Raw genomic sequence first — 144,179 nt, 5'->3', positions numbered from 1 at the left:
AAATTCAAAAAAGACAGAATATATTACAAAAATGAGATTCAAAATAAGCATCATTTGTGGAGCACTGATTGGGATCACAAAAAACAAAATTTATTTAGTTCAAAGCCAACAAATTGAATGGTTCTACAGTAACAGAAAAAGCATAGTTGTAACCAGGATGGTATCCCACTAGATAATCTACAGCTTCAGCTGACCCAGAAATGACTACTCTCACTCTAGGTTTGGTGTGTAAGTTGTACTCCTGGGAAGAAACAAGAGAGAAAAAACTTAATGGAAAGGATAATAATAAAGAAAGTACAAAACAAATCAATCGTGGTAGAAACCTTGTAATCTGTTTCAGTGTAAGTTTACTGATTCTTTTTTCATTGCCATGTGTTAAGTTCTTTTTTCATTGCCATGTGTTAAGTTACTATAAAATTGATATATTAGATACATAAAGAGTGTAACTGATTACATTTGAAAAAAATATTTAAATGTTTGTGGAATTATGTTAAATTATTTTTACTGAATTTTTAAAATAAATGTATTTTTTAGAAATACATACTTAGAAATACTTAGAAAACATATTCCAAAGTAAAAATCAATTAAGTTAGACAAAGCAAAAATAATAGTGAGTATTTTGTCTCCATCTACAAACCTTCCTACGTCATTAGGTTCAAAAGCACATATTTATATGGAAAGGGTTACGCGTGCATTTTTAGCGTAAGTATTCATTCATGATGTCACGAGATCAGAGCAGAGATTCCAACAAAACGATTTTCTCCCCTGGAGCTGTGCAGCAAGTTCCAGAAGGCCCCAGGAGGAATCAGCATAAACACTGTGACCGTTATTTACCCTAACTGGGACTTCAGCAGCTGGGCTGTTTGCATGATATGCAAATGGGCACATCATTCAAGGAAAAAAGGATGAATGCTCTGGCACTTGCAGGGCAAACATTAACTGCTATGGGAAGAGGGCCAGCAAAAGAGAAACCAGACAGAAGCAAGTGGGTGGTAAGGGGCAGGACAAGAAACATCTTCCAAAGAAGCAAAATGCAGAAGGCAGACACTGCTTACTGGGAACCGTTCAGCCTTCTCAGCCTCGGTAAACAACAGATGGGTGTATGCTGCAGCTCTTCTCCTGCAGAAACAGTGAATTTCCTCTCTACCCAATTTCTTCCTTTGGGTCAAATTTGTAAAATACTTTATATGTGGAAAATTACTGAGAGATACAGAGGGAACAAATTAGCTGGAACAGCAAAAGCTCTGGGAGCTAAGAGGAGACCGACTGACAGGAAAAAAAAAAATGTCTGAAGTCAGGCAGACCTGGGCATGAATCTCAGTTCTAAAATTTATCAGCTATGGATATTGAGCAAGATTCTCAGTTTCTCTGTCTCAGTTTTCTTATCTGTAAAATGGATATAATAATACTATCTCATAGTAGGATCACTGTAAAATTTAGTAAATCTCCTTTGCATAAAGTGCCCCTTGCCAACATGACAGCAAGTGGTTAGTATCATCGGAGCAGGGACTTGATTTATTCAGGCTCTCCATTCCAAAGTGCAGCAGTCTGTGGGAGTCTAGAGATAATAGAGATTGTGGGAACCCCAAAGAAGCAAATAACCCCTGTGGCCACGCTACTTCTTAAAGGCTGCTCAATTCAACAAGGAATATTTACGTAGTTCAGAAGTAAGTCTACTTCCAAACACGTTAAAACCTGTGGGTGAAATCTACTTTTTAAATATTTCAGCACAATCAAGCCCATTAGGAACTTACAGGCTCTGATGAACTTATTGCTTCAATTGCATGCATATGTAGAGTGTGAGGTAGAAGAATATCACTAGAACGAAGACCAACACCACCTATGGGCATTCCTTTCCATTCAAGAGTAAACCTCACTGAATTGCTTACTTACAACTCCCTGTTCATCTTTACGTTTTTTGTAGCATTAAATAATATATTACTTAGTTTTGCAAGTTTTCATATTTTAAATAAATGGATTCATGCTGCTTGTATTTTTGTGAGACTTTTTTTTTTGCTCAATGTTAGGTTTTCAAATTCATGTTATATATATCATCTATTTTAATTGCTATATAATATTCCTTTATGTGAATATTCCACAATGTATTATTCAATCTTTTGTTGATGTACAGCTAAAGACTTTTTAAAAAATGTTGTGTTGTGTTTTGTTTTTGTTTTTTCCCATTACAAGTTATACTGCTACAAGCATTCTTGTGCCTGTCTCCTGTTTTGTGTTATTCCATGATGTATATGTTGAGTGGAATTGCTGGACCATAAGGTATTTAATTCAACGAGTTTTTTTCTGGGAGTCAGGCAGTATTTTATACTCTAAGCACACATCCATAAAAAGAACAGGCAGGAGTCTCTGCCTTCAATGTGCTTATGTACTAGTAAAGGAAATAGGCAAAATAAATATATAAATTATATCTGTTGGAAGGTGTTAAGTTTTATGGAGAAAAATTAAGTTGAGAGGAAATAGGAAGTGTCTGGGGAGTTTCTAATTTTATATAGGGTGGTCAGGAAGAGTAACGTGGTGAGCACGTGACATGTGAACAAAAACTTGAAGGAGATGAGGCAGAAGTCATGTGGATATCAGAGGAAGAGTGTTCCACAGTGTGCACATTTTAAATTTTATTGGATAATGCAAAATAGTTTTCCAAAATGATTTTTACCACTTTGGGTTCCCACCTGCAGGGTATAAGAGTTCCTGAAGCTCCAGATCCTTGCAAATCTTTGACGTTGTTAGATGTTTTATATTCTGCAAATCTGACAAGTAACACTTGGATGTATTGTGGTTTTGAATTTTCTAACTACTAAGAAGTTTGAGCATCTTTTCAAATGTCTATTGGTCATTTCTATGTCCATTTTTATGTGGTATCTCTTCAAATCTGTTTTTATATTAATATTATGTTTTTGTCTTATGAATTTCTAGTTCCTCTGTGTGTTTTGTACTGTTAATCCTCTGTCAGTCATATGTGTTACAAATATCCCTTCTCACTTTGTGGCTTGTTATTTCACTTCGTTTTTTGTGCATTTTGAGGAACGTAGTACCTTAATCTTCATATAGTTGAATCTCTTTATTGTGGCTAGTGGCATTTGTCTAATTTTGAAAAATATTTCCCTTTCTGAGATCAGAAAGATTTCTCCTATATTTTCTTATGAAAGGTTTTTTCACCCATAAGTATATTTGTAATTTGTTAGTATGTATGAAGTATGGTTCAATTTAATTTTGTTTCATGTGAATTGTCACAGCACCATATATTGAAAAGTCCATCATTTTTCCACTTAGCTGTAATACAAGTTTTATAACAAATCAAGTTTCCAAATGTGTTATTCTTTTTTTTCCCTGGCTCTCTATTCTGTACCACTGATCTGTCTGTCCAATGCTATGTCAATACCATAATTCCCGATTGCTATAACTTTTTTAAAATCCTAGAACCTTTGGTAGGGCAAATCTCTTCACCGCACATAGTCTTCTCTTCAGGAGCATCTTGAGTATTCTGTACCTTTGTTCTTCCATATGATTTTAAAAAACAGTTTGATAAATTCTACAGGAAAAAATAGTTGGAACTTTTTGTCTGAATTTCTAGAAATCAGAATTTACAAATCAATTCAAAGCGAAATAACATCTTTGAAACCTTGAATCTTCCTACACATAAACTCAGTGTATTTCTCCCTATCTTTGAATCAAGTTGTATTCATTTATTTCTGTTTTCTGATTTTATTGTAAAATTATATTTTAACATTTTCTGCTTGTTAATAAAATGTGGTTTTCCTTTGTAGATTGATTTTTATATCTACCAAAATCTATGTCTAATCTAGTTTTTCCTATTTATCTGTAGATTCTTCTGGGTCTTCTACTAGCCAGTCATACCATTTGCAAATAAAAAGAGTTTCGTTTCATCCTTTTCATCTTTTATATGTTATTTACTTTAACACAGCTTATATAACCTTCAGTATAATTTTAATAAAATCAATGCTATTTAGGCATTTCTCTTATTTCTGATATTAAAGGGAAAGCTTTTAGTTCGACATTAAGTGTGGCAGTGCCTGTAGAACTTTTATAGATATCCTTTTTGAGGTTGAGAAACTTCTTTTTCTAATTTGCTAAGAATTTTTATTGCAAATTTTATAAAATATTTTGTAAAATATTTTTGAGATAATCATATACTTGTCCTCTTTAATTTGTTAATATGGTGAATTACATTAATTAACTTAGTGACAAAGCAACCTTAAATTTCTAGAATAAAACCAACTTAATCATAATGTATTATCTTTTTACATTGCGAGATTTATTATTTATATTGCTAGATTTATTATTTTATTTAGGATTTTTGCCTCTGTTTCTGAATGAGGTTAGCCTACAATTCCCCATTTTCAGGTCTTAGTATAAATTTATGTTAGCTTCATAAAATGAGTTGATGAATGTTCCTGCTTTTTCTTATTCTGAAATAATTTGAAGAAGATTGGATTTATATGTTCTTTACAAATGTTTAATCGAACTTTCCAGTAAAACTACTTGGCCTGTGTTTTCTTTGTGGAAAGATTTTCATTACTGATTCCATTTCTTTGATTTTGTTGGATTATGCCGTATCCCTTTCTTTTGAGTTAGGGAAATTATACTTCCCTTAAAGCTTTTCCACTTTAAATAATAAATTTCCAAATTAATTAGTAGAGAACATTTTCGTAATGGTCTCTTATTGTTTAAATCTTTGAAGAAACTATAATTTTATTCTCTTATTAATTCTTTTTTTTTTTTTTGAGACAGAGTCTCGCTCTGTCGTCCAGGCAGGAGTGCAGTGGCGCGATCTTGGCTCACTGCAAGCTCCACCTCGCAGGTTCAAGTGATTCTCCTGCCTCAGCCTCCCGAGTAGCTGGGACTACAGGCGCCCGCCACCATGCCCGGCTAATTTTTTGTATTTTTAGTAGAGACGAGTTTTCATCGTGTTCGCCAGGATGGTCTCCATCTCCTCACCTGGTGATCCACCCGCCTCGGCCTCCCAAAGTGCTGGGATTACGGGTATGAGCCACCGTGCCTGGCCCCCTTATTCATTCTTTTTTTTTTTTTAATTTCACACATTGTATCTTCCTCTTTTTATCTTAATTGGTTCTCCTTTAGGTAGCTTTTATTAGTCCTCTCTACTGTATATTTGTTTTTAAATATATTAAATTTTTAAAAATGTTTAAAAAACTTTATTTTTAATTTGTATGGGTACATAGTATGTGTATATATTTATAGGATATGTGAGATTTTTGATATAGGCATACAGTGCATAATAACCACATCAGGGTAAATGGGGGTAGCCATCACCTCAAGCATTTATCATTTCTTTGTGTTACAAACATTTAAATTATACTCTTTTAGTTATTTCAAAGTGTACTATAAATTATTGTTGACTATAATCACCCTGTTGTGCTATAAAATACTAGATCTTATTCACTGTATTTAACTATATCTTTGTACCCACTAACCATCCTCACTCTCCCCACCACTGCCTTTCCCAGTCTCTGTTAATGATCATTCTACTCTCCATCTCCACGAGTTCAAGTTTTAATTTTTAGCTCCCACAAATGAGGGGCAATTTCATTAAATTTCTGCTCTTTTTCTTACTATTTATTTCCTTCTGCTTTCTTTGATTTCATTCTATTTTTTTTCTAACTTCCCGAGTCAGTTACCTATTAATATTTTTCCTTTCCCCCCAATATAAATAGTTTAATGCTAATAATTTCCCTTTAGACTTCCAAAATTTTGTATTGTATTTTTATTACTCTTTAGTTCTAAGTTTCTCTAATTTTTCTTTAAATTTCTTCTCTTATCTGAATAGTATATAGAACATGTTTCTTACCTTAAAAACTCATGAGGATTTTCTGGTTTTTAACTGCTTACTTAATTCTACTATGCCCAAAGAATATGTCTTATATCATACTAATCTTTAGAATTTGATGAACTAGTTTTATGAACAAATGTTTGGTTTCCTTGGATACTTTGAGTATATATGATGGAAAAGACTACACATTTCCCATTTATTGGGTATAATGTTCTACATATACCCATTGGGAACAGCTTCTTATTTACACTATTCTAATTTTCCATAGTCGTCTTTTTGGTCTGTTTAATCTATTAATCTATTAATTACTCAGAACAGTACATCTTTTCTTCAACTATGATGATGAATTTATATCTTCTTGCAATTTTATCATTTTACTTTATACATTTTGAGGATATAGTATTAAATGTATCCAATTTTTAAAATATGATTATCTTCCTCATTAATTGACATTATGAACATTTAGCATAATGAAGTTGTCCTCTTTATCTCAAGTTTCTCTCTTTATTTTTGCTGTAAAGTTTTACTGGATATTGCTGTTTTGCCTGCTTACTTTTGGTTTTGCAGAGAGTTTCATTTTCAATCCCTTCTTTTAACTTTTAACTTTTTGGTATCCTTATGCTTAAAGGGGTTTTATAAACGTCATACAGTTAAGAATTTTTTAAAATCCAACTTGACAATTTTTAGATTGGTATATTTAGTTTATATTGCTGATATATTTGGGTTTATTTCTACTGTAGTATTTATGCTTATTTTTCTTGCTTTTTAAGTTTCTTTTTATTATTTCTTTACACTTTTATGTTAGGTATTTTTCTCTTTCCATTTTTTTCTCTACTAATTTAGATGTTGCATACTTTATGTCTATTCATTTAGGGATTATCCCAATTAAGTAAACACATATGCTAACTTTTTTTTTTTTTTTTTTTTTTTTTGAGACGGAGTCTTGCTCTGTCGCCCAGGCTGGAGTGCAGTGGCCGGATCTCAGCTCACTGCAAGCTCCGCCTCCCGGTTTAGGCCATTCTCTCGCCTCAGCCTCCCGAGGAGCTGGGACTACAGGCGCCCGCCATCTCGCCCGGCTAATTTTTGTATTTTTTTTTTTAGTAGAGACGGGGTTTCACCGTGTTAGCCAGGATGGTCTCGATCTCCTGACCTCGTGATCCGCCCGTCTCGGCCTCCCAAAGTGCTGGGATTACAGGCTTGAGCCACCGCGCCCGGCCACACATATGCTAACTTTTATCAAAGCCTACAGTTAATACATCATCTTTAGGCTGGGCGCGGTGGCTCACGCCTGTAATCCCAGCACTTTGGGAGGCTGAGGCGGGCGAATCACGAGGTTAGGAGATCAAGACCATACTGGCCAACACGGTGAAACCCCGTCTCTACTAAAAATACAAAAAATTAGCCGGGCGTGGTGGCGGGCGCCTGTAGTCCCAGCTACTCCGGAGGCTAAGGCAGGAGAATAGCATGAACCCAGGAGGCAGAGCTTGCAGTGAGCCAAGATCGAGCCACTGCACTCCAGCCTGGGCCACAGAGCGAGACTCCATCTCAAAATAAATAAATAAATAAATACATACATCATCTTCTTAAACTATCTAACCATATAGTTATATACTCATCTTCAACTAGATAACCATGTAAACCATAGAACATTATATCCAGTAACTACTTCTCAAAGTTCTTACTGTCCTCTTTTTAGTTCTGCTTTTTAACCTTATAAATTTTATCATTCTTGTCTTATAGTCAACTTTTGCTTGTTTACTTATTATTTACCCCTTCTAAAAAGTCTTTATTGCATCCCAAATTTCCCTACCTAGGATGAATTTCCTCCTGCCTGAGGTATATTCTTTAGATGTCAAACTCATTGAACATGTATTTGTTTGAAATTTGTTTTCATCCTTTTTTCTGGAAAATAATTTGCAGAGAGTATACAATTCCTGGTTTTCTGAACACCTTGACAGTACCATTCCACTGTTTTTCTGGCTTTCATTGTTGTTTCTGAGAAGTTGGTCACAGTCTAATTGTTTTGCCTGTATGGGAAACCCCTCTTTTGTCTCTAGCTGACCTTAAGATCCTCTTTTTGTTTTCTTTATTCTACTGTTTCACTAAGATGAGTGTAGAGAGAAATTACTTTTTTTTTTTCTTTTTTTAGACAGGCTCACACTCTGTTGCTCAGGCTGGAGTGCAGTGGCGCAATGATGGCTCACCGTACATAGCCTTGACCCTCCTGGACTCAAGCGATCCTCCTGCCTCAACCTTTTGAGTAGCTGGGACTACAGGTGAGTACTGCTACACTCAGACAATTTTCTTAATTTTTATTTTATTTTTTGTAGAGATGGGGTCTCACTATGTTGTCCAGGATGGTTTTGAACTCCTAGGCTCAAGTAATCCTTCCACTTTGGCCTCCCAAAGTGCTGGGATTATAGACAAGAGCCATTGTGCCTGGTCCTGAATTGTTTTTAATTATTATTCTTGGAATTCTTTAAAATTCCCATATCTAAGAAGTGTGTTTCTTATTTTCTGGAAAATGTTCAGTCATCATTTCTTCATATGTTGCTTCTCCCATGCATTCTCTCTCTTTTCTTCTGAAACTCTACCTACATGTTTCTTAACTATTCATTTTTCAAAATTTCTCTGTGTGTTGCATTCTACATAATTTCTGTCTTCCCCGTGTCTAATCTACTATCAATGCCATCCATTGAATTTGTCATTTCAATTACTATGTCTAATTCTTTTAAAATTTGTTTGAAAAATTTTTAGTTTCTTGCACCTTACTCCTAATTATATTCTCTTGGTTTATTCCTTTAAATACATAAAACATATTTATTTGCCAGTATGTGAAATACAATTATGAGAATAAAAATATGTCCAATTAAATATTGGAAAGCCTTTGCAGATCTGTCTCTGTTGGCTTATGTTCATGGTGTATTGTTTTCACAGGTATTATTTGATTTTTTTATTATCAGCTCACATTTATTGGAAGTTAAATACACATGGGAATTATTTGGGTCTGAGTTTTAAGTGAGTTTCTCCAGATTCTCCAGACAGATCTCCAGATCTGTCCTAGACACATGAGCATAGCTCACCTAGGACCTCTTTATACCTAATTATTGGCTTCAGATTTTCAGCACACCCAGATAGCATGTTTTGGGGCTGCAAACCTAGGTGAGGACTCACTGATGACTGAGAATACTCAAGAAATATTTTTATTCTCTTTCCACCAGCAAGACTTGAAAGAGGCCATTTTTCTTATTTCCTCTAGGAAGACAGGTTTTTCTTTTTCACCCTTACTTGGAGGCTATGACCCTTTGGGGGTTTAGCTTTATGTTGGAGGTCCCCTGATTCAATTCCCCTCCTTAGGAAGGACCTATGTTTTACCTCCTGTCAGCAGTATGAAAGCTGACACTCAAAGTCACTGACGTTCAACCAGCTTCAGGGCAGTGTGTGAAGATGCTTCAGTGTGCTCAGCTTGCCACTCTGGGTTCCTACTTTCATTCAGTATTTGACCTCTCAGGAATCCTTATCTTCTTGCCAACACATCAGTGCCTTTAAAAAGATTCTTTATGTATATTACATGGTACTTATCCAGTTTTCTTTAGCAAGAGAGTCAGCCAGTGCTTCTAGCTGGCCATGCCACTAGACATAGAAGTTATAATAACTATTCACCAAGTAGGAGACTAAATCTGTCCTTCAGCACTTTAAAACCAGTCACATGCTTCTCTCCCTTAATTCTGTGTTAAATATTTTTACCTAAATATATCAAAATGTATTAAGGCAGATGTCAGTCTCCCCAGTTTGTGTTACAGGGAATCCCATAGTGGCTTTATTATTTATTCATTATCGGTATACTTCCATGTTGCCCAAATTCAAACAAGTTTTGAACCTCTGAAATAAAGCTTACTAAAGGTTTTATCACCATTTTAGCCTTTAATTACTTGGACAAACTTACCCCTCTTTAGAATTAATATCAAGCTAATAGATGCCTGAAATTGAGCTGATCTTCTAGGTCAAGGTTCTCCAAAATGAGATGGGCATATCTCTGGGGGTACAAAAGATGATTCACTGGGGTATAGGAAGAAATTACTAGCTTTTTTTTTTTTTTTTTGACGGAGTTTTGCTATTGTTGTCCAGACTGGAATGCAATGGCATGATCTCTGCTCACTGCAACCTCCACCTCCTGGGTTCAAGGGAGTCTCCTACCTCAGCCTCCCACATGGCTGGGATTACAGGCATGTACCACCATGCCCAGTTAATTTTGTATTTTTAGTAGAAACAGGGTGTCTCCATGTTGGTTAGGCTGGTCTCGAACTCCCCACTTCAGGTGATCCGCCCACCTTGGCCGCCCAAAGTGCTGGAATTACAGGCATGAACCACCACGCCTGGCCTACCAGCACTTTTATTACAAAAATGTTTATCTTAAAAGTCAAAAGGAATTAATATTTACAAGTGTTTAACATAGGAATTGACAGTTCTTCTTACTCGGCCCGCATGCTCTAAGGGAAGAGGGCATGTGTGATCCCCCACAGTGTGAAGGGATCAACAGCGGTGCCCTCTCTTTCCTCCTTTGTCACACTACAACTCACTGGAATGTGTCCCCAGTTCAGTGCATTTCCAGCCTATATTTTCTAGTTTATGCTCATGCTTTTGAAATGAGCACCTGGCTTTTTAAATTGTTCTACAAAGATGCTGTGAGAATCAAAGAGAATATTAATTATGCAAGCACATATAAACAACAAGAAAATGGCAGAGATGACACTTCTTCCACTCCTAATATAAGCTCTTTGTTCACCACATTACAGAGAAAAAATTAACGATCTTATCATATCTGACAAGACAGTGTCCCCCCTCAAAAAAAATTATCGAGGAGTTTTTTTTTGAAGTATCGATTTATATCCACTGTGATTAATGAATTGTCTTGCCTCAAATGTGAATTTTGCCCTAAGATATTAGCTAGTGATAGTTGCATACGTATGTTATATGTAAGAAATAAATATAAGTGTATTGGGGATACACAGTTAACAATTGCTTATTGTTTGGAAAGGCTTGAAGCCTACCACCCAGGCACCCTCTCAAAAGATTTTGCCTTCACATAATTATTTCCTCTACGATTATTGTAATTCATATAGGTACTGTGTTTTAGGTAATTCACTCTTTGTCCTATAGAATGATTCATTTGGACAAATTCATTCCATGTCCAAGCAACAACCAACACTTCATTTCCACTTTCAATTGTTTGGCTAGCTTTACTTTATTTTCAAACCTTACCTTATGAACGCTTTCCACAATCCCATAGCTCTTGCATTTAGTTGGACATTGCGGGGTAAATAGTTCTGCTAAAACATCTCAAAGCTATGCACAAACATTGTGAATCATCGACTAAGATAAAGTATGCTGCTTTCACAGAGCCATTAATGCCATCAGAGTTGAAATCCCCACATCTGCAGCATGACTTGGTTCCTGTCTGTGAATGTTTTTAGACTGGAAATTCTTAAGCAAAGCACTTTATATATATCCAAAGACATCTGAGGATCTTTGAAAAAAATATATATTTATAGATATAATGTAACTTCCATGGCCATACCTAATTGCTGAAGATTTATTTTTTAGCTTATAATAATCATCCCTGTCTTCCCAACCTCTGTGAGGAAAACAGAAAAGTCTGTAGAAAACTAACCAGAATCAGAGCAAGAAAGGCTGTCCCTGTCAGCTGCCTTTGTCTCCCTCTTTTTGTGTACAATGTAAGTTACTCCTGGTTTTCAAGAGAGCAAGGATTATTTATCTTGGACCAAGCAAACTTCTCTCATTATCTCCTGAATCTCCTCATCACTGTTACCTATTCTTTCCATCATGTTGTATTGTCGTGTCCTAGCATCTTAAAACCTTTTTGTCTATTGATTGCCTGATATAATACTAATATATTACATGCAAAAGAAAATACATGTGAAAGATAGATATAAAGAATAAAGTTAAAATAAACTAAAAATGAAAGAACCACTACTTGATCACTGTGAATATCCCTGGGGTACACAGAGACCACTTTAGCAGTCACTGGTGGACAGAGCTCTAGTGACTCAAAGAAAAATTTCTGGCTTCTTTTACCTTTTTCACTGACTGAGTTGTGGAGAGGGGTGGGGGAGGGGGGGCAGATAACCATAAGCAACAGACACAAATAAAATGGATTAAGAAGAGCTTGCAAAGGGGCTGAGCACAGTGGCTCACACCTGTAATCCAAGTCCTTTGGGAGGCCAAGGTGGGAGGATTCCTTGAGCCCAGGAGTTCGAGGCTGCAGTGAGCCATGATGATGCTCTAGCCTGGGTGACAGACCAAGACTCTGTCTCTAAAAAACTAAAAACAAAACAAAACAAAAAAGAGCTTGCAAAGCATAGGGAAATGGTAAATGGAGGCAGAGTACTTTGTATCAAACTAAAGAATAATCTCAAATTTCCCTAGAAGTGAACCTTGAAGGATATCCATGCTAATCACCCATCTGCTTCTTAACTACTCCCAACAAATTTACAAGCAACTGATGAACACCAACATGGGTTTCCTTGTCAGTGTTTCCTCCTCCACCTTCTCCTTCTCTTCTTTCATTTCTTTTCTTTTTTCTTTTCTTTTCTTTTTTTTTTTTTTTGAGACGGAGTCTTGCTCTGTCACCCAGGCTGGAGTGCAGTGGCCGGATCTCAGCTCACTGCAAGCTCCGCCTCCCGAGTTTACGCCATTCTCCTGCCTCAGTCTCCGGAGTAGCTGGGACTACAGGCGCCCGCCACCTCGCCTGGCTAGTTTTTTGTATTTTTAGTGGAGACGGGGTTTCACTGTGTTAGCCAGGATGGTCTCGATCTCCTGACCTCGTGATCCGCCCATCTCGGCCTCCCAAAGTGCTGGGATTACAGGCTTGAGCCACTGCACCTGGCTTTCATTTCTTTTCTTCTTAATCTTCTTTTGTTTGTTTTTTGAATGGATGTTTCTCATTTCCACCAAACATACATAAAACTTCTTAGTTGGCTTTCTTACCAAAAAGACATCCTCATAGTAGACACAAAGCTGAGAACAGGAGGCCATGAGTGGATTCTCATTAAAATGAAATTAAAGGATCATTCTAACAACATGTTCATCACTTCACTATTCAAATATTTTAAAGTATTTTAAGCCTCTTGCATTTGGGTGACTGTAAGATCTTGGTATGTGATAATCGCTAGAACTAGCCCTCAAGCAAGTTTCACCATATCTTATGCAGGCATTGGGGGCCATAAGGCTTCTTTAGGCACAAATTGCTGAACAATTACTGATGAGAGAAAGGTCATAATAATAGGTTACAGAAGTCTGACTGGCTTTGGGACCACTTAGATAGAACCATTTTGTCCTATTGTTATAAAGACGAGAAGGAAGTAGTTTAAGGTAGTTAGAGACAAGCAAACAAAAGAAAGAGCTATATAACTTCTACTTTCACTTCCTGCCTACTCCATTACTTCTAGCATTATGGGAGAAATAACATGATTGAAATGACCTAAAGGTTAGGGGGTGGGCAAGTTTTACCTGGTAGAAAGTAGATTGAATGCTGTTGGCTAAATCTTTTTGAAAGTGAAAAGTAGTAACATTTAACAAAATGCCAAGCTGACAGGAGGGGTGGGAAAGGACTGAAATCACATTTAGTTATTGGTTTTTTTCTTCTAAGTGTGGATCTTTTATTAAGAAAGAAAGATAAAATTGAGATTGGCAGAATGGGGAAGAAGAGAGGGTGGGTAGGAGTTGGTGGAAAGAGGAAGAGAAAAGAGAATGGTTTGCTTGAAAACCAAATGTCTATTATGACACTTCTGCAGCCATAGTCGCTCCAAATGTTATATCAAGAAATCGATAAGATTTTAAGTTGTATTCAATCAATAAATATTTCTCGAGCATTTATCCTGTGTCAAAAATGACTTTACAAAGCTCAAATCTTTCTCCTTTTAGCACATAAGACTTATTCGCCTGAGAATTGTGGATCTTTAAAAGGTTTATATAAATGATATCTGGTCTCGGTAAACTTAAAAGGTCTGACACAAGTTATAATTCCTTAAAATAAGCAGATTGGTGAGATTAAAGAGAAATTTTTTTTAGAAAAAGGCACACACATACACATAAATACACACAGAAACACTAGAAAGATAAATTGCTATATGACCAACAACAAAAATAATCTCTTTACTATTTGCTGAATATTGATGACATTAATTACCTCTACAGTGAACTATATCTTTTACTTCAGAAACAAACTTACAAGGTAGTAGGAATATTATCAAGCTTTGAAATTGAAGTTGATGTTTAGTGTAATCTACCCATGAATTTCAATGTCAAGGACACTACTTCCTGGCCGTAGGTTTAAAGAGAATTAGCATTCAGAACAACGGTTTCAAGTAATCAAGCTGGTCAATACCTGGTAAGAGGTCAATATCTGGTACAAAGGAAATTTTGAAGAAATTGGAGCAAGAACAATCGTTCCTTCTTAAAAAGATGAGGTGTTCCTAAAGTCTAACTAGAAATTAGAATGCCAATTCAAACAAAAATGCCTTCAGGTTCTCTGCCAATATTGAATTGTATTTACAGATTTCTACCAATAATGAATATTTTTAGTTATTTAAGTAGAAGTGTTAGTTTCTTATTATATTTAAAATTGTTATTTAATATAGTGATAATCACACACAGGTCAAATCAATTCAGAACTTCTCTCCATTCTCATGTGATTCTTGGTACTCTTCCCTAACTAAATGATTCTCTTAAGTTTTAGATAAACGATTTCACTTTGGGGTATTTACAGCAATTCTTTTTTATATGCCATCTTATACACTTCAAAATTAAGTATGTTCTTCTAATAAAGAGTGTTGTTAAGTGTCTTGGGGAATAACAAACAAAAGGGAAACATTTATATGGCTAAAAAAGAGTTTTCAAGGGACAGTAGGAACAAAATAAGGATCTAAATGGGAAGTGGCTTATTCAGTTTCCAAAGCATTGGGAAGAGTCAAGTATTTGGTAGAATCCTGACTTTCCTAAACAAATTGTGCTCCTTATGAACTAAAAGAGGGCAAGTTTCTCTCAATATGTGGAGATATTTCAGCTAACAAATGGAGAAGGAATAAAACAATTAGAATATTCTTTTTGCAATCTCTAGTTAATTAACAAATATAAGCAATGTGTGTCAATTCCTTTTAAAGTGACAGAATGGCAGGTAATCGGACAGTATGTGCTCCCTGACAGAGCACACCACTGTCTCTGAAGTATCCTTACTATAAAAATCGAAACTGAATTGTTTAAAGCCTCTAGACCCAACTACCAATTTATAGCAAATACAAATGACAGAAGAACGCAGCAGATACAGTCTGCAAAATCCTGAATGCTGGAACGGAACATAGGGAAATTCTACAGGACAAACAACCTGGTTTCCTCAACAAAGAAATACAAAAGAGGTCAAAAAAAAAAAAAATAAAGAGGGAACCTATAGACTAAAAGAAACTTAAAAGATACATCAATTAGGCCGGGCGCGGTGGCTCACGCCTGTAATCCCTGCACTTTGGGAGGCTGAGGCGAGCGGATCACGAGGTCAGGAGATCGAGACCACGGTGGAACCCCGTCTCTACTAAAACTACAAAAAATTAGCTGGGTGAGGTGGCGGGCGCCTGTAGTCCCAGCTACTCGGGATGCTGAGGCAGGAGAATGGCGGGAACCCCGGAGGCAGAGCTTGCAGTGAGCCGAGATCACACCACTGCACTCCAGCCCTGGCGACAGAGCAAGACTCTGTCTCAAAAAATAAATAAATAAATACATCAATTACAATGTGTGTGCATTATTTTAAGATTGTGATTAAATATGAAACTTTTTTTAAATTTTATGAGACATTTGGGAAGTTAAACACTGAATGGATATTTGAACATATTAAAATGTATCATCATTTTTTGAGTGATAATGGCATGTAGTTACAGTTTTATAAAGATCTTTATCTTGTAGAAATATTTACAGACAAAATGGTATAATGTCTGGGGTATGTTTTGAAATAACCTGGGGGAGAGAGAAGTGAGTGCAGTTGAAATGAAATAATATTGTTTATGAATTAAGAATTATTAAAACTGGGTGATGGATACTGGGAGTTTATTACCCTACTCTGCCTACTTTTGCATATGTATTTGAAATTTCCTATAATTAAAAAGTTTGTTTTAAAAGAATCACCAGGGGAGCTAAGATCAGGAAAAGAAACAGGAGCCCCAATCAGGGATGTGCTGGTAAATTTTTAACTAGCTCGAAGATTGGGGGTGCTGATTAATAGACTTTGCTGACCTCTGTGATGTAAAAATGTTCTTACCAAGGCTCCTTTCCGCATCACTGGAAGATGAGTAGGGAAGAGATAGGTGGAATTAACTCTCACCATCCTGTATAAGTGGCCCTAACCTAATGTCTTCTTCATAGACTTTCCTCTATCTTTGGGACAGTTGAGGTATAGGAAGCCAATTTATAGAAAGAAGTATCTGTGCAGAAAGCATGATTAGCAGTTCTAGAAATTACTTCTTATCTTTCTTTTTCTTCTGTTGCCTACATGAATTTCCTTAGAAGGAGAATGGACATTTTTAGGTGACCAAGCTCATTTCTTTAACAGAGATCTTTCTAAAATGCTTTAAATACTTATCTGCATTTTAAACAGAAAAACAAATAAATTGCTTTGCTATAACAGAATTATTCTTATAAACTAATTATTAGTACTCTCCCCAGGTCTGTAAGGAAATAGTCTCCATAAAATAATCCTAGATTGATATGATTTTTGCATGTGTGTGTGTGTTTGATACAGGGTTTCACTTTATCACCCAGGCTGGTGTGCAGTGGCGTGATCATGGCTCACTGCATCCTTGACCTCCCAGACTTAGGCGATCCTCCCACTTCAGCCCCCCAAGTAGCTGAGACTAAATGTATGTATAACCAGTCTGGCTAATTTTTTCTGTATTATTTGTTAGAGATGGGGTCTCACCGTGTTGCCCAGGCGGGTCTTGAACTCCTGGGCTAAAGCAATCCACCTGCCTCGGCTTCCCAAAATGCTAGCATTACAAGCATGAGCCACCACACCTGGCCAGTGTTTGAATTTTGTAGCATCTCTTTTTCAGCCCATAATGTCAGGCTGCCAGCTGCTACTTCTTATTTCCAATCTACTGTGAAGCTGAGAAACAAATATAGTAATTCTCAAGTTTTGTCATGTTTGATATTTGTACAGTTGCTACCCTCTATCAATACACATTGACCATATATACTTAATCTGGACTTTTGTAATTCAGGCAATGAATGAGTATTTTGATGCGGTAATAGAAGCCACTGAGCAAGAATTGAATTTCCCCTGCATTGACATCTTTGCATAGCAGAATTTATTCAATTATTTGAATTTTTAAAATATTTTGCACTTATAATTTCATTCAAATATCTGAAAATAGAAAAGTGAATGTGCTGATGCTAGTGATAAGATGTATAGATTTCATAAGCACAATCCAAAAAAAGATGGAAATCATTAGGCATGTCAAAGAGACAAAAAGTAAATCATTGAGCATGTCAGAGAGAATTTTGGCTTCAATTGAATACTTGAGCTAAGACGCTCAACTGTGAAGGAAATGGACAAAATTCAAACTATATGTGAAATGCTAGAAATTACACCACTAAGGTTTGTGTACACATTTATTTTTTAGCTCTTTGAGAAAGGAAATCTTCATAACGTTTAAGTCTGTCGTTTGGATTTACACATTTAACTTGCATGCATATTTTAAAGATGTATGCATTAGGTATAGAAGTGACATGTTTCCTATTGCCAAGGTGCCTGGATTGTGTGTACAGGCTGCAACTGTAGCCACAAGTCTCTCTGGAGTCCTGTGGTTGTTCCCTTCGCTTGCCCCTTCGGGATGAGTGGTAAGAGCCCCCTGCTATTGATAGCGCCCAAATTCTTCACCATCCCTGGTTGATCTCCCTACACTCTGTCCATACCTTTGTGAATACTCCGTCATTACACTCTCCTTAATTCCCCTGTTTGAGTGAACCATCTGTCTCCTTTTGGGGCAGTAGGTGGTAAACCAGCCAAGAAAACTTTGTAGAAGTGAAACATTCCCAAAACCAGGTAGGACATGGTCTCAAGCTCCCTAACTCACTACTTTGTAGCAGAATGTGAGGAAAAATATGGTTGTAATAGAGATGAAGCGCATACATTCCCAATTTTTTTAGTGCCATTGGAGTTCTGTTTATAATTAGTGTAGTAATTTTCATTCATGTGAACCAGAATGGGTGAAATGAAGATGGTGCATTCCTCATCCAGATATCTGATTTCATTCTTGGTTTGTCAAATCTCCATTGAATATATAAAGACCAGCCCTGTAAGAGGATTAGCAGGACCTGGGGCTAATTCCATAAAATTAATCTAATCTATGCTCCATGCCTGACATTCTGGATGGTTTAACTATTCCTTATCTCTACATATCTTTTAAATGGGAATAACTTTATCTGCGTCTTGATTAAATTAAGTAATAGTTTAAAAGTTTGCCTTTTTTTCTTCTCCAAAGGCACAAGATAATTACAATTGTAGGTTTAAATTTAAAAGTTCTAATAATTTTTTTAAAGACTTTGTACTTTTACTACCGCTCTTTATTGTTTGACATTGGACTTTTGTCATGATGGCTGGGTCTTGGGCCCTAAGAGAAAAGCTTCATTTGAAAACAGAACACTGGATTTAAAAGATCGCTACTGCTATTCATTTTCACTTTATTGTTAGACAGTTGAATCAGTATTTCCTTACTTACTTTTGCCTGTCCTAAAAAATACCATTCGATTAATTTTATTTGTTATCCAGTGTGGTCATTTTGATGAAGCAAGACCCCCTCAGACAATTACTTTCCAACTATCTTCCAACTGCCACTCACTTTGGGTTATTTTCTGCAGCTATCCTGCCTCAAAATGTAGTATGAGTAGCAGGTGTGGGGGTTGGGAGAGATGGAGGGGGAAACGGTAAAAGAGCTAGTACTCTTCCCAAAACCACACCAAAAGCATGCTCTCTCCAGCACACTGCTGTGATACAAGTCACAACATAGCCAATAGTCCATTCAAGAGAATGATCGCTAGGCACAGAAAAACAACCACTGGCTGTGGCCTTGGAAAACCTAGTCTGTGTGGAGGCCCATCCTACCATCAATTTCATAATCTTGAGCAAGTCAGTTAATTCCTTTGAGTCTCAGTCTCAAGTGTGAATTAAATAGAATACAGCTTTGCCCAGCAGACCTCAAAAAACTTTGGCAAGGCTCAGATGAACTAACAAGCATTCTACACGCTTGAAACTGCCAAACTCAAAGTATTGTTATCACAGTTTCTGCAGTTTTATTTAGAAATTTCAAATTGAAGTATTAATCAATCTCTTATTCTCCTGCCATCTAATATTCTGGACTCTGTTATTTGAAGGATGATTCCAGATTCAGCTAGTCACTCTCTTTCTCTCCCCATTCTATCTCTGTCTCTGTCTCTCTCTCTCTCTCTCTCTGTCACACACACACACACACACATACACACACACTCATTTTCCTAGAAAAAAGGATACTTTTTCATTACTTCTCTAAAAGACTTTTCCCTCAGCTTCAGACCACACTTGCTAGTCCTCCAGTCTCCTGAACTGCCATCTCAATTGTGGCCCCAAACTCCATCAGCAAAAATTCCCTACTTGGGTGTGTTACTTGGCCCTCTGAGCTGAACCTTTGGTCACAATCAGCACCTTCAAGGTTCTCAACTCTTGAAAATCCCCAGTCTTTAAACTGTTGCCTCTCTCCCTAGCAGTCACCTACGTGATATGGAGGTTCTACTCCCCCAGAGAGATCCCCTCTTGGTGAAACTCATTTCCTTGCTAGGTCTCTAACCCTTATGTCTTCTTAGATGACATTAGTTGAACACTGGCACATCTGCATCTAGTTAAAATTCCATTTTCCCCTGGCTCGAATTTTCCTGAACACACCCAGACACCACAGTGATTTTTAGAGTGTTTGCTGCAAACTAATACCCCTAGTGACATTACCCCAGGTTGCTACCGTCTTCTGTCTACTGAGGTAGACAGATCACTTGTTCACAAGACTGTCACGTGTTAAAATCAGGGAGCATTGTTCTCTCCTCAGGAGTTGTTATGTTTTTGATTCACCCACACACAAACTGTGCAATTGATCAGCTTTCTCTATTCATTTTAGTATTGAGAAACTTAGACCAAATTTTCCCTCAACTCCTATGTTATGGGATGAATTTTGCTACCCTAAAATTCATTTTGAAGCCCTAATGCTTAGTACCTCAGAATGTGACTGTATTTAAAGATAGGGCCATTAAGAAGTAATTAAGCTTATTCAACAACACATTAAAAAGATCATTCACTATAATCAAGTGGGATTCATTCCAGGGGTGCAAGGATGATTCAACATACACAAGTCAATAAACGTGATACAGCACATCAACAGAATAGAGAACAAAAACCATATGATAATTTCAATAGATGCTGAAAAAGCATTCAATGAAATTAAACATCTCTTCATGAGAAAAACTAACAAATTGGGTATAGAAGGAACTTACCTCAACATGATAAAGGTCATACATGACAAGCCTACAGCCAATATTATACTGAATGGGTGAAAACTGAAAGCCTTTTCTCTGAGATCTGGAAGAAGAAAAGGATGCTCACTTTTGTCACTTTTACCATAGTACTGGAAGTCCTAGCCAGAGCAAATCGGCAAGAAAAAGAAAGGGCATCCAAACAGGTGACATGATCTTATCTTTAGAAAAATCTTAGACTGCACAAAAAACTTTTAAGACTCATAAACAAATTTAGTAAAGTTGTAGGATACAAAATCAACATACAAAAATCAGTAGTGTTTCTATGCACTAAAGTGATCAATCTGAAAAAGAAATCAAGAAAACAATCCCATCTATAATAGCTATAAAAAATTAAAATACCTAGGAATAAATTTAACTGAAGGAGTAAAAAATATCTATAAGGAAAACTACAAAACACTGAAGAAGTTGAACTGGACATGAAAAAAACAGGGAAAAGATATCCCATGCTCATGGATTGGAAGAATAATATTGTTAAAAAGCCTATACTACCCAAAGCAATCTATGTATTCAATGTAATCCCTATTAAAATACCAATGACATTCTTCACATAAATAGAAAAAAAAAATCTTAAACCTTGCATGGAATCACAAAAGACCCCAAATAGCCACAGCAATCCTGGGCAGTAAAACAAAAGCTGGAGGCATCATACTACCTGATTTCAAATTATGCTACAGAGCAATAATAACCAAAACAGAAGGGTACTGGCATAAAAACAGACATATGGAACAGAATAAATAACCCAGAAGTAAATCCACACACTTATAGCCAACTCATTTTGACAAAGTTGCCAAGAACATACATTGTGGAAGGCACAGTCACTTTAATAAATGGTGCTGGGAAAATGAATATCCATATGCAAAAGAATAAAACTAGATCCCTGTCGTTCACCATATACAAAAATCAACTCAAAATGGATTCAATACTTAAATGCATGACCTGAAACTATGAAACTACTAGAAGAAAACATTGAGGAAATGCTATAGGACATTGACTGGTCTGGGGAAAGATTTTTTCAGTAAAACTTCTAAAGCATAGGCAACAAAAGTAAAAATAGACAAATGGGATTATATCAAGCTAAAAAGCTTTTGTACAGCAAAAGAAACAATTAATAAAGTGAAGAGAAAGTCTACAGAATGGGAGAAAATATTTGCAAACTCTTCATCCAACAAGGGACTAGTAACCAAATATCTAAGAAATATAAACAACTAAATAGCAATAAAACAAATAATCTTATTTTTTTTAAGTAGGCAAAAGACGTAAATAGACACACCCAAAAGAAAACGTACAAATGACCAACAGGTATATGAAAATATGTTCAACATCACTAATCATCAGAGAAATGCAAGTCAAAACCATAATAAAGTATCATCTCACCCCAGTTAGAATAGTTTTATAAAAAAGACAAAAAAAAAAAAAACAGATGCTGATAAGGTTGTGGAGAAAGGGGACACCTGTACACTGTTGGTAGAAATGTAAAATAGTAAGGCCATTATGGAAAACAGTGTAGTGATTTCTCAAAAAACTACAAATAGAACTACCATATGATCCAGCAACACCACTGCTGGATATATATCCAAAGGAAAGAAAATCAGTATATTGAAGAGATATCTACACTCCCATGTTTGTTGCAGCACTATTAACAATAGCCAAGAAATAAAATCAACATAAGTGTCCATTAACAGATCAATGGATATAGAAAATGTGGGCCGGGCGCGGTGGCTCAAGCCTGTAATCCCAGCACTTTGGGAGGCCGAGACGGGCGGATCACGAGGTCAAGAGATCGAGACCATCCTGGCTAACACAGTGAAACCCCGTCTCTACTAAAAATACAAAAACTAGCCGGGCTAGGTGGCGGGCGCCTGTAGTCCCAGCTACTCGGGAGGCTGAGGCAGGAGAATGGCGTAAACCCGGGAGGCGGAGCTTGCAGTGAGCTGAGATCCGGCCACTGCACTCCAGTCCGGGCGACAGAGCGAGACTCCGCCTCAAAAAAAAAAAAAAAAAAAAAGAAAATGTGGTATGATGTGGTATGTATACACAATGGAGTACTATTCAGCCACAAAAAGAATGATTAGCCTATCATTTGCAGAATCATAGAAGGAACTGGAACTGGAGGTTCCAGTGAAATAAGTGAAATAAGCCAGGCACAGAAAGACAAATACTGGATGTTCTTACCCAAATGTGGGAGCTAAAAAGAGTGGATCTCATGATGGTAGGTAGAAAGTTAGTGGTTACCAGATGCTGGAAAAAGCAGAAGGTAGCAGACTGTGGGAGAGATGAAGAAAGATTGGTTAATGGGTAAAAAAAAAAATACAGTTAGAAGGAATAAGTTCTAGTATTTGATAGTATAGTACCAGTGATTTCAGTTAACAATAATTTATTGCATGTTTCAAAGTAGCTAGAAGAGAACTGAAATGTTTCCAATGCAAAGAAAATATAAATGTTTGAGGTGATGAGTATTCTAATTATCCTGATTCAATCATTACACATTGTATCAAAATATCACATTACCTCAAAAATATGTACAACTATGATATATCAATAACATTTTTTTTTTAATTTAAGAGGTAATTAAGTTAAAATGAGACTATTAGTCTGGGCCTTAATCCAATGTGACTGATGTCTTTAGAAGAAGAAGAAATTAGTAAAGCCTCTATAAAAACCCAAAGGTTTGGAGAGCTTTCAGATAGCTGAACGTGTGGAGGTTGCTGGAAGGTGGCATCCCAGAAGGGCATGGAAGCTCTGCACCCTTCCCCCATACCTCACCCGATGTATCTCTTCATCTGGCTGTTTATTTGTATTCCTTAAAATATCCTTCTTAAACTGGTAAATGTTAAAAAAAAAAAAAAAAAAGAAGAAGAAGAAGAGGAGACTAGCACATGTGCAAAGAGGCCGGGGACACACACACATGCAGAGAAAAGACCATGTGAAGAGGCAGCAAGAGAGCAGCCATCTACAAGCCACAGAGACGGGTCTCAGAGGATGCCAACCCTGATGATACTTCAATCTTGGATTTTCAGCTGCCAGAATTGTGATAAAATAAGTTTATTTTATTTAAGCCTAGCCAGTCTGTCGTATTTTGTTATGTTAGCCATAGCAAACTAATCCAGATTTTGGTGCTGAGAACTAGGGCACTGCTATAACAAATATTTTTAAAATGCAGACGTGGCTTTGGAACTGGATCATGGGTTGAGGATGCAAGACTTTTGAGGTGGTTGTTAGAAGACACTTAGATTGCCTTAAAAAGATTATCAGTAAAAATATGAGTTCTAAGACAGAAATAAAGAATATGTTATTGGACACTGGAGGAAACGTGATCCTTGCCACAAAGCAGCAAAGAACTTAGCTGAAGGCTGGGCGCAGTGGTTCATGCCTGTAATCCCAGCACTTTGGGAGGTCAACGTGGGGGGATCACTTGAGGCCAGGAGTTCAACATCAGCCTGGCAAACATGGCAAAACACTGTCTCTACTAAAAATACAAAAAAAATAGCCGAGTTTGGTGGCATGTGCCTGTGGTCCCAGCTACTCGGGAGGCTGAGGCAGGAGAATCACTTGAACATAGAGACGGAGGTTGCAGTGAGCTGAGATTGCGCCACTGCACTCCAGCCTGGGTGACAGAGTGCGACTCTGTCTCAGAAAAAAAAAAAAAAGAACTTAACAAGTTAGCTGAATTATAGCCTAGGTGTTTTGTGGAAGTTAGAAATTGTGAGTGATGAGCTTGGATCTTTAACACTTTGCTCAGAACTCTCTCTCCCCGAGAGAGTGTTAAAGCAAAGTGTTAAAGGTGTGGCCTGTGAGAAGGACATACATTTGAGGGGACAAGGGGTGAAATGTTTTGACTAAATGTGTCCCCCCAAAATGTGAGGGTCTTAGGAAGTGGAGCCTTTGGGAGGTAATTAGGTCATAAAGGTAGAGTTGTCATGAATGGAATTAGTGCCCTTATAAAAGAGACCACAGAGAGCTCTAACGCCTCCTTTCAAACACGTGAGGACACATCAAGAAGTCAGCAGTCTGCAACCTGGAAGACGGCCGTCACCAGAACCCAACCATGGGGGCACCCTGACCTTGGACGTCCAGAGCTCTGAGAAATAAATGTGTTGTTTATAAACCACACTGTCTGTAGTACTTTATTATAGCAACCCAAACGGACTAAGTTTCTTAACTGATTTCTGTTTTATGTTATTGATCCATCCACATCTTTGTTTTATTCTATTCCTTTTCGTTTACATTTAATTCAACTTTCTGTCTTCTATATAGTTCTGTGAGCCAATTCATATCCTCTGGAATAAAAAACGCTATAATCAAACCATAAACAAACTAGTCCTTGGACACTATCATTCTTCTTTCTAGTTTCTGGTCTTTACTATAACGAATAGACGATGTCTGGAGCCCTGGTATATGTGAAGTAGGTTTGTGGGACTTTTTGCTAAGGTTTTGGTAAGTTGAATTTGTACTCTCTTTACCAGATGTTCTAGTGACATCTTTATTATTCCTCCTATTGCTATTCTTGTTGCTTTATTTTCAGTAAAAGATTAACATTTGGTGTCAGACTGATTAAGATTTTTTAAAAACTTGAACTGGCTTCTAATTGCCATTATGCATAGGAAAGATGAAAGTTAGACTTTTCTTTCATAAGAAGTATTCGATGTCAGTGGTGTAAAAGTCAGAAAGGAAATGTGAGAATCATTTCAGAAGAAAAACAAGAAAAAGGAAGGGTACTTTGGTAGGACGAGATGGGTGGATTGCCTGAGCTCAGGAGTTTGAGACCAGCCTGGGCAACACGGTGAAACCCTGTCTCTACTAAAATACAAAAAAAAAAAAAAAAAAAAAGAGCGGGTGTGGCCACGTGGGCCTGTAGTCCCAGCTACTGGGGATGCTCAGGCAGAATTGCTTGAACCTAGGAGGCGGAGGTTGCAGTAAGCCGAGATTGCACCTCTGTATTCCAGCCTGGGCAACAGAATGAGACTCTGTCTGTTAAAAAAAAAAAAAAAAGGAAAAACAGAAAAAGGAAAGATACAGAGAGACACAGGCTTTTGGGGAAGGTTGAGGAAATGAAGTGTGTAGGCCTTGTGTATACGTAGAAAGCCCTTAAGCTGCACAGGGTGCACTCATTGGCAGATGTCCTTACAGACACAGTTGAGCTGCCAATACTGGCTGATGCAAACTACTTCATGTCAGCATTTGTGAATGGTGCACAGATAATGGGTTGTTACACAAATTTGTTTCCAAGATGCATGGTGTATCAGCTGTCATTGTTTTTTAATAACTATCCAGTTATTAGAGTGTTTTGCAAAAATTATCATCAAAACATATGGTGTGAAATATATATCCTTCTTTGAAAACTGATATTGGCTTACAGAGATATTCTGAAGTTACTCCCGGGCAACAAAGGGCAGGTTTGCTAGTGTTATAGACTTCAAAGTAATTTTGCTTTTAAACTAGATATGATTTTTAAATGAGGCAATGGGACAGGGCAGCTGCACCCAAATATGTTTCATGAAGGTGCTGTGCTTTCTTTTTCCAGTATTTCTCTAGGATTTTCAACCTCATTGTATGTCATAATTCCTACCTGACTGTATTATACTAAACCATGTTCTTTTCTTACCTCCAGCTGTGGTAATGGGAAATAAACAAGGCTGATATTTACAACTCCATTTTCTTACTTGCTGAAGTATTCTTCGATTTTGTTCCCTGATTGGATTCACACAATTACTGGTTTGCTATTTTCCTAGCTATTGAGCTCAGGTTGCAACTAGATCAGAATTCGACAGCCAGTGTTGTTCACTGGAATACCTTCCTGTGGCGTAATTCCTACATTATCATCACTGATTTCCAAGAGCAAAGGGCAACTTAATTTTTAGATCTCAGAGCTCACTTACATATGTTTATTATACCTAGTGTGGAAGACTTATTTGAAAAGTAACTTCTAGGAAATAAGACAATATTCGTTCATGCATGTATCATTCAAATTTCTCCTTTGGATGTTTTTGCTTCTTCCAAAAATAAAAAACTCTATGAATCTTTACACACTTAATTTTGAGAATTTGGTATGATAACTTTAGGCAAACGGGTAATTTGCTACTAATGTAGCATTTGAACAAAAAACATTATGTTATTCTGTGATACACAGAAAACTTTTGTATTAAGTACCAAAGATGAGAACAGGCAATACTATTTGCAAAGGCAGTTTTTGTCACATTTGTAGTAAAAAAGTGCTATTCTTCAAACTTGCTGTTTACTTTAATGTTAAGAGAAACACTTCTGATAGACTTTCCCATGGTGGAAATTGTGGAGCATGTGTGTGTATGTGTACGTGGGTGTAAGAGTTTTGAGATAACTAAAGTTAATATTGCTGAAATGTATGCGTGTCTTCTTTGCCAGCAGGCTCACCTTAAAATCTGGGGGGAAAATCCACTTAAAACTAGAGGCTAAGTTGCAAACAGAAATGAAGCCAAGTTGTGATCACCATGACTCACACAGATGGGTCAAATTTTGTTGTTTGGTCCACTAGCCACTGGAGAACATGGTGCACTTTTGTTGGTGTTACTAGGCTGGCTTTGTTCAAGGATTCTCAGGAACTGTCCAGCATTCTTTGAAGTACTGAGTATCATCAGTTCATCTCAAAGATCACTTGTGTCTACTGGCAAAAGGTCCAGAAGTCAACGTCTGATAGATGTAACTTTAAACTTGCAAAAGAAGTGAATTGTATTCATTCTGGGGCTCACCTTGGGGTACATAAGTGCTCTGATGCGCTCTTCAATCAGTGTGATCTTTGTAATGTCTTCAGTGACTAGACTGAGGAAGCTCGCAAAAATGCTACAGAAAACATTTAATACCTACCCTTTTACTTTATTTAGTGTGTTACAGTGCAATCTCCAAAGTACGTTTAATATAATATCAAGAATTACCTGATATATTTAGAATCCTCTCCTCTGTTTTAAAACTTCCATGACATGGGTTCTTATTCCCAGACCATTCTGAGTTTCATCACACATTCCCTCACGCCCCTAAATTTAAATTTTAAGCCATTACTTTCCATAAAGCTCAAGATATAAAAAACCTATTTTAATATTCTTCAATATGTAAAAATCACCACCATCAATAATGATTTTTTCATTTACACACATTGAAGTATCATAAAAATCAGTATTTCCCAAATTCAAGAAATTAAAAAAATGCCTTCTGAGTTGGTGGTATTTCCTTCAACTCTCATAGTTTTGAATTTACTGACCACTCTGCATTTTTAAAGCTTTTGGTTCGGTTGCCAAAAAACGCATTGAAAAGTAAATCCTTTTTGTAAGTTCCCTTAGACTTCATCGTGAGTCACGAAATAGAATCAAATTTCCCTGAATGTATTCTTCCATTGTTATTGGAAGAACTGTCTAAAATAAGAAAATGGAGGGGGGGAGGTATCAAAATAACTAAAATTAGTTTATTAAACCATAGATTTAAAAATACATTTCTAAAACTTTTGCAAGAAAGAATTTTATGAGGAAAAAATATCAATTTTATGAAAAAGAATAGATCTAGTATATCTTTCACATGCCTTCCTAATTTGAAGGTGTTATTAACAGTATTATTTTCTATGCCAAACTTTGTGTCATCCAAATTCTTTATTTTGTGCTCACTGTAAGATGATGGTGTAGTGTATATGAGGAAGACTTAGAATATGCTGCTATTATTTATACTGAAAAATAAGGGTTATACTTGTGAGATCTGACAAGGAACTATACTGAATAAATAGCTCCTTGGGGCAAAAACTGTATTTCATTCATAATTGTATATCTACCTTTAGCTTTTAGCCCAGTGCCAGACACATAGCAAGTCCTCAACAGATATTTATTAAATAAATAAATCAGTCCTGTTTTTAATTATAATTGTGCATTAGACATTGTAACCTAGTTAGGAGAGCTATCATCTTATGAGCTGCATGTGTTCTGTGTGTGTGTGTATATATATACATATGCATATATGTGTTTTTTGTCCTCCAAGATTTTAGATTTTCTTCATTTGGGATTAAATTCAAAATTCTAAAACTCCTTGGGAAATATTATGGTTTTAAAGGATGACTTCTCCTCAGGCAATTTTCCCCAGTCTTTACAGTAAAAGCCTTCATCTGCATTGCCAGACCTCTCATAAACCTTGACATGACACTCTCCTGTGTCAATTTGCATGCTTCGTCATAAGAACAAGATGAGTGATGTTACACCAAAGGACTTTCTGTTCATTCATAACCTTTGAAAGTCACTGGTTTCCAAATATAATGACATTATCCCCAAATTTTGCTTTTTGATCTACAGTACATTTTATAATTAATCTGTACAGAATGAAAGATAAGCATTGAGATCAAGTCGCTTTGCATAAACAAACTAAGAAGTTAAAATAAGATAATCTAACATTTTTCCCTGGATCAACTATAGCCAAATGCAAAGTATGGCATTCACAAGGGTCAAATTGTCAAGGAACAAGATAAATTAACACTAAGAATAGTGAGATAAAATCATGAAAGTTCAAATAATTATTTTAATAAGGAAAGGCCTTTTGATATTAACAACAAACAAACAAAAACCCTATTGGGTAATAAAGGCTTTAGGGTTGTTTTTTTTTTTTTACTTTCATGTATTAGATTCCCTGAATAACAAAACTAATATCTTATTAATATGAAACCACTAATGCCATAATGAGTGTTATGAAGTATTAAAATCATTATCCACTGAGATAATGCTAGATAATCACTAAGCTGAGTGAATGCTTCAGCCTGAATCAACAGTGTGCTCAGTACATGCATTTGGCAACATTGGTCCCAAGTGATTACAGCCTATTTTTATAGTGTATTTCTAAGACAAAGTCCCCAAATAAGCAGAAATGACCATCTTTATTTTATCTCTTAAGGAAATAATATGGAAAAAGCATAATCCATTCACCAGTGCTTCATAGTAACAAAAGAAAACCAAAATTCAGAGTTTGGATGGCGGTTTGGTTCAAAACAATGGGTAGATTACTTTTTTCTTTTTGTTTTAGTCCTGCAGCTTTGTAGGCAGTTTAAGGTACACTACTGCCACTTGAATTCAGAAATTAGATGACACAAATGCAAGCACACAGAAATTCTGAGCACTAGATCCATGTAAAGCATAATTAGTGCTTTTTACTAATACCATTGATGTCTCTCAACAGACCTTGATGTTCCTTTTCCAAGTCAGTAGGAGGGTCACATAAGAACTAGGTCAATTTGGTCTTACTGGTTGCTCCATCTTTCCAGGTTAAAAGATCTGTTGCTCCACTCAGCATTATGGACCCAGGAAATCAGCAACTAAGGAACAACTGCAAACTTTGAAGTCAGTAAGGATCCAGGAAATTAGAAGCTAAGGGACTGTGACCTCTGAAGTAGATAAATCTTGCCTGTATACTAATTTCAGAGGATATCAACTGTTCCTTAATACTGCCTTAAAAACTATACATATATATTTGTGTGTATACATAATTTTAATGTATATGTTATATTTAATGTATGTATTATATATGAAATACAAAAATATATTTTATATTTACTGAAATATAAAATACATGTAATGTTATAAGTGGCTTAAGAAAAAGTGACTTAATATCTTATCCTTGCTATATGTCAGAAGTAATTAATATTCTATTCATTTGTAAATATTAAAAATTTTTCAATACATTTAAACTTTTTGAAGTGTATCATAGAAATTTAGAGATCAAGTTCTGCTTTGGGATCATTTATGCTTCACTGAAAGTTTGCATGATGTTCCTCCCCATCTTTCATTCAAAAGTCTAAATTTAAGATGGTATGAGATTACAGCAAAAGGAGAATTACAGAATTGAGCCAGTTATCTAAAAAAACCTCAGGCCAAGGTTGCTCTTCTCTCAATTCTGAGAACTTTTTCCATTATTCCAGCTAAAAAGCTTGTTTCATTATCATACATCACAGAGTCACTTTAAACATGTATACAGATGAAATGTATACATTCATTATGTATTTCCCGAATTCTCTTCAAAGAAAACTTGCCAGACTATATATATTAATCAGAAATTGTTGCTTTATTGTCACCATAGATGAGCCATATTAAACACTTGATCATAAAGTAAGTTCTAAAATTATAAACATTTGAGTGTATTTTGTAATAGAATGTGTTCACTGAAATTACTCAGAAAACAAAACTGAGGAGAAGGCTAAGCTCCCTGTTGAATACTTCCAAGTACTGGATTAGCAGGTAAAATGAGAATCACTTTCAATAACGGTTGAACATGTGGGAACATGTGAATACATCCTCAAGACTTTGAGTGATGCAGATTTTACCACTTCCTTTTACGAAGTAATTTCATATTTTTGACATGAGAAAAATAAACCCCTAACAAAAACCATTTACTTTTAAGAAAATCCAGTCTATTTTCGCAGATTTGTGCTCGTCTTTAACAGCTGACTTATTATAAACTACAATAACAACTTTGGTTAATTTCCCTCTCCCTGCAAAATTCTGCCACAACCCTCACAAATTCTGAAGGCATTTGAGTGTATTATGATGCATCATTAGCTGCCAACATGGATCTGACCCACCGCATATTTTGTTCAAACTGGTTGAAAGTACACGGTTCGTAGCATCCATTATGTTGTCATTTTCTCTTTCACTTTTCCCTCCTTTTCTTTCTTTTTCCCTCCCTCCTTCCTCCCTTCCTTCTTTTCTTTCTCTCCCCCACCGTTATTTTTATTTTTTTGCAATACTTAGTTGCCAAAATGACTTAGTAAGAAGTCATTATTACTGTCAAGACTTCCGTCATTATGGTCTGCACTTTTCAGAGCAAAGGCTGTGTTCAAGTACCGAACCTCATTAGTATTCACTTTGGTCCCTGCCTTCTGTACTTTCTGGCACTCAGAATTAATGCGAAAATTTAGATAAACTCAGGTTTCTTATCCTTTTTTATTTGCAAGGTGAGTTGGAGTCTATTTGAACCTGTTGGATTAAAAATATCCTTGGTAGGAATATATGAATTTTTTTTTTTTTTTTTAGCTGGAAGCTAGCTAACTAGATTGAAGAATATGGGATTGAGCCCACTTTCCAGGATGTTTCATTGGGGATGGGAAATGGAGGAGAATTTTGCCCAGAGAACAGATGGCCAATAGGTAATGATAGGGAGAAGCTGAATACAGGAGTTGGCACACTGGAGTTTTTCCAGTTGCCCCAGTCAGTTTGTGGCTCTAGCAGTTTCTCTGTTTTGTTCACATTGTTTACTTTGCTAGTGTTTTCACATTATCTGATTTCATTCACACAGTTCCATTTAAGCCAGTCTCACTGATCAAGAAGCCAGGGGAACTGATGAAGTGACCAAAAGGTCATAAAGGGTAGGTGAGACTGACTAAAGATTAGAGTCACTTGATCCCACACCAGAATTTTAAATGGCACTTACATACTTATTCCATATAAAAGAAAATAGATTCATATAGGTATTCAGTATGTCCTCAACCACGCATCTCATCTGAGCTGCTATGTAAATCCCTAGAAATTGCAGGATCATTGTGTTATATCTCTTGTAATTATGGTGACCAGGCACTCAGTATTGTCTAATAGTTTCAATTTAAAATATTTTATACTATGTCCTTGTAAGTATATTTATGACCAACATTTAAAAACATGCAGCAAACAGACATATGTGAACCATTTAAATGAGCAGTGCCATAACATGAAAGTAGCTCCCTCTCTTGAGAAACAGCACAGGGCATGTTTCCAGTCCCTCTGGGGGAATCCTGCACTTCACCATGGGACAAGTAAGACCATACAGAATCAAGATGATCACATAGTGGTTAGAAGCCTCATAAAAGCATCTTAGAATTGGATGGACTCAGGTTCAGATCCCTACTTTACCACTTACCATTTGTGCCTTGTTCCTCTCTGAGCCTTAATTTGCCAATCTGTTAATTAAGAATATCTGCTGTTGCCTTAGGGAGTTATTATGGGCATTACATCTAAAAAAGGATATGAAGAACAGTGGCTCACACATAGTCAATGCACATTTATAGATATAATTATTTTGCTACAATGAAATAATTTCAAATATGAAGAACTTAAAAGGTCTCTTCACTAGAGAGTATGACAGAGCTTTTCAGACACCTTTATGCAGTCTCACTACAAAAATACAGCCCTCCCCAACTCCATCCCTACCCACTACCACCTTATTCAGGTGAAATATCACCTTATTAGGAAGAAATTAAATGTATCAACCCCATTTAGTCCTGTGCCCTTGCTATGTTAATGCTAACAAAAGTGTCCTCTTTTTAAGAAGAGTTGAGCCACAGGGAAGTGTTCTGTGGTGGCTGGCAATCTTAGATATAAGTAATATTCTGTTTCTCTATGGAGCTATGAGTCCTCAGTATCCTAATAATCACCCCACCTACAACACACACACATACAATCTTGTAGCTAATTCCAACCTCCGGTGGTTACAGACATATCCTATCTAAAACCCTTTATGAATTCAGATCTAGGTGGCTGAATCATCCTGCGGCTGAAATCTGGCCCGTGGATGCCTTTCGTGCTGAAGCAAAGCCTTTATGGAGTGTTTCAATACTGGAAGGGCTCACTGTCATGCTTGTTAGCGTCTTGCTCCAGTACACAGAAAAATTGATTCTTTTCGCAGGTCAAATTATTTTTGTATTTTTCTTTTTTCATGCACAGTAACTCCATTCTTTTACCTGGTCAGTTCCTTTAAGAAAGATTCGGTTAGGGGAGCTGCATCTTATTATCTTCTTCCACCAATGCATGGTGCAAAGACAGTTTAATTCTTAAGGAGAGAATCATTTGAGTGTGACCTATTGTGTTAGTCTGGATGCTTTTCATATCAAGCACCAGAGAGTTAAAGAGGTCTTTAATTTTTCTAAAGCACATTGATAATTTACATTGAACTTGAAGTTCCCACTGCCTTTTCCAATCAGCTTGACTATTCCCAGATATTCTAAGATGAATTTTAAAGAATAATAAAATCTTCAGCTAATGTCTCTAAAAAGGATCCCTAGACTAATATAATGGCTCACAGGAAGATTGCCACATGGCTAAAATGATTTCCCAAAATTGTACACTAATTGTCTTAAACACATCTCACCTAACTGGGAGTCATAACTTCAACTTCAGCACTGGTCTATATTCATTCATTAATTATTGTGGTTGCCCAAATACATAAAGTGGTATAATTCCAGAAATATGGCCTATATAGGTTTTAGTAAATACTACAGTTTCTGGATGGATGGATTTGTTGTTAAAACAATAAAATTGTTATGAAAAAAATAATAGAGATGCAATTGATAATACATGTAGAATCCACCTGCCAATAGGCCAAAAGTGACCTTTTCAAATGAAGGAAGATTAGTAAAAAGACATGATGATAAAAATAACTAATATATATTGAGCGCTTACTATGAAATTTGTTTTATCAACATTATCTTGTTGAATCTTCAACATGCCTGGGAAGTATATACTGTTTTCATTCCCATTGGAAAGAAGTCTTGGGGAGATTTGAGTTGCCCAAAGTTCTAAAGATAGGAAGCAGCAAAGCTGAGATTCAGACTCACTTAACATCAATGCCAATGCCTGTATCTATGATGCCAGACTGCCAGGCTTCTAACTGAGTGTTAACTTGGGGGTCTTATGTAGCCATAACCTGGGCTTCTTTTTTGTAACATTGACTGTAGTGGGCTAGATCAAAGGTAGCAAACGGCCCTAAGTCATACAGCTAATAACCATAATAAGGCTTCATCCAGCATGATCCTGAAGCAATTTGTCAGGTATGTTTCTTGGCCAAGAAGTGACTTGTTATATTGGGCTTTACAGCGATTTTCCATAGAGTGTTCCTTTAATTTTCATTATCTATTATGACTAAAATTAACATGAAAAACATATTTAAAACAAAGTGGTTTGGGGGGGTTGCTGGCTTTTAGTTTTCTTTCTAAGGCCTCTGCAGGCCCAGCTGCCTTTTGCCAGCTGCTTGTGTGTTGTACTGTATTCTCATTTGGCTTGTTCTGATACAGATCGAGTGAAGGGAAGAGGTACACATCCCCAAGGCATCTGGAAATGTCTCCTGCGTTCAATGATCTCTTTGTAAAACCTTCTCATGCAAAAGATACTCCTGCTAGACTTCAGTCAAAAGGATTCAGAGCCAGGACCTAATGACATATTTTGCCTTATCTTTTATTCACTCCCAAAACTAACGGTACCTGATTTCTCTCCACTTAAGTCTATGTTTACTTAGTAGGGCTGAGAATTGTAAGAATTACCTCTACTGCTCTGATCCAGAAATAAGAAATAATTAAAATAAAAGTAGGGTTTTAAAAATTAAGTAGAAAATAACACAGAAACCAACATTGCTAGGGTAAACTTCCTTTGTGTCTAATGATCCCTTTAAAGAATAATAAAAGTTCTGAAAGATTCTTCAAACTAAGAGATATAAAAATGTGAGTAAGAGGCTTAGTCCTGAATAAACGGCAGGGAAGCCTATCATAGAGCTTTATTTCCACTTCGCATCTTCTAATCTCTTTCCTCCGATCCTCTGCTGGCCCCCATGAACACCTGAAATAGAAGCAAGAAGAGAAGAAAAGACTAATTGTTTTCTCCTCTGGCCCTTCCAGGGGTTTATCTACTTTTTGGCAAACTGTGAGACTGGCAGCATGGTGATGGGGCAGGGGTGAGGGTAGGAGGGGAGTCGTGGATCCTGATACCCAGATGTTTGCTAAGCGAACTATCTTACAGATTCCTTCTTTTAGGTACCACCCCTCTATAGACAGGTCAATAGGCAGTTTTCCCTGAATAGGAAGCACCATGGACAACCTTTATAATTCTAGGATTCCAGACGATGACTAATGCCTGCATTACAGGCAAGTTGGACTCCTGTGGGCCTTTGAAATACATAGTTTGGTGTTTCGTGGGATTCAGCCTAGGAGCTCACAGTCTGTTTGGTAATGAGCCCTATTCCAGTGATATCTGAGCTCTCCTTATGTGGCTGTCTCCATCTTATCCTTGAGATCTTGGCTAAGAAATTGAATCCTGAGAGGGGAATTTTGTAGTTCCCCCTATCTAGCCTCAGTGCCCAACTTCTTTCTTTTAGAGGATGCTGTTCTTTCTTACATGTAAACCTAACACAATTTCATCATTACTGTCTATTCCTGTACTTGCCTGTGGCCTCTTTTTTCTACTAGAAGATAAGGCCCATAAAGGCAGGACTTTGTCTGTCTTGTTCACCACTGTTTCCCAGTACCTGAGACAGGGCAGGTGCTCAGCAAATATTTTCTCCATAATAAATTTAAAAGGACATTTATAATGATAAAGCATTATACTTCTATGCTCTTTCATATCTAGCTTCTACATCCACTATGTCATGGGAGTCTCCCAATAGCACTGAACAGGCTGGGCAAATATTATCTTAAGTTTATGTGACACACATAACTTTGTGCCAAGAAACAAAGCTGGCCCAATTGTGTGAGTTTCTGGTGATTCTCCAATGGTAATGTATAAAAGGCATAAAAATCTTTAGATTTGTTTCTTTTTATCACAGCCATAGTTACCACTGATGGAAGGTAAATTGTATTAAAGACATGAATTATTCTTTACAAAGTCATGCTTATTCTGTCCTAGTAACAGGTATTCTCCCAGGTGAGTGTGTATCGGGGAGGAAGGGGTAGAAGGGTATCTCAGGGCCCTGGTTGCCTTGTCTAACTCCATCAGCACCATCTCATCTCCATCCCCAAGATACCTTTTGTTCATGCTCCCAGGAGATATAGTGGCTAACAAAAGAAGCCCAACTTTATCACTGATTGTGTGATTTGAGTCACATTATTTATTCCTCTGAACCTCAATTTGTCATCTTTAGGCATTTACCCTGCGCACCTCACAGGGTTTTGAAAGGATTAAATAAGATTATGTGTGAAAAAAAAATTTAATTTTTTTGAAAGTTTTGTTGGTATAGAGTAGATGTATATATTTATAAGATACAGAAAATGTTTTGATACAGGCATAATAATTTTTTAAGTGAGAGATAGACATATGAAATATATTGCAACAGTTGAATATCTCATTAAAGCTCATAGCAAGAAGTATTCATGGATAAATGGTAGACTCTATTGCAATAATCACTGCTGTTCTAACATGCCCCAAATATAATATGTAGATGATAATAAGTTCTATGAACAGAAGTAGATCAGCGAAGGCATATAGGGAATGTGGGGTTGGACTGCAATATGTATCAGTTGTCAAGGTCATCTTCACTAAAGGGTAACGAATGAAAAAATATGAGACCCTTCATGATTTTTTATGTCATTTACTCATTCAGCCAATATTTTAAAAATGGTTTTTACGTGCCAAATATTGTTCTATGCTCTGGAACAAATAAAAGTGACTAAGTGGCCTGGCACGGTGGCTCATGCCTGTAATTCCAGCACTTTGGGTGGCTGAAGTGGGTGGATCCCTGGAGCCCAGGAGTTTGAGATGAGCCTGGGCAACATAGCAAAACCCTGTACCACAAAAAATACAAAAAGCTAGCCAGGCATGATGGCATGTACCTGTAGTCCCACCTACTGGGAGGTGGAAGTAGGAGGATCATTTGAGCCAAAGAGTTGAGACTGCAGTGAGCCATGATCTCACCATTGTGCTCCAGCCTGGGTGACAGAGCAAGACACTGTCTCAAAATAAACAAATAAATAAATAAATAAAGTGAATAAGTCAGTGGGGGGCTGAGGAAGGTGTTGACCTAAGTAACTTTGAAAAACTGTGCTTTGAGTGGAAACGGTAAGACTAAACAAAACTGTACTGTACTTACTGTACTCTAGTTGGTGACTTTTCTCACGGGGGTACAGGCTAACAATTATGAAATTGCTGTACATATATACTAAGACTGAACAAGTGAGCAAATGGATGGTGCATGACAAGAACCAAATTTCTACCAGCTGGCGTAGAAAGTTACAGATAAGCCAGGAGGGAAGTCTAGAGTGAACCACATGGTACTGGATTAGGTTCAGAGACATCAGTGTGAACTCATGTTTAGCTTATATAGATACAGATGGTTTGATAGAGAAAAATTATAGTTATGTGCATATACATGGGTTGCTATAGACACACACACACACACACACACACACACGTAAATATATTTCCTAATTCTCTCCACTGAGAGGGCCTGGAAGTAATGACACGCTATTAGCAATGCTGATTTCTAATACCATTTTTCAATAAAAGGATCAAGTGTTCTTGAAAAATTAACTGATTCTAAAGCTGGGGCAGGAAATATGCAAGATAAGTCTGGAACTGGAGGATCCTTTTTTTTTTTTTTTTTTTTTTGAGCCAGGGTTTCACTCCCATCGCCCAGGCCGGAATGCAGTAGCACGATCATGACTCATTGCAGCCTCAACCTCCTAGGCTCAAGCAATCCTTTCACCTAATTTTTCTATTTTTTAAGAAATGAAGCCTCACTATGTTGCCCAGGCTGGTCCCAAACTCCTGGCTTCAAGCAATCCTCCTGCCTCAGCCTCCCAAAGTGCTGGGATTACAGGTGTGAGCCACCATGCCCAGCCAGGAGCATCTTTTAATGACAATAATAATAATAACAATAATAAGGAATTGTTTAAAAGATCAAAGGATGCGGGTTGCATATCAATGGCACATAGGAACCAATTTGAAAGAGCTTCCAATGGTCAAAGATGAAACAATTTGAGCAATGAAATAAATGACAGTTTTGGATTATAACCCAAAGTATAAATAAATATCAATGAGTTCATACTGATATAAACAGATAGTTGAATAAATAAATAAACGAGAGAGAGAAGATAGATCTCCAATGTAGAAAAATCCCAAATAATGTCGGTGGATATACCCTCTTAAAAAAGGTAGAGCTTATTACCCTACAAAAACACCACGAATATGGAATATGCTTAGTAATGTAGTTCTGAAGAGTACAGCATGTAAGGGGTGGAAAAAACAGGGTAACCTTAGAGGAGAAACCTGTCAGACACTACTTCAGCCAGGTTAATATCGTGGTAAGTCATGTTGATATTATGCACCCTTGATACGATGTATGAGAAAGGCAGTTTACCTTTGAAATCTTCCTCCTCAAAGCACATTAACTCCAGTTTAACTTCAAGAAAACATCAGACAAGCTTTTGGACTTTCTACAGATATATATCTCGAAACTGTCAAGGTCATCAAAAGCTATGAAAAGTCTAAGAAAGTGTCACAGAACAAGTGTGCCTAAGGAGACATAACATCTGAATATACTGTGTTTCCTGGATGAAATCCTGGGATGAAAAAAGGACATCAAATAAAAACTAGTGAAATCTGAAGAAAGAACAGTTTAGTTAATAGTAATGTACCAACGTTCCTTCCTTAGCTGTGGCAAGGTATTTAATGTAAGATGTTCACAGTAGGGGAAATTGCATGCAGAATATATAGGAATTGCCTGTGCTATCTTTGCAGCTTTTCTGTGAATCTAAACTTATTCTTTTTAAAAGTTTATTTAAATTTAACAACCACGAAAAATAAATGTCAGACATTACCCTTGTCCTTATGGAGCTGACACTAATCAAATAATCACAAAAATGTTTCACGTTTTTGCATTTTGTAAATGCTATGAAGGCACTGTGGAAGAAAAGTACCGAGGCCATCAAAGAAGAAAATTGTTATGTGCGTATACGCGGGTTGCTATAGACACACACACACACACACACACACACACACATACACACACACACACATACACGTAAATATATTTCCTAATTCTCTCCACTGAGAGGGCCTGGAAGTAATGACACGCTATTAGCGATGTTGATTTCTAATACCATTTTTCAATAAAAGGATCAGGTGTTTGAGGAGATTGACCTCATCTCTTAAGGCAGAAAGTAATGCTGAAAAGGCCATTTGCTCTAAAGGAGGTGTAGGTAGGAGTTTGGAGAATGGAATAGAGAATGGAGAGGATAAGAGTTTTCCATGCAGAGGAAACAGGACATGCAAAGTCCTCTAACTTGAGGCTGTATATAATGTCTCTGGTTTCAATATCCTCATCGTACACTAGAGTTTAAAATCAAAGGATTTTAGCATCTTACAGGCCTGAGTTTGAGTCTCAGTTTCAACCGTTATTAAGTGTATGGACTTGGAGCCAAGTTATTCAAACCTTCCTTGCTAAGGGATGGGAATAATAACTCTGACTTTGCAAAGCTGTTTTAAGAACTCAATGCGATAAGGAACATAACATGCCCAGCAGAATATCTGGCTTTATAAGAAGTACCCAAAGAATGATAGTTATTAATTATTACAATACTATGGTCATCAAAAAATTCAGGCTGGATGAGATTATGCCTGAATTTTCTTCTGGCTATAGGATTTGATGGACCACTAGCTATAGGTATTTGCACAGTTTCTGTGGGAAAGGGGCTATTTGTGTTATGAAAGCAAAATAAAGCGGTAGCTTCTAGAAAGAATACAGGTGTAGGTCCAGGCAGGTCCCCTACCTAAAACCCTAAATTTTATGCAAAACTAAAATCCTTTGGAATGAAAACATTGAAATATACTCAGGGGACATATAAATGTTAATATGATATAAAAATCCTAAACACAGAGTAAGACAAATCAGGTCATTTTCAAGTTAAGCAAAGTAGGTAGAAGATTTTTTTTTTTTTTACTTGGGTACAATTCAAACCAAAACAAGTGCTATTTCAGTTTTATCATTATTTAACAAAACAAAGCAATCTCCAAATATTATGGCTTTTCTGAATCCAGATGTGATAATCAATAACTTAGACGTATTTTTGTGCATACAGTTAGAAAGAACTGCTTCTTGATGTCACACATACACAGAATAGAAAAATGAAGAGTTAGAGCTAAAAGGTTCCTCAGAGACCACGTAATACCATGGATAGGGTAAGAAAATTGAGATCCAAGTTATGAAAAAATTTGTTTCAAGCCAGAGACAAGACCAGAATGCAATTTTTAGCTCCTTTTTCTTCCTAAACCATATTACCCCTCAACCACAAAGCCTCCAAGTGGTATAAGATTCTCAACTGTGATGCATCATAAAATGAAGTCCTACCCACTCATAAACCTATGTGATTACAGAAAAAACAAGCTAAAGTTCACAGTTTAAAAATATCTGTAGTAGACCATAGTAGCAATGTTTAAAAACAACTTCAATTACAATAAAAATAAGTCTTCTTGTTTAAGCTAACTCTGACTGTAGTGCAATCTCCTCTAAGAAATTGTCTAGGGGTAGGGTGAAAGGGTTAAGTCTGTGAAGCACATTTTTCAGCCACTAGCTGTGGTATCCTGGGTAATTACTGAGGCTTAGTGGAGACCACACCTTAGATAAACCTGTAATGCTGGAGTTTTCTGCAAACATTTTCTTTCCTGCAAGCTGTGGCTTGTTTCTTTCACAGATTTGTCCTATGTTTTCAACTTGATTTTCCAGTGGCTAGTTTATACTTGGTAGAGCCAACAAATTATGGTCTGTTGATTTAGCTTTATATTTTCTTGGTGCTTGCGTGAGACAACCATGCCAGCTATGTGGTAATGAACACAATCAAGCCAGATGAATTATTTTCCTACTATAGGAATACTATTAAGAAAAAGAAGAAGAAGAACTGGTTCAGGTAAAGATCATGATTTAATTTCCCTTGCTTTATTCACTGATTTTAAAAATAGGCTTTGCCCGAGACTGTAATTTTATTCATATTTCACTTCTTAAGAGAACATTTGATTTTTCTCATTTAAAAAAAATTCTATTTTATAAACAAAGCCAGTACAAAAACAGTCTGAGGACAAGGTGGTGCTTGGTGTGACAAAGGTATATGTGTCCTTGTGGAAAGCCAATTCTCCATCATGGTGCTCTATGAAAAATGAAATGACAATCAAGAAATCATATTTTGGTCATGTCAGTCTAAAAAGTGTACAAAGTAAAGCAGTTTGTGTTTTAGTTTTGGTTGTTATCAACTACAAGTTACTCTTGAGGGTGCATATACCTTTGCGGAAAAAAACTCATATGACATCTAGGTCAATGGAGATGTATCTTTTGGCTTTGTAAAGAAAGGTGGTGCTCCCATTTTTCTCTCCATCTCCCTGCATCCCATCACCACCATCTCCACCGGACCTAGGAGAAAATGCAATGGATAATCACAGACTAAGGAAAAAAAACGTATTTTTGTAAGGTTAGCAACCATAATAGCATTATTTTCTTAGTTTTGCATGTTAGATGAAGAATTAAGCCAGAGATACAGGCATTTGAAGTGACATGCTCAAGGTTCTAAATGAAGCCAACAGTAGGGGGATTACCACCCAGGCCAGTGTGCTCTGCAAATGCCCTCCAGACACTCTTTGGATAATCATCAACATCAACCCACCCAACAACACTTCTCATACACACATTAGTGGAATTACTTTAACCAAATAGCTTGATCACTATCTAGGTAAAAAGGCAGCATTTTGGAAATAGAAATTTTGATCAGGGATAGAAGGAAGAATCACTTTTGAGCCAGAAGCCTTGGAGGAGGGGAGCGGTAAAGGAAAAAAATATATATATTTATTAACTTGTTTTTTATTCTTTTTATTTTAGTTTTTTCTTGTTTCTCAGAGCAGATTAACTTTTTCTTTTAATTCCAAATGTAATAGATGCTTAAAGCAACAAGTAGTATTATCCAAAAATGTAGAGAGAGCTTTTAAAGTGAAAATATCCTCACTGAGATTAACCAGTACTAATAGCCTGATGCATTTCTTTGGGGGCTTTTAAAAAGCCACAAATGAAATATAAAGAGCATGGTGGAAGTGTGGGAAGTGAGGCAGGAAGGAAAAGGATTAAGGTTCAAGAAAAGGGAAGGAAGAGCCATCCCTCCAAAGTTGCCCTCAAACTGGCCTCAGTCATAACAAGGATACTAAATTCTATGTTGGGAAGGCTGTGATTTCAGTCTCCCCTAGGTCAGCTTCATTGTCCCACTTGTCCTGGTGTAGGTTTATGAAATTCCTATCCCCCCACCCCACACAAAGTCACTTACAACCCAATCATCCACAAGGGCACAAAGACAGAAAAACAGAAAGTGACAAGTAATGGAGAATAACCTTCTCCTTTTGTTCTCTGAAAAGAGGCTGTTACTGGGCATCTGGTATCCTCAGGTCAAACTAAGACCTTTGTACATTGATTCTAAAATTTTAGGATTTGCTTTCTTGAAATCAGAATGGCCATGTATTAGTCCGTTCTCACACTGCTATGAAGAAATACCCAAGACTGGGTAATTTATAAAGAAAAGAGGTTTAATTGACTCACAGTTCCACATGGCTGGGGGTGGGGGGCCTTAGGAAACTTATAAGCATGGTGGAAGGCACCGCTTCACAGGATAGCAGGAGAGAGAATGAGTATCAAGCAAAGCAGAAAGCCCCTTATAAAACCATCAGATCTCATGAGAACTCACTATCATGAGAACAGTAAAGGGGGAACTGTTCCCATGATTCAATTATCTCCACCTAGTCCCGCCCTTGACACATGGGGATTATTACAATTCCAGGTGAGATTTGGTTGGGGAAACAGAGTCAAACCACATCAGGCCACAAAAGTGGACAGCTACTCACTGAGTTTTCAGGCCAAGTGCACCTGAAGAAATTCCCAGTCCTGGTGGGGGTCTGGCCCTTTGACTGTGATGCCAAGTCCCAAAGGTCAGCTTGAGGTTGGTCATTGAAACGGGATTCACTTTTGGAAAAGTAAATGGTGATTTGGGACTTAAGCCAGTTTCAGACTGAGCTGGCATAATCCTGCCTCCCCTCCCCTACATGCAATCTACCTCCCCAGTGAAGCTGCTGCATTCAGATCCAGCCAGAGTAAGATATATCCTCTTGTAAAACATCATTTTAGAGCTCAGTTCACCTGCCAAGTCTTGAATAACCACTAGAAGCCATGGTTCTTACACAGCAGGTTGGTCAAGAATAGAGTCAGGGCAATGAAATGAGTTACAAACTGATGACGATATCCTTGGAAACCCAGGATGTATTGCTAAGTCTGGAGGACAGTTGCTAGCCAAGGCCAGAGTTGACTGGGGACCCAAATGATAAGACCCCAGAACTTTATCCATCTGTCAATAAAACCCAGACTATTCTTACTGGCATATAGTTAATGCCAGGGGGCGCAAGCCAATGCAGTTTGAGAAGTGTGTAGAATGTCTCTCCTGAGTAAATCTGACAATAAAAAAGGGAGACATTTCCATAGGGATCCAAGAAGTTCCCAAGTACATCATAGATCACACACTGGAGCACTGCAGAAGAGCTATAAGAGCAATGGTTGACATGATCTTCCACTTTTCCTGCTCTTTGATGTCAATAAAATCTGGAGGCTTGTTATAACAATCAGTATTATCAGCGTTATAATTGCTTTTTAAAATTTAGTGCTTTCTTGTGTGCCAGACTCTATGCCCAGCACTCTACAAACTTTATCTCATTTAATCCTATGAATCTTTGTAAAAAGCTCATAAATTGTTCACAAAGTCATAGGCAGGTTCATTAGACCCTAGCTTTACAAATTTGGGTGAATACTTCACAAGAGTCAAACCACTTTTCTTTTTTCTTGTTCTTTCTCTCTCTCTCTCTTTTTTTCTTTTGACGGAGACTTACTCTGTCTCCCAGGCTGGGGTGCAGTGGTGTGATCTCGGCTCACTCCAACCTTCGTCTCCTGGGTTCAAGCAATTCTCTCCTGCCTCAGTCTCCCAAGCAACTGATATTACAAGCGTGCACCACCACACCCAGCTAATTGTTTGTATTTTTAGTAGAGATGTGGTTTCACCATGTTGGTCAGGATGGTCTCGAACTCCTGACCTCAAATGATCTGCCTGTCTCGGCCTCCCAAAGTGCTGGGCTTACAGGCGTGAGCCACTGCCTCCAGTCCAAATCACTTTTCCTATTTTAAAATTGGTTATTTATTCCAGCCTTTGCTCCGAGGAGTAAGCTGAGTACTAGTATCAACATCATATTCCTTTTCTTGATGACTGTTGAAAGCCTGGGCCTTGCCAATTCTCTCAAAGTCTGGCTGAAAGACAACTGATCTTTGACAAAGCAAACAAAAACATAAAGTGGGGAAAGGACACCCTATTCAACAAATGGTGCTGGAATAATTGGCAAACCATATGTAGAAGAATGAAACTGGATTCTCATCTCTCACCTTATACAAAAATCAACTCAAGTTGGATCAAGGACTTAAATCTAAGACCTAAAACCATAAAAATTCTGTAAAATAACATCAGAAAAAGTCTTCTAGACATTGGCTTAGGCAAAGACTTCATGACCAAGAACCCAAAAGCAAATGCAACAAAAACTGAGATAAATAGATTGGACTTAATTAAACTAAAACAGCAAAAGAATCAATCAACAGAGTAAACAGACAACCCACAGAGTGGGAGAAAATGTTCAGAATCTATACATCGGACAAAGGACTAATATCCAGAATCTACAAGGAACTCAAATAAATCAGCAAGAAACACAATCCCACCAAAAACTGGGCTAAGAACATAAATAGACAATTCTGAAAAGAAGATATACAATTGGCCAATAAACATTTGAAAAAATGCTCAACTTCACTAATTATCAGGGAAACATAAGTCAAAAACCACAATGCGATACCACCTTACTCCTCCAAGAATGGCCATAATCAAAAAATCAAAATTTTTTGGTGTCAGAATGGATGTCGTGAAAGGGGAACACTTTTACACTGTCGGAGGGAATGTAAACCAGTACGAGCGCTATGGAAAACAGTGTGGATATTTTTTAAGGTACTAAAAGTAGAATCACCATTTGAACCAGCAATCCCACTACTGGGTATTTACTGAGAGGAAAAGAAGTCATTTTATGAAAAAGATACTTGCACATGAATGCTTATGGCAGCACAATTTGCAAGTGCAAAAATATGGAACCAGCCCAAATGCCCATCAATCAACGAGTGGATAAATAAAATTATATATATATGTGTGTATATATATACATACACACATATATATATATACACGCACACCATGGAACACTATTCAGCCATTAAAAGAACGAAATAATGGCATTTGCCATTTCCAGTTCCTGATGGAACTGGAGACCATTATTCCAAGTGAAGTAACTCAGAAATGGAAAATCAAACATCATATGTTCTCATTCATAAGTGGGAGCGAAGCTATGAAGATGCAAAGGCTAAGAATGATACAATGGACTTTGGGGACTGAGTGGTGGAGAGTGGGAGTGGGGAGGAATAAAAGAAAGCACGATGGGTACAGTGCACACTGCTCAAGTGATGGGTGCACCAAAATCTCAGAAATCACCACTAAAGAACTTATTTGTGTAACCAAACACCACCTGTTGCCCAATAACCTATTGAAACAAACAAACTAAAGTCTGGCTGAAAGAACAAAGCTTATGGCAAGAGGGAGAGATTCAGTTCAAAAAGGCAAGCAGATCAAGGTGCTAATGATAAACAATGATTTCTTACTATAATATAATACTCACAATAATTAAAATTCTTAATCTCTCAAAGATAAAGCCTGAAGTGAAATAAGAAAAGGCATGTGACATAACCATTTACATCATGGAGTAACTTCCAAAAAGCAAGCAAAGATATTTATTTGTTGAAAACTTTGCAAATACTTAAAAATACAAACAACAGATGGCTCTCATTTGGATAATACATTATTTCTGGCATTCTTACTTCGTATAAGAGTGTGATACCATTCTTCAAGCTAACTTTTGGGTATCTGCCTCATCAGGTCATGGGGTTGGGGACCACTGGTGGTGAGAATCTGAGCACTGGGTACCAAGCAGAGTCTTCTGCCCTGAGAAATGACCTCTCGAGTCCATCTCTCTCTTAGACGTCAGCCAACAAAAAGGGCAACCTGGGGAATATCCACCTTTATGACTATTAAAGTACCTCCCAAAGGGCATTTTAAACTGCCCACTGCACTGGATGAACTTGTTAAAGATCTGTATTTACCAGACTGCTGTGGTCTACGCTTCTTTTTAGACCTTTTAAAACCTTTTTAAGTCTACAACCCAAACTTGCAAACATTTTATTTGGCCTCTTGCCTTTCCTCCCAATTAATCCAAATGTATGGTGTTTATCATCAAACTGAAATGAGGAAAGTGGAACTTATCTTCGGATAGAGATGTCCTTGGTTCTGTCTGTTGCGCAGAGACTTCTGACTTCCAGGGATATTAAGTAGACATAGCTAAAACGACATTTGATGAAGACAGATTAAGCAACAGGGAGGGGAAGTTAAAGGCTGGGGTCCAAGACGGAAGACAGCCAGGTGATGTTCCTGGAAGCGGCTCACAGGCCTGGGCCTGCTGCCTGGTCTTGGCGCCCAACAGGTAGGGGGTGCGCGCATGCGCATGATGAAGCCTGTGGCAAGGCGTCCGAAGCCCCAGTGATCCCGAGGTGATAAAGTCAACATGCCAGTCTGCCAAAATCTGAGGCCTGAAAAGGACCTATTTTCCACTACACATATGAAGATACCATTCTCGTTCAAATATTTATTTGGGCTTGGATTCTGAAAGACTTCTTCCTCTGTTAGGCTTAGGCACTTCCCCATTCCTTTCTCTCTCTTTTTCAGATTATATGAGGATTTCCTTGTCATTTGTCTAAGGGACTGATGCCTTATTCATTGAAGTAGTAGCTGAAGCCTGAAAATAGAGAATTCAGGGACACATAAATTAAAGGTTGTAAAAGTTCAAATTGTTAAACAAACTCAGGTCATAAAATATACTCTAATTCATCATTCCAAAACATTGTGTTTAAAATGAAGCCATAGGATACCTCCCACACCACTTATTTCTCAGTTGAAAGATAATCAAGGACAAGTCTTTTTTTCCCTTAAAATTCAATTCTTTAAAAGAAAATTAGCGGTTGGGTACTTTGGCTCATGACTGTAATCCAGTACTTTGGGATACCAAGGCAGGAGGATTACTTCAGCTCAGGAATTCGAGACCAGCCTGGGCAACAATAGTGAGACTCTGTCTCTACAAAAAAAAAAAAAAAATTACAAAAATTAGCCAGGCATGGTGGTGTGTACCTGTGGTCCCAGCTACTCAGAAAGTGGGAAGATTGCTTGAGCCCAGTAGGTCAAGGCTACAGTGAGCCATAATTGCACTATTGCGCTCCAGCCTGGGTGACAGAGCAAGACCCTGTCTTAAAAAAAAAAAAAAAAAAAACTTTTAATATAAATGTTATGGCATGAGAAAGCTACAACCAACTTATAGTTGTAGGACTTATTCATGATGAACTATTTAGAGAAATAGAACTGATGCGAGCACAATTTTTAGATAAAAATATAAAATGGCTCTTCTGTAGGGATTTTTACTGGCCAAAAAGGATAAATAAAATGTGCGTAGTGCATATCAGATGCCAGACACTCTTTCAAAAACATTAATCATTTAATCCTTATAGTAAGTCTACGATGAAGATATTATTTCCAGCTTATAGGTGGGAACATGAAGTCAAAAGATTTGTCAAAATTGCACCATCAAGTAAGTGCCAGAGAATGAAAATCAGATTTTTGACTAAAAATTTGATATGCTTTTCACTATACTGTGGTATCTCTTAGGTATGAATATTAAGCATTCTAACAAGAATTAATTTAAATTTGTGCTTTCCCATATCCCACTGCAGATATGTTCCTCAGCTTTGAGAATTATATTGCAATATAGAGAAGGCATGTTCTAATAAAGGAGACTGCCTTAAATCCTTTTTAAAAACAAAGTGGCATATGCATAAGTTAGGAAAGAAAAAATGTTTAAGTCTATTAATTGTCTCAAAATGAAATGGTATTACATATTATTTGTGAATCATCAGAATGCTAGAGAAGGTTCCCAAAATGATACTCTGGATGAACTATTTTAAAGTATCATTAAGACTCTTAATCCAAAGAACTTTGGAGAGACTCTGTCCCTTTAGTTTTCTTTAATGTATGCCCTTGAAAGAAAATGCCCATGCAATAAATGTTGATCAAAACACGTTGGCTTTGCAGTTATAGTTTGCTATAAAATTAAAGATAAATTCTAATGAACTATGCAGAAGTATGACCTCATAACTAGGTAGGTAATGATACGGTCAATGCCAAAACACAGTCCTCATCAGTGAGAGCTGAAGCTTAAGGTTTGACATTTTATTTCTTTGTTCCACATGTTTATTTTTTGAATTTCTTAAAGACTATTAGAGGAAGTAAATTAATATCCTTAAGTATTCATTGGCTCACTGTCATACTGAATGAGCAAAAGCTGGAAACATACCCTTTGAAAACTGGCAGAAGACAAGGATGCCCTCTCTCACCACTCCTATTCAGCATAGTATTGGAAGTCCTGGCCAGGGCAATCAGTCAAGAGAAAGAAATAAAAAGCATTCAAATAGGAAGAGAGGAAGTAAAATTATCTCTGTTTGTAGATGACATGAATGTATGTTTAGAAAGCCCCATCGTCTCAGCCCAAAACTCCTGAAGCTGATAAGCAACTTCAGCAAAGGCTCAGGATACAAAATCAATGTGCAAAAATCGCAAACATTCCTACACCCCAATAACCGACAAACAGAGAGCCAAATCATGAGCAAACTCCCATTCACAATTGCTACAAAGAGAATAAAATACCTAAGAATACAAATTACAAGAAATGTGAAGGACTTCTTCAAGGAGAACTACAAACCACTGCTCGAGGAAATAAGAGAGGACACAAACAAATGGAAAAACATTCCATGCTCATGGATAGGAAGAATGAATATCATGAAAATGGCCATATTGCCCAAAGTCATATATAGATTTAATGCTATTCCCATCAAGCTACCACTGACTTTCTTCACAGATCTAGAAAAAACTACTTTAAATTTCATATGGAATGAAAACAGAGCCCATATAGCCAAGACAATCCTAAGCAAAAAGAACAAAGCTGGAGATATCACGCTACCTGACTTCAAACTATATTACAAGCCTACAGTAACCAAAACAGCATGGTACCGGTACCAAAACAAATATATAGACCAAAGGAACAGAACACAGGCCTCAGAAATAATATCACACATCTACAACCATCTGATCTTTGACAAACCTGACAAAAACAAGAAATGGGGAAAGGATTCCCTATTTAATAAATGCTGTGGGGAAAACTGGCTAGCCATATGCAGAAAACTGAAACTGGATCCCTTCCTTACACCTTAAACAAAAATTAACTCAAGATGGATTAAAGATTTAAACATAAGACCTAAAACCATAAAAACCCTAGAAGAAAACCTAGGCAATACCATTCAGGACACAGGCATGGGCTTCATGACTAAAACACCAAAAGCAATGGCAACAAAAGCCAAAATTGACAAATGGAATCTAATTAAACTAAAGAGCTTCTGCACAGTAAAAGAAACTATCATCAGAGTGAACAGGCAACCTACAGAATGGGGGAAAATGTTTGCAAGCTGTCCATCTGACAAACAGCTAATATTCAGAATCTACAAGGAACTTAAACAAATTTACAAGAAAAAAACAAACAACCCTATCAAAAAAGTGTCCAAAGGATATGAACAGATGCTTCTCAAAAGAAGACATTTACATGGCCAACAAACAAATGAAAAAAAGCTCATCATCACTGGTCATTAGAGAAATGCAAATCAAAACCATAATGAGATACCATCTCACGCCTGTGAGGATGTGGAGAAATAGGAATGCTTTTATATTGTTGATGGAAGTGTTAATTAGTTCAACCATTGTGCAAGACAGTGTGGTGATTCCTCAAGGATCTAGAACTAGAAATACCATTTGACACAGCGATCCCATTACTGGGTATATACCCAAAGGATTATAAATCATTCTACTATAAAGACACATGCACGTGTATGTTTATTGCAGCACTATTCACAATAGCAAAGACTTGGAACCAACCCAAATGCCTATCAATTATAGACTGGATAAAGAAAATGTGGCACATATGCACCATGGAATACTATGCAGTCATAAAAAAGAATAAGTTCATGTTCTTTGCAGGGACATGGATGAAGCTGGAAACCATCATTCTCAGCAAACTAATGCAGGAACAGAATACCAAACACTGCATGTTCTCACTCATAAGTGGGAGTTGAACAGTGAGAACATATGGGCATAGGAAGGGGAACATGACACACTGGGCCCTGTTGGGGGTTTGTGGGCAAGGGGAGAGATAGCATTAGGAGAAATACCTAATGTAGATAACAGGTTGATGGGTGCAGCAAACCACCATGGCACATGTATACCTATGTAACAAACCTGCACATGCTGCACATGTATCCCAGAACTTAAAGTATAATTTAAAAAAAAAAATCCATTGGCTCAAAGAAATAGCCATTTATGCTCCACTAACATATTTGGTTTGCTTCAAACAATGCAAATAAGAAGAAGAATGTTCTACCCTATCAACAATGACAATCTGTGTGTTGTCTGTGGGTGGATGTGAGCACACTCAAAAGCAGTAACTTGAAACAATAAAATTTTTTCAGAATATGAGTCAAGGCAGATTTATTTAGGTTTATAGAAAAAATATATCCAGGAAAGAAATGTTATTATAGGCATTGGCAAAGCAAGATGTGATGCCTGCATTATGAGATTTTAAACATGTATTTCAGAAGGTAGTTTAAACAGTATAAATCAAGGCTAAAGCATAACTAATATATTCCTTGATGAGGTTAGTTCCTCAGCTGTCTCATTGCCCTGGTTCTTAACCCCTCCCACTGATTTCACAGTTTGTGTGTATCAGGTTTAGTCATTTATCTAGTGAAGCAGTTATCATATTCCACTATTCCATGGGTAATCATGACATAAGCAGTTAGCACTTTTCATCTTCAAAGCTCTTAACAGCAGTTAATTAATATAAACAACCCCCTTAGGAGATAAATTAATCACACTATAACAGTTCCCATTTTTCCAGTTGAGAAGCTGAGGTAAAGAGGCTAAGTAATTGGCCCAAAGTCATTGAGAAAACAATATTTGAAGACTGTGGTGGCTTGAGGAGTTCTGAGATCTCAAACTTTAATAAAAGGTTTGCGTTTCTCATTAGTCTCTCATACATCATATACAATGTCATTCAACCAGCAGCTTTCTCCAGATGGCATAGTGGAAAACAGATGATTGTTCTGCTGCCTATGCTAAGAGAGTCAGCTTGATTCTTCATATTAACCTGGCTGGTCATAAAGAAGTTAAAAATGTGTCATCACCAAATAGAGTCTTTAAATAGAATTTTACCTTCTGTTTCCTTAATCCCAACAAACCAGTCCACAGATCTGTATTGCCAAATCTATATTTGATGACAAACATCAGGTGTCAGAAAGCAAATACAAATGAATGTGAAAATGTAGCCACTGATCATTTGGCCATTCCACCAAATGCCTGAAATTGTGTGACATTTAGAGTGGTTTACCTGAACCCCCTAGATATATTGACATTGTTTTGAGTTTAGATCAAATCACACTCCATAATATTCAATAAATTATGCAGTCATGAGCCACATAATGTTACCATCAACAACGGACAACAGACAGTGGTCCCACAAGATTATAATAGAGCTGAGAATTTCTATCGCCTAGTGACATTATAGCTGCCTTAACATCATAGTGCAATGTGTAATCCCCATGTTTGCAGTAATGTTGGTGTAAACAACCTACTGTGCTGCCAGTTATATGAATGTATAGCACACACAACGATGTTCAGTATATACTTCACAATGATAACGAACGACTAACTTACCGGCTTATATCTTTACTATACTATACTTTTAATCATTATTTTAGAGTGTACTCCTTATTTTAAAAAGTTAACTTTGAAACAGTTCCAGTTAATCATTCAAAAGGTATTCCAGAAGAAGACATTATTATCATGGAAGATAATAGCTTCATACATAATACTGCTTCTGAAAACCTTTCAGTGGGACAAGATGTGGAGGTGGAGGATAGTGATATTGATGATCCTGACCCTACGTAGGCCTAGGTTAATGTGTGTGCTTGTGACTTAGTTTTCAATTTAAAAAATCATGTTAAAAAATATAAAAATTACAAAAATATTTTAAATTTTAAAAGCTTATAGAATAAGGATATAAAGAACATTTTTATATGGTTGTACAGTGTGTGTTTTAAGCTAAGCATTATTAAAAGAGTAGAAAAGTTTTTTTAATTAAAAAGTTTATAAAGTAAAAATGTTACAGTAAGCTAAAGTAAATTTATTATTGACTTTTTAAAATAATTTTAGTGTGGCCTAAGTGTACAGTATTTATAAAGTATACAATACAGTAATGTCCTAGGCCTTCACATTTACTTACTACTCACTCACTTACTCATCCAGAGCAATTTCCAGTCCTGCAAGCTCCATTCATGTTAAGTGCCCTATACAGGTGTATCATTTTTTATTTTATACAATATTTTTACTGTATCTTTTCTGTGTTTAGACGCACAAATACTTACCATTGTTTTACAATTGCCTGTAATATTCAGTAAACTAACAGGCTGTACCGTTTTGCAGCCTAAGAGCAATAGGCTATATACCACATACATAGCCTAGATATGCAGCAGGCTATGCCTAAGTACATCTATGCATAAGTACACTATGTGATGTTGGCACAATGATGAAATAGCCTAATGATGCATTTCTCAGAATGTATTTCTATCATTATTTGATGCATGACTGTATATAATTAATTCAATATATTCAATGTCTTATTTAATGACATAGCATGGGACTAATAAATGGGACAACTAGGCTGTACCCTTTTCCTCAATACACAGTGACACACAAAATTGAAATCTACTACTTTCAATTTTTCCTTCTAATAATAAAATCTTAAAATATCCCAAGCTGTTCTTGAGCAAATTAAACAAAATCTATATGGAAATTTATTGACAAGATATAAAAGGAACTTTGGGAATTGTCACATTGATATTGCTACAACTCTCTTGTATTTGACAGTCATGGCTGTTGCCCAGTTGTTGGTCCAAGTGGAATTATGTGACTTTGCTATACATATCAATTTGCTTTTTTAGCCCAAATCATGGTCCTCTTCTCCCTCCTTGTTTTGGAAAAGTAGGAGATGCATAATGGGGATCTCATTTTAATTAAAAAGAACAACATAAACTTTTTTTCCAAAACATTGTATTGTAAAAATAAACACTATACCCAAACTTATTAGTGCCTAAAAATCCTGAAATACAGTTTTAAAGAAATAAAACATCTTTAAAGTCATCCTAGGGAAACTGGGTGAAAGATAAATGAGAACACTGTGCTAGTGTTGAAACATTTCTCTGAATCTAAAATTATTCCAATATAAAACATTTATTTTTTTAAGGGCAGTATAAAAATGAGTGTGGTAGACTAAAAAATGGCCTACCAAAAGATATCCACATCTTAAACCCTAGAAACTGTGAATGTTACTTTATTTGACAAAAGGGGGAAAAAAAAGGGATAAAGAGGCTATGACGGTGTGTTTCAGTTAATCATATAATGGGATTATGATAAGTAAAACAGACAGCCTCACAGCTCTGTAGCCTCGCTGCTCTTAACTCTGGATCTCCTGGGTAGATTTTGGGAGAATAGAGTGGAATGAGATTATTGTCTGGATAGGCCCTAAATACACTCACAAGTATTTTATAAGAAGGGGTGTCATAGTTAATTCCATGATGCTACAACTGAATATTTAAGACGGGGTAATTTATAATAAACAAATTTATTTTTTATGGTTCTGGAGGTTGAGCAGTCCAAGATCGAGGATCTGGCAGCAGGTGAGGGTCTTTTTGTTGCATCAGCCCATGGCAGAGGGTGGAAGGGCAAGAGGGCAAGAAAGAATAATAAATCAGGCCGGGCGCGGTGGCTCAAGCCTGTAATCCCAGCACTTTGGGAGGCCGAGACGGGCGGATCACGAGGTCAGGAAATCGAGACCATCCTGGCTAACACGGTGAAACCCCGTCTCTACTTAAAAAAAAATACAAAAAACTAGCCGGGCGACGTGGCGGGCGCCTGTAGTCCCAGCTACTCGGGAGGCTGAGGCAGGAGAATGGCGTAAACCCGGGAGGCGGAGCTTGCAGTGAGCTGAGATCCGGCCACTGCACTGCAGCCTGGGCGGCAGAGCGAGACTCCGTCCCAAAAAAAAAATAATAATAATAAATCAAACTTACAACCTCAAGCTCTTTTATAATTAGCATCAATCCATTCATGACGATGGAACACTCATGACCTAAACACCTCTCTTTAGGCTCCACCTTCCAACGTTTGTTAAATTGGGGATTAAGTTTCTAACACATGCTTTTTGGGGGATACATTCACATCATATCAAAAGGGCAAATGGATTTTGTATACACAGAGAAGTTGATATGAAGATGGAGCAGAGAGATGTTTGAAGATGCTAGCCTTGAGACCAGAGTCACATGGCTACAGTCCAAGGGATGCTGGTAGCCACAAGAAGATGAAGGAGGCATGGAACAAATTCACCCCTGGAACCTCCAGAGGAAGTATGGCCCTAGTGACACCGTGATTTCTGTTCAGTGATACTGATTTCCACTTCCGGCTTCCAGAACTGTGAGAGAATAAATTTCTGTTGTTTTAAGCCATCAAGTTTGTGGTAATTTTTTACAGGAAATAAATATAATTGGCAAAGAATATTTTAAAATTCAACCACGGAAGAAGAATAATAAATAGCCAATAAGCATATGAGAGATGCTCAATGTTAGTAATAATTAAAATAACCGTCAATAAAGCAATTAGTTAACTCATTTGTTATCTATCAGATCAAAAAATTAAAGAGACTGAGAATTTTAAAAATTATGTAATGCAGTTTTCACTGAAGATATTAACATACTCAATTAACTGTCGTTGTAGACTACCCAAGGTCTTACAGTCATTTCAAAACTCAATGAGTGAGTAAATAATGAGCATTTGAGTTTGGCAACTGTTTAGTACTTTATAAAGATGTTTTATTAGGTAAAATTTTTAATGTACAAAAAAATAGAGAATGCTCACGGTCAATCTTATTTCATTTATGACTCTTGCTAGCTTCCCTAATCTTTCCTTAAATCTATATATCATATGTTATATAACATATATAATTCCTATATACTATATATATAACGTGTGTGTGTGACTAGTGTTCCATACTTTGATGAAATTCTCTTTTCATCTACTTACATTTTTCCAGAACTAGGAATTTTATATCAGAAAGTTTTCAGAAATAAAAGCAAAAAAGGCTCACGCCTGTAACACCAGCACTTTGGGAGGCCAAGGCGGACAGATCACTTGAGGTCAGGAGTTTGAGTCTGGCCTGGCCAACATGGTGAAACCCCGTCTCTACTAAAAATACAAAAACTAGCCAGATGTGGTGGCATGAGCCTATAGTCCCAGATACTCAGGAATCTGAGGCAGGAGAATCACTTGAACCCAGGAGGCAGAGGTTGCAGTGAGCTGAGATCAGGCCACTGCACTCCAGCCTGGGTGACAGAGTAAGATTCTGTCAAAAAAAGAAAAAAGAAAATGGAAAAGAAAAGAAAAGCAAGAGAAAGACTTTCTTCTAAAGATCAAAAGATTTAAAACTCTGGTGCCCTTATACTGTATGGCAAAAAGCCATATGTCTGTTAAGGTGTGTGTGGCAGAGAGTGTGTGTGAGGTATCCCACATTGCTTCCCTTGGATCTCAATCTATCAATATCTTCTTCTTGTCTTTAATCTCTCCTCTACCTCTCTGCTACTCTTATAAATATATTTAAGTTGCTTCAAATGACCCCCTGCCAAAAACCAAGGCAAAAAACTTCTGATTCCACAGTTTCTCTACCCATCACCCTATCTCTTTTCTTCCTTAACAACCAAACTTCTTGAATAAATAGACTACATATTCCTTTACCTTTTCACTTCCCATTTACTTTGCAACTCATAGTAACTAGAGCAAAAACATTTACCTGAAACCACTCTCACTGATGAGTATTCAACAGGTGATGGGATCATGATACTAAGCAAAACAGACGTGGCCCTTGCCCTCACAGCTCTGTGGCCTGGCTGCCCTCGGTCCTTATATCCTAAGTAGCTAAGCACTCCCTTACCACTTGTCCTTATTGTCCCCTTCTACCCATTCAATTCAGCTCCTGCAAGGTTTCAGGTGAGCCATGCATGATTTGAATGATGAAAAACATGGGCCTTACTCACTTTTCTACACCATATCTGTGTTTAGCAGGTCAGCAAGATAAAATCTGAAGATGGCTGTTTCTTTCCAGCTATATTTATGACTGATATGAAATTGACACTTTAGAACTCTGTGGTGGTTCCTAACATTACCAGAACTGCTCATGCCATCTTTATTTGTGCTCTGGGCACAGACAGAGCCTCGGTTTCCTAACAAATTATTTAAACATTCAAGAAGGACTAATTTCTTGACATACCTGAGTTTTCAAGCTCTAAGAAGAAGAGGGAGCAAAACTGTAAGTGAAAAAAAACAATACATTGAGTCACTGTAAAGGGATTTTTTTTTTTTACTTAAAGTAAAATAAACTATAAATGTCTAGTCTGTTTCCAGTAAGAAAATTTTAAATAACTAAAGGAATTGATTAGTTAATTGGAAAAGATTGCTGAGGAATTGGATAATGCAATGTAGTATTATCAATGTTTTGCAACAGACTAAGTTACAAGTGGAAAAAATGAATGAAAAGGTGAATCTCCTTTTTAAAGCAAACACTTGTGTGTTTGAAACTCATCAATAATGGCAAAGTAAGAAAAAGTCTTCACAGAGAAATACTAACCAGAGAATTAGCACATGAGATATTACATATAAACTCTTACCATGACACATGTGCATATACATACACACACACACACACACACACACACACACACACACACAATGCATGCTCTCTCAATAAAAGCACCAATCTTGGGGAGCAAAAAATACTGCTAGAGAATATGACTTCTATTAGGTTGGGGCAAAAGTAATTCCTGTTAAAGTATGACAAAAACCACAATGACTTTTGCATCAATCTAATATTTTAGTAATAACTAAGCTATTGTTTTAGCTGTTATGCTTCAGAAGTTAATATATGTAAAAGGATATAATTATTGACAGTGTTTACAGTAAAATCTTTTTTTTTTTTTAAGTGAGAGGATTATGTACACATATTGAGGTGGAGAGACAGAGGACGTTAGAAATGAGAAGGGCTTTAATCATTCACCTTAAACAGAACAGGCCAAAAGATCCTATAAGCTCAGTGAAAGAAGGAATTGTATGTGTTTTGCTGACTACAATGTCGTCAGCAATTAGTAAATGTGTAAATGAAGAAACACCTATTTCCCATATCACCCAATACCCACCCACATGGCCAGAGAAGAGATAGGGCCAGAAATGGAGCAGTGAAGATAGAAATAATGGCCGGTCACAGTGGCTCATGCCTGAAATCCTAGCACTTTGGGAGGCTGAGGTGAGCAGATCACCTGAGGTCAGGAGTTCGAGACCAGCCTGGCCAACATGGTGCAACCCCATCTCTACTAAAAATACAAAAATTAGCCAGGCATAGTGGCAAGTGCCTGTAATCCCAGCTACTTGGCAGGCAGAGGCAGGATAATCGCTGGAACCTGGGAGGCAGAGGCTGCAGTGAGCCGAGATCTCGCCACTGTACTCCAGCCTGGGTGACAAAGCGAGACTCTGTCTCAAAAAAGAAAAAAACATAATAATAATATGCCTGGGCTCTGTGTCCCCATCCAAATCTTATCTTGAATTGTATCCCCACAATTCTCAAGTGTTGTGGGAGGGACCTGGTGGGAGATAATTTGAATCAAGGGGGTGGTTCCCCCCATACTGCTCTTGTGGTAGTAAATAAGTCTCAAGAGATATGATGGTTTTATCAGGGGTTTCCACTTTTGCATCTTCCTCATTTTCTCTTGCTGCCACCATGTAAGGGGTGCCTTTCACCTCCCGTCATGATTCTGAGGCCTCCCCAGCCATGTGGCACTGTAAGTCCAATTAAACCTTTTTTTCTTCCCAGTCTCAGGTATGTCATTATCAGCAGTGTGAAAACGGACCAATACAGAAATGAAGAGAGAAGAATGGTTTGATTAATACTGTCACCAACTATCTCAGTTTAGTGGTGCCATGTTGTTGGGTGAATGTGAAAACCTGGAGTCAACAAGAGTAGTCTATTCTTTATAAAGTATAGATGTGAAGAAAAGGAAAGGAAAGGAAAGGGATGAGGTGGTGGCTAGAGGAGGCTACTAGTTCAAGAAGGAGCTTTATCTGTTTGTTTGGAGATAAGATGAAGTAAACAAAGGGCAAAGATGAGAAAATGATTTCTGAGGAAGCAGCAGTTGGCACTACCCACACACTAACATATTGGCTTGAAGGCCACATGGTTAAACTGGAAGACCAATGAGAGGAGAATCAAAAGGCCCTTATGCTAGCCCTGCCTTTGGTACTCATCCACCTTCTGAGCTAACTTGGGTAGGCCACTTGAGCTCTCCAGACCTCAACTTTATCACCTGTGAAATAAAGAGATGGGAAATTACATATTTTTTTCATCAAAAATTAATCAAGAGGAAAGGGGTGTAAGGAAACATAACATAGGAAGACACGAGGCACTGTTACAATGCATTTGAGGGGATCTCTTTGTGAAATATCACCAGTGGCTGTGCTCCTAGAGCGAGCTAGCAATTTCCAAGCCCAACAGAACTGCATACCCAACCCGTTTTAGTAGCCCCATTATTCGCTTCATCATTGTCCTTTTCTGCACTGACTTGACTGAGCAGGCCGCTATGGGAACTCTGTTTTCTAAGCCAGAAAGAACAAGCTGAGTCGTGCTATTAGTCCTTTTGTATCAAGATTTAGCAATCAGCACATTAATAAAGTCTCGAAGATTACTATCAGTATGAAAGGCAAAATTCACACAAAACAATTAATTAACAGCATTAAAACAAATGCATTGCTGAGGATGGAATTGGATCCAGGAGACAAAATGGGTTAAAAAAATTTTTTTAAGGAATGCTCTAATTGAAAACTGGCAGCGGCAGAAGACACAGTATAGTTAAAACAGTATCTTATCAGAAAATTAGCAAAATGTAATTTTTATTGGGTTTTACAGATGTTATTTTTAACCACATCAAAAATCCCACCTCATGGCTATTGGCACAAATTGTCATAATTACTATAATTTGAAGTCTGAGCAATGGAATGGCTGTTGAGATAGTTATCTCATCCTCAGGCTAAGTCTGCATTAGTTGAGCAGCCAGGAGAAGGAGCTCATGTTTTTGTACTTGGTCTGGACTTCATTTGTGTCCTTTATCCGATCTCATTCTTAGGAATATTGAAGAATAATTTTTTTCCACCTGAAACACTGGAGAAAATCAGGAGGTTAATATTAAGAGTGTTGAGGTCGCCTTTAATTAACATACCAATCACCTCACCTCCAATCTGTGAGCAAAGTGTTGCATTTTGTTCTATTTTTACATTTCCCAGTGAACGCTATCATATTTAATGCATATACTAAATTCTGGGCATAATATCTTCAGCTACCTACATAAGTATAGTTGATGATGCCAAGCTAAGAAAAAGAAGCTTTTAATATTTCTGATATCCAATTTCACATATTTTCATTGCCACTTGGAGAGCAAAAACATAACTAAACATGTCCAAAGTATATCTAACTTATAAATAAGAACATGAGACCAAGAAACGTCTCAGAAGAATTTCTGTGGATTACTTATATTCACAGATTCACAGTGATATCAATGACAGAAACAATTATGGTAGTGCTATAATTTAGATTTGGGGATATAGGCAGCACAGCTAAGAGGCTCTAGGAATGCTCAGCCAAGACAAAGAGAGGTCTCAATAATAAAATAAGTGTGATCAGATTTAAGGACACAATTTCAAACAACGAAAAAGTAAAAATTGACAGACTAGGCCGGGCGCAGTGGCTCATGCCTGTAATCCCAGCACTTTGGGAGGCCGAGGTGGGTGGGTCATGAGGTCAGGAGTTCGAGACCAGCCTGGCCAACATGGTGAAACCCCATCTCTAGTAAAAATACCAAAAAAAAAAAAAAAATAGCCAAGTGTGGTGTCTTGCACCTGTAATCTCAGCTACTTGAGAGACTGAGGCAGGAGAATTGCTTGAACCTGGGAGGTGGAGGTTGCAGTGAGTCGAGATCATGCCACTGCACTCCAGCCTGGGTGGCAGAGCAAGATTCTGTCTTGGGGAAAAAAAAAAATTGACAGATCAATTTAATGATCACCTAAAGCTGAGTGATATCATTGCAATCCAGCCTGGGTGACAGAGCAAGACTCTGTCTCAGAAATAAATAAATAAATAAACAAATAACAGACTAATTCAATGACCACCCAAAGTTGAGTGATGTCATTGTCACTTTAGGCCATAGAAAAATTTCAAAATGTTTTCTTTCAAACTCTAAGCCATAATTTAACTAAAGTATTGTATAAAGAAGGGACATGGATTAAATTCACACATTCAAAAGATACTATGTGCTTCCACTGTTCCAGGCCCTGAAGAAACAGTAATGCATGAGAAGTGCTGCTCCCAGTAGTGTAACACAGACAGGAATAATATAGACAGCAAACAACAAAATAAGTATGTAATATAATGCCAGATAGTGTACGTGTTTTGGAGAAAAGTCAAACAGGGTAAGGAAATGGAGAGTGATGGCAGTTTAAATGCGAAAGCCCGCTCAAATAAGGTGATATGGAGCACAGACTTAAAAGAAGTGATGGAAAAATTCAAGGTGATACATGGGGAAAGGGGATTCCAGACAGAAGAAACAACACGTGCAAAGACGTTGAGGTAGAAACGTGCCAGGAGGTTAGTGAACAAGGACAGAGTGGTAGGAGAGAAGGTAGGGGAAGCAGGCAGGCTACATCATATAAGCCTTTCATAGACCATGGTAGGGACCTTAGGTTTATTCTGAGTATGGCTAGGGGCTCAGAGGGTTTTGGGTAGTGGAGTAATGCAATCTGACTAATGTTATAAAAAGTTGATTCTGCTGCTGGGTAGAGGATAGCAGTGAAAGTCATGAGAACAGTGACAAGGCTATTATTACAAGAACTATTCAAGCCAACTAGATAGTAGCTTGAAGCTGCATGATAGTATTGAAGGGAGTGAAGACTGGTCAGATTTAGGATATATATTGGATGTGATACCAGTAGGACTTGCCAATGAACTGGATGTAAGAAACAAGAGAAAGAGAGGAATCTGAAATTACTCCTAGATTTCTGGCCTGAGAAGATAAATAAACAGTATAATCTTCATTGGAATGGGGGAGATTTGAAGTAGTATGGGTTTTAGATGTTGGGATGGAAGTCAAGAATTATGTTTCAGTTATCTTAAGATTTGCTGGCCATGGAGTGTGAGATGCCCATTAGACACTCAAATGGAGGTGACAAATAGGTAATTGAATATATGGGTCTCAGTGCAGGGGAGAGGTTGGACCAGAGTTATAAATTTGGAAGCCATTAGCTCATACATGTCATTGAAAGCCATGAGACTGGATGCACTCACCTGGGGTGAGGATGGATAGAAAGGAGAATCCAACTTGGGATTGGAAACACAGGAGAATTTCTCAAAAGTAACTGAGGAAAATTACTTGACCTTGGCCTTTTTAACACTATAACAAATAATTAAGCAGGCTGACTTTGAACAGACAAGGGGGATAATCGGGTTCAGAGTGGACCATAATCTACATTTACTTAATCTCACCTTATTATTGGTATTACTTTTATTTTTATACAAAGCCAAATACTGAATAAATGAATACATAGAGTGGAGTTTTAGGGAACTTTTACGGTAAATACTAAATAAGCCTTCTTCTGATGCAGATGGCCAATGGATCACATTTTGAGAAATGCTGCTCTAATGTGCATCTTGGAAAGGAGCAACAATTAAGGGAAAAACATAAGTTCTAGAGTAGTCACCAATTCTTTCAACGGATGGACTATGTCAGTAAGTGAAAAATCTGTGCCTTCACTGGAAATGATGCAGCAAAAAAGAGACAAAAATCACTGTAGAAAGTATTTAGGTTAGCTCTCAGAAAGAAGCTGTCCTTTGGGAGGCCGACGCAGGTGGATCCCGAGGTCAGGAGATCGAAACCATCTTGGCTAACACAGTGAAACCCCGTCTCTACTAAAATTACAAAAACTTAACCGGGCGTGGTGGTGGGCGCCTGTAGTCCCAGCTACTCAGGAGGCTGAGGCAGGAGAATGGCGTGAACTCGGGAGGTGGAGCTAGCAGTGAGCTGAGATCACACCACTGCACTCCAGCCTGGGTGACAGAGCGGGACTCTGTCTCAAACAAAAAGAAAAGAAAAGAAAAAGAAAGAAAGAAGCATGTCCTAAAGTAAGAGTCATGTGATACTAAAAGACTAGGAAGAGTCTAGGAAAAATTTAAAGGAAATGGATGAAGAATCTTACCCTAAAGTAATTTAAAGTAAAAAATTTTATAGAATTACTTGAAATAAATTTAATACCTGTACACATTCTGGTTTTTGCTTGCTAAGTTAAAACTACATTTCTAGAGGGGTTTTTTTTTTAGAGACAAAATAAATTTTGAGTCATTTGAAATGGGAATCAATTATTTTAATACCTCAGTCTTCTAGAAAGCACCTTTCTGGACACATCAAATACTCAGTTCAAGCATTCAGAATGTGATTAAATCTGGAGTTCAGTAATGACACTAGCCAAAAAGATGGCATAAGATGTGTTGGGATGAGTTGGCTTATGTCCTGGGAAAAAAAGGATGGTTATTGTTCTGAAAACCACAGCGCTTAGTTTAATAGCCAACAATTGACAAAACTAAAGCGAAAAGAGGTAAGGAGGGTCATTGGAAATGGAAGAAAGTCAAAAGTCAATTAAAGAATGGAGGGGCAGACACCCTGATGTCTGGAGTCAGCTCAAAGGACCCCAAAGCATTTTGCAACAGCTCTAGAAATCCGACACCAAGAACTCACCTCATTCTAGGAACTTGTTAAAGGGAACACAAACCCTAGGCAGCTCAACCACGAGACGAACAGCAGTGAGATGAATAGATATACATTTGGAAGGTGTATGGACCTCTGGACCATAATGATAAACATAAGTGATCAAACTTTGATTATTACTTTTAAATAAACTTTATTCAAAGGAAAATGTATGTTCTATTTTCAAATAGCTTCTAGTACGTGGTGAAAATTTATCTACTGTGTATGAGACGTGGCATAAGGCATTGGAAGTATTCATGTACGACAGAGTTCCAACTTTCAGTGATTTAGTAGGGCGAGGGAGAAGGAAGGAGGCTGATAAGGATGGATGAGTAGAAGGGGAGTTTACAGTACAAAATGGTGTGGCAATACAAAGAAAGGGAGCATAAACTCTAACCGGGGCTGGTAGAGAGATTAGGGAAAGATTTTCAAAAAAGGCAATGTTGACTTGAGCTTTGAATGATAAATAGTGCTCAGGATGAAAATGATTTAAAGATTTGAACTTCAGCTATTTGGAAATAATCCACTTTTTGAAATATTTTATTCCCCCAATTGCACTAAGTAACTGAGGCATCATTCCATAAAAAATCAATTCAGGTGAACATCTGGCAGTTCTTATTGTCATAGCAAAGTTTAGAATACTGAATCAACTTTGAAAATTAATCAGGTGTCTACAGCAGACAGGTAATCCACATATTAGAAATATAAGTTTTTATTCAATATGGGGTATAGTGAAATGCTTTCAGCTTAGAAAAAGATGCTATGGAAACAAATTATCCTGCAGGGTTACTATTAGTTGGATTCCAGTTGGGTAATATTCAGGCAATAAAAGGTATGTTTCATGTTTTCGTATTCAACCCCTAACAGAACTATGAACAAAAATAAAGAGAAATCTAAACTTTCTCAAATCTCAGAGGTATTCTGTTTTTTATTCTCTATTATAATTTCTTTTGCCAGTTATTACTAAGGAAGATTGACTGGCTGCTACTTTTTAACCTGGTTTACATGTGCTCAGAAACAAATAACACAAAAGAATTTTTCAATAAAATATGACTAATAATTAAAAAGGGCTATTCAGTGCCTTGTGAACATTTTATATTATAAGCCCTTTTTCCTCACTAAGATATTCCCCAAAACAACCCCCCCAAAAAAGAATTTCATTGCAGAAGCATGAAATATGATAACTAATAAGAACAATTATAATCATTTTCCTTAGCATACAGCAACTATGAATGACACATGTAAATAGCTCCAATATAATTCATTTAATATTACTGATAATTAACGTGTGCACTAAATTAGAATTGCCTTTATCAGTCAGAGTTGTAAAGCGCCACAACAGCTTAGAGATTACTAGAGGAACTGATACCTGGGTGAAGAATGTGCCCAGCCTGCTGATAATGGAGGAGTGTATGGACTTTTAATTCCATAAATAAATAGAGTGTTTTCAAACATTGGACTTCATCAAAATTTAGCTGAATTAATTAGTAAAAAAGCACTGCTTATTTGCCTACATCCTTTTATTCCCTGCAGGAGCTAAATACCTTTTCTCATTTGCATCTGTTGGATATAGAATTGTCCTAATTTTGAAATTTCAGCAAGCCCCACAAAATGCATTGCAAATAATTTTTGTAGTGATTTTTACACAGTTATATCAAGTGGCAAAGTGATTTGTTCAGGACACTACTTTGGCTTTCTCCCAGATATCATCAGAAAAATAATTTTTTTTAGTTTAGGAATATGTGCGAAAAGAAATGTTATCTCACAGCTCTCTTACACTCGAAATAATATTAATTCAGAGCAATTCTGAAATAAAGTATAATAGGGCTGAAACTGACCAATTTGTGATATGCCTGAAAGAAGCAAATGTATTCTAAACAACTTGGATATCAAGAATGCCAACACTTGGAGTATTAGAATATCTGGCTTGTTGCAGGTGCTTCAATAAATGTTTGCTGAATAAAGGAAATTCAATGAAAAAATTTTTTAAGTAAACCTTGAACAAAAAGATAAAACTAAGTGTTCTGAAGAGACATTACTTATTTCTTTGAAGTAAAATAATATTTTGTATGTTTGCAACCTTAATACCTCAAAAACCCGCATACATACTTATTTCCCTTCCTTTGACACTACCTTAGTCTGAGCCATCATTACCTCGCTCCTTGTTGACTGAAACAGTCATAATAGGCTTCTTGTCCCATTTCCTCCCCCTATTCTCACCCATTTTCCATTCTCTAAGCTGAATGACTTTTGTAAAACATTTTCCATGACCCCTCATTCCCTCAGGGTAAAAAACTAAAGCATTCAAGGCACTTCATGATGTGGCCACAGCCCATCTCTCCAACCTCTTTCATATCTATGACTCAACCAATGGCACTTGGTGCTCCAGCCATATTCAACTTTGTGCAGTTTTTCTACATGCCATGCTTTCACCCCAGGACCCTTGTACATGCTGTTTCCTGTTGGAAAGCTTTGCTCTCGCTACACTCTTGGTCTTCTATCATGAATCTGCCTTATCCCTACTTGTCTTGAAGGTTTTAGTTGGATACTCTTACTCAAGGAGACTTCCCTAACTGGACCTCCACCTCTTTCAAGACTACATTAATACATCCTGTATTACTCTGTGCTTTTATTTAGCTGATGATCAATAATTTGGCTTATGTGGTATTACCTCTTAGTAAAGTCCTTCAGCCCCACAAATTAACATAATGCCTGGCACATCATAACCATTCACTAAATATTCTGTGAATAATTGCTGTATTTAAAAATACAGTAATCTTCTTTGGTGTAGTTAATATAATAATTTTTATTATATTATTGTAATATAATAATTTGATAATATAGTTAAAAGAGACCTATAGCAAAAGTTAAGAGGCTTGAATCATCATCCTTGCTCTTTTGTTAGCTGTAAATAATTTCTCTAGACCCCTATTTCATCTGCAAAATAGGTATATGCCTTGCCCCTTCTACCTTACAAAAGGATCCAGAGCTCTCAAGTAAGTGAAAGTGATTTGGAGAATACTAAGCACTAGTCACGCAAGGTATTACTATCATTATCATTACCATTCCTAAACGCCTAAATTGCCATTTTGTTTTGTCATATTTCTGCTCAAAAGTCCTTAGTATCTCCACCCTCTTGTTCTCTACTCACCGGGTCTGCTCTCACCGGACTTCTATTATCAACAGTATTTTCCCAAAGCATAGCTTTGTGAATTGGTGACCAATATCATGGACATTTCTGTGTTTCAGTCTAGGTTTTGTCTGACTGTCAGCAACTCCAGGCGAATGTATCCTTGCCTCTTGGACCATATGCTCAGGGCTCCAGATATGGAGCCTGGCTGTATTCTCCTGGCCAACAGACATGGTCCGTGGTCCTCCCCAAACCACAACTAAGCCAGTACCATCAGAGTGAACCTCAGGACAGCTGCAGAGAATACAGGAGCAAAAATGGCCATGCTCACCTGCTGGGCCAAGCAGACAGCAAACAGCCCTAGTTGCTGCCGGCAGTCATTTTACAACAGTAAGTAAAGCCTTGTTAGATAAAGTCAACACCACAGATGGCAAACAGAGACATGAAAATATCTAATCCTTGGGTCATACTTGAGCTGCTGATTCATGCCCCCCTGATGCTAGCAATATACTCAGCATTTACTGGTAATCAGGAGGATGCAAATCTACATCTTGACACTGAATGTGACATCTTGGAGTTTCTCCTAGAAAATGGATTTTAAAAGTTCTTTTCTTCCTTATAACAATTCTTGAAAGAGACTTAAAATTCAAATCCATATTCAACTAATGCTTACAGAGAAAAGAGGTAAAATTTATAAAAAAAAAATTGTTGAAATCTTTTCAAGTAAAGACTTTATTAATTCAAAGTATTATTGTAAGAATAATCATCATTGATTTGACTATTTGCCTTACTTCTAGTTCAGCTGCAGTTCTCCGATATTATTAAAACATAAAGTTAATGCACAGAAAAATATATTATTTTCCACAAAAGCAGTATCCAAGGTGGAAAAAAAAGTACATGTGACCTAGGAAACAGAACCTTAAGAAGCACTTTATTGTTAAAATTCCAGCCTGGCTTTTCTATCTGAATCTTTCAAAAATGTTTTTGGCTCTATGGTTTTGGTAAGATCCAGGTTAACTCAAGCTTGTCAGGATTGCTTTCTTCAGAAGTAAGCAGTTAGATCAGGAAATAAACCACAAAAATTCCTTAATTGCTAGTCATCTAAGCAAGGTCTTATACTTTGGCTGAAAAAAAAATACACCAAAGGAAAGAAATACCTAGCAATCTTTTTCTGAGTATTTTTTTTCGCACAAGCTAAGAAAAACAGCCTAGCCTCAGTCAAAAGAATACAGAGGAGATAGCTCTTCAAACCTTTCTTTCTGGGTAGAATTAGCCATTTAAGCTTTGTCCACATTAGCACTAAGCTAGCAAGTCTGGAGTGTCTTCTCTAACATTACTTTGTCAATGTGTTTATTTAATATTAATCCTGTGTGTTTTAGAAATTGGTCTGAACTGAACTATGTAAGAATTGCCTCCAAAAAGACTAAACCATGTACTAGTAGTCCCTTAAACTATTTGTGATAGTAACTTATTTAGTATTCGTTTAAGGTTTATAATGAAATCATACTTCCCATTTACAGAATGTCAACATATCATTTAAGACGGTTGACCATGGACCATTGCTCACATGCTCTAGGTATGGACATAGCTTGTCTAATCTTCAATCGTCGGCAGGGTAAGTGTTTTACAAAAGTTTAAATAAGTAGTATGTGTTTAATGGCTTCATGGTTCACACACAATTGGTCAACAGAATCAATTGATTAGCAAATAGAAACTAAAAGTGACAATAATAAAGTTAGTAGTTATTAGTTATAATAAGCCACTACCATGCTAACAGGGTAAAAAATATATACATTCTACTTCTCGCAACCACTCTGCAAAGTAAGTTTTATTAAATCTGTGTTACAGAAGAGGAAATTGAGGATTGGAGATGTTAAGGGACTTTTCAAAGTATTAGAGTTTGAATTAGAATAACCCTACACAGCAGGAATAATTAGCTATCTTTTCTGGTAAAGTCAACATACAGAATTCAGCTTGCCATTGACTTCTCTGTTTGTCAGGGCTTGTTTCTTTGTTTTACTTTCAAAAAGTGTACAATAATGTGCATTTAGATGCATAGAAATATTAGCATAGTAATTCAATATTAGTATAGAATTTGAAATTAGCATAGAATTTCAAGTGTAATTCACGGAATTATTGATGAATCTGAGACTTTCTGAAGATAAAATCTTCCAGGATAAAACTTAGTTATTGAATACATGACTGTAAATGAGTCACAGAGGGGACGACCATGTCCCCTTGCTAGCTCCAGGGTTTCCCAGCCACTAAGGTGAAGTTTGAGTAGCTCAAGAAGCTCATGGGAATCCTTTGGCCTGTACACCTGCTTCTCTGAGACGGAGCATGGCACCTGGCCACAGATAGTCTAAGACAGTAGTTGGTGACTGGGTATAGGATATGATTTCTAAGTCTATGATGCATTAATTCTGCAGTTTGTGCATAATCGTCTTCCTTAGAGTGTGGTCCGGGCTTCTGGTAGCATTACAGACAGTCAAGGCCTTGACTTTCTTCTCCAGTTAAGGTCAGCCGCTGGAGGATAACAATGCTAGGAGGTTTGCAAAGCCCTTATTTTAAGGCATTATCTTCTCTAACTTAGTATTAACTGCTCTGACAGCAGCAGGAATGGGCAGGGATACTTTTGAGGGGTTAGGATATCAGCATCTTTCAGCTGCCTTCCTATTTCCTCAAATTCCTTAGGAATGGAGCATTTGCCCTTCCATGTGACCACAGCTACTCTCACTTGGAGGATCATCAATAGGCAAGTGTCAACCAACTCCAGAGGAAGCCTCTTCTGCAGTTCAGAGAACCTATTCCTTTAAGTTTCCTCACCTCTGTTCCAATGCCAGGCAAGACTTTTACTGCAAACACTTCAATATCATTTCTAATAAAGATGGCTTCCTAGCTGAATATCTCCAACATACATACAATCAGTTATATTTCAATGACCTTCTTCAAAAGCCACTAGGTGTTTGAGCTCTAGTATATTAAATGAAATATGTTTGGGAAGAACCATTGTATAAATAAATATTATGCAATTTTTTAACAGAGAGGCCCACAGGAGATGAGTTTATTTTCTAAAACTTTTCAATCAAGTTAATGGAAAGATTGAAACCTCCAAGCCCTCTGTGTCATGGTAATTTGCACTGTTACAGGATTGTAGTATGTCTGAAATAGAAGGAATCTCAGCAATCCTGAAGTTCATCAGCTTGGACACCAGACCCACAGAGGCCCGGGTGTCCATCTCTGCCCCACTCTCAGGTTAGGGCAAGAGGCAGAGTACTCTGAGGCCTCAGCAGGATCCTCCACCCTGCTTTTACTTCATCTACATATTGGGAATTTGCATTGGGTTGATTGACCTAGAGGGCTTTTGCTGCCTAAGAAAAAGACTTAGAAAAATATGATTTTTACTGATGATCAGTGTGACACCCTAATTTTACAAATGTTGCAACTGGGTAATAGGAAGAAGAGGTGACTTGCTCCAAAGTCTCCCCACTAATAAATGACAAATGATTTTTACTTCATATATTACTACATCTACCTGACAATGTGATCAATTCTGCTTCTGCCAACAAGTCACCTTTCTGAGTATCTCAGCCTTAGGCTGCCTTCGGCTTCATGGAAATCAAAGGCTATGTTCCATATTTGATATGAAGTTTAAAGGCACTAGAGTATCCTAAGGGCAACCTCCTCCTATTTTATATACTTTTCGAGGAATGCATATTGAGCCACTCAACCTTACCAACAAAAGAGAAAAGTGTGCCTTCTTATGTGCCCTGGCTTTTTGCTTGACAGGTGGACCACAGTGACAATATTTGCAAGGGAATCTTTTGATAAATGAATGCTGGCCGTCTCATATCACAGAATTTGTTTTGAAAGGACAAAAACCTTACAGAGCATAGTCCTTGACAAACTGGGCCCCATAGACCTTTATCTCCAAACTGTCAAATCAACCCAAATAAACCCTTTGCTGGCCCCAGAACAGTCTTTGTTTATGCCACTTCCTTCTGATCATGTGCGAATCTTCAAGGCTCAAATTCTTCACATCCCACCCACCCACTCCCGAAATCTTCCTTGGCCTCCCAGACTTGGAGGAGTATCTTCCTCTTCTTACTCAATATCCCTTAAAATGTACTGCTTTCTAATAATAGTAGAATTGACAACAACTAGCATGTACTTAGTGCATACTATTTGCCAGAGACAACTCATTGAAATAGGTACTATCTCTATTTTGTAGATGAGAAAAGGAGAGTTAGTGAAAACAAGAAACTTGCCCAAGATCAAACAGATGATAAATAACAGAATGGTTATTTGAACCCAGAATTCTAAAGCCTGAGCTGTTACCCCTTGTGTTACATATCATTGTGTCTCTTCTGGGTTATAAACCACCTGAAGATGTCTCCGATCACCATGGTTTCTCATATAGCACGAACAGGGTGAGGACTCAATGAAGAAGTGTCATTATAAGAGTCATGGAGACCACGTTCTGCAAATGCAAAATGCCTCAGCACTGGAAACCATTGACTACCCACACAGACACACACACGCTCAGCATTTGGCTCTCCCTGCTGGGTCTGCTGCAGCTTGGCTGTTCTAATAGCTGATGGATTAGTGTTGAGCTACACTGATTGCTCACACCTGCAATTCAAACTAACCCCTGTTCTGCTCTGTGCAATCAGCCATGCCCAGGTAAGACCATCAGCTTCCCAAATGACAGGCAAACAGAGACCCACCTGACGAGTCTGACCAGACAGCTGTGAGATCTGCAAAGTGGGAAAGATGGGGGAAGGGGAAGGTGGAATTAGAAAATTAAAGCTCTAAATGTAAAGGGTAAAAGAATGAATGCTTTATTTATTTCTCAGAAAGATTAGAAACTTTGTAGATAGAAAACATCAAAGGTCTCCAGCTAATGACTACAGAGAAGTTACCAGCAATGGAATTTTTATAGGCACTAGGATCTGGTATTTGTGTCCGTATAGGAATCTTTAGTCAGAGAAGTTAGATAGATCTTAGAATGTCAAAATTCCAAAACATAATCATACTTTGATTTCTGGTGCCACCCTCTACCACAGAGCTCTAGATTCATTTGCTAACCTTGTCCCAGTAATTATCATAACATCTCACTCTGGAAATAAGGAACGTGGATGGAAAGAAAAATGCAGTCTACAATAGGGCTTCAACAACTTGCTCAGACCATTTGTTGCAGGGCCAGAAAAAATGCACTGTTCTTCTTGATGAAAAGTGTTCAGTTCTGTCAATTATGTTTTCTATTCTGCATTTCTCCTAAGTCTTAGTTTTCAATATGTAATAACTTGTGGAAAAATATATAATGTAGATATATGTATGTATATGGTTTTAATGATCATAGTTACAAAAGTAAAATCATATCACCACTTATCACATTCTCCTTATCCTTTGGCAATCCCTATTGCCTTCTCAAGGGAATAATTGTTAAATCCAGAGTGAACGGAATAGTTCCAGTTGCAACCATAAATAATTGTATTTGCTGTATTTCCTACTTTGAAAAAAAGATCCCTCTAAATTTTCAAAGTGTCAGATTTTTGCAATATAAATTTTACTGAATTTGTTTGAACTGTATGACTAATATATCTCAAGGTGCAAATGAAAAAATATCAGAAAGGCAAAGTTGAAGATCTTGTTTGAGTTTTAAGACATTATTTTCCAAAAACAGCGAAATAGAGAAGTTATCAGTTACAGTATCTTCCATAATATCAACATTTTTTCTGCTAACAGTGATGTTTATTAAAGCATTGAACCAGGGGGATTTTTTTTTTTTTTTTTTAACTAGAGGTTTGGTTTGGAGCTTGCTGAGACTTACAAGCTTTTAAACACTAAGGTTCTGGCTTCTTTTTTAGAAAAGCTAGTGATAAGTTGAGTTAGCTCTCCTGGAAGCAATTTCTAGTTTCCCCAGAGTCATTCCACAGACCTTCATTAAATGCAAACGATGCAACAAGTAAGCAGTAGCTTCTCATGTTCTGTATGTCCTGTCTTGTGATTTAAAGTGTTATTATTATATCAGCCAGAAAGTCAAAGTTGGCTCAAGGTAATATGTTTGAATTTCAGTGGTTTCAAGTTTTACTGAGAATGCCAAAGCTTGGCCCTGGATAACACTCCCTCTGGTCACACCTGAGCCAATCTGGAAGATGTGTAACAACTTTACTTGCTTTGGAGTTGAGAGTTTGTCTAAACCTGAGAGAGTGAAATCTAAGGGCTTTATCATATCAAGCCTGTAATCCTAGCACTTGGGAGGCTGAGGTGGGAGGATCTCTTGAGCCCAGAAGTTTGAGACCAGCCTGTGTAACATGGTAAAACCCAATGTCTACACAAAATACAAAAAAAAAAAAAGAAGAAGAAGAAGAAAAATTAGCTGGGAGTGGTGGCACATGGCATGACTGTAGTCCCAGATATTCAGGAGGCTGATGTGGGAGGATCACCTGAGCTGGAGAGGTCGATGCCGCAGTGAGCCATAATTGCGCCACTGCACTCTATGCACTCTAGCCTAGATGACAGAGCAAGACCCTGTCTCAAAACAAAATAAACAAACAAAAGCATGATGAATCATGCCGGACACCATAGTGTGGTGAAACCCCTGAAAAGTGCATCTCCTGGGACTGTCCCTTTTCTCTGACATACAAGCAAAGGAAGCAAAGAGGCTCAAGGAGCCAAGCCACCAGCAGCCTGGCAGCACGTAACAGAAGAAGCCACCATAACAGCACCTTACATATAGTTCCTTTTTTCCCCTTCCCCTGTGCCATTTCAAGAAAGAACCCAAAATTACCAGAAGTTACTCAAATATTAAGCACCCATGTGCCAGACACCATAATAGATACCTCACACATCATCTCATTTAATTTCAAAGATGGCCTAGGGGAATGGTTAAGAGCATGGGCTGTGGTACTAAGACTGTCTGAGTTCAAATTTTGCTTCTACTCTTTCCTAGCTATTTGACTTCGCAAACTCTCCAAAGCAAATCCTTCCTCATAAGGGTTTTGTGAGAATTGAATAATAGGAAGCTTGTAACATGCTTAGTATAATGCCTGGCTGGTATGTGCTCAATGCAAGTTGTGTTTTATTGTCCCAACAATCCTGTGATGTAGGTAACATTAGCACCATTTCATAGGTGAAAAGACTGAGACTCAGATGAGTTAATCTAAGTTCTCAAAGTCTGGCCTCTGGAAACTTGTTAAAAGTGCAAATTCTTTTTTTCTCTCTCTCTCTCTTTTTTTCTTTTTTGAGATAGGGTCTGACTCTGTCACCCAGGCTGGAGTGCAACGGCATTATCATAGCTCACGACAGCCTCAACTTCCTGGGCTCAAGTGATCCTCCCACCTCAGCCTCCCAAGTAGCTGGGACTACAATCTTGTGCCACCATGGCCAGCCAATTTTTTGAAGACATGCAAATTCCTAAGCCCAACCCAATACATTGAATTAGAAAGTTTGGTAGATTCCTCAAATGTGTATGAAGATAGCCCTCTGGGGACTGTAATGCATGCTAATGTTTAGTAAATCAACTTATCCAAAGTTATAGAGCTTTTAAGAAATGAAACCAAGACACATTTTGTTTCAAAGGCCTTTGTTCTTTCCAGTCCCAGACAGGACGTGTGCACCTTCCCCCATGGTTTTGACCACACATTACTGGGGAAAATGTCCTCCTTTCTCCATACTCCCAAGCATGGCTTCTGTTTTATCAGAGCAGCCAGCCTTGCACTTGACCTGCTGTGAGAATCTTGTTTCCTATTCCAAAATCAAAGGTTTTCATTCATACAGCAGAAATATCCCAGAAATGGGAAAACTAGGACAGAAGATTATACTGTGATCAGAAAAACTCATCATTTTGATTAGTGACATTTTCACCCAGACTTTAAAAGTGGATAATTAAAATAGAATTTAAAATAGAGGCAATTAGTATATAAGTTTTCCTTCCTCCTCTCAAACTGAGGAGGATCCAAGATGGCAAACTTTCAAATCAGTCTAAGTGTCCTTCTCAACTTGTTAGGTTTAAGATGGGGACAAGTATGGAGGTAGAGAAGAAGGCTATGCCAAAGTCAAGAACACCTCCAGGCACTGTTGACAGATGAATTTAATCTGCATTTGCCATTTCTATACCCTGAAGTCAGAGAACTCAGACCAAACAGTGTGTTTTCAGGGAGAGATGTATTAGTAAATAAAAATAGAAATTAGACCCAACTTTCTGCTATGCCTTCTAAAATGACAATAACATGGCAACAAATTTGGATCCTTGAATAATCTTTGTCTCTCATTGGAAATGATGTCCCCACTAACACACACACACTGTATTTTCTGGATACCACTGCTTTTTGGTTTGACATACAGGAAGAGCTGCATTCTTTCTTTCTATGGCTGTTTAGCAGTTGCAGCTGTCTCACCCCACTGGTCCTGACACCAGTGTTTAGGAGACTCTGAGAATAGTTTAGCAACTAAAGCCTGCGCAAGAGTAAGATCCCTTGAATAGGGACAACTAGAACTTGGTAGAAAGTTTCAAGATAAACTATAAAGAGCACAACAAATCTATTTTTTTTATTTATTTATTTTTGGTTCAAAGTTTCCATCACCATCTCAATTTCTACATGAATCGTGGTCTTTCCAATTCACAATTTTCTTTCCCTGAACTCACAGATCCGATCTTTCTGGATACCACCAAATGATGTCCTGAATTTGCCAAGGATAATAATTAATGGTCCAAGCCATGGTACCAATACCAGGCTCCATGACCAAGACCCCTTCATATGGAGGAAGACCAATTTCTTCACCTTTTCTTTCTGCTGCCTTCCTTCTGCTGCCTCCATGGCCAAATAGACTAATTTAGAAAAAGCAAATTTTGCTAGATTAGTTCATGGTCTGGGGATCAAGCTTAATCTTCTACCAGAAGATTTTAAAAAGATAAAAACAGCCATCTGTAAGGTGAACAAATCATTGAAGAAATCAAGGCCAGCTGTGATGGCTCAACCCTGTAATCCTAGCACTTTGGGAGGCCAAGACTCAAGATAACTTGAGTCCAGGAGCTTGAGACTAGCCTGGGCCAGATGACAAAACCTTGTTTCCACAAATATACAAAAATTATCTGGGCATGGTGGTGTGTGCCTGTCGTCCCAGGTACTCAGGAGGCTGAGGTGGGAGGATTGCTTGAGCCTCACAAGTAGAAGTTGCAGTGAGCTGAGATCCATGCCATTGCTCTCTAGCCTGGGTGACTGAGTGAGACCCCCATCTCAGAAAATGAAGAAGAAAGAAAGGAATAAAGAAAGAGAGAAAGAAAGAAAGAAAGAAAGAAAGAAGAGAAAGAAAACAAGAAAAAAGAGAAAGGAAAAGAAAGAGAGAGGGAGAAAGAAAAAGGAAAAAAGAAAGAAAGAGAAAGAAAGACAGAGGAAAGAAAAAGAGAGAGAGAGAGAAAGGAGAAATAAATCAGCCCAAAGTACAGAAGTACAGTGTGCTCTACATCAGCCACCATTATGTTAGACCTTCCTTCTGGACCCCAAGGTCTACGGGAGCTGGCAGTGAAGGATAGCTCCCACTGTAGGGCATAGCAAGTGCCACCACGCTCCTCGCTGGATATGGCTGGTAGAGAGTAGTAGTGTCATGTTTAATTCCATCAATGATGCTGAAACTGCTGTAAACAAATGTTGGTTTGACACAGAGTAGGAGATATTCCAGTTTCATAGGGTGGGTAGAAGCTGAGCATGATGAGTAGGGGTGTGGTTTACATTCTGTGGGATGATGAAGAACAAAAGAGCAAAGTGCTGGCCTTCAGTGCAGAAGACAATTTCACCATCCTAAAGCTTGATGGACACTGAGCTGAATTGATGGTCTGCTCCCCTAGGAACCAAGCAGGCTACAGGCTCCGAGACTTGCTATAGCTATATATCCACATATCAAACCAAATAAGCAAATCTAGCTGAATCTTTTCTGTAGGTTGGGATTGGAGAGAAGAGAGTATGTGTGAGTATCTTGCCAGATGCCAAAAGTTACTGAAAATATCTCCTCTCCAATCCATCTGAGGGCTAAAACCAGAGGATTTCCATTTTAACAATATTCATTTTGTTGGCATCTAAAAAATGAAATACCTACAGTTGATAAATAAAAGCCTTTTCTGTAATACTCCAGTAAAGACTAAGGCACTTTACATTTAAGAATAACTAAGTACAAATAAAATTCAGTCTTTAAATGCCCATTCTGGGTATAAGAAATGCCATAATTAACTGCCACTTGGTTACCAATAGCTAGGCCAAAACTTCCTACTCTCCTCTCTTCCTGAGGTCATAACTTTAGAGATATAACTGTTCCCCTCAAAGAACTACTGTAGACATAGCTTACTCCCAGCGTTCATATATCTTACCAATTAATGTATGTAAGCAAAGAATTTTATCCACTTTATCCTCCTCCTCCACTTGGCTCTCACAGCCTTCTTTCTTTGGATACCAAAGAATTCCTGAATAGAAACAGCTATTCTGTGACCTTACAAAATTCAGATGTGCTGTCTGTTATGTTCTAGTCTCACAGTGACTGGCCCCAGATTTGGGGTGTCCTATTTCTTGTTTTGTTGTTTGAGACTGTCTACCTTCCTTCAAAGCTGATTAATCTCAGGTGCCTGGAGTGAAGGCCATGAGGCCATATAATATTAAGGCACCAAGAAAACTTCAATAAGTGGTTTAATGTATTTGCAGTGGCCAAAATTAGAACACCTTCCTTCTCCTTTGATTTGACAGCCTATTTTTCTGCTACAATTTGCAGGTCTTCCCCCTCTAACAACTTGAGTTAATTTCTATTCTGAAAGAAGCCAGGAGCAAAGGAGCCAAGGTATAGATTGCTATAGCCCTGGGGAGGTAAAAGTACAATGGTGAAGCAAGGCAGAGTGCCTTCGTGGTTGTTTCAGTGTCTGAGGTACATGGCAAGCATCCAAGCAATGGCAGTGATGAAGGGCCTGAAGAGATGTGGAGACATATTCCTCAGTGGTGACAGTGGAGAGAGGCTCAGGAGCAGACCTTCAAGATGTGGGATAGAAGAAGAACCAGAAGCTGTGGAGATCAGTAAACTTTCTCTCCTACCAGAGCCAGTTAATGTGCTATAATCTTTGCAGTACATTGAAAATAAGGTACTTTCCTTGAAGTATGGATTATATGTACATGTCTTTTCACATATACAACAAAATGTTTTTAGATTATGTCACTCAAAATTACATTATCTTGAAAATGCTTTTTTAGTTGAAGTGCAGACATAAGTCTTATTTTTGCCTTGTATGTAATTTGTATGTGTGTGTATGTTCTTTTACACTGGGTACAGCCATCGGATTTATGCGTTGACTATATATTAAGAAGATACAAAGCGAAAAGTTATTGGTAACCTTTACATTGGGAATGTGACAATCAAAGACACATTTACCATGAAGCTAATGAGCCTTATGCTCCAGATCCTCTCACTTGTACAGGCCCATTCCAAGGCTCTGAGAGTGGCTCTGGCAATATGTACACGTTATCATATGCTTTGGAAAATTAAGAAATTTTCATCTCAATCAGTTAACATTCTCGTCTCTTTCCACTCTGACCTTCATTTTGTCACGTTTCTTGTATCAGCTGGCCTTGAAGTAGATATACTTTTGAGATCCAATTAAGGAGAAGTTAATCTGGGGATATATTAGTTTAGATTTAATAGGATATATTTATCTGCTTTGCTAGCCATTCCAGTATAAAGAGTAGGTTTTGGGATTATATCTGCCGTTACTGTGCTCATTCACCCGGTATCATGAAACAAAGGTACAAGACCAGATGTTATACCATAATATAAATGTCTTACAGGAAACTGATCCCAAAAGTATATGTATAATGGAGAAGAAACACAGTTTGAAATGATGCATGGAGCTAGAAGGTAGTCTGTAAAAAATTTCTCTATTCATCAGATGTATAAAATGGTGAGTGAAGAATTTGTTTTTCTTTGATATCTCATCAAAATGGACATCCTCTTCTGTCAACAATACACTTGATGAGATGTGGCAGAAAGCATTTAAGCTTTGAAATGTGATTGGGTTTGAATCTTGCCTCTAGTATCTGTAAGCCTCAGTTTACTTCTCTGTAAGAATTAGGGGACTAGTTGAAAACAAGCTTTGGTATCAGCTACCCCTATCATCAAGAAGAGAAGGTGAACATCTTCAAGTTAATTATTCTTTTCTACCCCTAAAATTAGCTATTAATTTCCTTGAACTTAAAGGGTATAAAAACTACTGTTTTCAATTATTTTGTATCTGTTTAATGCTCAGCAGTGTCTTAGGAGCTGTTTAGAGCATATTTCCTAACTAGACAGCAACAGACCACAATTCCCCAATACCAGGCACATGAAAGCTCATAATTCCTTGGGAAAAGACAGTGAAGATGCCTTTTAGGATCCTCTAATTATCCAATGAAAAGGAAAAATAAAGCAAGTGAAGGCTGGAATACCACCAGTCCAACCGTACTTATTTCCTTTTTATAATTACTTTTGATTGTTATTTCTGATGCCACCCTTTGAAATGTCTTGGGTCATCTTTCTCCTAGTCTTGAAAACTTCTGAACTAATAATTTATTATTGCAGAATGTAGTTATATCACTATGAAATGGGCAGATGGTGGATATCAGATACCCAAAACAACTATACATACTCTAATCTTGTATTTAATTTGTATTAACCTGTGTCAAATATAATTTTTCTGCAAAAAACTCAAAAGACAGACTTTAATTTATTTAATTTATAATACGTTATGTGAGCAATCATATCCAAAACATAATTGTATGACTATACACACAGTAATGTATACTATACACTGTGTGAAATGTCAGATTACATTGTGTTAAGCATTAACTTATTCTAAAATTATCTAGTAATTTTTTAAAAAGTGATTTGGCCCCTTCCTGTGTGGTTTCTTTTGCCACGTACTCTCCAGCGGTTACATACTTGATCACAGAATACCTGGCTAGGTGCTCTCAGTTATCAATCAGACATGGTAGAATCGAAATCTGTCTTGGATTCCTGCTTGAGCCAACAGAAAGAAAATATTAATCCTCTGCTATTTTGTCCTATTTAAAAGTAAAAAAGAAAATCTTAAATTTGTAGGAAGCAAACAAAAGCCTTCTGTTAAAACAATTGGTAAAGCCTACACAACAATTAATGACTTAAAATGTCAAATAGGCTCCCTGGATTTATCACCATTAACCAACTCGAAGAACAGTTTAATTTTAAAGTGCGTGTGTCAGAGGAAAGTAAACATAACAAATGCATTTTCACTCAACTGGATCTTAGGACTGGTAGAGGGTCCAAAGTGGTAGCGGAAAAAAAAATCCACATTGCCTCATTTTCATTTCATTTTATTGTAGCCATAGGAGATTACAGTGAGTGTTCCTTTTCCTGGCGTTTTCTTTTAACTCTTGCTACTTAACAAAAGAAAGCTTACCCTTGGGGTGCCAAGATTTGGGGAAAAAAATCAGCTTGTTCAAATCAAGACCCCATGCCCACATTTTATTCTAATTTTGGTGCCTTTGAATATTTCCAAGCTCCACTTCTCTCTGCTTAAATATGGTAGGAGTAACATGGCCTTAAGAAAGTTAGAATATTCTGGAAACCAGGTGAGTGATGTTAGGTATTGGTTTTAGGAGTGAATGGATGAAGTTCTTAGAGGACGGTTACTCCAAGACTGAACTATTCCAAGATAGTCATTTCTCCTAGGAAAACCTGGCATTCAGGTGGATAGAGACTGTCCCTCTCTTTCCCTTCCTGTTCTTTCTCTTCCATCTCCTCTTCCACATCTCAGAAACGACGCCTGGGTAAAGTCTTTGGAGTAAGAAAACCCTTCCAATTTTCCTTGTTATGTGGCTTAGGTTGTGTAGTAAACAAATGGCAAAAAAGAAAAAAAAAAAAAAAAAAAACCCGACCTGTGGATTCAAAGAGCCCAGGATTTAAAACCTGGCTCAGTTCATTCACCTGAGTAAATTCTTAATTACTTTTGGACTCAGTTTCTTCATCTATTAAATGGGCATAAAATATTTGCCCCTACTAGTTTATCGTGAGGAAAGTATCTAACACCTGATAAATGCTTAATAAATGCTTTTGGTCTACCTGCGTGTGCTGGGAGGTATTTGGGAGGTGGAAGGAGGGATGGTATAAAGAAGGCACTTAGTCTCTCCACAGTTAAAAGTGCCACTGGATGTACTGAGTGAACCCAGAAGCAGTTACAGTTTGTTAAGCACAATTTTAGAAAAGGGTTTACAAGATCTCGAGTAAAAATGTCAACTTCACTAGCTTATTCAGAGTTCTCGTCCTAACACTTTGAGGGGTTTTTTTAGATAAGATCATCATAAAAATACTAAAGAATTTTTTAAGATGGATTTAATATACACTTTAGAATAAATGATACACAATTTTGAAATAAACTTAGCTTTAATTGTGTGTATGTAATTATACATAATACATATTTTTCAAATACAATTCAATCACTACTGACATAAAGTAGCAAAAAAATGCATGAGATGAAGAACTACATAGTGAATGGATAAAAGTAAAACACGGCCGGGCGCGGTGGCTCAAGCCTGTAATCCCAGCACTTTGGGAGGCCGAGACGGGTGGATCACGAGGTCAGGAGATCGAGACCATCCTGGTCTACACGGTGAAACCCCGTCTCTACTAAAAAATACAAAAAACTAGCCGGGCGACGAGGCGGGCGCCTGTAGTCCCAGCTACTCGGGAGGCTGAGGCAGGAGAATGGCGTTAACCCGGGAGGCGGAGCTTGCAGGGAGCCAGGATCGCGCCACTGCACTCCAGCCTGGGCGACAGAGCTAGACTCCGTCTCCAAAAAAAATAAAAAAATAAAAAAGTAAAACACAATGTAAATGAAAATAGAAGAGTACATCCAGCTACATATTAGTACCTTTAATTTAGCACCTTTAATGAAAATTTCCAGTTCAATTGTATTCTTGAGGATCATCCAATTTAGACAAACATTTGACACACTGTGATTTTAAATGCACATGAGAATTACACTCAGTTTTGTTTTCTCATTTTCCAGATCACTTTTTAAAGTATTTTACTCAATTTTTTTCAATATACAGCCACAGCTAGAAATAAATTTATATAAATATCATCATAGATATCCCTTTTTAGTCCCTTTCTCATACATTTGTACAGCTTATCCCATCCCTCCTCTTCCATCCGCATCAGCACTGCCTGGCAAACCCATGATAACAACTTCATATATATCCTTCCATGTTTTTCCAGGCTTAAACAATCTTAGATAAACATACACATACATATGTGCTTTTTTTCTTCTCTTTTCAGTATTTGTTTTACAGAAACAGGATTGTCTTTTACCAAATGCCTCAAAAGGCCACAATCTATACAGATTTAGCTCAATCTTTATCCACTGTCTACATCTAAAACTAGCAGTTTTATGATGTTTGGCATACTACCAAAAATACAAACTAATATGTTAATACTTTGGAATATTTTCAAAAGTCAAGTTGAAATAAATTGATTTTACAGATCAGTCTATACTTAAGCTTGGTGAGAACCCATTGCAAAAAGCCCTGGGCTGAAGGGAAGAAAATCTATGGATATGGTTCTAGTTCAGCCACGGACCACACATAGGAACTTAACAACTCACTTTGCTTGCCTGGGTCCGTTTTCTCATTTGCAAAATAAAGGCCTTGAACCAGATGACTTCAGGGTCACTTCCAGCTCCAAAATGATAAGAGTCCTTGTCAGTAAGAGCTTGATTCTCAAACCATTTTCTTGTTTTTACTGAACTTTTTTTCTTTTCTTTTTTGATATCTGCTGTCATGCTTTGTCTACCAGGGTGAATTTCCAAACGTTTCTGCATAGCAATTTTAGCCAAAACTGTATATGTTCTGGGGAGGATAGGCATAGGTACATTGAAGACCAAAGGAAAGAGTGAAGAAGTGTAGTTGGGTCATTGTGAATGGATGTTTAGATTGTCAAGAAAAGTGGGCCAGAGGCCCCAACTCACACTAGCATGGCAATTGCCTCTCATTAGTATCTCAGGCACCATGGGTCTTATTTGGTGTCACAAGAAACACCCTCAACAAAGTAATGAATCCCCAGCCTCCAGCTTCTCAGGGATTCTTCTTAGCGCCTCTTTTTCTCTCTCATGTTTCCAGAACCCTGAATTTCTTATTCCCATCCCCCATTAAAATCTGCTTCAAAGAAAAAACCAAGGACACATTCACTTTAAGATCAAAATGAATATAAGAGCTTAAAACATTATGCTTATCAGTATTATTTGCATTTTTATAGAAACCAAAACCATATTTAAACAATATCAGCAAAATTCCAACAATAGAATTGTTGTCAAGAATAAGGGAAACAAAGGAAGAGGGTCTGTGGAGCTTTTACTGAATGTACACGTTAAACCCCATGAGAGAGGGCCCTGAGAACCCATTACATAGAGCTCTGGGCTGAAAGTCAGAAAATCTTTGGGCATGGTTCTAGTTCAGCCATGGACCCCACACATAGGAACTTAACAAATCACTTTGCTTATCTGGGTCCCAGTTCTGTAATTTGTAAAATAAAGGTCTTGAACTAGATGATGTCAAGATCACTACCAGTTCCAAAATGCTGGCATTCTGTCACCACAATGGCTCCTCTGAGTAGACCACATTATCATCTGAACTTTTTTTAAAAGTTGCCTGGTTGCCGTAGTACCATAAGGAACTTCTTGGTAAATCTCTACTCTGCATTAGTTGCCTTTCTACCCCTAAATACCTCCTGCTACCACTAGAGAAGCACGACTCCAGAAAAGTTTTAGCTCCAGTTCCACGTGTATGTTGATCAATTGCTTGGCTGCTCACAAGACTATTCCATGTGTTCTCAAATTTTCTATCTATTAAGCTCAACCCTACATTTCCGATAGGACTTTTTTTGAACATAAAAGGCTGATCATGCCACTCCTGCTCAATTATCTACACTGGTTTCCCATCATCTACCGTAGCAAATGCTGTTGATTGCCAACTCAGCAATCAGTTGTCTCCCTTTCTCCTACTTTCTATCGGAAACCCAATTTTGTTCCAGTATCCTCTTACCTGGGCCATGTAATCGAGACGTGGGACAATTCTTCCAGGGAGTGAATCAAGATTGGTCTAAGCCAGTAATGGTGGTTGCATTCCCCTTGCCAGTGAATGGTTTAGGATTGGGCACGTGATGCACTTTTGGCCACTGAGGCATGAGGATGAGTCTGATGGAAGTGGCAGGAGAGCTCCTTAGGAAAGATTTTCCTTACTGATTAAAAAGACACAAGTCAAGACAGAAACAAACACCAACAAACCTCAAAAACAAATAACAAATATCTCTTCCTCTCTGGTCACCCTGTGATCAGGAGAAGAGCAAGTCTGAGAGCTAACCATCATACCAAGGATGGCAGAGCAAAAAAATGGAAAGAACCTAAGTCCTTAATGTCAGAGTCGAGCCACTGAATTCAGTCATCCCGGAACTGCCTTTGAACATATTATATGTGATAATAAATTTTCCTCAGTGTTTAAGCCAGCTGAATTGCAGGTTTCTGTTGCTCGCAGCTGAATTCATAATAATAAATGTATGGTGTAAAACTAACATACTTTGACATACAAGAACCCTTGTGTTCTGACCACCTCATCTCCATCATCGTATAGACTCTAGCCACAGTAGCCTTTGCCTTCACTATAATGTCAACCTTGCTAAACACCACTACTCATCCTTCGAGTTCCAACACAAGCACCTCCTCCTCTATAAAACGTTGCCCAATCTCCTCAGGCAGACTCTGCTGTCTTAATTTTCCACAGCATTTCTTGCATGCCTCCATGGTGTTATGATCTGCATGCCTGTCAACTTCACTAGACTGTGAACTTCTTGAGGGCAGGGGCCTCAAAAACCAGTTTCTTTTGTATTAACAACCCTGCACATATGCCTGATTCATGGGCACACAATCAATATCTGCTGAATGAATATAATACAAGGACCTTATCTATCACTTCAGGACTGCTGCTCACCTCTAATTTAGAAAGTTCAGTTCCTTTTTATCCTATACTACTGCATAGTAGGCTATGACTCAAATTCACAGTCTGAATAATTGAAGTATCTGTAACAAACCCACCAGTTCCTAACTAAAACCTTCATGAACTTTGATAGGTGGCTTTGGAGTTAGTTATGTTTCACAGCCTGTCAAAGAAATGGACAATGAAGGGAAATGTGCCTCCAATCGTTTGGGCAGTGTAAGAATCCCGTGCTGCATCTTGACTCCAAGATGAAGAAATGGTAAGGCACGACAGGGCTCCCCAGTTGATCCATCTCAAGAGCATTAATGCAGGCTTAGTTTTAGAGCAACTGAAACTCTCAAAAAGAAGGGTGAAACAAGCAAGTTTCAGGCCACAGAACCAAAGTCTGAATCAATTCAGCATAAGCATTCCTGTATATTTTTAAACTGCTTAGCCAAGACCAGATAGCTTCTGTTTAATGAACTCTGCTGCTCCTCTGTGCCCCTCCACACACCACACACACATAAATGCCCAGGAAATCAGTTCACCTTCTTTTTGCAAATAAAAGCAGCTTCTTTTGATAGCTCTAGTGAGAGACAGTTTTAAAAGTTCACATCTGCCCAGATGTGAAACAAAAGACACACCCTGTGATAACAAATGATAAATTGCTGAGAACTGGAACCCAACAATTTCAGCAGTCCTCTATTCAGGCCAAAAGCACTCTTTTAAAAATGTAGGTCACGTTTAGTGTGACAGGGGGTGAACAATTACACTGGGGTTGAGATGACTCATTTAAATAGCATAATTCAAATATCCTATTCATCTTGCAATATAATCAAACTCCTGAGAGATTGCTGCGCTCTTTGCAGAAAAAAAGAAAAAATGACAAAGAGGAAAAATGCAGGGAAATTAACATAGCCTGGATATGCAGGTACCAGAGGCTGGAGGGAGTCAGGGTGGGCAGGATGCTGGCCTGCCATAAAAATAAGTAGCCCTGATCAGCCCTCGAAAAGCAAATAAGAAAATTACCCTCTACTCTTCCCATAGTCATGCAAGAGTGCCCTCTGACTACTCACTATCTGCCTGAAAAATACAGGAATGTAAAACCGGAGTCATTCCTTATCAAATGTGCTGAGTGCTTACTATGTACTGGCATTAGGGGTGCAAAGAGAAGACAAAATTCTTCTTGTGGAAGAAGCCCTCACAATAGTAGGAAGACAGATGAAACACTGTGGCTGTGCTAGAACACAGAAGTAGAAAAGTCACTTCTGAAGAAAGTAAACTGAGTGTGAGTGTCTCAAGGAAGGCCTCACAGGACTTCTGTTTAAAATGCCTTGAAAGATGAGCAGAATTCTTTACATGAGCAAGGAAGGACATCCTTGGCCTGTTATAAGAGGCTCAGAAATAAGGAAACCTGTCAGAAGGCAGGGAGCTCGAGTGGGTGGATTGGAGGACTGACTGGAGTCATGTGATGAGTGGGGGTGCGAGTGACTTTCACATCTATGCCCTACCTCAAGCTGCCTCTCCAGTCTCATTTCCTCTCACTGCTTTCTCTAGATTACATGCTGGGCACATCCTTAAACACTCTGCCTATGCCTTTCCAAGCTTTCCTCCCTAAGCATGTGTCCTGCCATCTGCCTCAAGTGTTCCCTCACTTTGTCTCTTTTCTCTGCCTGGGCCCCTCGGATCTCCATGAAGCCCCCACTCCATATCCTTGGGCAGACTGAGGTGCACACCTCTCTGTGCCTCTCATGTGTCCACTTGGTTAAGACAAACTATCAGCTTCCTCAGAGAGCTTGTGAACCCAAAGCCCTATAACACAAAGCAAGAATCAAAAGCCATGAGAAGCACCATGGCGGTATGATTCTTGGCACTCAGATGAACACTGTAAGTCCTGAGCTGCCTCATTGTAATAAAGGCTCCAGAAGCCAAAAGCGGTGTCCTAATGGAGCTCCACTCTGGCCTCATACCTCATCTCTTCCAATTCCAGTGTCTCTCATTGCATTGTCTCAATCCATGAACCCAATACTGTTTCATCTTTTTAATTTTCCATTTTGAGGATTATCCAGTTCTTTTTCTACCTCACAACCAATTGTCTTAGGAGACAGGAGTGAAAGAGAACACAAGTTTTGACTCAGACAAAATTGGGCTTAAATCCCAGCTACAGAAACCTGATGACTTGCAGTGAGAATTTAAAGAGATGATAACGATGCACTCTCCCAAGAAACAGTAAGCATTCAATAAGCCATAACTCCCATGGCTATTGATTATCCTTGGAGTCATCTATCACTTCAGTCATCTCCAAGCTTCATATCTAGGGCCCTGAATTCTACCCATTTTCTCCCTTCCCTTTTCTTCTCCACTCTGTCCTTTTTCTCTCAACAAGAGTGACAAATCTCACTCAACTCTGAGACTCTGCAAGTTTCATAAAAGAAGTAGCATGTGTGATGCATCTGAAAGAAGAGTGGCACCTGGAACTGTGGAGCTAGCAGGAAGAAGACATGCCAACCACAGTAAATGGTGAACAATGACAGAGATAGAAAAGTCTGTATGTTGTTCATGCAAGGGACCGTGGGTGTGCATTTGGCTGGATTTAGGGGTCCAGGCAAAGATCAGGATGGACAGAGTCTGGGACCATCATCTGTAGCTTCTGGAAACCACATACATGGATTTATTGGGAAAGGGGGTAGGGAGACTGTATGCAGGATGCATTGGGAAGAAAAGAGACCAAAGCACGGTTTGTGTCTCAGATATATCCTGCATGTCATGCAAAGCATACTGGTCCTGAATTAAGAGTCCCTGGGCTCCAAGATCTGTAACCAATGAGGTGAGTGACCTTGGGACTTCAGTTGGCTCATCTGTAAAATGAGACGCTTGACCTTCGTGTTGAGTCACCCAAGTTCAAATATCAGCTTGATCACTTATCAGAACAAGAAGACCTTAGTTAAGATATGAAACTTTTTGTTGCTTTTATTTTCCTCATCTGTAAAATGAAGATAATAGCACAATCATTCCCTTGCAGTGCTCCTGCAAGAATGCAATGCCGAAACCATACCTGGCACCCAGTAGAAATTTTTTAAAAGCAAAATGGTACTGTGAAGAAAAAAAAAAAATCATGGGCCTTTCAATTGCAGAAATGACCATTCAGCAAAAAAATTTTGGAACACAACCTGGCCTAGTCTGAGGTACATTAAAAGGTTTTGTCGGGTTTCTTTTTTTGGAGGGGGGAGGGGATCCATTTTTCAAAAAAAATTATTTGAGTAAATAATGTTGTTTTCCAGATATATGTTGTCTTCAGAAAATGTAAATATATTATTAGGAAGAAAGAAAAGCAATTTCAAGGCCTAAGAGCATTAAAACTCAAGTAAGCCTTTGATTTCTAACCTGAATTCCAAAGAGAATGGGTTATCAAATAGAAATGCCAGTGTACCACTTGTTTTCTTTTGCAATTCAGGGAAAACAACAGACCACAGGATTATAACCAAGCATTTGCCAAACTTAACAAAGCCTTAAATGTCTCCAAATTTTGTCTGTGACAGATCATTTTGTCCCCCTTCTAGAATCTGGTGACCAAAAATATGTGACTTATTTAAAGACTCGGGCTAATGAGGTCCTGCATTCATTCTTAAAAGAAATTCCAGGAGTTTTAGTTCTACTCCACCCTTCCAACACATCATGTACTTATCTACCATTAAGAAGACACTGGCCACTTTGCACTTTGGTTTCTGCCTCCTTAGCTTCCCAAAGACCAAATGTAAGGACATGTCTCCTTCACCTTGCAGTGCCTCCCATATAATAGTCACCACACCTAATACACATGGCAGACTCACACTAACCTGAATGTTCTTGCTATTACACCTATTGCCTCCCAAAGTGCTGAAGAAAAAGATATACCTGGAATAAATGGATGAATGAACTTTCACATCTCATGCCATTCTTTCTACCCCAAATACTCTTTCTTCTCATTTTGAGACTTCTCAAGTCTCAAAACATCAAGTCTGGAAAGCATTTCCTCACTGATGCTTGCTCAATTCTGACTATGTCTTTGTTAACTCTTATGTACTTGATGTGTATTAGAGGAATTGTCACCTTTCTCTCTCTCTCTCTCTCTCTTTTTAAAAGAAACAGGGTCTCACTGTGTTGCCTAGGCTGGTCTTGAACTCCTGGGCTCAAGTGACCCCCCAGCCTCAGCTTCCCAAGTAGCTGAGACTACACGTGCTCATAGCCACGCCTTGCTTTCCTCTTTCACTCTTAAGCAGGTTGCTGCAGGGAGTAGCCTCTCTCCAGGTTCTGTCCCTTTGCTCTGCCATCTGCTTTGTCTACTCAGAAACTCCCCATTGCCTAAGCCTCCCTATTCCTGCTCTGGTCTCTCACAAAAGATTCGTCTCCAAGATAGACAGAGCAGGAGCCAATTTCTAGATTCTCACGACTATTCACCACAATCACCTACAGAGGGGGAAATGCATATATTGTTTTCTAGAAGGATCACAAGGAACAGTTAAATATTTGCCTTTGGGAAGAACTAAGGGTTAGATGGGAGGGGTACAAACACATTCTTTGCTGTACTGTCTAAATTTTTACTTTAAGCATACATGTCAATTTTTTTAATGAAAAAATTTAGATGCCCAAGATTATAATTTAGGAACAAGCACCAGCATCTGTATTTTATTTAAAACTCTGAGTGATTTTGATGAAAAAGCAGAGTTGGGGCCCACAGGAGTCGGGGAAAAAATGTTCGTATGTATATGGCATGCAGGTGTAAGTGCATGTGGGATTGTGTATGGTGGGGTGGAAGATGGGGGCAGGATTCCACAGCAAGAAATTTCTTCTCCCAGTATGCCGTCTCTAGACATTTCCCCTGCTTTCTCCTTCCCAGAAGCCAGATCAGACCATGAGCTCAGGCAGTTGCCTTCACTAAAGAAAGGCCAGAATGGAGCTTGTTCCCCATTGTACAGTAGGTCATTATTAGTGAAAGGCATGGATTCAGGAGCCAGATAGCTCAGGTTCAAGTCCTGGCTTCAAGTATGTGACTTTGGGCACTTCTGTCTGCCTCAGCTTCCTCTTGTTGCATGATGATTAAATGTGCTGCTATGTCCAAAGTACTTATAGCTGTGTCCGATATGGGAAAAGCACGGGTTAATCACTGGCTATTAGCAGAAATAGAGAAAGGAGGTAAGCCTCTTTTTATCACTGAATCCAAGCCAGATCACCACCTTTTCCTTCCTTGCCCCTGCAGTGCCCTATTCCTGTTGCTATAGAATCACACCATCCTGCCATTATTTGTTTACCTGTTTATCTGTGTTGCTGGGGCTTTAGATCCCTAAGGAAGGCACTGAGTCTCATTTAATTTTTTGCTGTTTCTTGCACATAGTGCAGTGGCCTCTGTGTATGGGTAAAACATGCCAAGTAAGGAGTCACTTTGTTAAAAAACCCATCCTACTTTCCAGGAAGCACTGAGCTGCAGGAGGTAAATCAGCACCAGAGCAGTGGGGATGGCTATTCCAGGAATAAGGATACCAGACTCAATTGGAGCAGACACTTTGATTTTCTCAAATGGATATGACCTTGCCTCTGTCGCCCTTTCTCTGGGGTCAGCTAGACCTCAAATGTCCCTTGGAGAATGCTCAAAGGGCTAGACTTTTGTTCTTTACTGTCCATTTTGAATCCCTAAGTAGGGGTAAACGCACACACCACACCTTTACACTTCCCCCTTCCAGAATTAAACAGTGGCCACCTACTCCACCTGCGGAATTGAAGGTACAGACAGTTCATTTCACATGGGCACTTTAAAGTTGAGCTGGGGCATCTGCTTCTTCCAAAAAGCCAGTCCTCACCTGTCCAGGCTAAAATCCCTCCTACGTGGCACTCACCTCCTTCATAGCTTTTCACCACCTTATGCTGATGTTCAGTTTCTCTTCCTAGACAAGGGGGCCTCCTGGAGATGAGTCTTTTCCTTTGCTGTGTTACACAGTCCAAGATTTTGGTACATTTCTTGGCATGAAGCAGGAGTGCAATAAATGTGTGTTGAGTCAGACTCCTGTTCCTGTCTGACCCCAGCTGACATACATACTCAGGCCCCTACAGAAAGCAAACAGGTGTTACCTTGATGTATAGTCTCTATATGGAGGAGGAAAGGGTGGAGGTGGAAGGTGGGCTTATCACTAAGAGAAGCCTTTTTAAGTAGAGTCTTCAGATACTTGAAAGAGAATAATTTGTTTTGTCCTGGTTCTAAAATTATAGGTAATTTCGCTTCATCAGTAGCTTGGCCCTTTGTTCTTTAAGAAAAGTGCATAGGAATAACCTTGCCACGCTATTGCTACTATTAATAATGGGTAGGCCTTATCACATTACATATTGTATTATGAAAATTGAGTGCCAGCGCAAGGGGAAACTGATAGGAAAAGCTACCTAACTGTTGATAAGGGAGCAGACTTCCTTCTGACCTGAATTAGCTCCCTTCTGGGTGTGTGAATAAACTGCAACCTCTTCAGTCCCAACCACCTCCCCAAACACGCACACAAATCAAAGGAGTCAGGGAGGAGGCTCTGCCAAGTGCTGCCCAGCTTTCCTAAAGAATTGGTTTCCATCTGCACCATGGCCAGCAGTCTGCATTCAGAATGACCAGCAGGTCTTTCAAAAGTCAGGCACACAACCCAACCCACAGAGATTTTGTTTTTATAAGAACACCTTCCCAAGGTTTTCACTTCAGTCTTCCAAACCACACTTGTAAATAGGGCGTCGTCCTCACTTATCCGATCTTGTCTTCATTCTGCGTGAACTAGAAATTCCTCTAAATTGAAGGCTGGGCGGGGTGGGGGCGGTGGTGAGATTCTCAACAGATGCACCCTCCTTCAGCAGGGGCTGCCCCAGGGATTCTGCTCTAGAATTTTAGCCCTCCTCTTCTCAGTGTGGCGTTCTGGGAGTCCGCAACCTCCAGCAGCTCCTCAGTGGGAAGGAGAGAATTTCCATTTACAGTTCTTTCAACACACTTTTGCTCCACACCTCCTGCAAGAGAAATGAGGGCCTCTGAGTCCAGCAATCTGCTGAAAAACTCAGAGGGGAAAGTCTCCTCAGGCTTTCTTTTGCCTGCAAAATAATCAGTTGAGGGCTGAAACCAATAAGGATCTGGTTTAACGTTCTAAAATAGCCTCTTAGTCTTTCTGAGGAAACCTTGCCCAACGATCCAAACTGATTTCCATCATTACAAATGCAAACTGTGCGTGCATGCACACACACACACATACACACACCACACACTGTGGAGAATTTTTTGAGGTAAATGATGGCATTGCTAATGTCCAAGTTCAGCACACATTTTAACTTTCCATCACCAGACCTTATCTTTCTAGAAAACAGATGAAAAGGTCTGAGGGAGGGTGTGATCGTAGAGATGGGAATGTCTTTTATTAAAAGAGTGTTTTCCCAGACCTTAACTAAATCTCATCCACTTTTGTCAGTCAGGCCTGACAGTTGAGAGCAATATTAGAGGAGGTAATTGCATGTATCAGTCAACAGCTTTTGTCCCATGGCCGCCGAGAATTACAGTAAAATGGGCACAGGAAAACAGCATACTGGATTAAAGGCAAAAAAAGATCTTTCTCCAGTTTCTCCCTACTCACCAGCTGTTATGTTAGGCTGTGGAGACAGAAGCATCAATAATATCTGGGGGAAATCTAGCCTACCATAGTCTGGACTTTTCCCACTTCTGCTTTCCCTCCACCTTGAAAGTGATTAACGTTTGACTTTAAAGAGAAACTTTTTCAAAAAGCATTCTATCTCATCATAGCAACCAATCTATTAACCATATACAAACTTCTCTCCCATTAAAGTACATGAACACATATAAACCCAAACCTTCAGTCATTTTTTGGATTGACTATAAAACAACTACCTCAGAGCCTTTGATGTCACGTGGCAACAGGTCCTAATAGTTGCTTAAGTAAACAGTTTGCAAGACACAAGCACATTTTATGTACATCTGATTGTAAATTATACCAAGCCCAACTAACTCTGATGAACAGTTAGCATAGGTGTCTGAAAGTTGCCACAGGTAAGTAGGAGCTGCAGTTAGAGCAAGGGAAGACAGAAGCGTCTAACCTACCCCTGCACCCCGGCACAAATTCTTCCAAGGTAAGTGTGATTGCCACCATGTCCCCGGGGATCCAGACACAATAGATTGACCCCCAAATCCCATTGTGAAAGGAATTCCCTTTCTTTCAACCATGAGAAAATTACTATCTAAAATGCCTCCAGAGGCTTTGGATAGGAAAGAGGGTAAGAAGCACATACTTAGTGCTAAGTTGAGTGTACCTTAGAAAGAGAATTGGCTGACCAGGAAGAAATGGAGACCAACTTCAGAGAGGCGGCAGGAAGCAGAAAACGGTGGGTTGGAGTCATTTACAAGGGACTTAGTGAAACAAGGGGCAAGAGGTAAGTTCAGTCAGCTTTACCATGGCTCTAACAGAGGCAAAGCTGGGACACTAATGCAGAAATCTGTTTATTAATGAGTTTCGTCCTTAAATCAACTTGAAATCCCATGGCATATCAGGGAAGTGAAGGTCAACTTCATGATATAGCACTGAATAGTTATTATTTACATTTTACAGATCAAGAAACCAAGGTATAGAGATATTAGGCAACTCAATCAAATTAATGTAGCCAATGATAATATAAACAGGATTTATGCTCAGCTCTGCCTCCTCCAAAGCCTTACTCATGCCACTTAAAACCATCTTACACTGTGGTGAGTGCATGTTCAGCAGTACTTGATCTGGATACTAGGGATATAAGGAACTGTAGGATAATCCCATAGTGTCTTCCTGGAGCATCAAATTTATTCAAATATTGTTGGGTATCAAAAGGAACAAGAGTAGGGTGGTATATGATTAATTGCATGCATCAATATTTCAAAACACATTTTTCACATAAATTCCATGGTTATATTAGAGAGCAGGATGCAATATTTATATTTTAAAAGTTTGAATAGGTAATGAATTTATATGATTCAAAATTCAAGCACTACTAAATGGTATGAAGTGGAAAGTTTCTCTCTCACCTATCCCCCAATTTTCCTCCCCACAGGCAAATAATGTACAGGTTAAGCATCCCATATTTGAATATCCAGAATTCAAAATGCCCCAAAGTCTGAAACGTTTTGAGCCCTGACAGGGCCCTCAAAGGAAATGCTCAATGGACTATTTTGGATTTCAGATTTTCAAATTAGGGATACTCCACTGGTAAACATAATGTAAATACTCCAAAATCCAAAAAAGAATCTAAATCCAAAACACTTCTGGTCTCAAGTATTTCAGATAACAGATAATCTATATCACCTATTTATGCATATTTATATACATACGATGATAAGTGTGTATATAGCCTGTTTTCCCTTTTTAAACACAAATAGTAAGTAGCCCACTAGACATATTTTTCTGCACTTATACCTTTTTTAAAAAAGCAAAAATCTTGGAGTTCATGTCTACGCAAGAAGTATTTCTTTGTTCTTGTTTACAGTTGTATCAAATTGATGCAAACTTATTTAGCCAGTCCTGTTAGTGGACTCTCAGGACGTTCTGAAAACTTTGCTATTACAAACGATGCTTAAATGAGTAAACTTTTCATGGATTGTTTCACACATTTGAGACATTTTCCTACCAGTGGAACTGCTAGGTGAAAAGGCATATGCTTTTTTTTTTTTTTTGAGACGGAGTCTTGCTCTGTCACCCAGGCTGGAGTGCAGTGGCCGGATCTCAGCTCACTGCAAGCTCCGCCTCCCGAGTTTACGCCATTCTCCTGCCTCAGTCTCCGGAGTAGCTGGGACTACAGGCGCCCGCCACCTCGCCCGGCTAGTTTTTTGTATTTTTTTTAGTAGAGACGGGGTTTCACCGTGTTAGCCAGGATGGTCTCGATCTCCTGACCTCGTGATCCGCCCGTCTCGGCCTCCCAAAGTGCTGGGATTACAGGCTTGAGCCACCGCGCCCGGCCGGCATATGCATTTTTAATTTCGATAGATATTAACAGATTACTTTCTGCAAAAGTTGCGCCAGTTGGCAGAGAGCTATTTCTCAGTGTTATTAAACTCTTACATTTGCCAATCTGATAGGTGAAAAATGGAATCTTGCTGTAGTTGTAATTCACATTTTTTCTTTTATGAGTGGGGCTGAGTGGCTTTTCATGTGCTTAAAAGCCATTTCTACTTCTTTTTCTGAAAACTGTTTATTTCTATTTTTTGCCCTTTTTTAATAGGGTGGTGTGCTTATTTAATTGTCTTACAGAGTTCTTTATGGAGAACAGAACTAGCCCTTTGTCTGAGACATCAGTTGCAGAGTTTCTACAAGCCCTAGAATCTGCCTTCTCTTGTCAGTTTCCACCAAGAACCTCAACCTCAAAATGATAGCACCAGCGCCTGGGGCCTGACCATTTTAATGTTGATCCATGTACACCTGCTCTAACTATCCGGAAACCTACTCAGCTGCCTGGTCAAGCTTCCTTCCATAGCTTGTGTTTATTCCCCAGGGGCTGCTCTTCTGTAAGGATATCTAAAAAACCCTGATCTAGCAACTTCCTCTCTAGCCTTTCCTGATAGTGTGAGAAAAGGCCAAGAGCAGGCACATATTCTCCACACCAAACTCCAACCCAGAATGCATAAACACCACTGTTTCTCGTCTGCTCCCAGTATCATGTACAGTGGCTGACATGTATTGGACATTTACTATGCCAAATTCTAGTCAAAGCACTTTACAGATATTAACTCATTTCATCCTCAAAAAATTCCATGAAGGTCTTACTATTATCTTCAGCCCATTTACAGAAGATAACACAAGTGACAGAAACCTTAAGTTCAGTGGGCCCTCTGTATCCATGGGTACCACATCTAAGGATTCAACCAACCGTGGATCGAAAATATTTGAAAAAATATAAATAAATAACAATACAATGATCAAAAACAGTACAATGATCAAAAACAATGCAAATTAAAACAATATGGTATAATAACTATATTTTACATTATATTGGGTATTATAAGTAATCTATAGATGATTTAAAGTATGTGGAGGATGTGCATAGGTTATATGCAAATACTATATCATTTTATATAAGGGACTTGAGTATCTGTGGATTTTAATATCTGCTGGAGGTCCTGAAACCAATCCTCTGAAGAGATCAAGGAATGTCTTGTTGTACGTTAAGAGTCATAAGGCTTGTTATGAAGCCATAATTCAAAACTGGGCAGTCTGGACTATATACCAACTTAATCCTACCCTGACATTGCTATAAACTTCAACAGGTACCCTAGCCAACACTCAGGTTACATAAATCACAGACACACATACACACACACACACACACACTACATAACGGATACATCTTGCTAATATTATGACATTAAGAAAAACATCATCCTAGTACCAAAATGATATGAGGCCTTGTTGTGTTTATATAAACCACGATATTGCTAATCGAAGATATTCTGTTCTTTAGCTTGCCTCGTTTCAACTGAAAGCCAAATCAATTTGAGCTTAGTCCAGTGAACTATCCATCAACTTTCAAAAGATCACAGGAAATAATATTCAGAAAAAGATGTTTAAAGAGTTGTGACATGGACTGGTCCCTTGTCTTTGAGCTCTGAATTTATTTCTACTACTTGTGCAACTATATTGCTGAGACTTTTCAGATCATTTTGTCTTTCTATAAGTGTGTCCATTGTGTCTGAAGTTTTGATTGTTTTTTCTTTATGCTGTGTATTTCCTTGACTATTTCTCCCTTCACTTCTTGTATCTTTTTTTGGAATTCTTTGCACTGGGCTTCACCTTTCTCTGGTGCCTCCCTGATTAGCTTAATAACTAACCTCCTGAATTCTTTTTCAGGTAAATCAGGGATTTCTTCTTGGTTTGGATCCATTGCTGGTGAGTTAGTGTGATTTTTTGGGGGGTGTTGAAGAGCCTTGTTTTATCATATTACCAGAGTGGGTTTTCTGGTTCCTTCTCATTTAGGGAGGTTGTGTCAGAGAGAAGGTCTAGGGATGAAGGCTGTTCTTTTGAGAATTGTCTATTCATGTCCTTAGCCCAGTTTTTGATGGGATTGTATGTTTTATTTCTTGCTGATTTGTTTGAGTTCCTTGTAGATTTTTGATATTAGTCCTTTGTTGGATGTATAGCTTGTGAACATTTTCTTCCACTCTGTGGGTTGTTTGTTTACTCTGCTGACTTTTTTTTTGTCATGAGAAACCTCTTGAGTTTAATTATGTCACAGCTATTAACAATTCTCAAAAGAAGATATAGAAATGGTCAATAAACATATGAAAAAATGCTCAACATAACTAATGATCATGGAAATGCAAATCAAAACCACAATCAACTAAAAGAAAAAACAAAAAGAACTAAAAGTAGAACTACCATTTGATCCAGCAATCTCACTACTGGGTGTCTACTCAGAGGAAAAGAAGTCTTTACACACACAAAAAAATACTTGCACACACACGATTATAGCAGCACAATTTGCAATTGCAAAATCGTGGAACCAACCCAAATGCCCATCAATCAACAAGTGGATAAAGAAACCATGGTATATATTTTCAATGGAATACTACTCAGTCATAAAAAAGGAATGAATTAATGGCATTCGCAGTGACCTGGATGAGATTGGAGACTATTATTCTAAGTGAAATAACTCAGGAATGGAAAACCAAACATTGTATGTTCTCACTGATATGTGGGAGCTAAGTTATGAGGACACAAACGCATAAGAATGAGACAATGGACTTTGGAGACTTGGGAGGAAGGTTAGGAGGGGGTGATATGGTTTGACCTGTGTCCCCAACCAAATCTCATCTTGAATTGCACTCCCATAATTCCCATGTGTTGTGGGAGGGACCCAGTGGGAGATAATTTGAATCATGGGGATACTGTTCTTGTGGTAGTGAATAAGTCTCATAAGATCTGATGGTTTTATCAGGGGGTTCCGCTTATGCATCTTCCTCATTTTTCTCTTGCCACCACCATGTAAGAAGTGCCTTTTGCCTCCCGCATGATTCTGAGGCCTCTCCATCCATGTGGAACTGTAAGTCCAATTAATCATCTTTTTATTTCCAGTCTCAGGTATGCCTTGGCAGATGAAAATGGACTAATACAGGGGGCAAGGGATAAAAGATTACAAATAGGGTGCAGTCTATACTACTCAGGTGATGGGTGCACCAAAATCTCACAAATCACCACTAAAAAACTCACTAATGTAACCAAACACTACCTTGTACCCCAATAACCTATGGGAAAAAAAAAAGATTAAAAAAGACAGAAAAAAAGTCTTTCTACCTACTAGAGGCTTATAGTCTATTAAGAGATAGGAATTAAACTAACGACAAGCAATTTAAGGGAAATTATAACACTGAAGAAGTTCTGCTTGGATGGAAGTAGGCACAAATGTCTTAGGAAGCCCTCAGAATGGCCTTCAGAGCTCAAATTAGGAAAGGTGGTAAAGGATACACAGGGTAATTGATGATAGAGTTACTATGTCTAGAGGCAAAGGGGAAAGTAATCCAAGTAGAGATCCACTATGTGTAAATGCCTGGAGATGAGAAGGCGTCATTCACTTCAGAGGTAGCAAGAAGCTAACTGTAACTGTGGTTTAAAGGTCCAAGACTAAAAGGGAAGAAGCTATAACGGTCAACAGAAACCAAACTGTGAAAGGCCTTGCACGCCATGCTAAATGTACCATGACCCTAAAAGTGGTGATGGTCATGGAAATACATTAAGCAGAAAAATGACATGACCAAAATTGGTTTTAGAGAGATCTCTCTAATAACACAGTAGAAGTAGCTAAAATTGTTAAATAGGTGACATTTGAATATTCTTCCAGAATCTTTTCCTTCCCATCTTTCTCCCTGACTTCCTGCACAGCAAAACTGCTTAGGGTGGAAATAATTCATAGTAGGGTGCAAATGACTGATAAGACTTAATCAGTTATGTTTTGATAAGAGACAAAATCTTAAGCAAAGGAACGAATTCAAATGTGGAATTTTTTAAAAATCAAATTAAATTGATGGGATAAGTATCTGTGAAGGAGAGACCCCACTGGCATTTCCCAAATCACATTTTAGGAACTTATCTGCCACTTGTCTCATTAGCACAAAATCTCATTCTCTCTCTCTCTCTCTCTCTCTCTCTCTCTCTCTCTCTCTCCCACCCTCCCCCTTGTCAAAAGTAGGAGGTGGGAGGATAAGAGGCAGCAATGCTGGAGAACATATACTAATCCAAGTGGATAGATTTGACTGATCTTCCTAATCAAAGAACCTAAGGCCCTGCAAGAGTTCAGGTTCCCATCGAGACACACAAATATGTTAGTGAAGATGTAGAAAAACAGGCACTTCGAATTTTACTGGTAAGACTGTCAACTGATGCAACTTCTATAAAAAGCAATTTGACAATATCTATTAGAATTGAAAATGCATATAAACCTGTCCCAAAAATTCTACTACTAGAAATTTTCACACACACACACACACGCAGGCACAGCTGCAAAATCGTAAGATTATTTATTACAGTATTATTTATAATATCACAAGATTAAAAACAACCTAAACATCAAGTTGAAACTGTTTAAGTAAATTACGACATATACACAAAATGGAATACCATGTTGCTATAAAAAAGACTGAGGTAATTCATTATATGATATGTAAAAATATCTTCACTATATAGCATTAAGCAGAAAGCAGAAAATGCAGAACGAGTACATACACTAACTAGTATTTGTCCACAAAAGGTATTGGGAACAGGAGGAAAGTGAATACAGTACATATATTTTTGTCTGTGCATGCATAAAACAACTGCAAGTATACACAAGACAACAATAATTTTGATTGCCAATAGGAAGGGGAAAGTGGGTTGCTGAGGGAAGAAGACTTTGCTGTATTCCCTTTTGCACCTTCTGAATCATGTAAATATACTACTTCTTCAAAACTAAATAAGTTACAGGAAAAATGATGTCCCTGTTCTTAAATAGCTCACAGTCAAGACAGATAAAAAATTACTGTACAATAGGGAAGAACTAATTAAAATTATCTAACAGGCTACAACATAGAAGCAAGGAAAAGGTTAAAAAATTTCTCTGGGCCAGAGAAAATGCAAATGGAAATTATCTTATTCCTCCCATTTCAGCCAATATTTCTGTGGACCCAACAATCCTAAAGGCCCATGTACTACAAGTCTATTTAGGTCATGACTCTTAGCATCCAGAGGGCTGTTTGTCCAATGCCCTTACCTTACAGATGTATAAAGCTGGACCCCTGCAGGGTGAAGGGACTTGTTTCGAGCCACATGGATGATTGGCAATGCCCTGGTTCTGAGCCCACCACGGAGTCCCTTCCTGTAGCAGACACACAACCACACATACAGTGACTTGGTAGTGCTCTGCACTGGCTGAGACACAATTTGGTCTGTGGAGACTCTGCCTGCCAATCCTCTTTGTAGGCTCCGACAACGTGTACACCCACAAACCAGTTAGATGTTGCCCCTCCCTCTTTAGGGGCTCAGACTAAATTAAGCAAACTTCTCAGAAGAGGACATAGCAATCATCAGCCTTTTCCTTCCGGGAAGTGCTCAGCGTAAATGGAGTCCATTTGGTCTTTGCTACCTTGTCAGACCAGGATCACAATCATGGTTGGACCTTTCCATTTGCTTCTTATGCATAACAAGCCATGTGGCCTACTGTGCAGTTAGTAAACTGAAATTTCAACATGTAGACAGTAATCTTGCTTTCAAGGAAACAAAATAATTGCTTATCAACCTGTCATTCCCAAGCTCACTCCAGTGTTTAATTTCTCTCTAGCAATAAGGCAATTTGTTTTCAATTGCAAGTCCTTGCACAACCTGGCATGCAATAGAAAGTGAGTATGGCCTTCCATACCTCATGGCTTTAGAAACAGAATAGTGCTTAGCCTAAGGCAAGCTAAATTTCATCATGATTTCAGAGCCCTGGCTTGCTAACATTTCTTTAGTTTTCCACTGAACTGTTCTTCCTGTTCAGGACCCTCCACCTGCTCCACAACTCTATGCAGTTAACCGTTGGTCTGTCCTCTGCCCTCATCATCAGGCTCTTTATTCTTCTTGTTTCTTCCTCTGCACTTTAGAGCAGCAGCCCAGTCTTAAAAATAGCTCCCCCCTTGATCCTGCCTTGTCTTTCATCTCTGATGCTATTCCTTTTTCCCTTTCACTTCTAGATGCCTTTGGAATATGAAGTGGAAAAAAAAAATCACACTTCAGCAAATTTAATAATAATAAAAATATAAATGACAAAAGTAACAAATATTTATTGATCACTTACTTTGTGCTAAGCACTGAGATAAATAACCTAGCATGCATGACCTCTGAATGAACAAATATTTTGTTTTGCAAGCTATGTTTGTCTCAAATAATGGTTTGCAGAAACATAGACTATGGTTGGTTGCAATACAATCCATTCTCTAAAACGACAGGAATCAATTGTTTGACCATATAACCACTTTCAAACAGCCCTTGACTGTGTGACAGCCATACTCTAGAACCAAACTATCTGGCTATATGATGTTTGCACTATTGCAAGTAGTGGGAGGATAGATGACCACCTCTCCCCTTCTACCCTAGGGAACCATGACAAAACTATCTTAGGTCTATTCTTATGCCACCACAACTCAAATTTCAACATCTCTCACCACAACCACATCACTCCTACTTGAAAATGCGACCCAAATGTGAAGCTACACAATACCACTACCCAACAGCCCCAGTATTAAAAGATAGGAAGAGAAAGAAATACATGAAAAAGGGAGCTGAAAGTCTCTCACATGCATCTACAAAGTTCGTGTTAAATCCAATAGCCTGGGATGGAGACTTTTAATAATGTAATTATAAGAAAATTCCACTAGAACATCGAGATAACTCATAAGAGTTTGTGATTCTATATGTTTTCTGCGCCCACTTTTCCCTTTTCAAAATGGTTTGGTCGCTGAATACTTAGCTAACCATTCTATAAGATAGTATCTGAGCTTGGTCTCCCTGGAATCTTTCTCCCTTCTAATCATCTTCCTCTCACATACTATAATAGTAATATTTAAAATGTCCTGTCTGAAAAAAAATTGAATTAAGAAACAGATATATCGGCCGGGCGCGGTGGCTCAAGCCTGTAATCCCAGCACTTTGGGAGGCCGAGACGGGTGGATCACGAGGTCAGGAGATCGAGACCATCCTGGCTAACACGGTGAAACCCCGTCTCTACTAAAAATACAAAAACTAGCCGGGCGAGGTGGCGGGCGCCTGTAGTCCCAGCTACTTGGGAGGCTGAGGCAGGAGAATGGCGGGAACCCGGGAGGCGGAGCTTGCAGTGAGCCGAGATCTGGCCACTACACTCCAGCCTGGGCGACAGAGCGAGACTCCATCTCAAAAAAAAAAAAAAAGAAACAGATATATCATCACTTATCTATGCTGCCCAATAATATATCACAAGACCAACAGGTGCTCAGTAAATATACTTAACAAATACAGAAATTATTTAGTGACCAGGAAAAGCATAAAACAGGAAGCTTATTGTTGTCTATCAATCAACATTTTTAATTTGTTTTTTGGTTTTGTGTTTTTGCTTTTTAACTGATTCTTCCAAGCTGTCAGGAATGCAGTACATTGAGTGCCTTTGTATTATTGACAAGAGAGAATCTGACAACATTGCTTTTCAAAGAGTCCTTTCAACTTTAGAAATTAACCCTATGATATGGGTTATATGATAGCCTTAATATAAACAGAAAAATATCTTATTCAGAGAATGTTTCCAAAATTTGAAAATACTAAAGTTCAGCAATAATGGAATGTTGAGTAACTCATGGTACAAATCACTGAATGAAACATTATGCAGCTATCAAAAATGATCATTAGATTTATACAATAACGTAAGTGAAAAAGTAACAAAAAATGAAGACTGTAATAACACTCACGCAAAACAAGCAGAGACTCGTGCAAAAAATGCTAACAAGGGGAACTGGAATTGAATTTTGGCTCCCCAGCTTATTAACAGTGTGAATTTAGATGGATTAATCTCTATAGCTCAACTTCCTCACATTAATTACTATGAAATAATAATGATAAAAATAATAACTTATTTCAGAGGAGTATGGTGGGGAGGTAAGTGAGTGTTGTGGCTGAAATAGGATAAGCACTCAATAGATATGATTAATATAGTGATTATTATGAGGGTGATGGAACTATGGTGTTTTGTTTCCCAAATCCTCAGTGATACGTAACATTAATATACATGGTGATGGTGATCTCTTCATCTCTCTACCCAGTCTTCCGTAAGAAATATCTGAAGCTGGATCATTTCAGCCATGGTAGTCTCACTCTCTCTTCCTAGGAATTCCCATAATGCTTCATATTTGAAATGATTGTTCAGTAATGTTTTTATTTTTCCTGGAGTACATCACTACCTTTTATACATACATGCTCATCTCCAATCTCCTCACCATGGCTCTCAGGAAAGGGGCATCTTGAGTCCCTCTCATGAGCTCTTCAGCACGCAACCAAATGTATCTCAACAGGTTAATTTAATTTTCAAAACATGTTGATTTGGCAATCATATAGATAAAAGCATGTAGAGTATCCAGAATTCCAGAATTCCATAAATGTTAGCTCTTTTTCTGTTTTGTTTGTTTGTTTGTTTTTAACTTTTATTTTAGGGTCAGGGGTACATGTGTAGGTCTGCTATACAGGTAAACTCATGACATGGTTGTTTGAGGCACAAATTATTTCAGATTCTTTCTTAATCAGATTTTATTTCCATAGTCACAAAAGAACAAAAAATGAAAAAAAAAAACCTTTGGCTTGTTTTCTTTTGTTTGTGTTTTACATCCACTTAGTTTCACAACTCAGTAGAGCCTGCAAACAGACAACATTCTTTTTCATAAGACAAACTAAGTCTTTTCTCTGTACAGAAATAAATGTAATAAGCCAAGTCAGTGGTGATTAATTTCCAGAACAAAGAATATACCAGGTGGAAAGCCAGAGGGTAGGCAGTATAAGACTTATAGGAAAAGAAGCCTTTGGAAGGCAGAATTCTATTCAAATTCAATTAAAACTATGCTCTCAATCCAAAGGTAAATGATTCTGCTTAAAGTTTTTTGTGCCCACTATTTCCCTAGGGCAAGAGCCCTGCAAGCAGATACCTTTATTGTGCCAGCTCCTTTTGTATTTTTCACAATTAGCCTATCTCCAATTATATAAACATGTACACGATGACAGTCTTTGGTTATGGAAGGTATTTACAGGAAAATAAAGGTAACTTCAACTTTGAGAGTTGGTTGTAGGACAAACAAGATTAAAGCTTATATGGATATACAAAATAATAGGCTAATGCTATTGTCTGCTTCCCTCAAATTATTTTATTAGAAGGAACATATTAATTATAATGAAAGCAAACTTGGACTCTGTGGGTTTCTAAAGAAAATTCCTTTGTAGCATCACAGCAGGATTTCCTACCATTTTTCTCTTTCTGATGAAATTAACTCCCCATAGTTGGTCAGCAGGATAATCTAATTTTAGCCAATCAGCTTGGGAGCTGCTGTTGACCTCACAAAGGGAGAGAAAGGTATCTGCAGTCATAGCAACCACCCGCTCAGCTCCGATCATCTCTCTGGACCCTTCCGCCTAATGACAGACACCGGCTTGCTTCTTAGATGATTAATCTTTTCCCCTGTGAACCTCTTTGAATACATTAGCCAAACAAGTCTGATAAATTTGTTTATCCCAAGACAATCATTAGAAAATTACCCGCAAAAGTAATTCTCACTAGAGCAGTTTGTGAATGGAAAGCCATATGGCAGATAAAAACAGAAATATGCAATAAAATCTCTTGCTGTATGTCACAACAAGTTAGGAAACTTTTTCCCCTTTGAACTTTATCATTTTTTGCTAAATCACAAAAGCATATTAGCCTAAAAGCCATTTTCCATGAGCAAAAGAACATTTATTCTAGCCACTAGTTACTCCTCCAATCAACACTACATGCCTACTATGCGCTAGGCACTGGAGATGCACCAGTGAATATGAGCTATCGCTGGCTTCCACAGTCTCCCATTCCCGTGGGAGGAGACAGATGTAGAAACAGATAATTACAACATATTATAGGGGCAGTAACAGAGGCAAAACTGTGGGCTCTGAGAGCATTGGAAAGAACTGGATAACTGTTTTCCAGAGTCAACTAAGATTTCACTGTAGCAACGTTCAGATGTGGCAAAATAGCAGGACTTTTCCAAGAGATAGAATATTCTTGGCAAAGAAAATAGCATTGGAGAAGCATGGACTTACGGACAATTGTAATAGACTCCTGGGCAGCAAACTGCAGCAGCTGGGTATTGGCTACATCTTTTTTTTCAGGAAGTTGGGCTGAAAATGTGGATTGCAATGGGGTTGAAGTACCTTAAAGGATAGCACATATTAGGGCCTCAAGAAGACTGAAACAACAGGGATGGACAGGAAGGGCCACTTTGGAAATTCTGAGGTTGAATCAAAAGAATAAAATTGTTGGTGTACTCCTAATGATGCTCCTCACTTACGGAAAGAAAGAGAAGACAGTAAGCCCGTGTGTGGCCACACTGCTAATATGGGCCATTTCCATATGCAGTCACTAGATCCACCACTAAAGGGTCAGTTCCTTGAGTGAGAGACAGGGCTGGGTTTCTGTGTAGTTGGGTGCTCCAAAATGAGAGAAGGTATTTAAAGCAGCTGGTAAGAAAACTGTAACTCCTTGAGTAAGGTTATTAGTGTGGGTAGAACCTTACTGACACTATAGGTTTTTATAAACCAACACTAGACAAACTTCACCAAAATCAGGGCTTGAGAGCCAGATGTCTGGACCAGTAGCCAAAGCTGTCTGAGTCCAGGTGGTGATGCTATGAGTAGTAGGACAATTGGGCCCATGTCAGTTCTGCAGCCATGCTGTGATTTCATCAAGGCAGGCTTCAGAAACACTGACTGGAATGAAAGGTGTCATGTAGGTGAGCCTATCATTGGTAACGTTCTCCAAACCAATTCAGTAGCTTTCTCAGGAGATGTGCTCGAGGTCCAGACTGCCCAAGCCTGAGAATTTCTACATCTGCAGGTCTGTGTGAGGATTCCAGTCCAGGTTTCTAATTTTCTCATGTCTTGCAAGAAGGATGTTGCCCACCACAAATCTGCTCCACAGAAGCCTCAGAAAGGAGCCAATCATTAGACTGAGGAGTCTCTATTTTCTATATTTGCCAATTTTTTGACAGTGAGCATGTATTAGCTTTGTAATGAAAACATATTTTTAAAAGATAGAAATTTCAACATAAATTACCTCAAAAGCTGTTCTTCTGTAGTAGCAAATACACAAGTTGGACATAATTATCAGAAGCACTTACACAATCATCTGCACGAGGCTGGGCATGGTGGCTCATACCTGCAATCCCAGTGCTTTGGGAGGCTAACACAGGGGGATTGCTTGAGCCCAAGAGGTCAAAACCAGTCTGGGCAACAGAGTGAGACCTTGTCTCAACACCCCCCCAGCCCCCACCAAACATCTGCACTATACCAGCCCCTGTGCCAAGCCCTTCACAGACTTGAGTCGTGTAATCCTCATAGCAGCCCCTAGAGAGGGACTCCATTTTACCAAAGAAGAAACAGCATTGGAAATGTACAACTGAAAGAAAGAAAAGGAAGGAAATAAAAAAGGAAAAAAAAAGAAAGAAAAAAAGAAAAGTTTTGTCAAGATTCCAGATAAAGAGAATATTGCCTGGAAACTAGGTTACTACTAAAGACTATTTTATTTTTAGTTTCCATACAATGACTATATTCTGAGCACCTGTATGTCAGGCTCTGGACTACAAAAAGAAACAGGTATTCTGGTGGGGAGGCAGGCACATGGACAACTAAGTATAAGATGACGTGATATGTTCCTTTAGAGTGGGCTATGCAAAGTGCAGATATTAGCCCACGTGTACCGTGTCTGAGGAAGCAACAGCTCCACTTCACCGTGTGCCAAGCTTCATGCTTGAGACCTGATAAATAGTACTTCAGTTATACTGCATGACAACCTCAAGGGGTGCTATTTTTCTCTGACATTTTATAAATGAGGAAAATCAAGCTAAGAGGTTATAGAGCTTATCTAAAGTCATATAACTATTAAATAATAAATCTAGAATTTGAACCCAGATCTATGTAATTCTAAAGTTTGGGTGCTTTTCACTATGTTGTAAAGTTAGAAAAATACACGCGAGGCTGGGTGTGGTGGTTCACACCTGTAATCCCAGCACTTTGGGAGGCCGAGGTGGGAGGATCACGAGGTCAGGAGTTCGAGACCAGCCTGACCAATGTGGTGAAACCCTGTCTTTACTAAAAATAACAAAAATTATCTGGGCACGGTGGCATGTGCCTGTAATCCCTGCTACTTAGGAGGCTGACGCAGGAGAATCGCTTGAACCCAGGAGGTGGAGGTTACAGTGAGCTGAAATTGTGCCGCTGCACTCCAGCCTGGGTGACAGAGCAAGACTACATCTCAAAAAAAAAAAAAGAAAGAAAGAAAGAAAAGAGAGAAAGAAAGAAAGAAGAAAGAAAGAAAAGAAAGAAAGAAAGAAAGAAAGAAAGAAAGAAAGAAAGAAAGAAAGAAAGAAAGAAAGAGACAGAGAAAGAAAAGAAAGAAAAGAAAGAGTCAAAGTCCATTTCACAAGTTTGGGTTTTTTAAGACTGGACAATCAACCTGCATTTAGGAACAAATTCCTATATTCACATAATGAGGGGTCCTTCCCTAATTTCCTTGTCTTCCTCATTCTTTCTCCACACAAGCAGTCCAGGAGGCAGCATTTTCCAAAGGACAAGGACACAGGAATCTGCCTTGTGAAAGAACATGTGTTTCAATTCCAAAGGATATAAGCTACAAGCTTAATATATATATTTTTACATATTTTTAAATCTCTGCAGACCCTGGAGATTTGCTGGATATACCATTCTGCACCCCCTTTTTGCAAAGGAGCTCTCCATCAATAATAATAGGTCCTCTGTCTTTCCCCCTCTGAAACCCAGATTCAAACTATTGACCCTAATCTTACCTCTGGAAAGGTAATGCATTGTGTTTTAAACTCAGGGAGACAGGGGACTATGAGACCTACATGAGAATAAGAAGCCTTCATTGTTTAACCCAGAACCGCCACGAATTCTCAGGAATATAAGGCCAAAAAAAAAAAATGGACCACTTACACAAAATGACCTTTTTCACTTCACTGTCTTACATTAAGCAGAGGGAAGTAAGTTTTAGGACAAATCTATCTAGGCAAAATGTCTGAGATTCTCAGTGGGAAATGTGCACCTCTTTCTTTTTGTTCATCCAGACCTTGTTTTCTGTGGGAAAAGTCATAAGGCCCCTGGGGCACAGGATACCCCATGAAGATATAGATATTTCAGGAAAGCAGAGCCAGCAGAATGAGAATATTTTGGGCCAGGCACGATGCCTCACGCCTGTAATCCCAGCACTTTGGGAGGCTGAGGCTGAGGTGGGTGGATCACCTGAGGTCAGAAGTTCAAGACAAGCTTGGCCAACATGCTGAAACCCCGTCTCTACTAAAAATACAAAAATTATCCAGACATGGTGGTGCATACCTGTAGTCCCAGCTACTCGGGAGGCTGAGGTAAGCAAATCGCTTGAACCCGGGAGGCGGAGGTTGCAGTGAGCCAGGATCACACCACTGCACTCCAACCTGGGCAACAGAGTGAGGCCCTGTCTCAAACAACAACAACCAAAAATAAAAAAGAATGAGGATATTTGGTTCCAGGGCAGAGTCCTTCTGAATTAAACAAAGGATTTAACCAGTGGTTGGGAATACCAGAACAGGGTTCAGATATCCTGGGACAAAGGATTGGCTGACAGCCTTTGGAAAGCATGTTGAGGTCCAGAAAGTACCACCATTTCTAGTAGTGAACTAGAAAGAAAACCAGAGGCCAGGACAGAAACTCAGACAGACCATATTAGTATCTGTAGATCAGTCTCCTGTCTCCTGCTCTCCTACTTTCCAAGGTTTCTTCCAAATCATGTTGCACACCATTTACAGAATTATTTCACTCTCCTGCTCAAGAACTTACTATAGCTCCTTGTTGCCTCCTATTACTGAAGTGATCATACATCCTGATTTGCTCAGTCTGTCTTACACTTATTATCCTTGTATAATTACTAATGACATCTCCTATTGCCCTCAGTAGTGTTCCATTTGGTTAATTAATCATGTGGTTACCATATCTTTTACTTACTTCAAACTTCTCTGCCCAATTTCCCATTCTCTTTTATGCCCAGGAGTTCTCAAATAATTCTGTACTCATTTAAAGGGATTGCACTGTACATACCATTATAGGCTGCCCCTGCAACTTGGGTAGAACTCTTTACTGTCCTGAGCCATGATTCTTAGATATTCTGGTAAGTTACACGTTTAGTAAATTACATATTCCAGTAAGCACAAACTCGTTTTGGGAGCTGCAATGTTAAACACAGGTGTGGTGGAATCCTGACTTTGCCACTGACAAGCTGTGTGGCTGTGAGCAAATCATATCTCCTCTTTCAAATGTTAGTTTCCATATCTATAAGCACAGAGGCAATCATAAAACCTAACTCATAGGGTTAGAAATCAGCTTTAGGAAAAAAGATCCAGGTAAAGTGCTTATTACATCCACACTGGCTAATGGTAATGGTTGTCACTACCTCCTACCAACATCCCACTCAGCACAATGCTGTCTGATAGATGGCTCCACTACACAAAGTGTCCTCACTTGCAGCAATGATACACTGTATGCCTTGATCACAATTTAGAGTCTTATTTGGCAAATTCTGGTGTCCTAAGTGGTGTTCCCCAGAAGCAGAGACTTAGATGGGGATTCTTGTCAAGTGATTTTTTAGGAGTGTTTTCTGGAGAGGGAGCATGAGGGATAGAGGATAGAATATGTGGGGAGGCGAGGAGATATTAAGCAAAATGTGATCTCAGTTTCAGGTGACCTTCAATTTGATCCCATCAAGGAACTCTGGAGTTCAAAGTATATTATAATGTTAGCCCTAGCTTTAGCAAGTGGTCTCCATTAATTTGTGATATCCATGTGGACCTATTGTTCCCATTATGCCAGACAAACTCATGCCAGACATTTTTCAAAATCCCAGTTTCTTCATTTCCAAAATGGCAATGATAATACTTACACTGTAGGTTGTTGTAAGGACTTAGAAATAAGATTTTCCTAATCCTAATAGTAAATGGGCACATCTTTTCCTCTCATCAGCCAGATTTCTCTAAGTGTATTACCCATGGTATCTAGGTTCTTATTTACATCTTTGCTCATGATCTTTCTCCTCTCACACTTTCCCCCAACCACGACCCCAGAAAAGGTGCCTGAGCACCATGCATACCCCACACACACACACACACCACACACACACACATCCTTCCCCTCACCCTGCACCCACGTATCCTCTACTCTAAGCTTCTCACTTCAAAACCCTGGTCCAAGTCTCACCTCCTTCATTCAGCCTAATTGATTTCCTCAAATTGATAATGATCTTGCCTTTCTCTAAAATAGTTTTCCACTTAATTCCATAGAGTTTAACATTTAATTGATTCCTAATTGTTTAGTATTGTTTGGTCTCTTCCAACAAGATTTTAAATTTCTACTCCTCTATCCCAACCCCACCACAGAACTCAGACAAGACCTAGACATCACTTTGGTTAGATTAAGAAGTATTTATTGATGAGAAGGACAATGAAATAACTTGGCTGACCATTTCAATTCTCAGATTCTCAAAGCTAGCAAAATCTTTCCCTGTGATCCAGAGGTGCTTGGCTGACAACCTGAACCAATAGTGCATGTAAAATGAATGATAATGGCTTCCCCTGTAATTTAGCTCACAGATGAATCTTAGGTGAGATTTTTCCATTGAGTTCTAACAGTTTCTGAAAATTGGTGCCATAGGAGGTGCAAAGTGGAATGTCCAACACAGCTCTGATTATCAACTGCAGTCTATGCATGCATTACAATAACAACAGCAGGGTTAGGTTGCTTTCAGCATCCTGAAACCTCTTATTAAATCAAAGCCTAAGTATTTAACAAGTATGGTGTGTCCTAATTTATGCAATAGATATATCTCTGGAAAGTTCATGTAAATTGACATTTTTGGAGCGAGAGAATCAAATTTTATTTAAAATTCCCTTAGAGTATTCTCTACTTGATGGTATTATGATTTGGGGAATTTTCCTGTAAATAATTATTTATTTAGTTAGTTTTATGTGGAGTTTTTGGTCCTTTCAAATCAGGATGTATCTATTTTTCTCTCCGACTTTTAGAAAAATAAATGAAATTAGAAAGCTACCATTATTCAGTACTATTCCTTCTTTTGTCATCTTTTCCCTCAATTTAAAATAGGTGATTTTACTTATTTTGAAATATCATCCATTTTATATTATAAAATATCACCACACTTTACAGATGAGAAAATGAAAGTTCAGCGATGTTAAATACCCAAGGTTACAAAGTGTGTTCATTTTCTAAGGCTGCCATAAAAAAGTACCATAGGTTAGGTGACTCAAAGAACAGAAATTTACTTTCTCACAGTTCTGGTGTCAACAGAATTGATTTCTTCTGAGATCTCTCTCCTTTACTTGTAGATTGCCATCAGCTATGGACTGCATGTTTGTATCCTTCCAAAATGTATATGTTGAAACTCTTATACCCAATGTGATGGTATTTGGAGGTGGAACCTTTGGGAGGTTATTAGGTTTAGATAAGGTCATGAGGGCAGGGTCCCTATGATAAGATTAATGACCTTATAAAAGAAGGAAGAGCTCTCTCTCTCTCTCCCCGCCACCCCCGCCGCCCCCATCTCCTGCCCCACCCCATGCATGCAGGTACTGAGGAAAGACCACATGAGGATATAACCAGGAAGAAGGTCCTCACGAAGAACCAGACCAAGCTGGCACCATGATCTCAGTCTTTCAGCTTCCAAAATGGAGAGAAATAAATGTTCGTTGCTCGGGCTACTCAGTCTGTGGTATTTGCATAGTAGCCTGAGCTAAGATACCATCTTCTCCCTTTGTCTTCATATGCACTTCTCTGTGTGTACCTTTGTCCTAATTGCCTCTGTCTACAAAGACACTGGTCATTGGATTAGGACCCACACCAAGGATCCCATTTGTCTTTATTACCTCTTTAAGACCTATCTCCAAATGTAGTCACATTCTGAGGTACTGGGGTTAAGACCTCAGCATATGAATTTGGAAGCAGGGACACAATTCAGCCCATTACATACAGCTAATGAGTGAAGAATCAGGAATAGAACACAGCAACCCCAAGACCTAATTCAAGACTCTCTTCCACTGTACCTCTCTGTTTATATGTTTTTCCTAGTTACATGTTGTTTGTGGAATTAACAATAAGGTATCAAGTAAATATAAGTTTTCATCTACATTTAAATGTTTCATCTATAGGCATTTATTCTATGGTACAATGTAACTGAAAAAAGCTTTGCCTTCTACAAAATTGCACATGAAGAGTAATAGAGTTTATGTGGGAAAATAAACTTGGGCAGACCACTCACTATCTGTGAAACTTTTGTAACAGAGCACTAACAAATACATTAACAGTCTTTTAAAAATCTTCAACAGTTTAATCTCTATTGGCATTTACACCTAGCCTCAAATTAGTCTCCATCATATGCAGCCTTAAACTCCACAGTTTGGGAGTCTTCTTCCAGATGTATGAATTATATAAGATTTGCTTCTAAAAGAAGCCACTTTTATCAAAATTTTAAAATCTATTCCCGAGCTCAGACTTCATAAAGATGTTGTCCTCATATTCTCCCCTAATATTGTTTGTGAGTACCCTGTTCATTGGAACCAGGGAATCTTAAAGTTATCCTAATCTGTAAAGTCCACACATGCTCCTGTCTTCAAGAACTGGTAAAATGATAATTATCATACTAAGAGCTACCATTTATCAAGCACATCCTATATGTCACACCCTCAGCCAAGTCTTTTACACGTTTATAACCTTCATGACAACTCTACAAGGTAGGCATTTGTATCACTGTTTTTCAGTCAAGAAAACTGAGGCTCAGAGAAGTTGTGAAACTTTTCTAAAAACACACAGACACCCAATCTAAATCCAGAAGTTTATAGTAATCTGTGTTAATGGTCATCCTGTTAATGAAGACCCGTTACTTCAGGCATTTGTTATCTTTTCCATTTGTATTCCATTGTATTAACCTTCCCTCACAATCCAGACTTCTCTGCATATTTGATGAGCATCATATTTGCCACCATTAAGTCATTAATAAAAACACCGAACAGAGTGGGATCAAGATTAGACCCTTCCCTCTTCTAAAGAATTTCTCATGGTCATACAGGCATAGCGTTAATCCATTCCACTCTTCTACCATTTCATCTGCACTGGATAGTCACAGGTTTTCACAGGCCTATCATCTTGCTGAGATTAACATACAGTTAGTCAATGCATTTGGTTCTTCAATCGAACCAATAAAAACAAATGTCTCTGCTTTTCTTTTAGACACTTACAACCATCAGATATATACTTTGTTTTCAATTATTGCCTAAGATCAGCATTAAAATTTAGTAGTCCAACTTTTTCTTCTTTTGATAACATCAATAGCATCACTTCATTTCCTATCTACTGTCTCCACTCACATTGTCTATAACCTCTTGTTAAGTTTGAGCACTGAATTGTTCATTACATCTATAGACTCTGGACATATCCCACATACTTCACTCAAAAATGGAGGCATGACTCCATGTGAAACTATGAATTTATTTAGATGTAAAATTCTTATTCTATCTTAGTCAAATGTATCCTCCTAGAATGTATACCCTACATTTTAGAGTCTAAAGACTATGCTACTCAACATAGAAAAAAGAAGTTGAATACAACTGTCTTCTTTCCACCTTCTACTAATATTACATCCCAAGCTGTACTTTTTTTCTTCTTTCTTTGAATATCCTTTTTGTAGTCTTTGGAGTTTCATGAGGTGCAGGGCATTTTAAATTTAACCCTTCTTGCTGGGCATGGTTGCTTACGACTGTAATCCCAGCACTTTGAGGGGCTGAGAAGGGTAGGTCACCTGAGGTCAGGAGTTAGGGACCAGCCTGACCAACATGGAGAAACACCATCTCTACTAAAAATACAAAAAATTAGCCAGGCATAATGGCGGGCGCCTGTAATCCCAGCTACCATGGAGGCTGGGGCAGGAGAATCGCTCGAACCCAGTAGGCGGAGGTTGCAGTGAGCTGAGATTGTGCCATTGCACTCCAGCCTGAGCAACAAGAGTGAGACTCCATCTCAAAAAAGTAATAATAATAATAATAATAATAATTCTATACTGTTTTAGCAAACACTATCTTGGTTAAATAGCACATTAGTAGTCTTAGTCATATTTTTAACTCAACAAAAACATTGTAAACTCTAAAAATTTGGGGATTTAAAATCAAAGCCACAATGAGATACCATCTCATATCAGTCAGAATGGCTATCATGAAAAAGTCAAAAAATAGATGCTGGTGAGGCTGTGGAGAAAAGGGAACAATGATATACTGTTGATATGAATGTAAATTAGTTCAGCCACTGTGGAAAGAAATTTGGAGATTTCTCAAAGAACTTAAAACAGTTCTATCATTCAACCCAGCAATCCCATTACTGGATTTTACCCAAAGGCAACAAGTGCAAAACTTTACCTCAAGAAAAAAAAAAAAAAATTAGCCAGGCATGGTGGCACAGCCTTTTATCCTAGCTACTCGGAAGGCTGAGACAAAACAATCACTTGAACCCAGCAGGCAGAGGTTCTAGTGAGCCAAGATCACACCACTGCACTCTAGCCTTGGCAACAGAGCAAGACTCTGTCTCAAAATAATAATAATAATAATAACAACAACAACAACAATAATCAGAGATTTTTAACTGGGTAAAGAAGGAAATTGTCTTCCATGAATTCATACAGGTTGGTTATAGCGTCTTCCTCTATGATTTTTTTAAACAAGAGTTGGGATCACTAGAGAGACACAAACAGGAAAATCTCACCTGATTTCAGAAACCGCACTATATTTTTTTCTGATCATATTAAAAAATCAAATTTTCTTTACTTTGCTTTCATTTTCACTAAGAAATGTTTTTCTTTGACGAAAGTGACTCAAACTTTTTATGAGAGCTGAGTTAAGCAAGAAAATAATCTTTTAGCTATTAAAAAACACGCCATCAGCTGGGCATGGTGGCTCATGCCTGTAATCCCAATACTTTGGGAGGCCGAGGATGGCAGATTACTTGAGGTCAGGAGTTGGAGACCAGCCTGGCCAACATGGTGAAACCGTGTCTCTACTAAAAATACAAAAATTAGCCAGGCATGGTGGCATGTGCCTGTAATCCTAGCTACTCGGGAGGCTGAGGCAAGACAATCACTTGAACCTGGGAGGTGGAGGTTGCAGTGAGGCAAGATTGTGCCACTGCACTCCAGCCTGGGTGACAAAGCAAGACTCTGTCTGGAAAAAAAAAAAAAAAACTTGCCATCTTTCTATGAAATGTGTTAAAGATGGGAGAGTAAATTAAAATTTATGTTCTCCAATAAATTTGAAGGATGCTATTCAAGGCCACAGCCTATATGCTCATCAACATTCCCATCTAGACCTGAAAGCCTATCATATTGTCAAGAAGACACCACCTTTGGGAATCAAGAAGACACTACCTTTGGGAATTCAATGACTAATTGAAGTCAAAGACCAATTCAGGCTCTCATATTGCTACTCCCAACTGAATTTCTGAACTTTTCACAATTGATGAGTGAATCTAAAACATTCCAGGTTGATTCACATAGTTTGCTTGATATAACCTGTGAAAGACTAGAAAGAGAAAGTTAACTGTCCCCCACAAGATTGTAAACCCTATGAGGGCAAAACTTTTGACTCATTTAGGGCCATGTCCTTTGTGCCTGGCTTGAAGTGTGAGAAAATACTTATTGAACTAATAAATACATGCATAACTTTTCCTTGTACGCTTATATATTTCATTTGTAGCATCTAGGCTTCCACATCTAAAATCATTTAAAGATTTTTTTGTTTTGTTTTGTTTTGTTTTTTGTTTTTGTTTTTGTTTTTGGCGATGCAGTTTCACTCTGTCACCCAGGTTAGAGTACAATGGCATGATCTCGGCTCACTGTAACCTCCGCCTCCTGGGTTCAAACAATTCTCCTGCCTCAGCCTCCCGAGTAGCTGGGATTACAGGCATAAGCCACCACATCCGGCTAATTGTTGTATTTTTAGTAGAGATGGGGTTTCGCCATGTTGGCCAGGCTGGTCTTGAACCTCTGACCTCAGGTGATCCACCCGCCTCAGCCTCCCAAAGTGCTAGGATTACAGGCGTGAGCCACTGCTCTGGCCTAAAGCTTTGTTTTAAAGGCAGTCCATATCTGCAGCCAATTGATTTTCAACAAAAGTGCTAAGCACACACATTGGAGAAAAGACAGTCTCTTTAATAAATGATGCTGGAAAAACTGAATGTCTACATGCAGAAGAAAGAAACTAGATGCTTTCTTTTCATAATATACAAAAGTCAACTCAGATTGCATTAGACTTAAATGTAAAACCTGAAACTATGAAACAACTAGAAGAAAATAAGTGAAATGCTTCACAACATTAAATTGGGCAAGGAATTTAAAAACAAGACCTCAAAAGCACAGGCAACAAAAGCTAAAAATAGATAAAAGGGATTATATCAAAAAGCTTTTGCACAGTAAAGGAAACAATTAACAGAGTGAAGAAACAACCTATTTACAAACTATACACCTGACAAGGGGTTAATAACCAGACTATATAAGGAACTTAACAGCAAAAACAAATAAGCTGATTTAAAATGGACAAAAGACCTTAATAATCATTTCTCAAAAAAAAAAAAAAACAGCTGGGAGTGGTGGCTCATGCCTGTAATCCCAACACTTTGGGAGGCTGAGGGGGGCATATCACGAGGTCAGGAGATCAAGACCATCCTGGCTAACACAGTGAAACCTCGTCTCTACTAAATATACAAAAAATTAGCTGGGTGTCGTGGTGAGCACCTATAGTCCCAGCTACTCAGGAGGCTGAGTCAGGAGAATGGCGTGAACCCGGGAGGCAGAGCTTGCAGTGAGCCAAGATTGCACCGCTGCACTCCAGCCTGGAGAACACAGTGAGACTCCATCTCAAAAAAAAAAAAAAAAAAAAAAAAAAAAAATACAAGTGGCCAACAGATACATGAAAAAGTGCTCAGCACAACTAATCATCGGGGAAATGCAATCAAAACCACAATAAGATACCATCTCACTCCAGTTAAAATGAGTATTATCAGAAAGACAAAAGAAAATAAAGGTTAATGAAGATGTAGAGAAATGAGAACACTTACACATTGTTATTGGGAATGTAAATTAGTACAACCACTTTGGAAAACTGTATAGACATTCCTCAAAATAATGAAAATAGAACTACCATATTATTCAGCAATCCCACTACTGGGTATATAGCCAGAGGACATGAAATCAGTATGGCAAAAAGATATTTGCAATTCTATATTTATTGCAGCACTATTCACAATAGCCAAGATATGGAATCAACCTGTGTATCCAAGAACAGATGAATGGATAAAGAAAATGTGGTATATGTACACAATGGAATACTATTCAACTATAAAAAAGAAGAAAATCCTGTCATTTTTGATAACATACATAAACCCGGAGGGCATTATGTTAAATATAACCCAGACTCAGAAAGACAAATATTACATCATATCACTCATAGGTGGAATCTAAAAAGAAGTTGATATCATGCAAGTAGAGAACAGTGGTTACCAGAGACTAGGGGAAGGGATGGTGGGGAAAATGGGGAGAGGTTGGTCAATAGGTAAAAAGTTATGATTGGGTAGGAAAAATTAGTTCTGGTGTTTTATTGCATAGCAGAGCGACTACGGTTAGCAGTGAGATATTGTATTACAAAATGGCTAGAAGAGAGGTTTTTGAATGTACTCATCACGAAACAATAATAAACGCATGGGGTGATGCATAAACTATCCTAATTTCATTGTTATACAACAAATACATGTGTTAAAACATCAAATTGTACCCCATAAATATGTAAGATTACAACTTCATTAAAAAGTAAATAATAAAGGGAGCTCATAAGTAAGAGCAGAGAAAAAGGGAAAAGGGGGATGTTCCCAGCACATCAAAATAGAATACCAAAATCCAAATCAATGTGTAATGAATGTCTACTTTATAAAATGATTGAGGTTCTGCCTAGTAATGTTTGATTTCAAGATGTGCACATGAGAGTTCTTAAAATTATATGGGCAATTATCTACCTAATCAAGCCCTGACAAGACCAGGAATTGAATGAGTCAGAAACACAAAGCAAAGCTGACTCATGGGAAGGTCATGCCCATCTACCACTACCATTTCTGTCCTTACCTGACATTACCCTTCCACAGACCCCTTGCCAACTCCTGCTACTCTCTCCTGGCACTCATTATTGCATCCAAAGTGTCAACGTTTGGCTTGGTTTTAGGTCTCTGTATTTCTCCTTTCACCCCACCCATGACCTTTTGATCCCTACATGTAGGCTTGGTTCCTGCCTCCTATTCCTGGGGTCTCAGTTACAAAAATTCCAGGACAGATCTCTTCTTAATGTTCTGTCTATAAGCCAACAGTAACTTTTGAAAGATTATAAGACCATACAGCAATTTTCTCATCTTTATATCTTTGATAAAATCATCAACTACATGTACATATGAACTTATTGGTGTATGTGTGAGCATACATACCAAAATACACACATACATATACAGAAACATACACACACACTTTGCATAACCAGATACTAGACGTTTATGTGTAGGTTGCAAGCTCTATAATAAACCATTTTCTGATATCAAATGTCTAAAAATATTAAGTGACTATTTATTTTCATGGCACAAACGTGATCATTGTCATTCATGTTGGTGAGCCTATGACATTGCAAGATATTAATGTACTTTCTGATATAGCAACAATTTAGTCATTTCTGAGCAGTTTCAGTAGTCAATGGATTTGACCTGAGTGAAAGCTGATAATTTCTACCTAAAGGATGCCAACCTGGCTAATTTCATCTGGCACTGGCTTGGTGACCAAATGTCCATTTGTTCTTGAGGACTGAGGTTTTTCTTCAATGACACCTGAATGGGGTCTTTAAGTCATTTCTAAAGTAGAGTTTACTACAAAAAAAAAATGGAAATAATCCTTGGCAAGTTAACTTAAGTTCACTTATCTATCTGTGCTTCTATTTTCTATGCATTCATGTATGACTTATTATATGCAAAGATTTGAAACTGCCTGGCACATTATAAGTGCTATATAATTGTTCATTATTATGATGTGGAAAGAGCATCATGCCCAAGACAGACTTACAGTGTTCTTTGGATAATGAAGCATTTGCCAATGCTTGGGTTCTCTCCTCTTCTTATCTGCCCCTGTATCATCCAGCATTGTCTCCTTTTTTATTTCCATGGTACTTGATCTGTGTTAATCTCGTCTTCTGAATCCACACTGAAATGCTAACTGGAAAACCAAAAAACATGTAGCACTTCAGGCAAATGCTCAAAATGTGATGAATAAGACATTAAGATTTTTAACCTTAATTATAAGATTTTATTTCACTGCTATCACTGCTATGCACATTTCTGCAGTCAGAATGAACTCATTTGACACCCTGTAGCAACAACTCTACCAAGACCATGTTGAAAACTTTCTCAGGACACCCTTGCAACCATATAACCAGTCTCCCAGTGACAGTGAAAGTACTAATTACAGTCCTAGGCAAGCTTACAAGGGAAAGAAGAGCTTCCTGGCAAAGCACACACAATTCAAATGCCCTTTTCTCTATAGTGCTTTTCCTGTCTCTCTTACTCCCAAGCTGTGCAACTCAAAGCTATAGCTTGCTATCAGCAAGGTGGCAGAGGGCAGAAAGTGCTACTCCAATTGTTACTTATGTGCTATAAATTGAACAGCTATCAACTGTTTTATTGATTAATCATTGCATCTCAACATCATAATAGGGTCCCAGTAAATACTTATTTAATAAATGAATGAAGGTTGGTAAAGCAGATTTTATTCACCAACACAGCTAATGTATCATTCCTATATAAATGGAATTTTATTGCATGCATCACAACTGCTTTATATTATTTCATGGAGAGAGAAACAAACATTAAAAGATATCACCACCTGAAACAAATATATACATTTATATGTCCCCGACAGGGTCAGTTGTGGAACTGATTTGGTTCAAAGAGAACATTCACACAGAACTCCATTCCAATATGATTTTATTCTACTGTTCAGATTGTTTTGCTTACACCTAAATCAGAGAGCATTTCCCTTCTTCAGCAAGTATCATACCTTCCGGAACAAATGAAAACATCACCTTGTAACATTTCACCACCATTTAGTTAACTACTGCTTAAACAGATACTATCCAAAATAAGTTATTTCCTTTTTTAAACTAAAACAGCAGAAAAAAATCTGACTTTTGAAATTAGCCAATAAATATCAAAATATATTTTCATTGCAAAGAAAATACCATAGAATATTCAGCAAATGTTTTCTGAAAGCATAATGTAGCCAGAAAAAAACTTGAAATGGAGAGTTTTGAGAAAATTTAACAGCATAGTAAGTCTAATGTTAGTCATGCCTTCCTTTTCTTCAAATATAAGCATCTTCTTATTTCTTCAAAACTTAAAAAGAAGGCTGGGAAGATTAAGTGACGGAAAGGAACATGCTCCACATTAAGTGACATAAAAATTGACTTCTAAAGAGTGCAAAGTCTGGGCTTTTACCTAGAAATTCAGAGCTTGGAAACCATTCAGTCAGAGGTCACAGACCTCGGCCAGCATTCAAAAATTATGGATTTCCTGTCAAAAAAAAAAAAAAATGTTCACACACACACACCCTTAGATTTCTAGTTTCTCCAGACTCACTCCCCAACCAACCCCACCAAAAGGGGGTTCTGGACTCCCCTGATTAGGAGATTTTCTCCGTTTGGGTGGAAGGTTGACATGAGGAAAACCTAGCCTAGGCTTCCCCAGTTATCCTGAGCCACACACATGTTCCTTCTGCTGCTGTGGAAGTAACTAGACCAAGTCCAACTTGTCATTCTTGACAGTCTTGAAACTTGGACCAGGAACAGAATAAAATGCAGATGCAAAGGAATATAATTCTGTCTTTTTGCATTTCTGCTTGTTTATCCATCTTACAATCAGTAAGAATATAAGGCAAATCTGCAATGCCAGAATCTGTTCTTAGCATAAATGTCCACACTTCAATCTTCACTTGTATTGAATAATACAAAACAGGGCTTAAAACCTAGATGATGGGTTGATAGGTGCAGCAAACCACCATGGCACATGTATATCTATGTAGCAAACCTGTACGTTCTGCACATGTATCCCAGAACTTAAAATAAAAATATCTACCTCAAGAAAAGAAAAGAAAAAATAAAGTGTTCTTTGTTAGAGTTTGGTTTGCTAGCAAACCTCAACAAATTGTAAGTTCTTTCAGAGGAGAGAAATCTATGATGTGATTACTTCACATTGCGTGTCTGTTATCAAAATATCTCATGTACCTCATAAATATATACTCCTACTATGTACCCACAAAGAATAAAAATAAAAATGAGGAGAGGAGAGAAATCCTTATATGCCTGGCCTGGTCATGCCACTATTTCATACCATCCCAGCCCTGAAGGTTGATGAATATTTGAGCATAATGGAGGGCTGATTCTCTGAAGGGACAAGTCAACATTAGAATAAGACAACTTATAACTTTCATGTTAACATATAAGTAAATGCTACATTAAGGCATTGTTTAAGAACATACAAAGGAAGCTCAAAGCATTGAGGTCAGTTCCTAAAATATTCAAATTACATTACTGTGTCACAAAGTGGGTTTTAGAGCCCAAGGTATTTCAGTAACTGCCTCCTTTCTTTTTACAGCCTACATTATATCAACCATCAATTTGGGAAGGAAATATTTAAACAGTAAGAAATGAAATGTTTCTTCACCATAATTGATTTTCCTTATTCTTTATGAGGATAAAATCCCTGATACTTTTCATTTAAGAAAAAAAAAAGCCAACTTCTGGTGAACATAAATGTTTTTAAGAACTGAAACCATTTAAATGTAAAAGGGAAATTGCTTTAAAGTAATTCATAAAGACACAAACAAAAATCATAAGTATTCAGAATCTGAAACAAATTCATTTTATGAAGCAAAATGCACAAAATCAAATATCTTTCATAGCAATGAAATATAATTTTCCTTAGGGAGTTTGGAAAATTCTCTCCAAAGTTCTGATTGATAAGCCTTTACAAGAGAAAGACTGCTTTTCGAGGTAGTAAATCGCCTACTGACATATTCTACACAAAGCTTCAGTGTTTAATACCAAGCTGCAGGGATATGAATACAAAGACATCAATTATCCCAAAATAGATTGGGGCAGAGTCCTGTTCCGTTATTAGTTCTTTAAGCTATGTCCACAGGGGACAAGGAGAAATAGAGATTTGGCAATCAGCTGGTTAATTTGATCACTGTAGTCAACTGCACTGTATAATTTAGATCGGAAACATACGCTGACCTGGTGTTTCTAATTTGGAACATTCATCAAATTAATAAAATAATTGCCAATTCTCAATTACACTATACCCTGTAAACACAGTTGTAGTAATACTGATCAAGTTTTTGCTTACAATTATAAATATAATTAGACCTTACATTATTTGGGCATCTGTACCTTTTAGACAGTGTTCCATTTTCTACATAGTTCCTCTCCCCTAGCTATGTGCCTACTTTCCTTTATCTACTCCTCTCCACCAAGATGATCTAGCCTCCTAGCATAGGAAGGGAGTGGAGGCCATCAACTAGGAACTCCTTCAGCTCTCCTTCCTCCAACACATACACACAAACACTCTTTGTGGGTTCCCACACCTTGACTTCTGTCTCAATGGGAGGGCTATCTGGCTTCCTTTACAAAACCAACTTCTAGCATCTTCTCCAGATTCCATCAGTATTACTTTTCAGGGATCTTGCTCCATCTTCTTTACCTTTTTTTTTTTCTTTTGAGACAGTTTGGTTCTACCTCCCAGGCTGGAGCGCAGTGGTGCGATCTCGGCTCACTGCAGCCTCCGCCGCCTGGGTTCAAATGATTCTCCTGCCTCAGCCTCCCAAGTAGCTAGAGTTACAGGCATGCACTGCCACATCTGGCTAATTTTTGTATTTTTAATAGAGATGGGGCTTCACCTTGTTGGTCAGGCTGGTATCAAACTCCTAACCGCAAGTGATCTGCCCACCTCAGCCTCCCAAAGTGCTGGGATTACAGGTGTGAGCCACCGCGCTTGGCCCATCTTCTTTATCTTTATCCCTTCCCTTTTTACTGGCTCAGTCAACTCAGTGTATAAACAAATTAATCCTCTCTCTGGGGAAAAAGGCATCTTTGTATACCATTGTTAAAGAGAGTAAATTAGTAGGACCTTTCTGCAAAGCAATCTGACAAAAGACATTGAATCTCCTTTAAAAGGTTCAGATCTTTCGACCCAATGAATTCTTCTAGGAATCAGTCCCAAGGAAATCATCTAAGATATGGAGCAAGTTTAATTTCAAAGGTGTTCCTGGTAGTTTTATGATGGGGACATTTCTGCAGTTTTTAATGTCAGGAGAAAATATTGTCAAGTGAAAATGTCATTCAAGTAAACATTGGAGGCTTGTTTGTCTAACAGATGAGTGCAATATCTGTATATCATAGAGGCTGAAGTGAAGTTGAAGTCCCTCTGCAATGGCACTACTCAAACATCATGAGCTGATAAGTGTCTGCCTTATTCACTCCTCCTTCCCTCAGCAACTAGAACACAGTGCACATGGTGGACAACTAATGAATCTTTAATGAATGAATTTATAAAAGAAGTTTTATTTCTGTCTAATTAAATAACTCCATATGGAGAAATATCCAGGGAGCAGTCAGGGAGGAACGGGATCTAGCCAATTAGATCAGCCAAATCACTCCTGGTGATTAATTTGGGGACAGATGCTATAGCCAAACCCTCTGTACATGCAGAAGCAAAGGCTACAATCACCCATTTAGTCTCTTCTCAACTCAGTGAAAATGCAAGAAAAAGAGTGGAAAGAATAGTAAAAAAAAAAAAAAAAAAAAAAAAAAAAAATTGGCAGCATTGTTTGGATTAGGGTGGTTGGACCCCTGTGGTTTCAATACTTTCCTGTACTGTCCTGATTTTCTACAATGAATGTGTACTCTACCTATAATTTCAAGAAAGTTTTAAAATAACCCCCTGCCATAACTCCCCATGCCCCTGTAGCTATTGTGCCTCTTCTTTTTACAGCTAAGCCTCCTGAAAGGGTCATCTACCTCCCTGGCCTCTACTTTTTCACTCTGAGTCATCTCTTTACCTACCACTGCACTAATGGGCATTGCCAGGGTCACCAAAGACCTCCAAATTGTTCAGTCTAGTGGTTAAACCCCTGTCCTCATCTTGCTGAACACTTTGGCAGCAGTTGACACTCCTGACCCCTAAACCACCTACTTGAAATCCTTTCCTCCTCTGCATTCCAGCACAACACTCCTATCTTTTATCTTTTACTTGCTGCTTTTCTCTTCTTCCTCACCCCACTAAATGCTGGTCATCCCCAGGATTCTTTTTTCATTTATCTTCTCACTATACATTATGTTAAGGGGATCTCACCACACTTTTACATCAACTACCCGAGGTGTTGATAACTCTCTGAACTTACTTCTCTAGATTATTTTAAGCTCTCAAATCATATGTACAACCACTGACTGTATGTCCCACGAAAACCTCATATTGCCATGTCTAAAAGTGAAAGCCTTTCCCCTTCCTATAGCACTGATCTCTGCTCATTGCAGCCAATTCTAAAACCTTGGATCCTTTGAGATACCTTGGTCCCTCTCACTGCTTCAATGCATAAAAATAGTCACGAAGGCTGTCAATTGTTTACCAAGTGAACTTTCTTCTGAACATCTTCTGTTTATTCTTGTATTCATTCATTCAGCATTCATTATATATCAGTAAAAATGAATTTGGTACATCTCTGCCCAGCCTAGTGAAAGGCACAAACTAATAAATCAGATGTGATGGCAAGTTCAATGATGTAGGTATATATATAATGCTGCAGGGTTGAACAAATAGATGAGTTGGGAGAAGTCTTTCAGCAAAGGATTGCTGAAGGACAAAAGCCTTAGATTCAGTCAATGATGGTAGGAACGAAGAAGGGGAAAAGGTGGAGCTTGCTGTTATTTTAGATGGTGTTAGGGGAGTGGTCAAGGATGCCTACCAGGTTTCTGGCTCAAGAGATTAGATAACTGAACATAACCCCTACTCACCAGGACCACTGAGTTGAAGAACGTAAGAGGAAAAGCAACTTTGGGAAGTAGTTCAGTTCAGAGCAAAGTGAGTATCAGATGCCCATGAGAAACCCAGTGTCTATACATGTATATTTTTTCATTTGTTGAATGAAAAAAAATGCAAAGCCAAACAATGTGAGCAATATCTACTTTTTCTGTTAGGAAGGGCAAAAAATAAGAACCTATATTCTTATTTGTTTTAAATATAAATAAATTTGCATTTTTTCTAATATATCTATAAAGAATCTCTGGGAGGATATATAAGAAACTAACAGCAATGGCTGCATATGGAAAACTGAAGGACAAGGATAAAAAGAGACTGTTCACTATGTTTTGTGCTTTCCTGGTCTGAACTATGAAGGAATTACCAATTCAAAAAATACTTTAAGGAGAAGATACTGGTCAAGAAGTCTCACAAAACCAAGATTGAAAACTGAAATTGAGTAAGTAGGTGACTGGGGCTCCAGGGGAAGCAGTGTGACTGTGAAGTGTGGGGAATGAAGAACCATGGGTCTACAATGGGAGGGCAGAGAGCTCTCTTGCAGTACATGAATGGAAGTGAATGGACAGAGAAAAAGAAGAGACTGTGGGGGTGGAGCGCTCCCCTGTCAAGAGCTTTGGTGAGAGAGATGAGAAGAAATTAAAGAGGGTGCCTGACTTTTCTTTTCTTTCTTTTCTTTTCTTTTTTCTTTTCTCTTCTCTACTCTTCCCTTCCCTTCTCTTCTTTCTTTCTCTCTTTCTCCCCCTCTTTCCTTTTTCTTGATGATTTTATGCAAAGGGCTGGCATTCTGATTGTTCTTTTTTCAGGTTTAATCCTTATTTTAATAAAGTTTTCAAGCAAAAAGTAAAAAAAAAAAAAAAAAAAAAGAAAGAGTGTGCCTGGCTTAGTGCATTGGTGTCCTAAGCAGAGTTTCTACACAGTCTCTCCTTCTCAATCTGACCTTTCCACGGTGGTCACAGTGACGTCAAGGCTCCCCACCATCTTTGAAAGAACTCCACACTCCTTGGCACACGTGGGTTCCTTTATGCTGTGATCTTGCATCCTGCCCCACCTCTCACTGTTTTTGGCATTTCTCACAGAAAGTTTCCCTCTTCCAGCCAACGTCAAATGAGTAGAAGTTCCCAACATTCCCACGTTTTCCTTTGGACTATGTCACTCTCTTCTTCACCTGGCTCAGAGGATTCAGTCAAAAAACATCACCTCTAAGAGGCTTTCCCTGCTGGCTTCCTGACCTCCAGGGTCAGCAGTCTCTGCTCTGTACTCCAATAACACCCACAGCCTTCTTTACAAGGTATGGCTTATTGGTTTAATCACTTTACCTCATCTCATCTCCTTCATTCTGTCACTCAGCAAATATTAAGTGCCTACTGTGTACCAGGCACTGTGCAAGGTGCTAGAAATAAAAAGATGGGCAAGATCAGTATAGTTCTGCCCTGAGGATGCTTATAGTACACACATACACACACACAAACACACACACATATGTGTAATATATATAACATATTCTATATATATTATATATACTATTGTATATATAATATATCTTTTATTCTATACTTGTATATAGTATAGTATCCTATATATTTATACTATATATATATATAATATTTATTTATATATGTATATATATATAGTATAGAGTAAAAAGCAAAACCCAAATTAGCTACTCACAGAAGTGATCAGTGCTAGCAAGAAAAGAGAGAGGGTAATCTTATAAACTATTTGACAGTAAAAACCCAGTGATGTTTTTAATTAAATTAAGCCTTAACATTTTAAATGTTTAATTGAAAAATTAACATATAATCAGGTGACTTTATATCTAAGTAAATTTTTATTTCAGAAAATAACCCAAGGAAAACAATAATAAAATGTCATATCATAAAGAGGGAAAAGAAAGTATTCAGTAAAAGAAAATAATAAATGTCACTCTGATAATGTCAATTCTTTTAACTGACAGTTTTTCTAAACAACTATATAAAATCTGTTAAAAGTTTTATTAAAGCTTGAATATCTTATTGGTCCCACAGAAATACCAAGGTGGAGCCAGGCGAGGTGGCTTATGCCTGTAATCCCGGGCACCTTGGGAGGCCAAGGTGGATGAATCACTTGAGGTCAGGAGTTCGCGACCAGCCTCACCAAAATGGTGAAACCCCATATGTACTAAACATAGAAAAATTAGCCTGGCATGATGGCAGGTGCCTATAATCCCAGATATTCTGGAGGCTGAGGCAGAATTGTGCTCAATTCTGAGTACAACTGCTTGTACCCAAAAGGTGCAGGTTGCAGTGAGCTGAGATGGCCCCACTGCACTCCAGCCTGGGCAACAGAGAGAGACTCCGTCTCAAAAAAAAAAGAAAGAAAAGAAATACCTAGGTAGTCTCTTGATTGGAAGTGATTTCAGTTACATTAGCTCTTTCATTTGTTAAGCTATATTTTGTTGGAGGCACATTTTTCTCCACCAACCTCTGGCCTATTGAAGTTTATCTATTACACACACATCTGCCCACTTATTTGTCAAGAAACACAAGCCTAGGAGAAGGTAGGGTGTTCACCCATTCACAACCATCATTCTGGACCCTCCTGGCTGTCTCTCAACTCATTCTCCTTACAGACCCATTCCCGCCTGTGCACCTTGACTACAGGTCCACCTGGGACCTTCTGTACTGGCTTTTCATGCTCAAAGTCTCCTAGTCTTTGAGTGCCCCTCTCCCTCCTGGCTTTTGGCTCTGATTTGCCTCTGGAACACCATGGGAGTGCCCTCATCAAAGCATAGCTTCCCCAGAACCCAAACACCAGATCCAACTGTTGCTGAAATCTTTTAAAGCATAGGTCAAGACCTCTGAGAATTTGCTGGTTTGTGAACAATCAGGGCTCCTTGTCCAGGCTGATAAGCTCAGTATATTCGAACATAAGACTAAGAAGACCAAGATCACAGATTTTTTTCCCTATACAAGTCAGTCAGCCTTGACCTTGCCTGAGGGACTAAAAGTTTTAAGTCTCCATATCTTCCCTCTGACCCCAATCTGAAGCAAATTTGCATTGGTAGCTATAAAATGCCCTTCCAGGAGCCAGGTGACAGGAGGAAATGAATAGAAGGAAGCTTTTTTTGAGTAGCGGTTGTCAAACTACGTGAATTGATTGCTTATTCAGAAACATTCCATTTAAAGAAAACCAAAAAGTGAACTTGCTCGCCTCAGAGTTAGTACTCGGGAGCTAGATGGCCAGGAGTTCCGGTGGGAATCCTCAGTCACAATTTTCCCTCTCTCCCCCACTCCCAGTTTCCCTGTCCCCTTTCACCCAGGTGTCTGCTACTCTTCATAACATTGATAACTTCCTAGGGGGTAGCACAAATTGTTTTGCTTTTAATTGCACATATTTTTCCAAATAAATGTGTGTTAATCTTTTTAAACGATATTCTAGATCCAGACAAGATATAGCTTTAATCTTGGGCAAGTGTTTTACAAACATGGGCATGACCATGAAGTTGGGAAACCTCTGTTCTATCTTCATGGAATGAATATATGTACCTTTTAACACAAACATTGACTCATTAATTCAACAAGAATTCAAGGTCCATTCTGTAGCAAGCACTAAACTGACATTAGGGATACAAAGTCAAATAAGACCTGGTCTATGTTGAAATCTGGCTGTTGAAGAACCTGTAAGCTGGCCATGCTCCTGGGCATCTATTTGCCTGAAGAGATGTGCATGGAGAACCTGCTTTTCTCAAAAAAAAACAAAAACAGTAGTGCCTGCAAGAAATTACAGAGGAAAAATGAGAAAAAACAAACAGGCAGGGACAACAGAGAGACAGCATGCTATCAGCCCATCCAGCTCTGTCACACAGCCTAGGGAACTGGTTTAGATCCACCATGATGAGGAAGATTACAGAAGGAGAATTTGAAGAACATCATTGGAGGAACAAGCAGGGCAGTTGTGGAGCCCAGGAAACAAAAGGCACTGAGAGCTGAGAAGATGACCATTCTTCCCCAGCTCTGTCAGAGACTATGGTGTGTCTTTGGAACCCTAACAGCTCAGCAGAGGAAATCTGTGCCAATGAAGCACTGTCATCACAGCTAATCCAGAGGCAAAGTGACATGATGGGTTACCACATTGGGAGAGCATGTGCGCACTTGTTCTTATTCTAGAAACCAGAAGAGATGGAGAGGGGAGCTAGTGTCCTATGATCATGTAAGTGGGCAAAAAGGATCAATCATAATTAGGTCCATAGTCTTTAAGACCTCATTTATAATCCAAGCCTAATAAGAGTTTGAGTTCATTTGGATTATATTTAAATTATGCTAAAAGCTATTTCCATGAAGTTTCACCCTTTGACCCTATTTCTGTCCCCAGTGTCACTGGTTTTTTTAAGTCCAAAATATGACCTATTTAAGGACAAGGACTCCACCTCATTTATCTCTGCAGCCACAATTCCTGCTATACCTCCTGTAATATTGAACAGATGTTGAACAGTCATCAATTACCTCAGGTAACATCTACTCCATAGGAAAAATACTACACATGTGCAATTAAAAGTTAACTAACAGCCATTCTTCATACTCAAAAAGATAACCTGTTTCTTAGTTTGGTTACATCTCCACCAATTAACCTTCCTCAGTAAAAATTATGAAAATAACGCCACGTCGAAGAATGCTTTAAGCTGAAGGAAATATGTGCACACATAAAAGAAAGACCGTACATAATAAAGAATGAAGACAGAAAATTTCTACCTTAGGAATGAAAGCAATAAAGCGGCTTGTCCTAAATGCAAAGGCTCCTCCACTAGTACTTCCTGATCACTGTCATTGTTCTACCTTTACTATTATCTTTTCTCTGGGAACAACAGACCACAAAATGCTAAGAATTAAAGGAAAAATTTGAGATTATCTAATCCAATCCTCTCATTTTTCAAAGTACCTAAAAGTCCTTATAGCTTTAAACTCTAGGGCTCTAAAATTTTGTGATTCTATGAATTAAAAGATTTAGTTTTAGTTTTGCAGCATTTGCATGAAAGGAACTATTTAAACAGATTTCTAAAAGCTGCTGAGATTCATATCTTAACAAAATCTTTCAGGTCTCAAAATAATTTCCATGATGTCAGGTAGCAACAGAATTGTAGGGTCAAAAGGCATGAACATCTTAAATTTTAGTTGATACTGTCAAGGGTCCTCCCAAAAAGGTTGCAACAATTTACACAGATAAAGGCAAGCTCTTATTTTATCTGACCTGTCCTATATATGAGAGGAAATAAAAGACTATGACATCAAGTTAATAGCCAACAGGCAAAACCAAAGGTATACCAAATTTGTAAACAAAAATAAACCTCTTTATTGTCCCCATTTGTACCCCAATAGAAACTCAAGTGTCCAGGAAAGATGAGCAATGACCCCACATTGCTTTTCTGGAGAAGCAAGAGAAGGACATGGGAAATGCTCAAATTTGGAGTTACTAAAGCAACTATTGGGAGTGGGATCTGAAAAATAAACAACAAAATTTTTTTTGTACTATCTATTCTATGAAAATACATGTGTGCAAAAAATATGAATAAGGAAGGTCATTGAAGCATACCGTGCAATTTAAAAAAACAAAATTGCTTACGGGTTTTTTACTGGTGACTGAGTAAATACATTCCTGATAATGCTCTGCAGCCATCAAAAGGATAACAGTGTCAAGGAAAGATGTTTCCAGTAGATTGTTAAAAAAAGCAAGTGACAGGACAATTTGAAGACTATGACCCACTTGCCTGTAAATACAACTGTTTGAATGTATTTGTGTGTGTGCACATACACAGTTACAAAGAAAACAGCCTAGAGTGACACATGCCAAGTTACCATAAGTGGTGACCTCTGAAGAGGGTAGCAGAGATGAAGTGGGAAATTGCATTTAGCGGCTTTTACATTTAACTATATATACTTACATAAACTCTTGCATATAATTTACTTGTATAAATATTTTATATGTATTACTCTTTTATAAGTATGTATTGCTTGTGTAATCTTTTCTTGGAGTGCCATTAGATGAAATGACAAGATTCTCCCTATTCAAGAGGAAAGAAGTAGTGGGTACCAAGGAAGCTCTTGTTTTTCCTGGGAACACGGGCCAAAGATTTGCACAAATGCTGTTGGGTCCGCACCAAAGTGCTTGCTGATTAAAATGTGTTTGTGAGCTGCCATTGATCATATAATCTAGCTCTCAATGGGATTCAAATATACCACAGCTTGACTCAATTCCTTTTTATTGGATATAATTTCACCCCAAGCCAGGAATCCAGGCACCCCTAGAAAAATGTATTAGGCATCTGTGTCTGAGAGTCTGTGCCATGAAGCAAATGCTGCACTAGAATTAGTAGGAGATAAGGAATTATTTTTAAAGGCACATATTGATTTCAAATGGCAGAAAATCTTCCCCCAGAAGAGAACAAGATAAACCACAGCACTGTTTACAGTGGAAATTATTTCTCTTCAAAATGATTTTTTCAGAAAACTCTCCCAGATTCAAAGCCTCACCAATGTCTATGCTTCCCCGTGTCTTCGAGTGAGATCCTGTCTCTCCAAAACAAAACAAAACAAAGAAAACAACTCTTTAAATCAAATAAAATTAGCGAGGCATGGTGGCATGTGCCTGTAGTCCCAGCTATTGGGGAGGCTGAGGTATGAGGCTCCCTTGTGCCAGGAGTTCTAGGGTACAGTTAGCTATCGTCACACCACTGCACTCCAGCCTGGGCGGCACAGAGAGATCCCATCTCCAAAAAATAAACTCAACTAAAATCAAAAAGATTGACAAGAACAAGTGTTACTGAGTATATAGAGAAACTAGAACTCACATACATTGCTGGTAGGCATGTAAAATGAAACAACCACTTTGGAAAAGTTTGGCAGTTCTTTTCAAAAGTTAAATACATACTTATAAGTTCTGATAATTCCACTCCTAGGTACCTACCCATACAAAAACTTGTACACAAATGTTTGGAGCATCATTATTCATAATAGGCATAAGCTGAAAATAGGCCTAAACTGGAAATAATTCAAATGAACACAAAATATGTGGTACATCTCTGTAATGTAACACAGCTTAGTAATAACTGATACATCCAACAACTTGACTGAACCTCAAAAAAATTTTTCTAAGGAAAAGAAGCCAGACACAATACATAGTCTTACAAATTGTGATTCTATTTATATGCACTTTCTAGATATGGCAAAAACTGTAGAGACAGAAATTACATTAGTGGTTGCCTAGATCTTGCATGGGGTGAACACTGACTGAAAACAGGTGTAAGCGAACTTTTTGAGGTCATGGAAATGCTCTAAAAATTGAGTTGTGGTGATAGTTGCACAAGTGTACAAACTTATTAGAAACCACCAGATGGTTTTTAAAAGTCACTTGTTGTGTTCATGTTTCATGCTATCTCTTTGGAGCGGCCTACAGATCAAGAAGAACGTGTTTTAGGAAGTATGGGTTAAGGCAGCCTGAGGTTCATAAACAATTACTGAGTGGCTACAATGGAGTTAGTGAATGCCATTCTGTGTTCATTGCAGCATTGTTTGCCATAGAAAAACTAGAAATAGCCTAATGTCTATCATTAGTATCAGCTGGCAGTTTGTCCATCAACAGAACAATAGATAAGCAAGATGAAATTCATCCATCTTATGAAAGACTATGCAGATGCAGCTCTCAAAAAGTATGAAAAGATCCCTGAGCTAAGTTGTCAATTGGAAAAAAAAAAGCAAAGTCATGGAACAATAATGAACAGTATAATCTAAATCTCATGTACACACTGAATTACAAAAGGCTTACCTCTGGAGAAGATCGAAACAATTAGGGTAGAAGTGAACTTTTTAAAAAGTATGTTTTTCTTTAGTGTTTAAATTGTTTTTACAACAGACATGTACTGCTTCTGCAGGTTAAACAATGTTTTATAGCGCTCTTCTTAGCACTTGACTAAATACCACTTTCTCAGCAATTCCTGCTGCTGAGGAAGCCATTTTCCTTACAAGGAGACCAAAGTAAATGGCTTTGAAGGATGCTTAAAAAAAAAAAAAAAAAAAAAAGACATTGTATCAGCTGGCAGTTTGATGTCCTTGTAGCTTAATAGTAATGATGATAAGGACAATATTCTTCATGCACATAGTTTTCTGCTATGACAACCCTATGATGCTGTCACCCTTATTTTGGAGGAGACTCTGAGGCTTCAGAGATCAAAGTCACTGTCCAGCACCACCCAAGTAGGCAGGGTGGGAGTGAGGTCTGTAATTTTAAATCTGTTGCTTTTATTCATCTGCCCACCTCCTCAAGGATGATGATAAACCTAATGGTGACCCTGAGGCACTACAGGATCCTGAAGGTCTTATGAATCATCAAAGAAAAATTTAATTATATTTAGTGAAGTTTGGATTTTGCCCATACTTAGTTGTGTTCATAATCCCTAGAAAAGTGTTCAGCCATGTATAGCACACACCACCACCCTTGTTAAGAATAGTTGATTAACCAGAATGCCTCTAGCCAAACTAAAACATGAAGAACTTACTCTAAGTTGATCCCTTTCATAAGTCTTTACTTCCCTCTGAAAGAGAAGATGCCTTGTCTGCCCTGCCCCACCTCCACCCTCACCTCAGAAAGCCCTCAATTCTTTTTTCCCTAAAAACTAGGTCAGGCTTCAGCCTTTCCACAGCCTGGGGGCAGAAGGGTCAGGTGAGGGTTGCCTGAGCCACTACCAGCAGAAGCCTGAGGGTGCCAAGTCCCCGCGGCTCCACTCCTACTGCTGGGGCACCAGTGATCTCCTGGTCACCATGCCCTCACTCTGGGAGTTCCCATGGCCTGTGAGTGGGAACACTCACAACAAAAGGGAAATCAATGAGTAAATGAAAGGAAGTCTGAGCTCAGGCTGAAGGCCAGTTACCACACAGCTTTCAATTTGGGAGGGGCCTCTCCATGACAACACCAAACTATCCAGCAACAGGAATGCTTTTTTAGGGGCGATCAACCCAGTGACATAGGTAAAAACAGACCTGAGTTTTAAATGCAGAGACAAGAGATAAAGCTCTAAGACTAGGAATCAGGTAGACATGCTGGAAATAGTGAAAGCCCATTTTGAAACCATTTTGAACCAGATAGACATGGGCTCAAACTTAGCCTGGACTCTTACTGGCTGGGTAATTCAGGATAAGTTACTTAATCTACATGCCTCAAGTTCTTTGTCTACAAGATTAAGGTGGGAATAGTACCTACCTTGATAGTGTGATTTAAAAATAACCTAGTATCATTTCTGGCATTTAGTCACCACTGTTTCATGTGTCCCAAAAAACACTGAAATAAATGCTAGATTACCCAGGTGCTAGGCCAGGTGTCCACCATAGAAGTCATTAACCACGACAGTGAAATGAAAGAAGCACAATTCCTACCCTTACGTTATTTCTTCTTAAGGCTTAAAAAAAAAAAAAAAAAAAAAACTCTATTGATAAAAATAACACATGCTCTTTGTGGGCTGGGAAGTACAGGAAAACAAAGAAAACTATCAACTATAATCTTACAATGCAGCTGTGAATACTTTAATTTACTGACTTCAGATCTTTTATCTATACATATTCCTCTTTATGTAAGTGAAACTCATTGCTGCATGTTAAACTGCCTATTTCACTTAACATTTTAACAACAACCAATATCCCAGGCCAATGGCTCTTTCCAGAGCTTGGAGCTTGTGGCTCTGGACTCCCTGCAATTGCAGACAAAACCACATGTTTTATTCAACCCACATTCTAGAACCTCGAAGGGGGAAGAGTTCCAGAGAAACTAGTAGTTATCCCTCTTAAATTCCCTTAACCCCATGATTTTCAGAGAGTTCAAGGCTATTGAGATATATTTCTTTCATTGGCTCTTAATGGTATCCCAGTAGGAGGAAGACATTGGGGGAGAAGGACTTCATTCCTCTCTGATCCCTGGTTCTGCATCTGACCATCAGACAATGGATGTAAATGGCTGAAAATGTAAAGCAGGGATGGGAGATTATGTCGATGGAGGAGCTAAAGTAGAAAAGCAAAGATCCTCTCAATGCCTGCAGTTCATGCAGTGACCCGTCTGAAATGAGGCAGGGACAGGAGGTCCAGGTGACAGGCTGCATATACCTCTGAAAGCCTTGACCTCATAGGGAGGCACTCTCTCAGGCTCAGTGAATCATAAAAACTCTTCTAGGAGACTGCAGCCATGAAATTCTTGTAGACTGTGTAAAATAATAATAATAATAAAGAGGAGGACATTAATAAAAGTTTAAAATTGATGGTAACTTTGATAAATCTGTTGCCTGGAAACCCCAGAAGCCCTTTTGGTGCTGATGTTTAGTGGGGAGTGGTAAAGTTGGGACAGTGGTAGTTGTATTTTTGTTGAAAAAATAATAGCCATAGAATATGGTTACAATAATAACCATAGAATCCCTTATCCTTTCATAATGTCTTGAACCAAACATGAAGCCAAAACCCCAAAATACTCACTTAACAACATCTCTGATATTTAGTTGCTAAAACACCAGATTCAGAAGCAGACAAGAAGAGGGTGCTGTTGAAGGTCAGAGGTTTATAATTGGCAGCAAACTTTTAACCACCTGCTACTTCAAGGGAACTGAAGGGTTGGTGAAGAATCAGTGAGTCATGTTGCACTGAGAGCCAGCATGGATAATTCAGGGAGAAATAGACTTACAGTGCAGGGCAGTGTGACCGGGAACAGAGTATCTGTCAAGCCATATACCTGACCACTTACTTCTCAACCCCTTCAATTGGTGATCACTACACTTGGCCAAAGGGCAAAGATGACATTGGGAAATAATTATTTTCATTGCATAGTAAACTCTTCTCTCTCCTGAGTTGGGCAGAATAATAGAATTACCCTGCCTAGAATATGAATTCATCAATACATGTCATATTGATTCTCAGTTTCCAGAAGGATCAGGGCAGGGATGAGTTCAAGGTTATTGAGACATATTTCTCTGACTCTTGATGATATCCCAGTGGGAGGAGGACATGGGAGGAGAAAGATTCTTCTCTGATCCCTGGTTCTGCATCTGACCATCTATCTGAAAATTCTCTTAACCTTGTCATTCTTTTGCGTCTTTCATTTTACAGCAACTCAGTAGAGCTGACAGAATCAAGGCATACCCTAGCTCTTATGAATTTTTCTTACCCCCAGTGTTCCTGCCTCCAACTACCTAAATTGGGTCTTTCTTTAAGTCTCTTCAATTAAGTCTCCTTTAAGCCCCTTCTAACCATCTTCCCAGAAACCCCTTCTCCCTCTGAATTACAAGTGCTCTTATTGTTGGTACTATTTAAAAATGCCACTGCCCTGTATTGTTGGTCGTTATGTCCCATTCTTTCACATGGATTAGTCACTCTTTAAAATTTAGAAGCTTTCCTTTTGTTTCTGAAAAATCCCCACAGCACTCAGAGCCTAATGATGTGAGGCTCCCTACGACCTCAGAGCCCCGTTGGGGAGCGCTGCCCCACTCCTGATCTCAGCAGGGTCCTGTGCTATCTGTTCTTACCCCGTCTGTATTTCCCTATCTTCTGCCTCCTAATCTCCAATCCTAGCACCACTCTCCACCCAATACCCAACAGAGAAACACATTTTTTTCTTCCAGTGCGCAATTCTCAAATGGCTGGGTCCCCGTATGATGTTTTTTTTTTCAGTTTTACTTCATAACTCTCTCATTCCCAAGACACACGGCCCTCTCAGAGGGGCTCTTAGGGTCCAGTTGGGTCCAAGCGTCTGTCATTAGAAACACCACATCTTGGCCGGGCGCAGTGGCTCACACCTGTAATCCCAGCACTTCGGGAGGCAGAGGTGGGCAGATTGCATGAGGTCAGGAGTTAGAGACCAGCCTGGTCAACATGGTGAAACCCTTGTCTCTACTAAAAATTAGCAGGACATCGTGGTGGGTGCCTGTAATCCCAGCTACTCAGGAGGCTGAGGCAGGAGAATCTTTTGAAACCGGGAGAGGGAGGATGCAGTGAGCCAAGATGGCGCCACTGCACTCCAGCCTGGCCACAAAGCGAGACTCCACTTCAAAAAAAAAAAAGAAAAGAAAAGAAACACTGCATCTTTCTAGTGCACAATTCCTGCAGCTGAATCTAGTCTACAATGCCCAACTCCTTACTTTGGGTGATTTTTCTCTCAGGAATTTCCCTTTCATCAGCGTTGCCCCAGCCCAATCTATCGGTTACAACTGTCAAGGTCTGAATCCCAACTACCAAGAGCGTTCAAATTCTCTCCCATGGTGCTCCTGGGCACCAGGCCAATCACATGGTAAGATGTCAGTTTAGTTGCCTGGGCATTCTATGGCAGTTATGTGGAGTTATATGCAGCTTTTTTACTTCCCAAAGGGCAGAGAGGACCTTTTGTGGGGGAGACCTAACTCCTCAAGCCAGTGAATCAGGATCTTGGTAATGAGATAATCTAAATCTCCTGACCAATAAATGAAGACATTACTGGGAAATTAGGGTAACCAGCTTTTTCGTGAGGGCTCCAAAAGTCATGTACAAGGCAACATGGCCGAACACTTTTTTAATAAAAAGGTTTGCCCCTTTTTAAAACTTAGGGCTAACACTACTAGAGAGTTTTGTTTGACAGATCCATTGAGAGATTTTTATTAGCATTTTGTTGCTTGTTAATGTCTGCGTTTGAGAGACAACATTGTTTTTTTGTTTTTGTTTTTGTTTTTTTCCGCAGAGTCTCGCCCTGTCACCCAGGCTGGGGTGCAGTGGCTCGATCTCGGCTCACTACAGCCTCCGCCTACTGGGTTCAAGCCATTCTTCTGCCATAGACTCTTAAGTAACTGGGATTACAGGCATACACCACTACACACAGCTAATTTTTGTATTTTTAGTAGAAACAGGGTTTCACCATATTGGCCAAGCTGGTCTCAAACTCCTGACCTCAAGTGAAATGATCTACCTGCCGCGGCCTCCCAAACTGCTGGGATTACAGGCATGAGCCACCGCTCTCAGTCAAGAGACAGTGTCATTTCTAACAACTTACGTGCATTTCTGGTCATCCACCCCTCACAGGTTGCTTTGAACAACTTGGTTTGTCCCCTAGTGATGAGCTGAAGGTTATAACAATAACCAGTCTCCCATATGTTATTGCTGAATAATTCCTTCTTGGTGGCTTCATAATAATGATATACAAAAAAGAATCTATTGTTCTCTTTGGCTCTTTTGAGATTCCTAATATCTCATTACGTCAGGGGAGTCTTTGTTTCCTCAAGGTAAAAAAACAAAAAACAGAAACCCACATATTACTGGTCTTTTTATTTAGCTGTCACAATACCAGCCATGGGAGAGTCACTATGCAGAAGAAACAATGGTAACATGGATCACTTCACATTGAAATGTGGTACCTAATTATTGTTCTTAGGGGTAGTCTAATGAGTGGTACTTGTAGGTGATTAAACACATTTGGGTTTGGAAGACCATTGGGTTGAGAACCAAGCCATCCTCCTTACCACAGTATGTGGAGAGAGAGAGTTTGGGTACTGCATCTGCCTCAAGAGCCCCATCCCACCCCACCCACAGCGCCTTCTCATGGAGTTTAACAATGACTGAAGATGCCTGAGACGCCACCCAGTCAAAAGAACCCATTCGAAAAGACGTCCTGGATTTGTTGCATATCATCATGGATTTAGCTTAGCAGCCACTGAGAACAAAAAGGATTTAAGTATATTTATAGCTGATAATCCTAAATTAAAAGGTCCTAAAAATATCAGTTTATGAGCTCCTTACCCTAGATCATATATATTGTACCAAATACCGAGGACAAAGAAAATAACCCTCCCCATCCCTCAGGAAACTTCAACACGCACCAAAGATAGACCCTTACATATTTAACAGAAAAGCACAATGGTATGTTAAAATTTAGGCATGAACAGATCATAATGGGAGCATGAAGATTGAAATGACTACTTCTGCCCAGTTTAGAGACATTGAAGGAAAGGGAGGAAAAGTCTCCATAGCGTAAGGGGCATTTGAACTGGGCTTTTAAAGGAGGAAGAAGAGTTTGACAGAGAAGAGAATGGAGCCTCTGGCAGAGGAAACACAAACTAGCAATGGGACATTAAAGTAGGGACCACATTTGCAAAGCAGTTCCAACATGACCTGTATAACAGTAATCCTGTGTTCATGCTCTTTTACGGTTTGAGTTGCTAGATGTAAAGATAATGTATATTAGACATCTTTCTTCAATCTTGCCAGATCTTGAAAATCAAGTTTGTAACTACATAAAAATTGTCTGTTCCCCAGCTCCATGACCTAAATCTTTTGCTCAAATAATGAATACCAATTTAAAGAGCAACTTAGAGAAAGTTGAGTGACAAAGTGAAAAGGAAGTAGTTCAGAAATGGAGTGTGCTTCCTCACCATTATTCCATTTACTCTAACTGCTCAGTCTTAAGCACTGGGACTTCAAAGATGAATTAAACGTGACTTCTCTCTACTAGGAACCCACAAATAAGTGAATGAAAATACAATGGCTAAGAAGCAAGACAAGCATTTATCTAGTGGATACTGAAGGATTGGAGCTGGTTGATGGCAATGTTTTCTTTCTTTTTTTTTTTTTTTTTTGAGACAGAGTCTCGCTCTGTCACCGGGCTGGAGTGCAGTGGCCGGATCTCCGTTCACTGCAAGCTCCACCTCCCAGGTTCACGACATTCTCCTGCCTCAGCCTCCCGAGTAGCTGGGACTACAGGCGCCCGCCACCTCTCCCGGCTAGTTTTTTTTTGTATTTTTTAGTAGAGACGGGGTTTCACAGTGTTAGCCAGGATGGTCTTGATCTCCTGACCTCGTGATCCGCCCGTCTCGGCCTCCCAAAGTGCTGGGATTACAGGCTTGAGCCACTGCGCCCAGCCGATGACAATCTTTTCGTCAGTCTGTGGCAAAATTAGCAAATTTATTCTCAGTTTTATCCTTCTTACCCAGAATATATCCTCTGCAATTGCTATGTGCCATTTTACATTTCTAAAGTGACATAGGGTCTGCACATCTCAAACTGAGTTTTAATTTTTAGAAAAGTAAATGCATTTACATTTTCTACATTAAAATATCATTTCTTCTCTGATATAGCAGTAGATGGTAATTAGGTTATTTAAATAGCTTTACTAATATGTCACTTCCCTGCCGTTCCCCAAAAGATATTTACCAGTTCCTATAAATGCAAAATGTATGAAAACTTGCAGTCTACACCACACCAAACAAAATGTTTCACTAAATATTTTAAAATTGTGTTTACTAACGATTTTGGAAATATTTCAATTCAGCCATGAAAATAGATCCCTATTGAACACAGATTTAACAGATTAGGTATTATTGATTAACAGGCTAGAAATATAATTGCAAAAACTGCCAAACCAGGATTTAAAATAATGATTGTGGGACCCACAAAGAAAAAACAGATTATGAAACATTTTGTTTACTGCATGATATGTGGCTAATGTATATTCACATATATACATACAGGAAAAGAACTGAATGGAATATACATATACACATGTGTGTGCATATTATATGATTTTTTCTTTTTACATGTCTACATTTTGAAATTTTTATATTATGAATCTATAGTTCTTATAAGAAAAATAGGTATTTCTAAAGAAAAAGAAATAAATACTGATTTTTAAAGAAAATACTTATTTAAAAAGTACCATCAGTGTTCTTTAAAATTAAAATTTTAACCCAGTAATTTACCTTCAAGACTCCGTGCTAAGGAAACAAGAACCAGAATTAAAATGTAGAATATAAGATTTGTTAATTCACTCAGTAAGTATTTACAGAACACTCACTGTAAAAAAAAAAAACAGTCCTCTGAGAACTCAAGATCAGTGATTCCTAATTTACAACACGATCACCTGGAGGGTCCTTTTTTTTTTTTCTTAAAAGCCACCTCCCTAGCCGGGCGCGGTGGCTCACGCCTGTAATCCCAGCACTTTGAGAGGCCGAGGCGGGTGGATCACGAGGTCAGGAGATCAAGACCATCCTGGCTAACATGGTGAAACCCCGTCTCAACTAAACACACAAAACAAAACTTGCTGGGGATGGTGTCAGTTGCCTATAATCTCGGCTACTTCAGGAGGCTGAGGCAGGAGAATGGCGTGAACTCGGGAGGCGGAGCTTGCAGTGAGCCGAGATCGTGCCACTGCACTCCAGCCTGGGCGACATAGCAAGACTCTGCCTCAAAAAAAAAAAAAAAGAAAAGCCACCTCCCTCTTCAGGAATCTAGGGTGGAAGGGAGAAATCTCTGGTTTAAAAGCTACCCAGTGGCTCAAGCCTGTAATCCCAGCACTTTGGGAGGCCGAGACGGGCGGATCACGAGGTCAGGAGATCGAGACCATCCTGGCTAATACGGTGAAACCCCGTCTCTACTAAAAAATACAAAAAACTAGCCGGGCGAGGTGGCGGGCGCCTGTAGTCCCAGCTACTTGGGAGGCTGAGACAGGAGAATGGCATAAACCCGGGGGCGGAGCTTGCAGTGAGCTGAGATCCGGCCACTGCACTCGAGCCTGGGCGACAGAGCAAGACTCCGTCTCAAAAAAAAAAAAAAAAAAAAATCCCATTTTGAAATACTATTTAAGATCTAGGGAAAGTCTCATGATAAAACGGCAGTTGAGAAAAAAAACAGGTTAGAAAGTTTTATTCAGTATGATCACAATTTTATTGCATAAAATGTATATGTAGAGGAAAAGAATAAAGACTGTAAGAAAATTGTCTAAAACATGAACATTAATACACATTATCTTAGAGGAACGTATTTTTACTTTCTATTTTCTATTTTTTCAACTTTCTTTGAATTTTTCCAAATTCTATATAAAATAAATATGTGTGACTTTAATAATCAGGAAAAAATTACTTTTAAAAATAACAAACAAGGAATCGTCATCTCCTCTCCTCCCACCCTCATCCCAATGGCAAAACGTGGGAAATCAGGATAATGTGGCAGCAGAGACAGGCCTCCCTCCCCAGAGAGGACCTGGATTGTTTGCAATTCCTTGGTTTATGGAAGATGAGACTTTATGAAGTAGGTGTGATAATCCTCATTTACAGATGAAGAGATAAAGGCTCAGAAAGCTCCATTCTCTTGTTACTCAAAAAGGAATGATTGTGAAGCCTGTAAGTCAGGCATTGTTCACATGTGAACAGGGCACAGTCCCTTCCCACGCGAATTCAGACTAGTAACTAGACACTCAGGAATGTGCACAAAGCTAGAAAGTGGCAGAGCCAGGATTTGAATCCAGGTCCTTCTGGTTTCAGAGCTTATGCTCTTTTCCCTGGAACACTGTTGGATCTAACCAGGTGTCAATATATATTAGACTATTTTAGGTCTCAGCTGGGGCCCTCAAGGCAGGGAGGAAAGCAGAAGGTCACATTGCTCAGGCTTTATCTTCACCTCTTCCTTTGTAATCACCACCTGCCATCACAGAACGCATCTAGAAATCTGGAGTGACATAGGGTCTCCACCTCTCATCAGAGAGTAGGGAGAGTGTAAGGATAAAAATAAAATGATTTTATCATAGATGCCCTTTCGTATGTCACTCCAGTGCTCAGAAATGTTTCAAGGATTCCCCACTGCCTACTGCCATGGTCAGCCTCCATATCAAAGACGCTCCACGACCTGTCCCAGTGTTCCTCTCTACCCTTCCCATGATGCCCGTTCACATCCATGAGTGCCTTGCCCTTCATCCCCTCCAATCCCTGGACTACACATATTTATTGGCTCCATGGCTTTGGGCAGCTTACTTAATATATTTAAGTCCCATTTCCTCATCTATACAAAAAGAATAGTATTATCTCTTCAGAATTTATTAAGGATTAAATAAAATGTTTCCTGAAGAGCACTTAACAGAGTGCTAGCCCATAGTATTAATAAAGCAATCAAGGCCGGGCGTGGTGGCTCCAGCCTGTAATCCCAGCACTTTGGGAGGCCGAGGCGAGCGGATCAGGAGGTCAGGAGATCGAGACCATCCTGGCGAACACGGTGAAACCCCGTCTCTACTAAAAAATACAAAAAACTAGCCGGGCGAGGTGGCGGGCACCTGTAGTCCCAGCTACTCCGGAGGCTGAGGCAGGAGAATGGCGTAAACCCGGGAGGCGGAGCTTGCAGTGAGCTGAGATCCGGGCCACTGCACTCCAGCCCGGGCGACAGAGCAAGACTCCGCCTCAAGAAAATAAATAAATAAATAAAAATAAAGCAATCAGTAATGTTAATTTATTGCTATTATTATGGCTGCTATCTTTTACTTTTTGCTTTCCCTTTGCCATATCATTATTCATATTTTTACCTTTCTAAGTTGCTTTTCTTTTTCTTTTTCTTTTTTTGAGATGGAGTCTCACTCTGTTGCCCACGTTGGAGTGCAGTGGCACCATCTCGGCTCACTGCAACCTCTGCCTCCCGGGCTCAAGTGATTATCCTGTCTCAGCCTCCTGAGTAGCTGGGATTACAGGTGCGTGCCATCGTGTCTGGCTAATTTTTTTGTTTTTACAGGGTTTCACCATGTTGGCCAGGCTGTTCTCGGACTCCTGACCTCAAGGGATCCACCCGCCTTGGCCTCCCAAAGTGTTAAGATTACAGGGCTTGAGCCACCGAGCCCTGTCCTGAGTTGCTTTTCTTCTTCCTCCTCTTCTTTCTCCTCATAGCCTAAAGCGAAACTATTCAAATCCCAGCTTCTTCCTGAAAGCCCTATAGGGCAATCGTAGCCCACAGCAAATACTCTCTCCTCCGAATTCTTTCTGTAGAAATTGAATTTTGCACTGATATTTGCCAGATAACCTATGGCTAAATGTTCATTCTCTGGTGTAAAGCTACCTGAATATAAGTCCCAGCTCTACTCCTCACTAGTAAGTGTCTCTGCCCAGAGTTGGTGTCTCATCATATTATGCCATCCTGCAGAGAGACCATCAGACTCATGCCTGCTAGCCCCACATTAGAGTGTGCTGTGCATTGCAGCTGCACTATTAAGAGTCCAGCCCTCTAAACCTGACGTGAGTTACCACGCACTCTAGGAGTTGGGTTGCCTAGGCATATTAGGGATAGTTAGATATTCAGTGGCTGGGAATCCCAGGCAAAAACAGTCATCCTGTATTTTATTTGAACAAGTCTCACTCTGTCACCCAGGCTGGAGTGCAGTGGCACGATCTC

The sequence above is a fragment of the Trachypithecus francoisi genome, unplaced genomic scaffold (genome assembly GCF_009764315.1).
Source record: "Trachypithecus francoisi isolate TF-2019V2 unplaced genomic scaffold, Tfra_2.0 Lachesis_group0, whole genome shotgun sequence".
NCBI lineage: Eukaryota > Metazoa > Chordata > Mammalia > Primates > Cercopithecidae > Trachypithecus > Trachypithecus francoisi.
The sequence above is the reverse complement of the archived record's forward strand: the minus strand, read 5'-3'. Positions refer to the sequence as shown.